Here is a 131,639-nt window from a genome sequence, read left to right as displayed (position 1 = left end):
GCCGGCTCGGCCTCCTCCCCGGACTGCGTCCGGAAGTGGAGGACCGACGTCGGGGATGAGAGGTTGCGCGAGTCGTCGCCGGAGTCGTAGCCGCACGCCGCGGTGTTGATGTTGTCCTCGGCGGCGACTTCTTCGATGTCCGCGTCGACATCGTCCGTGACGGCCGCTTCTTTCAATGGGGTTGCGAAGTTGGTGAGGGCGTCGGGCCCGCGCAACTTTATTGCAGCGTTGTCGTACACCATGGCTGCCTCCTCGGCGGTGTCGTAGGTACCCAGCCACAGCCGCACGCGACGCGCCGGGTCCCGAATCTCCGCCGCCCATTTGCCCCAAGGGCGCTGCCTCACGCCCCGGAACTTCCGCCCGGAGCCCGTCGCCGCCTCCATCGCCGCCGCCTTCAGCGGCCTCCTCGGGACTTGCGGGTCCGCGAGGCTCGGCCTCTTGCGAGAGATCGAGGCCGCCTGCAGCGCGCCGCCGCCGCGCGAGGCCGGCTCGACGCTGATCTCGTGCACGTAGCGCTTGACGCGCCGGCGGGGAAAGAAGAAGGGGTCGCCGGCGGCCTCGTCGTCGCTGCTGTCGGAGTCGGTGGCGTCCGGGTCGGTGACGGATATCCGGACGACCCGGGTGGGCGCCGGCGGAAAGCTCTTGCGCGCGGCTCTGGTCAGCTTCCTCGTGACGGTTCGGTGCTCGGTGTACTTCACTGGGTTGAAGAAACAGTCGTCCATCTTTTGCTCTCTCTCTTTTCTCTCTCTTCGGCTATCACTCAGAGTCCCAAAGCTCGCATCTATGGAGATACGAAAGGCGCGACCCAGAAACACGAAACGAAAAGGAAAGGCGAGAGAGAAGGAAGAGGAGGGGGTAGTGAATCTTGGACTCGCTGATCGGAAGAACGGGGAGAGACCCTCTATATATACCGAGGATCTAAGAGCAGGAAGGGGAGGTTTCAACTCGAGGCAGGTGGTCTGGATTTTCCTGGAAAATTGATGGGGATGCAAGAAAAGAAGGAAAGCCAAAGCCAATAAATTTGTTCCCTCAAGAATCGATGGAGGGCCTGCTCAAGCTTTTTCCTATAAGGGACCTCGCGGGAGAGGAAAAGGAGAAATGCCGGATCGAGAAGGTGAAGGCCTCAAGGGGGAGAAGCTGGGGGAGGGAGTGCTTTTATGGCGGAAGCAGGGAGGGAGGGTTTTGGGGTGGGGAGTTTGATAGCTGTTGCTGTCGTCGCTGTAGTTGCTGTAGGAGTTCTTGTTGCGGTTGCGGTGAGAGAGAGGGAAGTGGGAAACTACGGAATCGCTGTTTTATAGGATCCAAGTCCAACAGCCGAAATCGGAATTCGCAATATCTTTTTTTTTTTTTAAATTTTATTTCCTCTTTTTTTTCTCGGCGCTATTTGATTTTCGCTCTTTTATATGGAAAACAGGCTTTTTCCAGCCATGTATAAAAGGGTAGGGCCCGAGGTGGCCGGCGGGAGGGTCGGTCGCCGGAGCCGAGGATTCCGGCGTCGACCCCACCACACGCCCCCCCGCCGCATCCAGGAGGCCGCCTCCGGAGGCCGACACGTGGCACGCCTGCCGGTGGGCCCGGCCCTCTGGGGGCTTCGCCACTGCACCACCACTGAGGAGGAGGGTGGTGGTGTGGGTGGTGGTGGGGGTGCATCTTGGGCTTTGTGATGGCAGTCACGTGAGGCCCAAGATGCCCGCGGTTCCCTGTTAAAAAGTTAAACCGGCCGGTCAAAATTTTGATTAATTTCTCTCTCTCTCTCTCTCTAGCCAGCCAACTCACCTTCTGGTTTGACCGGAGATGATAATTTCTCGACATGACACGAGAACATGACAGCGATCAGAAATTACGACAAGATATCTGAACATGACACAAAACGGTCGATTCGTGATTAAACCCTGTTTTCATTCACAAGCAATGTGTATAATTATGTCAAATCATTTTGATAAAGTCAGGAAATGGCGTTTCTAGCCTCTCTCTCTCTCTCTCTCCGAACTACATTTATTCGTCATTACTTTTGACCATGTCATTCAACGTATTTGACCTTTCCCCCACATTTCTATTCGCTCCCATCGTCTTCAAGTTGTTAAATCATAACAATCATCTCACTCGAATATAACATGATGCATCAGTTATGTTCAACCTTTTTTGTTTCGACTCAATCAAATAAATTATTGTCATGTCATGCTCCACACGTGTCATAAGTTGTTTTGCGAATCTTAATTTGGAAGAGACTTGTGATTTCGAATTTAATTTGGATTCATATTTTCCTCTATCATTTATTGGCTTATGTTTCCTCCGATAGCTATATGATTGTGTATTCTCAACACAAACTTCACGCACAAATAATATATATACTTAAGTTGCATAACCGAAATTTGTAATCCTCCAATCAATCAGAAGTATAATTTGAAATTTCTTCCAACTAGCAAGGCGAGAAAATCTAGCCGTTTCATTTAGTTCATTGACCCTTACTCACTCCTTCAAGCAGGACGCATCTTCTTTTCTCAATTGTAATGTGTCAAGTTAAAAATATTAGAAAGTGAAACATCAATCCTATTCGACAAGTTACATTGATAAAGTTAAGTTTTCAAAAATTGAGTACCAGCTAGTTATTAACCTTTTTTCTGGCTCTAATTTGGGTAATTTTTGTATTTTTAAGTTTCATTTTCAAAAAGAAAGTTTGAAAATTAAAAAAATGCAAAAATTGTCTAGTCAACACCGATCGTACTGTGTTGGTTGCCTGGGATCCACGTAAGGCAAATCATCAAAATGTTTAGAATAAATTGATCAAATTGAAAAGTTTAAGACTAAATTGGCATCATACAATATATTCAAGACTCTTTTAGTAAATTTTCCCCATTCATAAGAAGGTCTCAAAATTACAATTTGTTTGCCATATCTGACCTATACTTACCTCTTCTGCAAGATTGGTAACTCCTCGTGCATAATAAGCGTATCGCACGATAAGTTTCATCAATTTGTTATACTAAATTTTCAAATATCTCCTTCCTTTGACATGGATGAAGATCCTTTCTTCTCGCTTGGTGTTCCCGTTGGTGTGTCAACCACGTTTCGATCATCAATCCAGGTAAATGAGGCAAGCATCCCGGTCAAAATATGTCGAGATATCTATCAGAGATAGTTTGCGGGGGTAAAAGATTCACCACTCCGCATGGAATAGGTTGTTATAATAGCAAGACAAGTCAAAATGTGGTCAACACCAGTTGATACTTACCCTAAACGTATCATTTGAGCACCAAGAATCAAGCAAACAAATTAAGTGACAATTAGGTAGAAAAATTAGGACTTTCTGGCTTTTGCCCTTTTGAATAATTTCACTGTTTTACAGGTCGGACTAACGTGGAAGACCTTGTTCTTGCAGCCATTTTAAAATCCCGTGGTGTACGTCTCTGGGTTTTTTCTCTCTCGTTATGTCTTTTTCCTACTTTTGAGATTGTTCGTTCATTTATTTATTATTATTCCCCAAGTCCGACGTGGTCTTCGCATGTCGCACGCGGTCTCCACGCCACAGTTTCAATGCCATTCCACAAGTGCGCATCAGCATATCTTCGCCGAGTAACGTGCTTTCCCTAAATGGCCTCCCAAATAATTTAGTGCCGTTTTACTATGTTAATGTAACCATGGAAGTAGGTTTTCTATAAAAGAAAAATTAAAGGTTGGTCAAGTAAAATCTGCTATGACTCTTTTGTGAGATATGTAATCGAGCCTATCAAAAGCTATCTCCTAAGTTTTTAACGGCGTGGCGGTTGGAGGATTCAAATGAAATTTAGTCGATTTGCTTGGTTCGATTTCCTTGTCGATTGGTCAATTTTCCTAACCGCAACGTCTCGTATGGTCATCATTTCAAATCAGTTGTACCTTAAAACCACATGAAACCTATGGTCAGAGACACAAGTCTTGTGGAACCGCACACGTTGGCTCATCATGGTCGACCCCATCATCTCGCACTCAACATAGCATGTTTTTTCTAGGCGGAATCATCCACGCTTCCCCGTCTTCTCCAAACCTCCCCCGCGCCCATCATCATAGGCTTTTACAAGCTTTTTACCGCCCATCCGTACAGTCATTATTGCGCGAGAAATATGATCTCCGTGAAAGTTCTCTCCCTACACATGTTTGTCCGGTGACATTCAAATTGGTGGGCAGCTAGTGTAATTCGGCAAACGTTGGATTTTTAGGCGTTGTCGCCAAGTGAGTCGAGGTATTGTTCCTTAACCGGTGGTAATAGTGTATACAACGGACCATTTGCATCAATACACCGAAGAACTAGCTTTGTCGGCGACGTATGTTCCAGCGCAAGGACTTCCGAGGGGCCGTCGGAGGAACCGTAAGTTCCAAGAGAAATCAGAAAGGATGCAAGCCGTTGAACCAAAGCTCATCCTTGCCGCGGATTTCGTAGACCAAAAACCTTGTGGATTCCAAATCTCGGGTCCAAGGAATCAAATGGCAAGTACAAATCGAGAGTGTTTAATTAATTCGGGAAAGTGGGAATTATCGAATGACTAATGAGCGTGGTCCGGCCTTCGGGTCTTCGGCTTTTCTTTACTTCAAAATCAAGCGATCATCATTTACTCCACAAACGATGCATCAAACAAAAGGAGCCGACCCCCTTTTTGTATCTTACATCCCCACAAGACCTTTTCCCCCGCCCACATGAAAACGTTCTAAAATCGACCCCCCGGATCATCATCTCCATGCATGGCCCCTCGTCACATGTGTTGGTGGATGATTGGTTGGTGGGCTCTCGGCATCCCTAAGTTAGGTAAGTAAATTATCATTTTCCGGGCGAATAGATTTTGCCGGTTTGGATTATGGCGTGTTTGGTGTATGTGGCATCTTCTTGAGCTTAGAGCCTAGCGTGCCGAAACTTGGGGAAAAGAAGAAACAAAATTTTCTTTTTTGTTCCCACGCGCGTTGAAAGAATATGGAGTTATCTTCTCTTTGTCCCCGTTTCTATTTTCCCTCATTTTCTTTTCTATTTTCAGGGAAAAAATAAAAAAAAGTTGAGACGAGTGGCTAATAATTATTTGTGGGCAAACAAGGGTAATGTACAAAAATGTCACGTCTTAGCACGCTTGCACGTAAGAATTCGATAGAAAGAGAGGTGGAGCTAATAATGGCGAAGAACTCTTTTCCCTTTCTCACGTGCACGATGATAAATCAAGGGAACACATCTCGAGGATTAATCCTTCTTAGGACATAAGCTTCGATCGATGCTTGTAATCATGCCGTAACATTGACTAGTTAGAGGAGGATTAGCCAATTCAAAGAAGGGTTTTTGAAGATTAGTTGGTCGATCCCCATATTTTATCTTCTTTTCCCGAATTATTACTGTGCCTTGCAGTACAACTTAGACGGGGTCGTTGAACGAAATTTCTTGGTGGGATCGAGCTTTTCACTGATCGTCTCTTTCCTCAAACTGTGCAGAGCCCTGTCCCGATGGTCAACTTTTGGAACTATGCTCGTGGAGCTTTTTCCAACAGTTCGCAAAGAACTTTTTCGACGATCGTAAGTTACTCCAGAACGGCAGATCAGCTTGTTCAGTTGGTGTTCTACTTTTAACATCTGAAGTGTAAAAGTGACCACGTTGGATTGTTGGCTCATGTTCATCTTCCTCGTATGACATGCGTCTTCTTCTAACAGTTTATTTAAGAAAACTAGTATTATATTGTTTGAATATATTACAAATGTAACTATATCTTGTCGTTGTTGAGGTGATTGAACCTTTTATTCGAAAGATCGATTCCTTAAGAATACGGTATTCATCCTATCGACATTCTCCTTTGCAACTTATATTTTACTGTTCTGTATGAATTCCAAATCTGTCTCAATATGTCGATGTGCGGTTTCCACACAAATACTGCATCCCGCCTCTGAAGTCGTGTCCAAAGAGGCATTATTGGCAGGACAAGAAGTGTCGAAACTACGCCGGTAACGAGTACCGAATCAATAAGCATCGCAAGAATCCAATGATTTCTTGCTTAAATTAAGACTTATCGGAGGGAGAATGACGGCCAAAATGTCCTTGACCAAGCACTAATCAATAAGCATGTCAATGGACGTATGCAGTTAGGTGTTGCACGAATTAGCAAAGACAAATTCAAAAAAGGGTCGATCAAGAGAGCTTCTTAAAAGCTGCGGCAGAAAATGCATGGAGCCAAGCGAAGCCAACGCCCAAAACGCCAGCTAAGGAGCTTACATCGAGCTCGACAAATCACCGCTTGTCACGCTCGCAAGTTGTCCATATAAAAACGATGCCGTTCCCTTGGGAGCCTCTTGCTGACTGAGAAATATCTTCCCCCCGCTTAATCCCATGTGCTTGTCTCGTTGCGCTTGGTTCCTGCGTGTAATGCCCTAGAAAACGGTGTGCATTAACCCGCATAGAACCTCAAGCTAAGCAGAGCTTGTTTCTGTCTAATTTGGAAGAGAATGCAAAGATTTATTTAGCTCCCTAGCACTTAGCTTTCCTTGAAATGTGTGATTTATAATCTTTGTTACGTACTTTTATCATTATAAGAACGGGAACGTATCAATCTTTGGTCTTTTTATGAGTCCCATAATGCATGTTGGCAGAAAATTTTGGCTTAACATTGAAATGTATAGCATAACGTAATCCAACAAGTTATTGCAATGTTTTGCACATGCCCCCCCAAAAAAAAAAAAAAAAAAAACAACATATCACATTAATGACACTGATGCCGTGATATTATGGAGTTGGACTGAAAAGATCGAGGTTTTTTTCTTTAAAACAATAGGTTAATATCTTTTGCTAGGTAGCTAGACTATTTCATGTTATGAGACAAAAATTGTGTGGTAGAGATTGTAGAACCATTGTTTTGAAAAGTAGATGTTTCCCTGTATAGTTATGCCAAAAGAAAAGGTGGGTTTAAGTGTAAATTCTCCCAAGCATTACAAAAGTGGGGAAAAGTGTCGAAAGTCCTAAATAGATTGCATCAGTGCCAATTTAGTTCTAAATCAAATTCATTCCTTTTTATTAATTTCGGCTAGATATTGTTGACATGGACATCAGCTAACTAATGTGGCACGACTAGTGCTGATGTGAATAACTTTTAATGATATTTTAAAATAGACTTTGCCAACCACTTACTAGCCCAGTGCGAGGCTACTCTCATGACCTCTGGCAAGGCTTGCCCTCGCGGGCTCTTGCCTTTGGCTAGTTGTTGAGTCCGACGACGGACTAGGGGAAGGGGAAGGGACAAAACAAAAAAAACAAAAAAACAGAGAGAGAATAAAAGAAAATTAATAATAATAATAATAATAAATTTGAAAAATTATTAAAATATTACTAAAATTTTTCTACGTCAGGGTCGGCCATATCATGTAGGCCTTGTAATATTTGGCCAAAATTAGTCAGAAGATTGAATTGGCTACGTCAAAAGGTTTATAACTAAATTGACACAAATATAATAGATTAAGAACTATTCTAATACTTTTCCCCTCGAAAGTGTATTACATAATGTTGTATGCGAAAGTGTTATTGTTTATGGGACCATATTTGATGTTATAATTGGCTGTAATCTTTCCATGTACATTTCGGAACAATGTAATCATCACCGACCGCTAAAGAATTTTATGGGTCATGCTTTTTTAAATAAAAAAAAGTTAGTTTTCGCTCATTTACTTTTATTTTTTCCTAATCGAGCCCTACTGGCACATATTTCTAATCAAGTTTCTCCGACATGAAATTTGGCCAATTCCAAACAATGTGGCCATGGAGGACAATATCGGAGTGTGATGTGGATAAACAATTAGCTCATTTGGAGCCTATATGAATGCACCATGATAAAATTAGCAAATCTGAATAATGTTGGAGTATGACGTGGATAAAATTTTACCAATACGGATGGCCACGCGTATGCAGGAGTTAGAATAATTCCATCCCCATCACAACTAACGTGTAATTCATCCAGCATTGCTTGTACCTGTCTTCCTCATCAAGCTAAATAAGTCCCAGAGACATATAATATAAGAAAGAACGACAAGATCTATTCTAAAAAGAAGGGCCAAAACTGTAACACGACTCGAGCTTTATTACTACACACAACCATGCACCGTCCTTGAAGTGTGCAGTTAGAATATCAGCTCAGCTCGAACTTTGATGGAGCGCAAATTCATGGAAGGCAATGATTCATTGAGTACCAAATGACCATTATCCTCTGGGTTTTTATTACGGTGTTTCGTATTACCTAGGGTTTTTTGATGTACCGACGAGTGTTCTAAAGAAAGTATCGAATATATTTTGTGAGAAATTATTTAGGTGTTTTGTATCTTTTTGTTGCGCTTATCATAGGAAAAATTCATGGTAAATGAAAAGATCTTGCTCATTGCGAGAGAAGTAACCAAAATGAACTCATCACCTCTTTTATAAAACAGAGAACGAATTAAATATGATATTGATTGGTTTTGCGCTGGTTAATAATTTTTAAATGACCCCAAAACTTCCATGGGAATCCAGTCACAAGCTTCTTCTTGAGGCAAGAGATGTTTGCTCTCTCTCTCTCTCTCTCTCAGAGGTGCACATTCTACGATGCCAAAATCGCGGTTGCTCCTGGATTTGATCATTTATAAATTCAATCATTACGAACCGAATCGACCCGGAGATGTTATAATAGAATCGAAAATGCATCTTCTCCAAGAGAGGAAATTTATCTTCTTTCAAAAAAGAAAAGAAAAACGACCTCAAGGATGATGTCTTTCTCTCTCTGCGAAAGATCATCGTAATGGGTCGGTCGTAATATATGTGGTTCTTTTTTAAGGTCGGTCATCGGTTGTTCTTAGATGGTTTATTATGTGATGTTCCTTCAAGAAGAATCATAATCTACATTGCTATGCAATTGCTTTATTAATTTAAGCCATTAAAAAAACATATCTTTCACGTATCAAAAGTGTAAAAAAGTCCAACCCAAACACTTAATCTTTTAGGTCGAGAGAGACCAAAAATATATTAAGAGCATAAAGGTCAAGATATAAAATATTTTAGTACATTCTTTTATATGCAAGCCAAATTAGGAATGACACGTAAAATTTAATTAATAGGGGTGGTGGACGCACACTTAAAAGGGATAACACCGAATTCTGATACTACATTACAAAGTCTAATATAAAAGTTTAAATTTTTAGGTGAAGGAGACGATATGTACACAGATAGCATACATGACCCATTGTCAAGTGAGGTATTTCAACATGTGCAGACTATTTCAACTCGAGACCGCTAACACGAGTTAAATACTTGAATTTATCCTATTCACGGAACTACATGACACTCAATGAATCTCTAGGATGCCAAGCCTCCGCGACATCCTTAAATTACCAAAAACATAAAACTCGGATTTTAAGTATTTTGTGTTACCACAGTGATCCATACAAACCGATGTCCACCTGAAATTTTCCAATTATAATTGCAAGGCTCGTGAAAAGCACGCATGAAACAATGCAACATACCAAGAATTACCTTCTTCGGAGACTATGCAAAATCAACCTAATGACCCTCGTTAACATTTCTCGACTCCTCTTACTTGTGGATAATTAGAGTACTAAGCAATCTCTTCATCTTTTAAATAATGCCTGGCAGTTCTTAATCCATGGAACTTAAATCTAACGGGGCATTTTAAATACAGTGCACTGATTATGTTATGCGACATTTAATGCAATGGTGATGCGCAGCACGTATGTTAGTAGCATAATCAATGGGTCAGGAATTCCATAGATTGCATGCATGCACGCACGTAGTGTATTGTCAGTGCTAATAAATGCGGTGGAAATCTCTGCGATTATCCCATCATTTACTAATCGGATCGCTCCATTAGAGAATTCATTTCCTACTGAGATTCCAAGCCTAGGGCTAGCTTCTCGAGTTGCTATGACCAAGGTATGAAACAGAGGTGATGGATGAATTAATTTGACAATTGTTAGCAAATCGTATGGAAGATATATATATTATGAAATGTTGAATTCAAGTGGGGTGCCATTGATTTCTAAAGCTTAAGTGGTGTAGAATGACGGACGTTTCGAGCGTCTGTATCCAATTCAAAGTAAATCGAAGTAAATACTGTATAATATTTTGATGATCCTAAAGGAAACATCTTACGCCATGTACATGATATGCAGAATATTATCGTGAATTCACTGTATTTCAATGGTATATGAACCAAATCAGTTAGCGGACATGAAGCCACGCTCATGAGTGAGTTTGTAGGTGAATGCTTTGTCGACGAGTATTTTAAAGGGCACTTATTACGCCATTGATTAAGAAAATTTTGTAGCTTTCAACTAGTCCTGAAAAAAGGAGTACTATCGTGTTTCTTTGACCCCATAACGCGTGTTCAAGAATGTAATTATACCCAATCAAAGTGTATGGAAAGCAAAGTAATTTAATCTAAAATGGAAACTGGCTACCTTAGGGAATAAAGAAATATCAAATGATATCTTTAACATTTAATGATATCTCTAGCAATATTCTTAAACATTTCCAATGCATCAACCATGCCGAGGTTACGGGAAGTTTTGTACTTTTAAAATCGAATTATTCCATGTTAGGAAAGCTTGAAAAGGTGCTATCATGCAAGTCTTAGCACTGTTGGATCGAGATGACTTCCATCACATTAGCTAAGCTACAACAGTAGTTCTGGTCGAGCAAGTTGACACGTGGACCGGGTTAAAAGATTGAGTTCGATTCTCGATTCTTCACAGAGACAAGATTCTACACTATGCTCCGACGTGGGTGTCCACGAATCGACATGAATATACTTTAACCCGATTGCTGCATTTTCGATATCGCATTTTTCGATTCAAAGCAGCAATTAATTCCGCGAATTGAATGCACATGGATGCTCGCTGCCCTCCTCCTTCTCGATTTCGAGGGTGAATCCAGCACCAAAACCAGAATAATCGCGCTCTCTCCCATGCAAGGCGACGTGCGTGAATCGTGGTCGCCTCTGACCGCCAATGTTAATGAAGGATTTCAGGGTAATTTCCATGTGGTCGGGGTTAGATATAATGTCTAGTGGAGACATTATTATATCATAGATTAAATAGTGCATATGTCGCCAATTGATTAGGATGAGGAGATACTCTGCATGTAGTTAATGTACTCTCTTGAGATTGATCACAATATTGGGTTTTTTTTTTTACCAATTGAGGTCAATATTGTACTATTGTGCAATATTCGAAATGTCGAAAAACGATGAATCCGTAAGTACAAAATTCGTGAGTACAATAATGCCTAGTTGGAGAAATTGCAAAAGTTGCTGGAGGGGTTATTTAATACATGTGCCACATTCTATTCTCCAAATATTTCAAGTCTGAATAGACATAATATGAATTTAGTCACAGGTCTGTAGTTAGCCGCAATCACACATCTTTTTTTCTTTTTCACTACGTTTTGTCAAGTTAATAATAATTAATAAGTAGGATACTATAGGTATTTCCATGTGGTCCGAAGGGGAATATTATTATATCATAGATCAATAGTGCATATGTCGCTCACTTAATGTACTTCCTTGAGATTGATTTGAGGTCGCTGTTATACCAGTCGCAATATCCAGCATATCAAAAAAGTAATGAATCCATGTATATTCTAAAGATTTCAAGTATGAATAAAGGAAAGATTATGTAGAAAAACAAATTTAGACATGGGCATGTAGTTATCTATGATCACACATCTTTTTGCCTTTTTCACTAGGTTTGGTCAAATTAATAATAATTAATAAATTGAAATGCTTTCTATTGTATATTTTGGTGTAAAAGGGAGCTATAAAGATATCTTGATGTGAAGGTTTTTGGGCACCGTATACAAACACATGGAACCACCCCGGTCTAGGTTTGTCCCGAGACTCGACGACAACAGGTGACCGGCTGGGCCGGTGGGCCCTCCCCCGCTGGCACCTTTCGCTGAAGCGGAACCGGTGACCGGCGCCGTTTGCGCCTTCGCGCTGACCAATGGAAAGCACGTGCGGTTCCTCACGTGGGGGTGATGTGGGAACCAGACAGCCTTTTCACTCACCACTATTTTTCCTTTTCTAATTAATTATTTAATTAATAGTTTATCTCTTTTAATATTTTAATGATGACTTTACGTTGCGACGTTTGTTTAACAGTTTCCCCCATTTCTATGTCGAATTGTTTATGGAAATTCCCTCGTTTCAATGCGAGATTGTACAATTGCACTTTTGCCTTATTGGCTTGGAAGTCCAAATGCTACGAACGTGGAAATAAAGAGAGAGAGAGAGAGAGAGCACAAAGTCTTTTAATGATCCATGGTCTCGAAGTGTGGGTTTATTTGGCATAGGGAAGCGTTATGTTTTTTGGACATTAATTCAGAAACTAATATGAACATTTCAATAATGAGTGATTTTGAACTTTGTAGACGAATGTCTTCGAGCTTCTTTGCAAAAATCTTAAATGAGTTTGATCAATTATAGGGTTGTGAGATCGATATTGTGTGCCGTTCTCGTCGGTTTTCTTGAATCATTTACATAAACAGCATTTCGTCATGGCTATACACTGTGCAGATTTTGAGGTCGTGTCTATGTATGGCTCTTCGCATCATCTTGGGGTCCAAAAATGTCTAACGTATATGTGCTTATATTATTATTTTAATCAATCCCGTAGCTTTTTCCCTTGCTCAATTTCAGTTAATCAGTGAGATATTTTAATAATAATCCAATAACTGGAATAGCTCCTTAATTAATTATGGAATTATCTGTAAAAAGGCGATGATTAAATCCGGCAAAACCTAGTGGCGACTCGGTTGATAACCAGAAACCCATCATTGACCCAATAATGCAACGTACGAAAATTCTCAACTTTTCCGCATAAGAACAACAATAACAAAATGCGCAACTATATTATACGATTTTCCGGTGGGCACCTGAGGGTATTCCACGTAATTGTTCCCCATTTTATAAGGAGCTAGAGCAATCGTTTGGAATTTTCGTGCCGTGGCGATCTTGTCTCTAGCAGGGGACAAGCCCTGAGACATGAAAGTCGAGGATTAGGTTCTTAGTTCTGAAAATTAAATGAACCTGATTTTCAGGGACCATGCTCCTTCCCTCTCGTGGGCACGACCCGTTTGTAATTTTGTTACTATTATTATTATTATTATTATACGTGAGATTAGTGTTCGTACTCAGATTTTAACCTTGATGGACACTCGACACGTGTGGCCCAGTACATACGAAGAACATGCTGGAAATACACGACATGGGTCGCCATCTCCTCAGATTTTTTCGCAGCGAATTATCGAAGATTAGGTTACCTAAAATTCAAATTGATTTTTCCTTACGTAGCTGCGATTCCTAGGCATCATCATATCATATGGTTTTCTCTCCAGCTCTCCAGTCCCTCGAAGCCCACATGCTGACGTGGTATTTCGGGGTGGTGGGTGGGATGAATTAAATTTCAGGGCACCTTGTACGGAATCTGTAATATAACAAAGGTTTTGCCCAGTTCGATGAGACGACAACAGCAACATGATCCCGGGACACGGTAAAAGCTCGAGGCGTGACTTCGGGCGTGGGGGGAGGAGCCAAAAAAATCAATTTCTCACCTTAAAAAATAACAATCGAAAAAAGAAAAAAGAAAAAAAAAAAGATAGCCTCGTATTCGAACGTATTATAATGACAAAAATACCCTAAGTTTCCGCATGACGAAAGGGCAGTTTAGCTCTTGAAGAGTGGAGGGGAACTAGCTAGTAGCTAGTGACCGTGGAGAAGATTCGGGTCAAAGCATTGAGTTTACTTAGCTGGATTTTTCTGAATATTCCCGTTCGCGTTAAATAATCCGAAAGGGGGAAGCGGGGGGGCGACGAAATCGCGATTAACCTCGGGAGAAGAAGCCCCTCATTAAATGCCGGCCGGTTAAGTTGACTCGGGAGCCCCTAAAAATAATTCGGGCTCCGTTTCGGTTTTTCCTAATCGGACAAATAATGGCGTTGTGGTGGGGATGATGGCGGTGATGTAGGATTCGCGTAGTTGGGTGGTGGGGGAGGGCGGATCGTTCGGACCCGCCCGCCCGCCCGCCCGCTCGCCGTCCATTCGATTTTTTCAAGGCGTTTCCACACGCATCGATTGATCGATGATGCTTTGGCTTTCTTCGCCTTCGCGATCTTGATCTTTCCGAGTGCTGGCTGAGCCTTTTCACCGGGCGTCGTGCGCTCGTGGTCGAGAATGATTGCATGGGCTCTCGTGGGTTGTCGGCCCTTAGGACAAGTGAGTTGGCCGAGATGACGGGGTTTGCGTTCGGTGATTCTCGTTCGGAGGTGGCCCGGGTTGGGTTAGGGCTGGCCCGGATCCTTCGCTTTCGTACGTAGGCTCTCGACGTCGGTCGGGCCTGTTTGGATTCTGTCCTGGCCCGACACTTAAGGGTTTGGAGTGCACTCTTCCAAAATGCTTGGTCCGAGACGCCTGATTCGATCAAAGTGTGGTATGGATATGGGCTTCTTTCAAGCATGGAGAATTCCGGGTCGTTGGTATAGCTTAAAATGATCTCCTCACGTAAAGCCCTCGTGATCTCACGGCAGAGATGAACGGGGCACGCAAGCGAAATTACTTGTCGTGCGCATTTACATGCTCGAATTGAACTTTAGAAAGAGTTTCCACGCTAAGGGAGAATTGTCCGAAAAAAAATCCCAAACCTATAGTACAGTGGCCACTTTAAACATAAATATTTTAATCGTGCAAATTTAGTTATAAACATTTTAAGGATTTATTAATACAATTCTAAACTTTTTAACAAATTACCAATGTATTCATTTAAACTAATTTTAATCGGGAATTGCCGACACGGTGGTTCAGATGGTGTTAACCATCCTACTCGATACAATTGACATTGATGTAGATAATTATGTAACTTTTCAAAAAAAAATCTGGTTTTTCATTAATTTTTATTTTCTTATTTTTTTCCCAATTTTTAGACAAGATCGATGGGGCCACCAAGCACTAGCTAAGGGCTAGCAACCACCATTGGGCACTAGGTAGGGGCTTGTGATCCCCATAGGCAAGGGTTGTGGCCCTCAATAACCTTAGCGAGGACAAGTGATGACTATGACGCCTTTGTCGTGGCCAACAACGGCCTAGGTAAGGGTTGCATTGCCCCTATCGGCACATTGAACAAAAAAAGAATAGAAAATAATAATAATAAAAAGAAATATTGTTAATATTAGTGTTGGCGATGTTGGACTGCCAATGATTTTCGATCTTAATTAGCTAGAATGATTTCATTAGTAATTCAATAAAAGTTTTAATATTAATTGGCATAGTTGATAGGTTCATGAGCGAAAGGTAAATTATCAAAAAGTTTAGAATAAAATTAACACAATCAAAAAATTCATGACTGAAGTTACCATCATATACTAGATTTAGAACTTTTAGAACAATATTCTCTCCACACTAATGATGTGGAGCTATAAATTCAATAATTTATCTATACATTTCTTTAAGTGCCTCTCATCCAACCAAAAAGGAAAAAGTGCGTCTCATCTTATCATATGCAATTCTCAACAATCATTGACAGGACAAGAATTTGTCATGTGCAATGGGACAAGAATTTGTCATGTGCAATAGGACTTCTATGGCACTTTCAGTTTTTAGGCATACCAACTCCTGAAAATACATGTATCTAGAGAATGTTGCCTTTCTTAACGTTACAACGCGCTAGCCATAGAAGAACACTAGCTTCCGACTCGACCAACCGAGTCAATGATGATGCGGCATCTTAACCCAACGCCAAATCCATCATGTACTTCTCTACAACTGCGGTGCCCTGAATTCGTTACATGTACTGCATTTCAAGAGCATTCAGGAAATTGAACCGATATACTTCCCTAAGCCGGGATACCTTATTACGAGGAATTCAAGCTTTTCAACGAAGTACTTTTCAAATTTAGGTGAGAACTAACTGGACTACTTCACCAAATCAAGCTAGAACTAAGAACTAATAACTCAACTCTAATTCGTAGATTTAAGATGCATTTAATAATCATTCTATTCTTAAGAGTAATTTATGCTAAAAAATTATTTTATTTTATTTTATTTCCTATACAAGTTTTTAAGCATCTGAAAACATTTACTTATTGAACAAAATTTATATGCTCGGAATAAAAATACATTTGATACGACTCATTTTTTTTTTTTTTACTTAAAATTTCTTCCAAATTTTATTACATTTTCTTTTCTTTTTTCTTCTTCTTTTTGAGGAAAAGACGAAAGTAAATATATTGATTCTTTAGATGTTCTCGAAAACTAATATATATATATATATATATATATATATATATATTTTATTTTATTTTTAAATTTCTTAATTCTGCTCAAAATCTCTTCGGGGAACCGAAATATCAAATAGGTACCAAAAAATTATCAAATAGATTTTTGTTCTTTTTTTATTTCAAGGAACAAACAAGAAAATAGAAACAAACCTTATTTGACCGATTACCAAATAGAACCTTAAGCAACTTATTATACATTTACACATAAGAGTCGAGCATCTACCCTTTCATACTTAAGTCGAGCCAAACTCAAGTATTAAGTTGTATAGCTGATCATAACCTAGATCGAAGGATAAAACACAACGACGATGACGATGAAATGCAATGCACCGCGATTAACTTACTTAAAGATCTCAGTCAAAAGAAGTGGTGAAAGCTTTCGACATATTCGATGGTCCAGCGGACCACCCTTCGCAGAAACAATATAACATTAAGATAGGAGTTTCTTCTTTCAACTGGGGAAATGCTATGAACTCGTTCTTAAGTTCCAATTTAAGCAATCATTCGAATGTTACATCCTTAGACAAGAATGAAGAGAAAGAGGGGAGCTTTGCCCTCCACGAATAATGATCGCTTTTAATTTAGCCCATGGCATACTTCTGGGTCCAGCTTCTTGCAGTTGTCTCATACTTGTTCCTGTCCGTCTTGTACATGTGAGCGATCTCCGGCACCAAAGGATCATCTGGGTTCGGATCCGTCAAAAGAGAACAGATCGAAAGCAACACCTGATAGAGAAGGAATGACGATTTCAGAAAGAGACGAACAGAGGGGTTTTCCTAAGCATAACTTCGATCTGATAGAGGCACTTCAATATTTTGCCAAACTGATTTCGCTAAATCAAGCATAGACCCTTTTACGAACATCAACTATGGCCACAGATATGCTAAAGCCGGGGACATGAATGCAATGTAGTTTTGAAGAATAATCACCTTGGAAATGGTCAAGGCAGGACTCCACTGTTCCTTCAAAATATCGAGACAAATGCTCCCGTTGCTGTTAATATTGGGATGGAAAACCTTGGTTCTGAATGCCACCTATAAGAAAGAGGAGAAAAAATTTCACAATATCAATCTTAAGCCTTCCTATCACGAGGTAGTGCTGCCATTTTGCTTATTTACTTTGATATTAGCCTGCTGCATGATGAGGATTAAATGCAGGGTCAAATTTGTTCCATTTTAAAACGCAATTTCAAAACAAAGAAAGTAGAGAAAGAATTGAAGTTAGCAATAGGAAATGCTTAGCGTCTGCCCCTGTGGCCTATTGGAGGTTATAAAAACAACTGGTGGACCAGCAACTAACTTCAAGCACCCAAGTGCTAGAACTCACTAACATAAGTTTTTAGATCGTCAACCTCCAACATCATGACACTCCTAAATAAATTCTCTAGCACATCCAAGAAAGATCACAACAAATTATCAACACAAGCACCTTGGGAACAGAATGGCCCACTTCCAACAAATTCAAGCTTATGATTGACTTAGCTTTTGAAAAAGCATACTCGCATCATTCCATTTCGCATTTGGCACCTCATACATAATATTCAATGACGAATCAAAAAACTAAAACAGGATAGGACGAGAATTATATTAGAGTAATATTCTTATAGCATAAAGAAGCTTCACAACAGATGTATAAAGTTTAACTCATACACTGCGTGTTTTTCTTTTCACATTTGCATAAAGCACAGTTGACTTTTCACAAAAATGAATCAATGGAAACCAGGTACTGCTTCTTCATTCCAAATACGGAAAACTGGTTAAGAGATGCATGAAACAACGAAGGACAGCACACCATTTGAAAGCAATGGATACATGTGAACCATCTTATATGTACTTGGCTGTCAAAATAAGGGAGATGTACGAAAATGCATGGAGCTCCTTCAGCTCTCAAGGATTTTGGTAATTTGAAACCGCAAAACTAAAGCACTCAAAACTAACAAAGCCCACAAACAGAAAACAGCAATTGAGTACCTTCGGAGGCTTGAATGGATAATCTGGAGGAAAATGTATAGTTACAAGAAAGACACCCCCTGCATAGGGGCTATCTGGGGGACCCATAATGGTTGCTTGCCAGTGAAACATGTCTTCTGCAACAGGGCCTACAATCATGACAAGTCAATATAAGACGGTGGACAGAAATGTCAAGGTCAGTAGCCCAATGTTGGCAATGAACAATGGCATACATTGCGAGATATATCAAAGATATACATGCCCTATTCCCAGAAAAGCTACTGACAAAACATTATAGTAACAGACTGGATACACGTGAATCAATAGATAAACTTGAGCCGTGTCATCCCTCTCACCAATTCAAATTGGTCAAGGGTGCCACAGCAGTCATAATCAGGGAAACTGCAGGTTTAGAAATACTTCTAGAAAGGCGCCACCCTAATATTACAGTTTTAGCAGAGAGAGGGTATAAAATTGATGAGTTGAATCAGCCTCTTCCCAACTTTCTCACCTCGACACCCAACCCTGATGGACCAACCATCTTCTCCATCATCTGAAATTTCTCTCGGGTAATCTCGAGGGTAGTATGTAGCTGAACAACATGTCTATGCAGCACTAAAGGAGTAATAACTCTACGGGCAATTCCAATAAAAGGTCCGTCGCAGATTATTTGCGCAACCCTCTAAAGCTAGCTCAAGGAGGACAAAACTTCCACCACGCAGAACAAACAATTCCGAAAACATCAGAAAGTTCTACCCCTTTAGGTTAAATTAAAAAGCAGAACAAGTTCTAATTATGCCCAAAGGAAGTGCAGTCCTCCACAGGAAAAGATCGATCTTTACCCACAATACAATCCCTGCTCAAACACCGGCGCAAAAGGGTCTCCCTGGTCAATGGTTCTAGAAGCTTCTAATACCCTAACAACACGCGAAATCCAGACAAACACCGCCCAATCTACGCGCGGGAGCCTTCAACAAGATTCTAATCTCGATCGACACGAGATCATCGACGCGCATGGATACGAACGAGCAAAAGAAGATACACGAACACAAGAGGAAAGAAATGAGGGGAAAATACCGGCGCTGCAGGACGTGGGGGGATCCTTCTGCAAATCCTTGAGCTCCTTCAAGATCCTCTTGGACGCCATCGGGAATCACCTGATCTTCACCACACGAAACGAATCCCGTCACCGGCCGAAACTCACGTATGCCGAACAAATTTCCTAGGAAAACAAACACAAGGAGAACGGAAGAAAACGAGAACCATAATCGGAGCCAAGACGTACCTGGGAACCTAGAGAGATGAACAGCCGAACGCCCCTGGGAATCTAGAGAGAGAGAGAGAGGAGGAGAGGGAGAGATCGGCGGCGACGAGGAGGGAAGACGTAAGGGCAATGGCGAGATTCTGCGGGAGAAAGAAAGAGAAGAAGAAGAGACGAGGGGTGATGACTTTAATAATGACGTTTTTGCTCTTTTTTTTTTTTTTTTTTTCTCCGGACGCGAAAATGATATTGGAGAGTTGTCATTTTTTTTTGTTTTCCCACCGTGTGGGCCCCGGCGGTACCGTGTGGGGGGCGGTTTGGTTTCTGTGTTTCGCCGAAAGCTGTTCCGGATGTTGCTTCCCCATCTTTTCCTTTTTCTTTTCCGTAAAAGAAAAGGACAATTACTCCCAGTTAATTACCATCATAATTTTACCCAAAAATCCCAAATTCGTGTCTCTAATCATGCAGGCCGGTCTCATCCCAATTGAAGTCGAAGTGGAGCAAGAGAATATAGCCAGCACAATTTCCTCGAATGCTTTTATTTTATTGATTAATTTAATAATTTCTTTTTATGGGTGGAGGCGTGAGCATCTGGGGATGCAGTGAATAATGCCCGGGTCGGCGGTGCCGCCGTCGCATTCCGTGGGCGGACCGGGGGGCTGCGTTTTCGGCTCGTTTCTGGCGGGGGGGGCCCCGGCGCCTGCGTTTTTCCTACGCTGGCTTTTTGGTGGGAATTTGGAATTGAATTGAATTTCAACGATGATGATGATTGGATGGTCAAAGCTCGGAACCGGTCCTTCGAGTCGGCGTTGAATTGTTCCGCATGCGACCGCGCACCGTGTCAACATGATGTCCCGATTCTCGAAAAATTGGCATTCATGGGGGGTGCCCCGAATGTGGCTCCACCATGTCGACACGATTTCTGATTCTTCGAATTCGAGCAATTAATTAAACTCGTGCTCGCGACAGAGAGAAAAAACAGTAGCAGCGCTACTACACGTCTCGTCTGATTTTGCGTTCAATTCGAGGTGAATTGACCAAAACTTATACAACGACGCTTCGTGGACGGAGTTCTAAGGCTGCCGCGCGGAGGGCGCCGGCGCCGTCTCGGCCCCCGGGCGGGTCGGGGACGGGGTGGAAGTCGACGCCGGGGACTTGATATCCGGGGACGGCTGCGCCGTCGGGACGTGCGCGCGGCGGATCTCCTCCACCTTCCTAAGCACGTCCGGCATCCTGGGCCGCTGCTCCGGCATCCTCGCGACGCAGGCCATCCCGATCTGCAGCATCTCCACCATCTCCTCCTCGATGTTGGGGAACCGCAGGAGCACCATGTCGAACACCTCCGCCGTCCACTCCTCCCTCACCACGGAGCTCACCCACCGCACCAGGTGCACCATCTCGTCGCCGCTCGTGGCGTGCATCGGGGACTTCCCCGTCAGGAGCTCCAGCAGCAGGACCCCGAAGCCGTAGACGTCCGACGCCTGCGTCGGCTTCCGGCTGTCCGTTATCTCAGGGGCGCGGTAGCCGGAGATCCGCATCAGCGGCAGCGGGATTTGGTTCATCAGCGGCGCCAGCGCGACGTCCGACACGCAGCCGAATCCCTCGGAGTTCAGGAATATGTTGGAGGACTTTATGTTCCCGTGGGCGAGCTTCCCGCCGTTTTGCGCGTGGACGTGAGCGATGCCTCTCGCCGTGCCGATGGCGATCTTCAGGCGAGTTTCCCAGTCCAGAGGACCCCGGCGTTCGCGTCCGGTGCCTGAAAACATGTAACTTCTTTCAGGAACATTGAAGGGAAGCTAAATGCATGGTGATCATGCACGAGCAGCTTACCGTGTAGCAGAGCCGACACGCTCCCTTCGCGGAAGAAATCGTACACGAGCAGCTTCTCGTCCTTGGAGCAGAAGTAGGCCCTGAGCTGGGCGACGTTCTCGTGCCTGATGCGCCCCACCATTTCCATCTGCTGCTCGAACTCCTTCCTGCCCGCGCCCACCTCCTTCAGCCTCTTCACCACCATCGTGGTCGCGTCCTCCAGGGCCGCCTTGTAGCTCGCCCCGAACAACCCCTTCCCCAGCACCTCGGCAGAAGCTCTCAACAAGTCCTCCAGGTCGAATGCGTAGTTACAGCCCTCGAAGAACACGATCTTGTTGTCTTTCTCTTGGCTCTCGGCGACCTCTCTCTTGTTTTGAGACGCTGCTTGCTTCTGCGACTTCAGCAGTACCCTCCTTTTGATTCCTCCGCTCGAACAGAACATGATCATGAACAGAGCGATTGCCATGGCTCCTAGTACACAACCACCGGTGATGATTCCTAAACGTGCCGTTTTGCTGAGTTTGCTGGCCTTTTTGGGTGGTCCGGCGCTAGGAGGTTTAGCTGGAAGTGTCGGAGGTAATGCCTCAACCTCGAAGGAAACACTGTTCCCTACAAATGTCTGACTAGGGAACCTTTGAAGCGAACGAGGCACGCGTCCTGCAAGATCATTGTTGGACAAATCCAGCATCTGCAATTTGGGGAGATTTAGATCAGGAATTTCGCCGGAAAGCGAGTTGTTCGCCAGATCCAAAGCAGCTAGGTAGGTCAAACTGGAAATTGAAGGGGGTATGCTCCCACTGAATTTGTTGTTGGACAAGTTAACGAAGGTGAGGTTCGGCCAAACGGACCAATCCGAAGGCAATGGACCCGAGAAGTTGTTGCTCTGGAGATGAAGGCCAGTCAGGTTCTTGAGCTTGGAGAAATCAGACGGCAATGAACCCGATATACTATTCAATCTGAGGCTCAGCATTTGAAGTGCCGATAAGCGACTCAGTGTGTTCGGCGGTATTCGACCTTTGATCCCCACTCCAGGCAACTGGAGGGCGACAACCCTCGATTGGTCGTTATTACACTTGACCCCTGTCCAGGACCGGCACACAGAAGAATCCTTGTTCCAATTGAGAGGGCGCGAGAGGGAAACATTGCCAAGAAAATCCAGTAATGCTTGCTTATCCTCGTTGGGTATCGCCGAGACATTCGAGCAAATCGATTCCAACAAGAGAATTGTCAGAAAAACGAGGTGCTTCCCTTCCATTTTCTACAGCCAGTTCACAGCAATATACTTGGAGAATAGTTAGGCTCGAAGAAGAACGAGCAGCTCCTGCAAGTTTGTACTCGTCGTCATGAATTCCCTTGGAAAAGGTAAACTAAAAGTCTACAAGCTATAAAAATGGAGAAGTAGAATCTCAAATTTCATCTCATTAATTTGAAAAGTCTTCGTTCAGCTATATTCTACTTCCATCGAATCCCCCAGCTCAAAAAGCCAGCACACTTTCGAGATCCGAATTCTTCTGATTTCCCACACAAAACCGAACATGTCGCAATTCCTTTTTTTTATCATTAGCGTGTTTTGAATTATATTATTTGTCTTGATTGTATACTTTTGCAGCAGCAATACTTGACCTTAGAGCTTCATCTTTCCTGCCTTGTCAAGCAAAGCAGGCTACGCATGCTGGACTTTTATTCCTGAAGCTGGATGATTACAGGTTGAGGGTGGTTCACCTAAATCGCCACTTTATACTAAGAAATCAACAATCTAGAAGCTAGAATCTAACTTTACAGCACCCGATCGTTGACCTTCCTTCATCAAACAATCCTATGATCTTTCTGGGATTTCACATTACTCAGTGCAAAGAAACTCACAAGATAACTTGAGCTCCTAGAGGGTAAAACTTGGAAAAAGCAGAGTCTAGTTAAAAGCACGAGCTCGTGGTATCCAAGGGCACGAAGGCATCACAAAAAAGAGAGCTCATTGCTTATCAAAAAAAGAAAAGTCATTCTGCACATTTTCCAGAACATGAAGAAATTGCATCTTTTTTCTCGGTGACCAGAGAGAAAGTTGCTTACTTCTAGCCTCCCCGGCTTCTGGGGAAGATTGAAGCACCTTCACACTCCTTCCTCAGCAAAAAGATGTGTCTCGTCACTCCAATCTTCATCTGTAAACAGCGCCAAACAATTCAAATGGAGAAGAAGAAGAAGTTACACTCTTCCTCTCTCTGTGAGAGAGAGAGAGAGAGAGAGAGAGAGAGAGAGAGAGGGGGGAGAGGGAGGAATTACCAGAAGGTCAGTGCAATGATGGCGGGCATGATGGTAAATGATGAGCTGTCCGTTGCTTGTGGAGGCAGCATCACATGCAAATTTCTTCTTTCTTTTCTTCTTTTTCCTCTCTCAAGCTAGACAATAACATTAAAATGGACGAGCTTCATAATGTTTTCTTTCTCGCAGCGCACAACCAGGGGACTGCATGTGGAGACAAAAGAGAGGCAACGGAGAAGGAGGAAAGGGCCGCCATATTATAAACAGAAGAAGCTGACAACTTTCTATATACAAATTTAGCCCACCCTCTAAGAAGTCTACTGCGTGTGTCAGCTTATACCTAACCCAATTTTGTCTCTGCATTCGCGCCACTTTCAGCATGAAACCCTAAAATAAAGAACGGCGTAGATCCAACCTAAGTTATCCACCAGACTGGATCGCAACACTCCAAATGCAAACAATCTCTTTTTGAGGCCGAGAGTCATCTGCGCACTTGATGGTAGTGACTTCGAGCCCGCACCAGATCGTTGAAAATGGAAACAACTAGGAATTAAAGTAATGTAGGTTGCGAGAGGAATCATTTAGGTTTCGCGTCACTCGATTCCCCCTAGAATTTATGTACGACTTTTAGTGTAATATGATATGTAATATAGTCAAAAGGGCGGTTAGGGCTCGCAATAATTTATCAAAAATTATAGAGCATGGCTGCATGAGACTAGTCCTGGATTATCAATATATGGCTGGCATGGGACTGATGTTCCCCTAATTAGGAGAAAAAAAATGAAGCAATTTCACTATACAACTCAATTATTACAATATGCTTGCAATAAAAGGGCAGACACCGTCTGCTGTATGCATGAAATCTTCTTTGATATAATAGGGCAAAGCAACTTAGGTTGAATCAACGAAAATAATTTATACGGAAGTTAGATATCCATATAATATCTCGAAATCTAATATGTGGTGATTCGATCCGACAAAGCGAAAGGATAAAGTGAATTACAATTATGTTTTGGAAAGAAAATGAGATAGAAGACCAAATCAACTTGGTGGGTAGCATGATTCTTCGTACTAAGACTTAGGTCATATATTCTGAAATTGAATAGAGGGAGCTGATATGATTACTGATGTTGAATATCCCCACCAATGAAGACAGTAGTTTCTTTCCTAGTCAAGTCAAAATCCCTATGATTAGCCTTCATAATAACAAATGGGATAAAGCTAATGCGCCATTCCCTCAGTCCTTGTCAAAACTCTCCATAATCCCCGATTGGAAATGGAGAGTCGGACCAAGAATCAAATGGCTTCTGACAGGATAAATGAGATTATTGGTCTTAACATTATTTTAACGAGTTATCGGAGAAACTAGAACAAGGCCTGTAAGTTGACTGAAATTTTTAAGTTGGAACTATGTTGATGTCGCGTGTAATTGTCTCAGTTAGGTAGGCAAAAATGTGCCCAACTCAAATTGTCCCAAGACATGGGTGTTAAGTGTTGATTAACCTCTAGTTAAGTGCAGACTAATAAGAGTCCAGCTCGCGCCAAGCTCTTTGCTAATCAACTACTTTCTGTACGAGCTTGTTTTTAAGAGGAATCGATTCCAGTGGTAATAATGGAGAAAATATAAAGAAAAAGGTCTTGAGAGTTGACCTTCAGATTTGACAGCCACCGAAAGGCGAGTTGAAATTTCTGGCTGGACCAAGGGGACATAATAATTTTAATTACCAAAAGAAATGAATTTAGAGAGATTGAAGAGACAAGAAATGTTTTTAATCCTTTTATGACTCTGTCAATCCACGTTGCTCATGGGGCAACGTAGAAGGAATTTTCGTTTGGCCAAGCCTTTTTGTTTTTCTTTTTTCCAGAGAGTTCAAGGGTTTATGAAGACAATATTACAAAACAATATATGATTTTAAGAAATCTTTGGAAAATCCATCTTGAAAAAATTATCTTATTTCAAATAGTACGTTTATTATACTAGCACTAATGGTTGATTGCAGCCAGATGATATTCTTATGCATCGGTGGATGTTTGTGGACACCTGGAAGGTCAAAGGAGCAGTTTGAGCTTTGTCATTGCTCGATAAGCCATCACATTTTGACTTTACTGAACAATATAATTTAATCGGAACCATGTGATGCTTCATCTGCCCAATTGATGTGACATTGGGCAGTTCACTAACACCTTGATTTATTTTTTACAAGTGTCTTGAATAAATTCATATATAAATCCATTTGTTTTGCCAAAAGTAATTAAAAATGATTTCACTTTAAGAAGTACCTTTCCGTAAGAGCTGGATCTTTGATTTTTTATTTAAATCAAAGTTCGTGACAATTAAAACAGAAAGTATTGCGCATATCCAAGAACAAGCATAACCCATTGCCCAGATCTAATGAGGGCTACGACATCCAAACAGATCCAAGAAAGACGTCATCATTTTCATTAGTTCTCTCAAATAAAATGACTTGTTTATCTCATCGATCGAGACGCTACCAACTCCGATAGCGATCACGAAGCAGGCGAGCCCTTCTTCCCCACTAATGTGTCAAGCATTACGTGCATGAGATCAACATCCAGTCGGCCTTGCACGGTGCGCAGACTGGCTTGATCTCTTGCAAGGGTTATTTTTCCAAAATTATGCATAATTACAAAAATAATCTTTCCTAATCATAGTAAAAAAGAGTATCGATAACTATGTTCTCAATGATATAGATGCTTATAATCTTTCCTCTAATTGTGGGGCTCTCCCACTTTGAGGCTCTCTCTCTCTGGCCTCCCTATTTTGGCCTCTACACATTAAGCAATCGGAGAGGGGATCCACCTACTTTTAGTCGGCCTAAGTCGGCGGTATCCCCTAGCATTTAGTAAGCAAAGTTGGCTCCAATTTGACTTCTCTTCTTGCTTTCTCATTCGAGGACCAACCACTCAAACCTTTTTTTCTTGACTAATTCCACCACCTCCAACTATCGAGGAGATATAACCGATTACGTCACAAAAGGAATTCTCATGTTCACTTAAGGTGTTGACAATTCAAGAAATGCGCCATCATCACTTCTCTTCTCTTTGTCGAATGTCTTAGGAAGCTTTCCTTCTTCAAGATTTCATAGTTGTCTCTTGTTATGTTGAATTTTGGCAACCCTAAAATGGGTTCATTTTTCTCAAAAAATGGGTCAAAGTGGATCTTATATTAAAGAAAGTCTTCAAGTTGCCAACTTACTTTTAGATTAGGCCCCTAGCGAACTCGTACATCTTCATGTAGTGCTTGCGTAATGCACGTGCATCTTTCATGAAATGCATGGGCTTGTTGATTGCAATGATTTGGCTGATCGGTGAGTTTAGGGCCTTATTACAAGTAAATATGAATATTGTTGTTAGCATGATTTTGAGAATAAACTAAAGTAGCCGTAATTGTAGTTCATGACCAACCGGACGTCGCCATAATCATAGGCCAACGCCAAGGTCATGTTTTTGTAGCCTGAGATCGGACTAGTTAGCAGGGAAGTAGCAGCCCTTGTGAAGTTAGAAAGCAACAGAGAGATGATCCTAAACATCTCATCAGCTCGTAGGAACTTGTTGTACATGGCGCTTTTCTAATAAGGAGCTAGGTCCTGGATCACCTCGTACTCGCCTTGTGGATCCCTCTAAAACGTGAACTTCCCATGTTTCGATTCATCCTGACTTGCCCAAGAAGTCAACTTGAATTCATCAGTCATCAGCATCCCCGGAAGGAACATGTCCTTTGGATGATCGAAGCTTTGCCACAAAATGCTTTCGCTCTGGTTGTCTTTCATAAGCACTATATTCCCCGAATTTAAAAGCTTTCACTATCAGGGTCAAGGAGCTTGAACCCCTGAATTTAATCACACGGACGTGTCGTTGCTCATCCCATAAATTGAGTTCGCCATCCACGAAGCCAAACGAACCTGCGGGATCAACAAGTGGGTCATCCCGGTTGGCAACTCATGCGATGATCCGAGGGTCCGACCTGTAATAACATATTCCAATATACACGCCCTTTCGTAGAGGAGAAGCCGAGCTCGAACCTCATGCCAGCGGGCACAAGAGTGGCTCTTCTCGATTACGTGATCGTGCCTCCACTTAGGGTGTCTATGCTCGTGAAAAGTGGAAGGAGCATCACCAACATGAGTAAGCAGGGAGTGGAGAGGTTGCCATTGGTGGACAAACACCTTATCTTAGAAGCCATCACTTGCTCTTTCTCTCTCAGTGGACTGTGGCAAGTTTTCTTAGCTTGGAAACTTTCCCAAGAAAGACATCATCATTTTCATTAGCGATGTATTTGCTATGTGGAATATAATGGGAGAGAGTTATTGAATATTGTCAACATACTTTAGTCAACTTCAATAAAGTTTTTATACTTGCGTGTATGGTGATCAATGGTGGAGCTGTGATTAAGAATGACATTGCGTTAGCATTTTGTTTTTACCTTGGAATTTAAGTCATAAGTAACGTGGGAAAATACAAATTAAGTATATAAATAATAGATTTTGTTTTGTTCTTGTTCAAAACTCTTTTAATTCGTTCTAATTGAAATTCTGTCACCATTACAACATATTTTTTTTTTTCACGCAAAACACTTAACAACTAGCATTTATTCAGCTATGATTCCAGAAAGAGTCAGCGAACAACATAGCTCATCGTGCGGCCGATCATTTCTATGGTGGTAGGCTAAGAGAATGAAAACTGTTTAATTCTTATCTTCGCCCTTGTTCTTGGGATGCTCCATAGAAGGAATCTTCCAGCTGATTGAAGCGAAAAAAAGTTGTAATGTGAAATTACAAGAACATCTACAACCCATTGAAAGTAGGAAAACTACCAAAAAAGCTATAAATCTTTTACACTTGTACCAATTCCATCATAAATCTTTCATTCTAGTTAATTCAGTCTTAAACCTGTTAACAATTTTTTAATGTAGTCATAAACATTTCAATTATACTAATTAAGTCTTCAATTTTTTGATGATTAGTCCTAAACCTTGTACCAATCTTGTGCTGTGAAATTGTGAATTCATTAGCTTCTATATTTATAATCTCCCTTTTCTTGTATTATTCTATATGTTTGTGTAATAAGTGGCGTTGGAAAAATAGGAAAGAGACCTTTGTTGATTGGGTCAAAAAGAAGGAAGGGATAGGTGGCTTAAAAACAAAAAAACGCATAGGGAAAGAAGGGATAAAAGGAGGACTCTGATGGAGATAAAAAATAAAAAATAAAAAAAAAAAAAAAGAAGAAGAAGAAGGAAAAGGGAAAAGAAAGGGAGAAAAGAGGAGAATAAAAAAGAGAGAGGAGGATTCACAGGAAACACTTCTGAATCTTCTACACGATTAATTGGATAGTCAACACGGCTTACATAGCCTATTACAAACCATAACTGCTCCTAAGAGTTAATTTCCATATAAAAAGCTACAATCGCGTGCCCATGATTGTCCGGCTCTATTATCACTTCCGTAACCGTATATTATCATCTTATTTACAAGCACTTACAACGCTTTAGTTGTCATTAGTCTCAACTTCAGACCTCATGATTGCTGTATGTTGTTGCATGTCAACGGCCAGGAAGGTGAGGGGTTCAAATCCCCACATTCTCGGGGGGGATTGGGGTGAGGACGATTTCATTTCAGAGGTGGGTTTCGACTCTCACGCCCTGCAAGAAAGCAGGGCAAAAGTCTGAGAGTGAGTGTTAAAGTAGACTTAGTGTAGGACCTACCAAAAAAAAAAAAATCTTCTCTACGAACTGTTAATAACTCCTCAATCGCCACCTTTACTGCTTTCAATGTCCCGCCTTTAACTCATACTAAATTTACTATCAATTGCTAACTAATTGTCATCATATGCCGATGACAGCACTTGGTCATCGACGTTCATGATTATCGACAGACTCCTCAATCATCGATATCCCCTCATTTGTGTAATCGCTCGACACCGGGCCCGTCATTCAAGCTAATCTAATACCAAGCAAACGCAAACACAGTTGTATCTTCCGTTTGGCTGAAAACTATGCAAAAAAAGGTAGGGGAATTGTCCAAAAAGTCCTAAACATATTGTATTTTTGCCAATTCAGTTCTAAATTTTTAAAATTTTTTACCAATTCAATCTTAAATTTTTTTACAATTTGCCAATTGAATCCATCTAACTAATTAATCTCAGAAAATGCTTACGTGGATATCCGGTCAGTGCCGGTCGGTCTACGTGGCCGGACCGGCGCCGACGTGGACGTCGGAAATAAAAAAGACGATTTTTTTTTATAACGTTTTCATTACCTGCATTTCAGCAAAGAAGCTCGTGCGTCCTTGCCCCTCTCTACTCTTCATGTGTGCCTCTACCCTTCTTGCCCCAGATCAAAAGGAACGAAACCCTAATTTCAAAACTAAGAAAATTGTAGCCCCAAATTGGTCGATCATGAGGGACCTCCACGACGCTTGACGACACAGATCAGGAGGAGGAGGAGCCACAGTCGTGCAGTTGTCGAGACCCAATTTGACACGAAGATCTAATTCACAACCCATTTGAGACCCGATTCGGCCTCGAGATTCCATAGCGAACACGACATTTTGTGATCCCCATTCACTCGTGTTGTCAGCCCTTTGGAAACATGAAAAAAAAAGATATGTTTCCATGGTCCCCAACTTAGTGTTTTCGGTACTTAGCTTAATTGCCCTCAATAAATTGTGACTCTTTCCATGTACACGTTCCATTATGCCTTCGCAACTGAGGTGTACTCTACCATAGTTGACGTTTCTTGTTCAATTGGCGGCTCTACTAATTGCACTCTCTTGAATATTTTGCAGAGTCATTTGAACTTATGTCAATAGGGAATCATATGTTTAATATTTGTTGACAAATAATTAGTGTTGTCTGCATAGATAAATAAAAATCGAAGAAAATGAGGTTCTTTCAAAGAATAATTGTCAACTAGTATCAATTTTTTTTCCTAACATTTGAACTTGCGCTACTTTTTATAGAATTTGCCTTTTTCTTCATTGGTAGCACATTCTTATAAGCACCATAATGGAAGTAATGTTAGTCAAATTCAGGTAGTTTTTTGTTTCTTTAATATCCATGGAACCTTGAATATAGTACTACAGCCACCTCAAATTTCTTCTCAAGTTCAAAAAGCTTTTAATCATTTACACTTTGTGCTTCTTCCATCATCTGGTGTAGCTTGGTTGCATGCATATCCAAAGTCTTAAATCTTAAAGCATACATCATAATCCATTTGGCTCGTTGTCCCAAAGAGAAATTTTCTTTGATGCCTTTTTTAGAAAAAAAAAAAACTAGAGAGAAGAGATGTTAGGCATTCAATGTTGATTGGTTGTTAGGTATTCAATGCTTTTTTTTCTCGGGGTCTAACACATAGCTTCTATTGAAGTCCAATTAAAGTAGTAGGGGCATCAAGAAAGAAGAAAAATGTTAAGAGGACAAAAATCTAACCTACAAGAAGTGACATGATTAAGAATATTTTCATAACCCCAATTGGAGGGAACATTGACTTTGTGGATATAGAATTATAGCCATTTTTGGGGTTTGGGTTCAAGGAAGTGATGTGGCTACTTTTTGTTCATGAAGGGATCATTGAAGGGCTGTAGTTGCTCTTTTTTTTTTCTTTTTTTCTTTTTTTGTAGTCACCGATGTGTGTAATGAAATAGTCTTGTAAATGGTTTTTTGTTTGTCTTAGATGGGGGATTAGTAAAATATTGTGCTATTAACCCTTTTTTATTGCAATGAAACGTGCTTGTTTGTTCTAATAAATTGGGGTTCATATGTTGTTACCATTACTAGTTATTGTATATTCTACAAGTAAAATAAATATTTACATTCAAACAGGTTTTGCTGGGATAGTCGTTATTAATTTTATTTGTGCATTGATCATTATTTAACTATTGAGATATTGTCAAAGTGAACATGCATAAAGTAATACCCATGAGACTCATGACAATTGTTTAGAGAGCAACTATTACAAACCACAAATATTATAAAGAACCTTGACCTCCACAAATATCATTGCCAAACATCACAAAGGATAATGCTTGCGCTTTTCAAACTAAAAACAACCTTCATTTCATTCATCCCACAAATAGAGTGCACATACGTGTGCAAATCATATTTACGAATACAAAATATGATCCAAATAACACACTATATGACAAACTAATGGAGTGTGTTGTTACTATAAACATCAATAACACAATCAGCATTATTTTCAATCTGAAATTTTCTTTTTTCAACTTTGTCGAATCTTGTTTCATATGCTTCAATTATGCTTTGAGAGATTTCACTTGAGCCTCTATCAAACAACTATCATTCTCATTATGGGTTAACATTGGTTCTTGTCCTATATTGCTCCGGTGAAAACTTTTGGACACACTTTTTGCCAATTGACTAATTTCCCCATCAACCAAAATAATAATAAATAAATAAATACACTGCAAATTTCCTCTCTATTGTTGTGGTTGTATCTTGGGTAACCATGGTATCTCTTCCCCTATTGTCCTCCGTCCTTGCTATTCATAGAGATCTAGCCACAAGACCAAAATTCGGATGTATCTTTGTCAGTTGAAGGGACTGATGTCATTGATTGTGCCATTTGCAAGAGAAAATGTGAGGATAGTATAAAGGACACTTTCAATAGTCAAGACAATATGAAAGACAATATCCAACATGATGAATAGATAAATAGATATATGCAAATTTAGTTAATAGCAGGTGAAAATTCAATTCAATTTTGCAACAAACAACTCTGCAAAACTTGCCACTATTGAAAGTCAAGATGAAGATGCTATCCAATAAAGGATGATTCCTCTATTCTTGCATTGGTTCTACCACTTAATGAACCAGAATGTTCTCCACACTTCATGAGATTGTATCCCCAGCAACACAAGTAAATCAAGCAATAAAAGCAGTTTAATACTTCGGCATGTGAACAAAACTTGAACTACCAACCGCTACAAACCCAATAACCAATAGATTTGGGAAAATTTAAAGCTATGAGAAGAAAATGTAACATAGATAAGTTTGACTAGCCTCTAATAATCCGAAACTAGGTTGACTTGAATTTACACTCAACTTGATGGCAATACAAAAAATAGAAGCAAAAAGGCAATGACAATCTATAACAAAAACAAGTCCGTAAAAAACAACTTGATTGATCGTTTATATACTTGGTGCTCCACAAGTTATGACATATTGTTTTGATAAGTTCTATTTTAATTGATGTTCCAATAACTCTTGGATGGTTAACATCGAATGATATGATTGTAAAACTCACTCTTTCACAGACATACATGTAACGTCACTTAGGCATTGTATCGAACAAGTTGAATATACACGGATAATGATTCTATATTAATTCTAAGTATAACAATTTTAAATAAAAGAAGCTCAATATATCAAAGCAGCCTCATTTATGATTGATTTTCGCAGAAAGAAAACTACTAATTTCAAGCTCTACTTGCGTATACAAGAGCTGAAACAAACTACATCGCAAAGCGGCAGAGTCCAAAAATAATCTTACCTTAATGTCATGTTTGGTGCAAAATCTCAAGGCCAAATCGAGTCACGATTGGGTATGGGTGAATCGGGTCTTCGTGTCGAATCAGGTCTCGATGAACCGCGTAATCGCGGCATGTCCTCCTCCTGCTATGCCAAGTCGTCGTCGTCAAGTTCCCTTGCGAGCTGCTCGCAGAAATCCCCCGGTTCCTCCTGAACGTCTTTGAGCATCGGATGACCATTGTCGAGCATCACACGAGATCCCCTCTCCTCGCAAGTGTGGTGGAGGTCCCTGGCAAGCTGCTCACTAGAAACTCCACAAATCAGCCCCACAAATCCCCTGGCAAGATTGATTAATCTTGAGCGTGATCGATCGATTCGTGGTTACCATTTTCTAAGTTTTGAAATCAGGCTTTCATTCCTTTTGATTTGGGGCAAGAAGGGTAGAGACGCACGCACGAAGAGAAGAGAGGGGTAGGGACGCACGGGGCTCTCTGCTGAAATGCAAGTAATGAAGATGTTTTTTTTTTTCTAAAAGTCGTGATTTCCGTCGGTGCCAGTCAAGCCACGTAGACCGCCCAATGATAACTGGGTATCCATGTAAGCATTTTTTAGATAAATTAACCAAGTTAACTCAATTGACAAATTATCAAAATGTTTAGAATTGAATTGACAAAATTGAAAGATTCATGATTGAATTAATAAAAATATAATAAGTTTTAGACTTTTTGGACAATTTTCTCGAAACGATACTACGAAATCCCACCTCTTAGATCCCATAAGCCCTTTTTTTCTTCTCTTTCCTGTTTTCATTGACCATTGGCATTATAAGTTCTTTCGTTTCACGTGAATTTTTTTATTTTCCACGTGAATTTTTTAATTATTTTTTAATTTAGATTTAAAAACTAAAAAAATCAAATTTATTCATTTTATCTTATTTTTACCAAAAACTTTAAAAAAGTTAAAATATTTATTATTAAAAAAAAAAAACAGCGGCTCCTCCCCCTGCGCCGCCGCCCATCGCCGGAGGGGCCGGGCGACGGTTTGCGTGCCTTGGGCGGGGTGGCCGAGCCTCGCTAGCCCCGGGCGAGGGCGGCGGACCGTCGCCCCCGGGCGAGGCCTCGTCGGCCCTCGCTCGGGGCCGGCGAGGCTCGCCCGGATCTAGTGATCTCGCCGGCCCCAAGCGAGGGCGACGAGGCCTCGCCCGTGGCGGCGATCTGTCACCGGCCCCCGGCGATGGGCGTGGCGGCGCGGTGGCGGGGAGAAGAGCCGCGCTAATTTTTTTTTTTTTTTTAATAATTTTAAAAATAAAATTTTTAACTTTTCTTTTTAGTTTTTGTTGAAAATAGGATAAGAATAAATTTAATTTTTTTAGTTTTTAAATCTATTTTTTAAATGGATAAAAATTAATTAAAAAATACACTGAAAATAAAAATTATTTAAAATGCCACGTCAGCATTTTTAACGGAAAAGACTAACGGCGTCGATTTTAGGACTCATTTGAAACAATTTGATAAGTTTTAAGACTTAAACGCACTTTTGCAAGTTTTAAGGCGAAATACATTTTAAGTGACGAGTTGCAGACTTCAGAAACACTTATCTCTTTTTTTAACAATTTCATATGGCACTCGAAATAAATAGGAAGACAGATGTATGCCCGACAATACGTCACCCTTCATCTCATACTTAATTCATGACGTGATCTGAGAAATATCTTGTGTTAAACTAAAGCGATCTCAATTTCTGTTTCTTTGGCGCGATATTCCCAAGCCACTCGTACATGGATTATGTAAAATATAATGCAGAGAGAACATCAACAAATCAGAGTGGCGCAGCGGAAGCGTGGTGGGCCCATAACCCACAGGTCCCAGGATCGAAACCTGGCTCTGATATTCAGAGTAGCTTCCCTAACCATCGCAACTTTTTCCTTTTTTAATTTTGCATTCTACTGTTGCTGTCCAAAAATTTCTGTGGATATCCTTTCGCACAGCGTTACGCGGAAGCTGTACGATTGGCTTGGTTTGGCTGTTCAATTCATTACCAATATGCGATCATCGAAACGAACCTGGAAGTTATGCTATCAATAATGTAATGCCAATAGTTCTTACTATCTAATGGTCTTATACTTGCCGATGCTTGCAAATGACTGAAGAACTAAGCGATGACCGATTGTTTGATGATCTCTAGATGCGTTTATGGGATTGTTATCAAGTGAGAAGTGGATAAATGTCGCCTTTTCTGCCTTCACCACCGTTACTGGAGAATTTGCCTAACATTTCTGCTCTTCTGTATACGACAGCTCAGCATACAATACGGGACCTACGAAAATAATAGTCCAGTGGAAATGAGTGAAACAAAAGCTCATCTCGAGATGTACCCAGTGTCCTACTGTTTTCTACATTTCAAACTACTTTCATGGATTCTTTAAGTGCTGCACAGAGAGGTCTCTCTATTATGATCTTGCATTTCAGCGGAGGAAGTATATTCACCGTTGTCTCGTAGAAATGAAAAATAGCAAATGTTATCAACCAGAACAACACACAACAAAATTAATTCGATATCGTCCGCACACAAATTGCCGGTATGGTACGAAATGCCTCCACGGTCCAAATATGAAGAGGGGACTAGTCAGGAATGCGCAGAATAGGTTGTCGAGCAATGAACAGATCCTACAAGAAGTCTGGATGGATCAGTCAGTAACCAGCACGACAGAAGTGAGTATGCATCAAACAGGCTGTCAACCAGACATGAGTATCACGAACTCCCTTTAATTAAAGAGAATAAGCCGCCAATCATAGTACAATCTCTCAATAGCACATCCACACCATTAAATGGGGCTGAATCTCGTCTGTCACTATAAATGAAAGAATAATGACCCATTTGCTAGACGCTTAACTCAAAGAATGTCGTTCTGCATCCAGCACGGGAACTATTTTGGCCTCCAGGTATTCATCTTTCGAAGCCTTCTTCAGCAACCAGCTAATATGCTGAAGTCAAAAAGGAGGGCTGCCAAATCTCCAGTTCCACACATCACCTCCACCAGTTAACCTAAAAGAGTTGCAGATTTCTATATGCAAAGAACTCTTGAAAGAATCGACGGGCCTTGTGTGCAGGATAACCCCGGTGTCGTAAGTGATGCATCAAGCACCTGCACAGATTGCTCCTGAAACAGGGAAAAAATAGTCAATTTGTGCAGTGATAAAAAGCCTCTCTTGTGCCCCACCCCCACAACATGAATCCGAGAGAGAGAGAGAGAGAGAGAGAGACCTGCTGACCAAGATGAGCAGCAAAACTTTGCTTCATCTATATGCATGACATCAAGCCCAATAAACCAGGACCCAACGCTCACATCATCATGTGCATATGCACGAAGAATGGATCTGCATAATAGGATTACTATGAATCCATCCACGCAATTGCATAGAGGTAATTGAGTAAAAGCAAAAGAGAAAGGTACCTACCTATTTATCGATACAAATTTTGCCAAAGCTCGTGATATGACAAACAACTCCCCTGAAGCATGGCGAAAGTATCTGCACAGTCAAGAGACGAAACTTCTCACGCACATACGGAATATGAAATACTAAGTATAAAATACAAAGGCAAACATGAGGGAATCCCCAAATAAGAAAACCTTTAAGTTTTAACCATTTAATGCTCAATTTTTTCTAGTGAAATCCCAATTCTAAGTCCAGGGCAGACCCTAATTATGTGTCACGTTATTTGCCGAATTCTTATTTGACGAATTTCTTAATGCTACTGCAGGATGAGCAAAGACTTACCCCTCAAAGTCTCCACCTCCTCTGGACTTTATATTCTAAAAATTTAATATTCAGATGTGTTTTTACTTATGTGCATGTACATGCAGACATGGTTCAATCAGTCATGAAGAAATGACAACCAATCAAACTAAGATGATTGCATGTCAAGGGCAGCAAGCAGACTGCAGGCAATCACCAGAATTTCCCTCACAAATTCATTGTTGGTTCAGTCATGGACATTTAAGTAATTTGCTGGACCATGATAATTGTACTAAATCCTTGGAGCAGAGGAGCGGCAAACATCTTGTAGCAAAGTCACCATGGAGTAATATGCCGCCTGGACCTAGTATGAGCATGACCAAGAGGGACCAGCACAATTATCAAGTTTTATGTCTGGGATGGGATGTTTATACTTTCTGATGGATCAATGACCATTGGTTTTGAATACTCCTTAGCAAATGCAACGTCAGTGAATATCCTCCGGATCTAAAGTTATGAAAGAAAAAGGAAATCAGCTATATAGGACTTACGATTTTTTATCACCAAATTTCCACCAGTCTGGTTCATACCATTGATGACCCCTGCAAATACTCAGCCAAAGTGAGTTGACAAATTCAAAAGGTAAGTTAACAATACATGTATTCAGGATGCGATGCTCACTGCTCAGAGAATACTTCGCCTGACTTCATGCACCCCATATAAACACGAGGCTTGTCCAAGTGAGCCGTAAGTGCAGTCAACAAGGCATCTGTTAAGAGAAGCACAATAAGCAGATATAATCTTAACATGCACTGTCGTAGCAGACAGCAAATATCTAATCATGAATTACAGTCCAATTAGAGATGACAAATCAGCAAATTTTAACATTATTTTACCAGAAACCTAGGGGATAAGGGTTGTGATCCAAGTCTATGCCATGTACTTCACAATATAAACTTTATCTACATGAAAATTGAACTGACCAATATTTACATAGACATCATCCTTCACTTTAGCATAGAACTCAGCGTCCCATGTTTCAGCAGCATGAGCAAAGAACAATTTTGCCTTCTTTGGAGTCTCCTCAGGTGCCTCAACATGATCATCCTGTTACACACAAAATCAACAATCTTGCATTACATCATCAATCACAATTCATCCAAGAGGCCCACAGCAAAATCAAGGAACAGTAATGTGGGAAACTCACAGAATGCATTCATGGCAATCACGAAACGATTGTGTCCACAACCAGTAAAATACTGACAAACAGGAGTTTGATTTGAAAGCAAAAGTGATGCAAGCTATGTAGAGGATGGCATCACATAAGATTAGAGAAGAAAACGATTTTCTGCATAACTATGATGAAACCAACTTGCACAAAGCTATGCTCGACTTAAACTTTCCCAGTTTCATATACTGAAAACATTCTTCTAATCAGGTTTTGGCTCTTTTCTCATTGAATACTAATTTTCTGTGATTAAATAAGATGCATTTCTTCAGCTCCTATCCTACTCATAAGCACATGAGATGGTAAACACATTTTCTGCCTCACAGATTTTCTTGCAGATTTCAATAAATCGCAGAAGAATTCCTCAATCAAATCGTGATAGATATGGCGATTATTTAGGTGTGCAAAAGAAAATCTAACAAAAGTCATAGCTCAATACAGCAATATCATCAATATGCAACTATAAATTATTGCCAAGGCACGAACAAGAATGATGAAGTCATTAGTCTGCCTGTTTTCACTGTCGATTGCCCCATCCAAGCTGTCTCCCTTATTTGCACTGCAAAGTAAATCATACAAAGACTTTAATCAACCATCCAAGAGGAAGAACGAAATAGCAGGTAAACATGAAAACCTCATACCTTCTTCCAATAACAAAACGAACAATGACGCCTTTCTCATCCTCCAATGTTTTTAGGGCAGTACCTGTGAAGAGAAAGGTTTCCATTTACAGTTTGAAATAGAAGGTTAAAGCTTTACAAATTAAGGAACAAGAAATTAAAAGCATAGGATGCCAATGATAAATCAGATTGATCAATGCATCAATAAGCAAACTTAGGCCTTTACAGTATGTCCTTGGTACTATTAGACCCTACGCAATAGGCCTAGAGGTTGTGAATAAGGTGGGACTTGGAGAGTAAGTTAGAAAAAATTCCTGCCAAGAGCAAAAAGAGGTCACTGGTGCTACCTTGCACACCAGCTTCCCTAGAAAATATTGTCTACATTCTGAACTCCTTTTCCACTACAGGGAATTTTCATCCAACTTTTGATTTCATTCAAACAAGCCTTCCCTAAACTATTTTAAATTGGTTGTATTATTGCTCATAGGGAATTTGACAAGTATGGCAGAAAACAATTTCTTCTCCTTAGAGCCCAACCCCTACTTCCAATTCTCAAGACAATTCTGCACCTGATCAGCTAATCCACTGTCTTACAGTATGTGGCTCATGAATCCACTTTATCATAGCATAGAATACAGACATTCAATATGCCAGAAAGGGATAGGCAAGTGATGCTGTCAGTGAGATGTCACGCAAATGCTGAGTAAAGCATAGACAGACTAATTATCTCAAAATGGTAGGTTAAACCTGTACATGAGGATTAAAGAGGAGAAACTAATTAATGCATTGGATTACTTTAGTAAGTATACATATCAGTGATTCTGCCGACAAAAGCAGAGATTGCTACCATACCACTTCCCATCCATGCCTTCCGAATTGCATCTCTGTTGTTCTTGCGGCCAAATCTTGTAAAAATTCCTACCACAAGCAAGGGTCTTTTCTTAGAATCATCCACCGAGTTCTTAGAGATGAAACCCTCTTTTTTAGCTGCAGCCAACTCCATATCTAGGGCTGCTAGTTTCTTGTGTTGCTCCCTAGAAAGCAAAACATGTTTCACAACACTCACTGAGAAGAAATTCTCATATTATCCAAGAAACAACTAGAGGTACCACAAGACGAGCACTGAACAGAAAAATGATTAAATGATCTCGATATGAGTCTGATGCCAGTAGGCAGATACTTTACCTGCAGTTGATAATCTTCAATGTGTCATCCACTGATATAGCAGATTGCCCCTATCATCAAGAAGACACTGCTCATCTTAGTCATTTTGGTCAGCTCAGGCTCAGCATGAAATGTACAACATTTTAAAATGGAGCACACATCCATTTACAAGTCATGACAATGTCCGCTGTTTTTTACTCGAATTCAAGGATAATTCCTTTAAAAGAAACAAAAAAGGGAGAAAAGAACAAGAACTGAATCTAAGCAGCACCCAATTGTCAACAAGTATTGTAAACCAAAATGTGTGGCAGTCTAAATTGTAATCCCAAACTGTTATCCCATATACTGGAGAAAAGTCTAAATTGGTGCCAAGAGGAACGTGACAAAGAAGAGGAACAGCATGAACAAACAGACCTGACTCAAAATAGAAACGCTGCATAGGCTGGCAAAAAACTCACCTGTCCAGTTATCCTATCAAGCTCCTTGATCAAGTCAACCCTGCTCTGCGAGTCCTGCCATAGCCTAAAACCAAATACAAACGGAAGCATTTTTCAGAAGCACGCATCGGCACGCATCACTTCAATTCGAAAAGAGCTGGAGAAAAAGTAAAATCAGGATGCACGTCCTGCAGGCACTCGAATTCACACAGCACATTCACATGGAAACAATTCCAGAGCATCACGAACCGGCCGGCGACGTATAAGGAAGCGAACGTGGCGAACATCGACAGCATCAGGCCCGAAATCCGCGACCGAGACACCATCCCCGACAGCCGATGGCTCGATCCCTTGCTATGCATCATCGTCTCCTGCCTATCCCGCTATCGCAGCGGCGGTCGGTCCTTTGAATTGGACCGCAGGAGTTGAAAAGAAGAAAAGAAGATCGACGCCGGCGGAGATCTCCGGCGACGCCGAGAACCGGGGCGCGGCGGCTCCGGTGAACGGAGATCGGGCCGACCGGATCGGGCGCGGGGTTCCGATTCGGATCGAGCAGTCGGAGGTTTCGCCGGAATCGGACGGGAGGAACGGAGACGGTGGATGGCTAGGGTTTGGAAACGGCCTGAGCCTGCAGCGGTAACTGCAATCTGGATCGTTAATGCGAACTCGTGAGTCGACGCGCGAGCAGAAGCGATCGGTTTCTCAGTGTCGAAGTTGAAGGACGAAGAAGGAGGAGGAGATTGGAAATTGGACTACCGTTGAAGCCGTTGGCCGGTCGTCGTCGAAGGTTGGAGCCGCTAACCGGTTCTGGTTTGCTTGGATTTGGTGCGGCCCAAAATATTTGTGGGCTCTCTCAGTGTGAGGCCCAAGTCGATTGGGCCAAAAAATTTCTTAAGGACATGAAAGTTCTAAACTTGTAGTTACTATTGTCCAAAAAAAAAAAAAAAAAAAAAAACTTGTAGTTACTAAAACTTTTGAAAAGTATAATCCATTTATAAAACTTATCAAATTTATTCAATCAAATCACGTCATTAATTATACTCCCTTTGAAAGTTTTAAGACTCAATTATACTTTTATAACAAATTTTAGAATTTAATTGTCTTTATTAAAACTTTTGAGAAGTATAATCAATTCATAAAACTTGTCAAATTTGTTCAATAAAATCCTGTCATTAATTGCACTCTCTTTTGAAGTTTTAAGACCCGATTGTACTTTTGTAACAAATTTTATAATTTAATTAAATTTTTTACATAATTTTTAAGACTTCCAATGTATTTATATTTTAGATTTTAACTCGAAACTTATAAAATGTTGATGGACTCCAGCCCATTTTTATTATCAAACTAAATTTTGCGGATTGCTTGAACGTATCATGTAAGAAATAGACAACAACATAGTTTGATAGAATTGTTTGCGTAACCATAGTTATTCGATCGTCATTTATGCTAGCGGTTCTAACAAGGACCTCCCAATAAGGGTGTACAAAAGAGTTGGGAATCGCCCAAAACCAAATCGGATCAAATTGAAACCGACGGTTCCTAAGGAAATCGATCTGGTTCTTAGTTCCAATTTATTGGAATAGGTGATTACTATTTTGGTTCCCGATTCTACTTGTGAAACCGCCGCTTGCCTGTCCATATTAGATAGGTAATATATGAATATATATTTAATTTTTAAGAAATATTCCTGACTAAAAATATTTAAGAAAAATGAAAATCATAGAATCCCTAATCTAAAGCTCAACACCAATTAACTAGGTACTTGTCTTGTCTCACTCTTACCTCATATAAGTCATCTCTCTATTTCTCACTCATGATCTTGACTCTCAAGCTCAACACCTATTGACTTAGAACGTCGACTCTTAACTTTTAATATGAGTTCAATCTTTTTACTAATCTTGCAATTAAGAATAAAGAAGTTCTTTATTTTTTGCTTTATTTTGGCTTATCAAAAAATGTTGCATTGAGTGCATGAAACTTGATGGGACCGATTCCATTGACACCCAGGAACAAGCTCGGACTAGCAATCCGGTTTCAAGTGGATCCATGAAACTAATTGGTATTTCCCGGTTACAATTTTTTGGAACTAATCATTTGTGGGCAGTTCCCAATTTTAGGGAGAAAGTCGTCCACCTAGACCATGCTCACCCCTGCTTCCCAATGTAATCTACAGTTGAATGTGCCGACAAAGATTGTCTTCCTTTTCGATTGGCATACAGCCATCTTCTCACTATCCAAATTGATATGTTGGTTTCATTTGTTTGGCAAAATAATATTTTTCAAAAAGTCATTTTTTAAGGAAAATGATAATATTTTTGGGTATTTAGCCGGAACCTATAAATGACTTGAAAAATATTTCTATCACTTGGTGTAAAAAGTCTAATTTGATTTTATTAAATAGACAAACTATTTGAGCGCTAATAAATTGTGCATGATTAATTGGGAAATCGGGTACGAGCAATTGAGTCATGACTACCTCGATAAAGCCTAACTCAAGCGTTTGATATCAAGGAACAATACCACGGTCTAAGGCCTAGCCTCGATGGACCCAAATGTGGGCATCGGAGATTTGAGCCCTACTTCTATGGATCCAAGCACAACCTTTGTGGACCTAAGCATAACATTTATAGACCAAGGCTTGAGAGTTAGGGATCCACACTTGGGTGCTAGGATCCTGTGCTCAACCTCTATGGACCTAGGCCAAGGTGCTCAGGCATCGGGCATAAGCATCAGAATTTTAGGGTCGGCCTTGATAGACTCGAGTGCGGGTGCAAGTATTAGGGTCTCGAGCTCGACCTCAATGGACTCAAGCATAGGCACTAGGGTCCTAGCCCGCCCTTAATGAACTCGAGAACCAACATTTGAGTGTCCGTACCCAAATATAGAATTTTGATTACGTTTAATCGTCCAGGATAATAATCAAGATAGGATAGGATAAAGTAGGATATTAAATCCTTTGAATAATAAAGGCGGACATATCTAATCTATCAAGTGTTTGGTGCACTTCATGATAAGATTAAAAAATAAATATGATATTCATTTAAATTATAAAATTAAAAAAATAGAAAATTCAATTAATTAAAAGCCATGGAAAAACCCTAGATCTATGAATTGTGGCCACCTCCACAGTGGCCACCATTGAAAACGGCAAGTGATATCTTCTTTTTTTGTTAAGTTCTTTATTTCTTTAAAAAAAAATCTTATCCAATCCGGGCTTATTCCACTCTCTCCCTGGATTTTTATCTGGATATATCAGGTTTGTCCGATCCGGTGGACATTCCCAAACATCGGATAGGATAACAAATTATCCTATCCGAACTCAAATCCGGACTACCAAACGCAGCCTTTGAGTCTAAACATCTATTATTTAAAATGATTTTCGATTTTTTAAACAAGAAATCATTATCCTTAATTTAAGGAAAGATTTTCCATTGATTTATTTTCCTAGACGAATCAAATGCCAGAAACGCCAGAAAATAAGGTAAATATATTCCACGAAACAAACCAAGTGAATTAAGTGATTTTCATCATATGGTTGTAAGGAAAAGTTCATAAATGATGCAACCGCATTATGTTGGTTCATATTGCAACTTCACCTCGCAAAAGAACCAATATTCAACAATTGAAAGTGAGAAGGGCATTTGAAAAAAACATGGACCGCCAATACAGGGTGCATGAACAATCTCCATGCAAAAGCCGGAAGATGCTGAGGTTTCAATACTTCAAGGTCATTGTGCTCCTCCTCCTCAGGACACTGTCCAAACCAACGGGACCGCGACAAAGTACGGCACTTGCTCTTAAGGTCCACCAAGAATAGCATTCTCAATATCTTCTCTACTCAACGCATAGCTGAATCTTCTCTCCACATCTTTCTCGAGGTTTCCAGGTCCACTTTTCAGGTATCTGCACAAAGAATTTGGAATTCTTACTATAGAAGGAGTGTAGGTTTCAGTGATGCACGAGGCTTTCGATCTAGTTCATTTCAATAAAACCAAAAGAAGGGAACTGTATTCCAAGCAAAATGCGTTGCCGAAATATATCATGCAACACTTATACACAAGCCATGCTGTTGTGGTATAGACTATGTCTGCAATACCACATGATCTATTGGATTATTCACCATCAGCATGCCACGTGATACCCTTGTTACACAGCACACCTTTTCCCAATATGCATTTCCCAGAGCAAAGAACGGCTCTTTTTCTCTCTAATCTAGATAAAGAAGGGAAAGGATAGGAGTGACTGAAAGTTAAGATTTGTTTTTCGTGTAGAAGAAAACCCTCCCTTTCTTTGTGTAACTAATGTCACTCCCTCTAGAGCATGACCAGAAACACCCAAGAGGAGGGGAGTATTCAGTAGCCATGTTTGTTAGATGCATATGCATGTGTGATACAGACATATTTTATTAGCTGAGGACACAGGAAAAATCACTGAGGAACTAGACTCAATCGGCTCATGCAGACTCATCAAGAATTATGAATTCGAAGAGCACACTAAGGAAGAATCTGACTAGAAAACAAATGATCAACCAATTTACAAAAGACCAAAGAGTCGGGCGGAAAAGGGGGGAAACTAAATATTTTTCCATGGAAATTATACCAAGCAATCATGTTTAAGTTATAGAGAGCCAAACACCATTTCATTTTTGGTTCTTACTGATCTACTGCTATAGCTCTTGACAAATTGTCCAGAAAGAAAAGAGAGAACTGCCTGCTGAGCAAAACAATGCCAATTCAAACAAGCAAACACCTCGGGCAAAGAAAAAACAATACCAATTCAAACAAGCAAACACCTCGGGCAAAGAAAAAACAATGCCAATTCAAACAAGCAAACACCTCGGGCAAAGAAACAACAATGCCAATTCAAACAAGCAAACACCTCAGGCAAAGAAAAACAATGCCAATTCAAACAAGCAAACACCTCGGGCAAAGAAAGATTTTCCTAGTATCAAGCCACATATCATCATCTCAGAATAGAATGCCAGTCTCGTGATGCCAGTTTAAGAAATAGAGAGCAACTAGCCATTTCCAAGGGTACTCAGTTCGTAAAGTGGCTAATGAGATACAACAACATCTTTTTCAGTTCTCTCGTTTACTTTCTGTTTGTTTCTTGGGAGCCAATCCTCCTTGTTCTCTGTTCAGGATCCATCTTCTTACCGATTGGGCAGCCGGGGATGCATAAAATTTCTTGAGAACTCTAGGTCAAAGGCAGTCTCTCATCCAAGTAATTAATTTCTCTATGACCTGAATTGAATTACAATGGGCTGTTAAAGTATTCTTCTAGGAACTTGAAACGGATACGAGCTAAGTTTGACGAATTAACTCGAAACTTTGGGCTGTTCAATCGTCTTTGTATCCCCCATTCAGTGAACATTATATAACTAAGTGGCCTCAAGATTAAAGAAAAAAGGACAATCTTTATTGTGTAGAAACCTGCCCATAAGGCAGCACTCAGCAATCATATGCACTAGTATCTTCGAAAATGGATAAGATGTTTCACAATGCCAAAACCTTATCTGCTGATATGTTTTTGGAACTCTTCAGCCACTCTCAATCGTTAGTCCGAGAACTAGTATCTACATGGCTACCGCGTACGCAAGGCATAACAACAAGCACGTGGCTCGCAGAAAACTGCACCGAAAGAAATCTCAATCGCATGAACTCGGAAAAAGCACGAGAACTCCTTCGAGCAAAGAGGACAGAGGAATCGAAGCTCCGATGTTACCTTATATAAAGATCGGTGACATCGAGAGAGAGCTGCGCGTGCCACTCGGGGAGCTCAATCAACCAGACGGCGCGGTCCTCTCTGCTCTGGAAGAACCCCAGGTTCCTCAGCCAGGCCTCGATGCAGGGCAAGCTGTGGGAGTAGAGCGGCTTGGTCTTGTCCGGGAGGCGCTTCAGCCACTCGTCCTCCTCCGGGGCGGAGGAGAGCTCCGCCTCCTCCGGCGACGACTTCGAGAAGGTCCCCGTCAGGGCGCGGGGCCTCCCGGAGCGGACGTGCAGGCGCGGCGGCGGGGCGGGTTTGCGCGAATTGGGAAGAAGGAAGCCGGCGGAAGGGAGGAGGAGGAGCTCGTGGAGGGATTGGCGGGAGCCGGAGCGAGCTTCGAAGGCGAGAGCGCGATCATCGTCTTTGGAGGTTTGGCTGGGCTTGTGCGGGATCCGCCGTTAGCTCGGCCGTGGAGCTGCGGCGATTGGGGGTGGCCGGGGACGACGGCGAGTGAGAGTGAGTCGGGAGAAAGCACGGACTCGTTATCTTCTTCGTTTATGCTACGGGGAGAGTGTGCTCGCTTCTGTTTCGGTGTGGGCTCACGTGCGCGGAGAGTGGGAAGCGAGGACTTTTCGAAATGAAATGGGTGGGCTCGGGCCGGGAAAACTGGGCCTGGTCCCGGGCCCGGGCCCAACTTGCGGTCCGCGCCCTCTTTCTTCTCTTCGACAAAAGGCGTTTGGTTCGGATTTGGGAAAATGTCTTTGGCCAAATCTGCAAAATATCTTTAGGATAAAGGGGTTTTCGGGAATCTTCCGGCCGTTTGGCAAATTAGGAGGTGCGTGATAACCAAAATTTCTATTTCGAAATAATTTTCTATTACGACTGTTTGGAATAAAAACACATGTTTGATAAACCTCTTTCCTTTTTTTTATTTACGTAATAGATTTCTATTCCAAATATTGATTTGGAAGAGAAATTAGAAATAATTTCTCCCACTAAACCCTAATTTCGATGAGTCCTCCTTCATCTTCTCTACGTCTCTCCCTCCTCCTCCTCCTCCTCCTCCTTCGCCTCTCCTCATTTTATTAAAAATAAATATAAATATATTCATTTTATTCATTTAAAAATAAAAATAAATTTATTATAAATAAATAAATTATTTTTATATATCATTTGGGATCCGTAGTAGGCGAGAAAATCACCCGTTTGGTCGAGTATGCTACCAATCAAAATAAATTTAATAAATATATTTTTATTTGCCTTGAGTGTTTTTCCAAATAAATTTACTTTTATTTTTAATTTTTATTCATTTTAAAATAAATATATTCGTAAAATAAAATAAATTTATTTTAAGGATATTTTAATTTTAAAATAAAATGATATTTTTATTTTATTTTATTTTATTATTTATTTTTTGTTACAAAATCATTTTTATTTTTTATATTAAAGGTCGTCGATCGTCGCCGCCGTCATCCAAAATGAAGAAATTTTGTGTCGTTATCAAACGGTTATTTTTTTAGAAACTTTTCTAAAAATATAAATAGAAAAATACATTTCTATTCCAAAAACTATTTACGGAACAAAATGGTTGTCATGTGCGCCCTTACGCATTGGAAAGTTGCTTGTGCAAAAATACCGTTTGGCAAAACTTATTCCAAATGGGCTTTTGCTTTTATTTATTTATTTATTTATTTTTAAAATATGAAAATCAAATCCGGCCGGCGATGACAGGCAGCCCAGATTTGGTCGTCGCAGCGGCCGGCGATGTCGGACGGCCAAATTTGGTCGTCCGGCCACCCGAGGTCGCGACCTCGGGCGATGCCGTCTCCGCGACCTTAGGCGCCCGGAGGCGCAGAGGCCGCACTAGTTATCCGACGGCGCCAGATTTGGCCTCCGGACCGCTTGAATCGGCCGCCCGAGGTCGTAGAGGCCAAATTTGGCGGCTTGAGGTTGCGCGGACCTCAAGCGGTGTCGCTTGGTTCGCACGGAACCGGGCGATGTGGACCTCGGCGGCATCGCACGAGGTCCCACTTGCACTGGTCGCGTGTCGCGACACCTCCAAACGGTGGTCATCGGCAACGTGCGACCCTTAGGCGGCAGTGGCGGTGGCTGCCGGAGAAGCTTGGTGGGTTTGGGAAGAAGAAGAAGACAACGAGGAAGAAAAATGATGAAGTAGGCGTGGCATTTCCCAAATGCCGAATGCTCAATGCTGCCCTCCCAGCCTTTCAAAGCATTGAGCATTAGAATGCTCATATTTGAGCAAAGGAGCTTTCAAAAAATTTACCAAATACTAAAATTTTTCCCCAAGGGGCTTTGGGGGCCCAAAGCCCCTTGGGAATGCCCAACCAAACAGCTCCAAAGACCCCAATCGCTGAGAACTGAGAAGGAAGGTCTGGCACGTGCGCACGTGACTTTCATGGGGTGCAGAGTGCAACTTTTTCTTCGATTTAGTACATAATGTCCGTTAAAGGAAAAAAAATGGTATGTTACACATAAATTTTCCGAGATTTTTTTTTTTATATCTTTTCCTCAGTTAGCACATTATATTGGAATGGACTAGGGATGCGCATCAATCCCACTCCAAGTTAGGAATTGGACCGGACTGCTAATTATGGGTGGTTTCTATGGGAATCTCGGTCCAGTTGGGGATTTCAAAATTTTGAAACCGGCCCAAGCTGCTTTGATCTAAGTAAGGATATGAAAGCGTTGGCGGGTAGCTTTACAAATTAATCCTAATGAAACCGGACTGAGCTGGCTTAAGGTATATTATTTTTCTTTATTTTTTTTATTAAGGACAAAAGGTGCATATCATTTGTGCGAGTAGCTCTTCTTTTATTAGTGACTTTTCTATGATTAATAGTTTCATCCCACGCTTAAATAACTTTTGTCATATTTAAAAACATTCAATGAAAAAACAAACCTATCCAATCTCAAAGACTACATTTAGTAAATGCAGCATTCTTAATCAAGATAGGACTGGATATGATAGAATATGAAATCTTTGGATTTTATTTATATTTTATCAACTATTTTGTGAATTGTAATATTAAAATTGAATATATTCACATCATATCATATTTTATATAATGGATGATTTGAAAAATATTTTATAAAAACAAAAAAATTCTTCACATCGATTATAAAAATTAATGAATGAAAACTAGTTGAATTTAGTGATAATGATGACATTTATTATTATTAATAATGACTTCAAAAGAAATAAGTGATTATTTTAAAAGGAAATATTATCCATACGCTTGTTGGGAAAGGAATCCAGCCCTTATCTCTTCTTCTTTTTTTCGACTCTATTGAAGACTTCAAGATGGAGGCTTGATGATGCTAATGCGGTGAGAGGGAGGGAGAGAGAATTGGGTAGGAATTGAATGGAGGATTGGGAGGGTGTATGGGGGGTGATTATATGTGATTTTGGGGAGAGAGGGAAGAACGGGAGGTGGGTGTGAGGTCGATGTCGGGGGAAGGAATGAGCTGGCGGCTACTTGGGGAGCTAGCCAGGAGAAAATGGCCACTAAATACTTAGGTGAGTTGCAAGAATGAGCTAGAGAGAGAAAGAGAGAGAGCAGAGAGAGAGAGAGAGAGAGAGAGAGAGAGAGAGAGGCTTGAGTGATTTTTAGTGAAAGAAATTGGAGATTGGAGGGGGTGGTGGTGTTACTTTCCAATGTCACCCCCCTTTTTCTAGGACATTATTAAGGCCTTTGTGGCTCTCTCTCCCCTCTTCTTTTCTACCTTGTTATCTCTATTTGTGCCGTAGCTTGGAAGTTTATTAGCATAGTCTCCCTTTATCATCTAGTGAGAATGAGAGAGAGAGAGAGAGGCTTGAGGAATTGGACCGGACTGAGCTGGCTTAAGGTATATTATTTTTCTTTATTTTTTTTATTAAGGACAAAAGGTGCATATCATTTGTGCGAGTAGCTCTTCTTTTATTAGTGACTTTTCTATGATTAATAATTCCATCCCACACTTAAATAACTTTCGACATATTTAAAAACATTCAATGAAAAAAAAAAACTTATCCAATCCCAAAGACTACATTTGGTCGTCCAGATTCTTAATCAAAATAGAACTGGATATGATAGAATATGAGATATTTATATATATATATATATATATATTTATTTATTTATTTATTTATATTTTATCAATTATTTGGTGAATTGCAATATTAAAGTTGGATATATTCACATCATATCATATTTTATATAATGGATGATTTGAAAAATATTTTATAAAAACAAAAAAAAAATTGTTCACATCGATTATAAAAATTAATGAATGAAAACTAGTTGAATTTCTCGATAATGATGACATTTTTTTATTATTAATAATGACTTCAAAAGAAATAAGTGATTATTTTAAAAGGAAATATTATCTATATGCTTGTTGGGAAAGGAATCCAGCCCTTATCTTTTTTTTTTTTTTTTTTTAAGGAAATGATGTCATTCTTTTAACTTTACAACTGACTATCGGATCAATTTTTCGGATCAATTTTAACTCCACGAGACAAATGATATACAATAGGTATTCTAACAAATAGTTAAACTCTGAGCATGGAAGTCTTCAATAGAGTCGAAATTGAAGAATGCCAAATCACAAAACATCTCTAGTTGCTTTTCATCCTCTTGGACTTTGGAACACCAAGCAAATAGCCAAAAGGATTCCGGTTGAAGCACCAACAGGCTTTGAACCCAAAGGTCGAGGGGTAGAGCTGATGACTTATAGAGAAGGTGGTGAGTGGGACTTTTTTCTCCGTGATTTCAGCGGGTGGAGAGAGAGAGCGAGAAAACTCTATATAAACCCGCTCCCCGCTATCCTCCAACGGGCTAAATACGTGTAGAGCATCTTCGCGATGCCCTTTTGCATGAAATCCCATCCTTCCTTTACTTTAGGTCGATGGTCTTCCTGTCGTTCATCCTTGTAGAGCCACAACTCAACTCTCAAATTCCTCTGCAGGAAGAAGAACAAATCCACAGGCCCGTTCCAAGCCCCGCCCCTCCTCTTTAGACTGATTTCGCTGCGATTGCGAGCGAGCTCCGCCCGTTCCGTCGCTTTCGCCGTCGCGCCGGCGGGATCCTGCAGTGCCGATCGCCCCCTCCTCCTGCTCTCGCCGCTCCAATGAATCAGGTCGGGCTCTTCTCCTCCTCCGTACGCGCGGCGCGGCGTCGCCGGCGTCGTCGTCCGTCTGTAGTTGCATCTTCTTCCGCGCTTCTTTTGCCTCCTTTTGGATTCGGCCGCGCCGGCGGAGCCCCAGCCGCCGCTTCTTAGGGTTGCCGCCGTTCTCGCTGCTGCGCGAGTTCTGTTTCGGTCGCGGCCGTGATCTGTTCGGCGGTTGCCGCCGCTGCGTCTGGGAGTCGTTTGCTTGGTTTGGTGCAGTGGTGGCGGTGGGCCGGCGGGGGGAGGCTTCCCGTTTCGCGTCTCTTGTGCTGGCGTTAGGAAGGAAACGCTTGGGTGGATGTGGTGGGACGAGGTGGCTTCTCCTTGGGATTTGTTCTTCTTCCTGCAGAGGAATTTGAGAGTTGAGTTGTGGCTCTACAAGGATGAAAGACAGGAAGACCATCAACCAAAAGCGAGGATGGGATTTCATGCAGAAGGGCATCGCGAAGCTGAAGAACCCCCTCGAGGGGCTCGAGGAGACCCAATTCAGCTCGGAGGACTACATCATGCTCTACACGTTAGCCCCTCTTATCTTCTCCTTTTCCACGCATGGCTGCTCGTCGAGCTGCATGATCGTATCTTTTGTCGACACTTGTTATTGCCTTTGTTGATGTTATCTGCAGAACGATTTACACTATGTGTACTCATGAGTCATGACTACTCCCAGCAACTGTACGACAAATATCCTCCGCCCGTAATTTTTTAATTTATTTTAATATACAATGTGGTCCTTAATTTTTTTATTTGTTCAATTTGATATCTAAATTTCTTTGGTACATATTCTTTTTTTGGTCAGTCTTTGGTACATATTCAATTTAATCTTTAAGTTATATAAAAATTTTAATATTATTATTTTATTAATCTAAATTTATGGATAATATTGAAATTTTATATAGTTTAGGGACTAAATTGAAGGCAGTGAAAGAACCCCAGGTTTCTCAGCCAGGCCTCGATGCAGGGCAAGCTGTGGGAGTAGAGCGGCTTGGTCTTGTCCGGGAGGCGCTTCAGCCACTCGTCCTCCTCCGGCGACGATTTCGAGAAGGTCCCCGTCAGGGCGCGGAGCTTCCTGGTGCGGACATGCAGGCGCGGCGGCGGGGCGGGTTTGCGCGAATTGGGGAAGAAGGAAGCCGACGGAGGGGAGGAGGAGGAGCTCGTGGAGGGATTGGCGGGAGCCGGAGCGAGCTTCGAAGGCGAGAGCGCGATCATCGTCCTCGGAGGTTCGGGGCTGGGCTTGTGCCGGATCCGCCGTGAGCTCGGCCGTGGAGGTGCGGAGGTTGGGGAGTGGCGGGGGCGACCGCGAGCGACTCGGGTTGGGAACTGAGTCGGGAGAAGCAGGAACTCGTTATCTTCTTCGTCTATATTTCGAGAGAGTGTTCTGGCTTCTGTTTCGGGGTGGGCTCACGTGCGAGGAGAGTGGGGAGCGAGAACTTTTCGAAATGAAATGGGTGGGCTCGGGCCGGGAAAACTGGGCTCCGGCCCAATTTTTGATCCACCATCCTCTTTCTACTCCTTGACAGAGACCCCAGTCGCTTTAAAAGGAAGGACTGGCACGTGCGCACGTGACTTTCGAGGGGGGGGTACAAAGTGCAACATGTTAAAGAAAAAAAAAATGGCACGTTGCACGTCATTTTTCCAAGATTTTTTAATATTTTCCTTAGGTAGCACGTGATATTGATATGGACTAGAAATATGCAACGGTCTTAGTCCAACCCAAGAATTGAACTGGACTAGCTAGTTATGGGCGGTTCTCATAGGAATCAGTCTAATTTTGAGTTCCAAAATTTTGGAACTTGGAAACCAAACCGAGTCGGCCCAACAACGTATATTATTTTTCTTTATTTTTTTTTATCAAGGGCAAGAGTTACATATCATTTGTGGGAGTAACTCTTTTCTTACTAATAAGTTTCCTATGATAAATAATTTCACCCTACGCTTAAATAAAATTCAATATATGTAAAAACATTTGGAAAAAAAATCAAACATTTAAAAAAATCAAACCTGTTCGATCCAAAAGTGGATAAGTTTGTTTTCCAATTTACAAATGAGGAATCAACAACCGTATGGTCCAATTTCTGATTCTAAGGGAAAACGCGATTTGCTCCACAACTAATCATCCATAATATGAAAAACTTAATTATCTCTAGAAAAACCCACAAGGACACCTCGTTTTGGACTTAATAACCACTTGAATTTTTTTTTTCTTTTGCATATATCATTTATACACCTCTAAGCAAATCTCCGTATTAAAAATATATAATTACTTGTCATTGTAAACTCGTTTTAGCATCTTGCCTAGAGTTTCGGTGATTTGATTTTCAATTGGTTTTGAGAATATTTAAGTGGGCACCCCGATTTGTTAGCTAGGTTGGGCATTATCACATTTTCATGAGAAAGGGACGCCAAGATTATTAATTTGAAGGTGCAAACGATCTCTATCCATTGGGCTAAAGATTGGCCAAATTTTTGAGAAAACAAGATAAGTAGTCAGCAATTTTTGATTTAATATACAATGTGTTCAATGAAATTTTAATTTGTTCTAAAATTTATTTCAATATACAATGTAGTCCCATAATTTTTTTAAGTTGTTCAATTTGATCTGTAAATTATTCTTCTATTAATTTAAATTTATGGACAATATTGAAATTTTATATAGTTTAGGGAATAAATTGAACATGTGAGAAAAGTCTAGATATCATATCGAAAAATCGAAATATCAATGGAAAATATTATTAGGAATAAAATTTAGAAATTACGCTAAACAAATTCAAAGTATAAAAACCATATGTAATTTTCCTAGAAATCACCAACTTTGACTTTTTAGTGGGACCGAGCTCCGCAGACAAAAAAAAATTTGCCCGCCGCTCCTCTTATTTCCCGCCACTCCACACCGCCTTCAAATAAAAAATAAAAAATAAAATAAAACCTCTCCCTCCCTCCCTCGCACTCTGCTTCAAGTTCAATCCGCAGAAAAACACCCCCGCGCTCCCTCCTTTCTATGGCGACCGATCCGATCACCGACCTCTCCCGAACCCGGCGCGTCGTCCTCCTCGTCGACCTCGACCCGCTCCTCCGCAGCCGTGCCTCGCCGCCGCCTCCCTACCTCTCCTCCGTCCTCTCCTCCGCCCGGGCCCTCCTCTCGCTCCCCCTCTCCACTTCCTCCGCCCTCTCCTCCTTCAAGTTCTTCTTCTCCTCCCTCTCCCGATCCTTTCCTCCTCCAGGATCCCCAATTCCCCCTCCACCTCTCCTTCGACGGCCCCGCCGCCACCCTCCGCTCTCTCGCCGACTCCCTCGCCTCCCTCTCCAGCGGCCTCGCGGGTCCGCCGCCGACCTCCGATGCGCCGCCGCCGCCGCCGCCGCGAAGGGAGGGGAATGTCGCGGCCTCGATGCGCCAGCTCCTGCACGACTACGCCTGGGACCTCGTGGCCGACGAGGAAGGTTCGGGTACGGCTTCGCGTGGTGATTTCGGTGTTAGGTCTAATTTGGTCGTTATGTTGTCGCCCGCGTGTAGAGATAGGAAATCGGGTTGTGAATTCTTGGGAGTGGAGGTGGGAGGTGAGGGGATGAGCAGTGCGGATTGGTTGTGCGATAAGTTTCACGGGTTTTTAAGAACGTGAACGATGCATTCGTTAGTAAAGATATTCATTTCAGCTGGGTTGATGTGAACTGCGAATCGGAATGTGAAGTGGAAGAGGTTGGGGACGAAGATTCAGAATGGTTTGTGGCTTTCAAGGATGCGATTAGGAGAATAGGGTGGGGGTTTTGCTCGACTAAATCGATTGTGTTGGGTTCTGCTCTTGTGCCCTTTGAATTGATTTATCCTAGAATTGCCGTCTTGTCGAGATACGTTGACATTCAGAATCGTGTTAATAGGAATCGTGCCACTTTGGGCCTTGAGATTTTAGATGTGAACGGAAAGCCATTGGAATGCAAATGCTGCGAGCTAGAATTGGTTAAGTTGAAAACGGTGCATAGGTATGAAGGTAAAGAAGTATTGTTGAGTCCAGCATCTAAAAGTTTGCGATCTGGGCTTCATGAAGGAAAGAGCAAATATATGGAACAGTTCATTGATGGCATCACGATGATAAATGTCAAGACAGTACAAAAGCAGGATAAGTTTGCTAAGCTCGACGGGCAATTTTCTGAACCGATTCTTGTTTGTGAACACTCGAGGAAACATAGGATGGATCAGACTTCTGGTAGCAGCAGTGACTTTTTGGGAGATAAGGTGCTTAAAATACTAGCGAAAGAGTCAGGCGAGCAAGTGAATAGAACCCCTCCTACATGGGAAATTTTCTTGAGTTTTATGTGCAGGGAGGGTTTTTGGGCTTCAGTGTCGCTTAAGAATGGGAGAGGAGATTCACGCATTGGGATTCTTAAACCATTCACCGTATCTTCTGCTCTGTTGTTCCTTCCAAAGATTGCTTCTTCCCCAAACATGGAAGCAGTGAATCCATTGCCGTTTGCTGGGAAGCATGATAGCAACGTGCTTAGGTCCAGTCCAGATATGCTAGACACAATTGGGTCTAATGACTTTCAGTGTGAATCTTTGTCCACAAAGAAGCAGATCGAACTTGGTGATAGTAAAAGGAAAAAGAACAGAGAGAACTTGCATTTACTTCAGAACCTTACTTGGCCTGCCTTCTGTAAAAGTGCTTTTGAAGGTTTAGAAATGAAATTGGAGGACTTATATTTTTCCAGGGAAACTGGTAAGTCCAAGAAGTTAAAGTTTTTGAAATGCTGGATGAAACAGGCTCAAAGAGCTATCCAACCTGGCCTTAAGTCAGATGGATCCGAGCCCCAAGTTCACATGCCAATAGAAATGGAGAACAGACAAGCAGACACGCCAGAAGTGAATGAACAGCCAATCTCTGCATGTGCCTCCTGCGGAGAGGATTCTTTGACTGCAGTTTCTAGAGTACAGGATGAAGTTGCATGTGGAAATGATATGGTAAGTCCAGAAGATTTCCTCAGTAGCATACCCAGCAAGACCCGTCAAGGAATTGAATCTGAAGGGGTAGACTTGGGGGCTTTGGCAGAACGGCTTGTGAAATCCTGCACATTATATATATACCAGAATTTTGAATCTGAACTGGCTGCAGTGAATCAGTCCCCTTCAGCTAATGCAGATGACGCTAGTTGCAGCAGGGTTGCTGCTGAGTTGATGAAACTTGTGCTTTTGGATCCAAAGGACCTAAGTGAAAGGAACAAAACCAGGGATCAATCCTGTCCAAAGTCAGACTCGACTGCTTCAGCGTGTGTCATTAGAGAGTATCCTTTACTAATATACTTCTTTTCCATCTGGGCTCATCATATTGCAGCTTTACATCAGCCCTAGATGGTTTTTGTCGATGTCTTTTCTTTTCCTTTTCCTTAATAAGCAACAGATACGAATTGCAGATATTTTTCCGAATGGAAATATTGCGCTTGCAAATAGCAACTATATTTAAGGAGTCGGTGAAGCTAAAGTTTGTGAAGCAAATATGCCTGTTTTGGAGTGCATCCAATGCCAAATGGAGGGTGGCTTTTTGGCGATTGGAGCCTTCATAATTATGTGGGAAAGATCATCAAGAGCAGGTATATCATATTGGTAACACTTAACGGTAGGAAATTTCTGCTATTGATATGCAGTACCATGGCATGGCAACATGTTCGTGACTTGCGACCTGCTTCTTTTTTCCCCCAAAACTGCATGGACATTGGCATAATATCTTTCTATCCACACGCTAAGAAAGGATTTGTGTGGTGTGAAATATAAATTGTGTGTGACCAAAATATATATATAGAAGTACTTCTGAAGGGGTGCTTGTGCAGTCAGGTCTATTTCTGGGGCAGTTAACTCTGTTTAATAGAAGTATTGGATAATCATAAGTCAGGTTCAAGCCAAACTACACATGTAGTTTTTCTCTTATATTCATAAGCAAAATTGTACCAGCTTAACCATCAACAGCTTCTACTTCACATATTGGGCTAAGGAAATATCCAGCACTCTTACTTTTTTCTCCTTCTGTGAGTTTCAGATATTTTACTGATCTAGAGGAGGTGGTCCAGCGCATCTATTCAAAAATGGATTTGCTGTTATTCCATGACGAGGAAGATGAGTTGCCCAATTTGCAACTCAATAGTCAAGACAGCAGTAAATGCACAGATGAAGATAAAATGGACAAAAATATCCAGTCTGATAGATCGGTTTCAGCAGAAAATGAATTAGATGAACAATGGCAAGGCAACAATGCCAGAGCAAATCGCGAGGAGCATCTCCGCAGATTAAATGAAGCTCAGGAAAGAAGAGAGAGGGCTCGGAGATTCGCATCATTCACAAGCTGGGTACCCGATCTCCAAAGAGTCTGGGCTCCAAAGCAGCCTGGGGGAATGAAGAACCAGTCCGATCCTAGGAGAAAGCTACTGAAGAAGAAAGATCGAACCAGGACAACCTGTGACATGGTTTTTGAGACTCCGATGACTGACAACAAACGCTCCTGCCTGCGAGCCAACAGTGGCAAGAATAAGCAAGATCCTTCATCAAAGCATGGTTCTGTTTCGAAGGCTCTATTTTCTGACTGACAACTAACACAAGCCATTGCAAAATCTCGTTGCCTGGCCTGACTAGTAACAGCTTCCTTATTCTTCATTCACATCACAGTCAACATAGAGCACATTGCAGCTGTGACCCTGAAAAACTTGTACATCACAACCGATCTTCTTAGCTTCTGTACAATGACTTGTTTCAAAAGCTGATTCAACTAATTATATTGCTGAGCTTTGATACAAACGATCTTGTAGTTCTACTGGAATATGACTGCTGAACTTGTACATTGTGATTGATTTTCTTTGTTTATGGAACATTAACTGCTCGCAGAAGATATATTTGTTGATTCTATACGTTGCATTGCCAGACCCTTCTAAAAATTCGGATCATAGATTTGATATATACTCCAAGAGGGTGAGTTGGAGCTGTTTTTGCATGTTCTGAATGTATGTTAACTACCATTAGAGTCGCGGTTAGAATGAGTCGGTGGGGGAAAAAGTCTGGTGTAATTAGAGGAAATACTAAAAAATTTTGCATTTTAAAATGGAGTTAATATGTTTATTTTCATCATTTTCATTCCACCCTTTCCCCCCTTTAGCCTGCATGTTACCGGTTCTTTTCTCTATTCTTATCTTCAATTTATAGTTTAAAAATTCGGCCGAGTCTTTTAAAAAAAATAACAGCATGAATTACCGAGGACATAGATATTCCCACTTATTGAATCCCAAGAAGAATGCAAGAACTTTAATTTGAGCAAATAAAACCAGTTTTCCCTTTATGCAAACTGACGGAATTCGGTTGACACCGCTATCGTGAATTTTCATTTGATCTACATATAATTTCTGAAATTTTTAATTTGTTCAATATAATTTTTAAAATTTTGATAAATACTTAATATAATCAATGAACTACGTTAAAAAATTTAATATCGTCTCCGAACTTAAATTAACAACTTGAGCATGCCTTAAAAATTTAAGGGTTAGACAAAATAACACATGAATTATATTAAATGAATTAAAAAAAATTCAGGGAGTTGGTCGTACGTCAAGCCTGTATCTTATCAGTTCAGTGCGGAGGTTCAACGCTCGGGTTGACTTCTGAGTCAGCAAATTTTCTGGACGGAGGGGAGGTGTTGCAATGGAAGCAGCTTATGCAGCTGCAGGAGGTTCGGGTTCGCCGTCGCCGACCGCGTCGACGCGACGCTTCTCCCTGACGTCGCCTTCGCGCCGCCGCTGCGTGTTGCCCTGCCCGTCACCCCGTCTGTCGTGCTCGTCGTTTAGACTTGTCTCAGGTGGTTCTCTCTCTCTCTCTTTCTCTGGGCACACTGAAACCCACCAGATTCTGTTAAGATTCCTGTAATGATCTCTGTGGTTGCTGAGAAAGTGTGGAATCTTGAAGAACCCATTTGTCTCCACCGGAGTTCCTCGTACCTTTTTCTATGTTCATTTTCGGTTCTTGTTCGAGCTTGGTTTGGGTCGTGTTAGAGTTTTCGTCGGTTTTGAAGCCGAGTGTTGTGGTAGGCGACAAAATTTCGGTGTCGATCAGCTCTGTTTGACTACGTTTGGTTCATATTTAATTGTAGAAAAGACAAATTCAGCGATACAAGGAAAGCGAATCTTGGTTTGTTTGCTTTGGAATGGAGAAACGAAATTTAGCTGGATTTGTTGCTAGCTGGGGCAGTTATCTTGCTACTTAATTTTAGTTCGGGTTTAAGACTTTCTTTTCGCTTCAAGTACAACTGGTTATTTACATTTTAAGTGACTGGTCAATCTTTGAGGCTTAAATTGAATCCATGGAAACGGCGGACGAATAATGTCATTCTGCCTTCTTAGTGTTTTTGCCTGGGAATCTTCTGCTATATGGGTTCCGCGGTTCAGTTTAATTCATACACAGGGACAAAGAAGCATTAGCTGGGGCTTTGTGGATGGAGTTATTGGTTGTGACATTAGCAATGTTGAGGGGACCAGAGCAATGCATTAATCCTTGCATCAGCTGACTTCCATGTCCATGTAACGAGCAAAAATCACTATCTTCATTCCATCAGTGCAATCAATTTGATATGCATTGACTGCATCAGAGGTGAAAGAAGAGCCCTTGATTGCTCTGAAGACAAAATACTTGTTCTTCCTCGGCTACTTTGGTGTGTTGGGAGTTTTGGAATTTCACTGACTAATAAGTAGTTTTTGCTGCCTTGACCATCCTCTGCCATCAGTAGGCATTTTTCTAAAGCAGAAATATGAGGACCTACATATGTTAATCTGGTTAAATTGGCAGAATCATAGATGACCTTATGTCATCACAAGTTTTTTCCTTCCAAATTATTCGGACACTTGTGTTTTGCCCCGTGATGATGAGTTTATCGAAGTTCCAAAAGTGTTACCTTTCTGGCGCATTGAATTAACAGTCTCTCTCTCATTGAAGATTCCAACAGGTTCAAGTCTGTCCAGATCAAAGCTTCTTCTGAAGATACATCTAGTCCTGTTGAAGTTGGAGAGATGTTTGCTGACTTGAAGGAGAAGGTTAGGGTGCTATTATTCTGCAGTGTTAGATTATGAAAACCCACACAGCACAATAGAAACATCAAAAAGTCGTCTCAAGTGAATTTATTTTCTTCCCCTGATTTTAGCCCATTGAGGTAATTTTTTTGTCTGATATTGTTTTTTTTTGGTCATATTTGTCTGATATTGTTTAATTGGTATATATCGATGGTTCCTGACAAAGGGAAAAAATGACTTGTAATTTATCCAAAGGGATAAGCATTATTTCTTGCTAACATTTCATGAGATAAGCTAACTGCAACACTCCGTGATCATGATTTCTAGTTATTGAAGTTAAGTTGGGTCAACTTGACCTAGTCGACTCTTAAATATTGAGCAAATGACAGCATCCACATATTTTCAATTAAAAGAGTGATTTTGGGCCTTAAAATATTGCACTTGTCGTCCAGACACTTCCCTCTGTTTGATAAAAAAACGTTGACATTAGACGATAACTTGACAGTGGGATGCTATTGAAGACAAATCCACAGTCTTCCTATATGGTGGTGGAGCAATAGTTGCTGTTTGGCTGTCATCCATTGTAGTTGAGGCTATCAACTCGGTCCCTTTGGTAGGTTTGGTTTTCTTCTGTTCTTGCAATTGAGAACTTATTTAAGGTGCCTATGTAACATCCTGAGCAAAAGAAAAGGTCCTTAAGTATTAAAATTTTGGGATGATCCTTTAGCTTTGGTCACCTGTAGAAATTGCCACAAATTTGATTGTCTCCTAATGGCGAGAGCTCTTATGACATAGTTTGCTTACAGCTGCCAAAGGTCATGGAGTTGGTAGGTCTTGGATATACAGGATGGTTTGTCTACAGATATTTGCTCTTTAAGGTAAAGTTGGCTATTTATGCTCTATTTCTCTGCTGGTAGCATTTTTTCACTTACTCCTGGTGAGATAGTATTGGCAAACGACTCGATTTTGCAGTGTATCCGTAGTGTTCTTGACAATATAGTTTATGTGGAGACATTGTCTTGTTGGTGGAGCAGATAAAGGATAATGGAGGTTCTCTATAGGTACCGGTGCATGAAAGCTACATGCTAAGGCCATGTTTACAATATTCCGGCCTTAATTTATAACATAACTATTTGGTATAGTATGTATTGCATGAAATGGAAATGCTCTGGGAATGACATGTTTAAAATTAGACCCGGACGGAAGCATCATTAGGTTCTTTTGAAGTCTGATGGTTTATTCTCTACCGTGTCTGTGGTGGAGAGATTTGGGACAAATCCATGTGAGTGCATAGCGCGTTGCATCATCTTGTCCTGAGGTTCCCTCTCGAGTGAGCCACATGATGCCAATTTCTGCTACTCGTTTGCAGTCAAGCAGAAAGGAATTGGCCAGTGATATTGAAGCGTTGAAGAAAAAGATTGCTGGAAGTATATAAAGCTGCAGAAGGATGGGAAGTTGTATTTCTTAATTCTGGTAATTAACTAAAGTTTAGTTCTATTGTAATGATTGTTTTTGGGTAGTCAGTGTCATGGTCCTATCTAATTCTGTCATTTTCTTCTTAAATTCACATGGACCCAACCTCTGTTTGTACTTTGTAGTGCAGTATACTCTATGCTAATGTAATACCCAAAACTTTGGGGTGAAATGAAAATAACCCTTGATTACCATTGGTATTGTTATACAAACGAGTTAATTGGTTATCAAAAGTTTCACTTTGGCACGCTTTCCTCCGTTCACTAGACTCTCGAAAGAGTCTTGAAACATGACGGTGAATTTATCCATGTAAATACTTCACATTGGTGGAAAACAAGCTAGAAGCCATGAGATTACAGTATAGCTGTATTGTGTTACTTGAACTGGTTAACAATGGCAAATATGAGGTTATGACGAGGAATGTGGATAATTTCGACCACGTTTAGAGATAGACTTATTGAGAGATTTTGTCGAACATTGGTGACGGGAGCGGATTGCTGCCTCCATCAGCCTCCAGGATTGCCCAGGCTAGCTAATGAGGTACTGGTTTTTCTGAGCTAGTTGAGGCCACTTTTAAACGTAACATGCAGGAAACATAGAACAAATTGAGGAAGAGATAAGTTTTTCGATACAGACTATCCTGGAAGATAAAGTTCATAAAGAGTGAACTTTTCCCAGAAATTTATATTCCCACATTACTTAATGGCCTGAGCCTTACTGTACTGGACATACCGCTTGCCAACAGCTTTATTTAATTCTAGAGATGAGACTATTCCTCTCATGCATGAAGATCCAGCTCATACACTACTCTTAATGGAGTCACTGTAACCATTCTTATCATCATAGTACTTTGACCACAGCATTACGCCTCCGTATTTTGCTGACTTCTTTATGACGGGAAGTATCTGAGAAGTCAAGACGTTTGGTGGAACATACCCACTTCCTGCTGCTTCCGTGGACGCCGGCAGGCCTAAGAACATCTTCTCGGCGTTTGTGGAAGCAACCCAGTTGCTCCAAGAACTTGTGAGCTTGCTAATATCCCCCGAGCTGTATTGACATGGAGGGTTATTGTAAAACTGTACCCAGACGTAGTCGAAAAGACCGGTGTTAAGTGCAGCCCCCAAATGACTATCGGGATATGGGCACTGAGGAGCTGCCGTTAAGTACACCTTTTTCCCTTGCTTGCTATAGTCTGATAAATAACGGGCAAGATCATCCCAATAGTTGGTAGACCCAAGTTCAATATCGAAATCGATGCCGTCCAAGACTGCATCTCCTAGTGGACGAGAACTTGATGTGCCACCCAAGAAATTGTTCCAAAGATAGTCCGCTACGTTCCTCGCATCGGCCTGAGATGCCAACGAGTAGCTCCCAGCACCGCCGCCTAGTGAGAGCATCACCTTGATGCCCTGATTCTGGCAGCTCCGAATGCCGTTGCTTATGCTGGTGCAGCCACCTGAGGTGGGCTCACAGTGGCCTGCAAGGTTGATTTGCGGGGTCTGGCCACTGCCGAACTTGTAGAGGAATGCGAGGTTTACGTAGGCGTATTTGCCGGTGGCACATGTACTGGCGAGGGTACCTTCGTTACCGTTTTGGCCCCAGTAAATGGCAATCCCGCCGCCATGAGAGGCTCCGATGAGAGATGAGGTGAAGAGAAGTAAGAGAAGGGAGAGGGATGGTGTGGATGGAGGTGGGCTTGGCATTCCTGGCTGGTTTTATCAGTCTGAATACGTGGGTTTGAAGTTGGACTGCTGGCGTGTGGGGAGGTTAATTTTTATAGGAGAAGCATCCTGTGACTTCAGATCTCTGACCAGAACAGTGTTTTTTTGTTTTCTTTCCTTTGGAGATAGGTGGGCTGTGGAAATTTCTCTTCCATGATGACATTACTGGGGGGAAGAAAAGACAATTTTATCGTACTGGTCCGACAGCGTCGTGATCATGATACCATGGAGTCTGGGGTAAGGTTAGCTGGGTTCATGTATTTGGTCCAAACTTTCCACAGGTCATTTTCAATTGGAACAATGCTCGGCATATACCTCTCAAATGTAACACTCCTCACATTTGCGTCATACTCGTAACGGGATTGGAAAATTGATTCTAATAGGATGCCCTAAGCCCAGTTCAAGCTAACGAACACAACATCCCAAAAAATATCAAGGACTTTATTTGATAACGTGTTGTAGGAAACTTTCATCCATCAATTGGACATTGTTATACGGTGTTGGTTGATGCTGAGATGAAGCCAGCCAAAGAGGATTGGAGACTCGATGATGTGATTAAAAGTGACATTTTTAGGCCTCGTACCGAATTTTCATCACTTTAATGCCCGTTCTAAAAAGATAAGAGGAAATCACAAATAGAATGATCAAGGCGTGATTACACCGGAGAAGCAGAAGCCAACAACGCTAATAGGATAGGATGAAAGGGCAAAGCTTGTCTTAAACAATGCCACCAATAAGTGAATGTGTTCTCAACGATTAGCTATATCACCTTAGGTGCATTGAGAGTACAAATATTACCGTCCATTTAAAGCAATCATTAATTATCATATGCTACGTGTAATGATTAGTTTGTGTTGGGGAGAACCCGGGTACAACAATTCACCACGGCCAAACTCAATCCAGGATCAATTTCTCCCCCGAAGCTAAATCAACTAAAATTTTCTTAACCCCCAGCAACAACCAGCAATATATAGCCTCACAATGGTTGTCATGTTCTGGGAGTCCTCTAAAATGCATAAATTTCTCTATGCAGTGAAAACGACCTGTCAAAGGTGCAAAAATCAGCTATCGCCCGTCTTGTCATGATGATCAGCACATCAAGACCAACGGGGCATCTCCTATGGATGGGATGTAGCCAGCACCAACTGAGGAAATCACAAGGGAGGCAAATGACATGATGCTGATTTGATCAATAAACTTTGCGAAAGTAAGTTAAGATTCTCACAAAACTCGGCAACAGAAATCGGAAAAACCTGAGAAAGCTGTAAGAATCGAAAGCACATGAAGAGGGCGCCGATGACCGCTAGATTACAAGTCACCGAAGCAGGTTTTAGACTCAACCCATTACTCTTCCTTGATTTGTCCGCTTGTCCTTTTTCCTTAAAGAATCTCCATTCCCGCTGTTGTTGCAACTTGAGCCAATCATCCTCATGACCACAATCTAGTCACCTGAGCTCCTTCCGAGTTGAAGTGATCTTGGTACAGTTTTGTGCACTAGCGTGAAGGGCATCATCTGCCTTATCGGGTTTAATTTATTAATTAAACAAGCGTTCCAGGCCAGTTTCAATAGAACTGGCTGAAATTTGGAGGAGAAACTCATAGCCTAAACAATTTCCATGATATTAACTCCGAAGCCATAAGTTGATTGATTACCGAATTTATTCGATAAAAAAGGGAAACGCATTGACTCAAAATAAAGAGTGGACAAATTTCCATTCCACTTTTGTAAATGGATGTGAAGAGGGAAAAAGTAAAAAAAAAAACAAATGACAGATGCAGACAAGAAATCGTGATAACAATCTGAATCTATCATATCAAAGGTCATCTTACAATCTTATTATAGGTCTGAAGATAAATTTCAGTATGATACATTTGAGCCTATGACAACCTCTATAGCTGACAAGAATGAGTTGGGGACTACTAATTGCTAAACCGATCAAGGAGCAAAATTAATCTGACGATCATCCATCCAACTAAAAGCATACAACAATCAATCACAAGAACGAACGCCTTGAAAATGGAAGAGCAAAGCACCTAATACCTTTCAAACAAGAGGTCTTCACAATATGGATGTCACGCGCACGGAATTATCAGCTGATCCAGTCGAGAAAATGGGCAAGGTTGAGTGCCAATCCACCGTCGTCACAGAAGCACTGTGAGGGAGAGTTCTCGAACCACCTGCCCGACTTCGTATCTAAGCCAAATAAACGCAATGAGATATGAGCTAACATCATTTCCAAGTAATATACATTGAAACCATTGATCAGAGCACTATTAACGAGAAGTAAAATAAAAGAAACTACGCAGCTTAAAAGCCCCCATTCATCGCTTCCTACATCGTTTCTTTGTGCGCGTGCGTGTGTGCATATGCGAGAGAGAGAGAGAGAGAGAGAGAGAGAGAGAGAGAGAGAGAGAGAGAGAGATTACCTAGTATATAGGTGCTCTTGCTGAACCGGAAGTAACTAACAATCTCCTTCCATTTGCATCTAGAGCCATTTCATGTCTTAAGTGAATGGAGCTACAAGCACAACACGATCCACATAATTACTACCGAAGCTTTACAGCTCACACTTACGTAAGATTAATTACATGGCATGAGTTAGCAGGATGATCGCATGTTAAGGATTGTCCCCCTCAGTGAGGACAATTCCTCACTCTTATTGGAAATTGATTCAAGAAGCCATCAACCCCATGCGTAAATTAAATTGAGAGACCAATTTGACATTCCGGGTGACATCCATGAAATCTCACAAATCAAAGTATATTATGGTTGTGAAGGTAAATATGTGTTTTGCAATCGATACCTCTTTGACTTGATTGACCATAGTGTGAAAATTCAAGAGAGATGGATTTCAGCAAAATATTGCATTGAGGATAGTTTTATTATATTGAGAGCTATATGAATCTTTGTACAAAGGAGCCAATGTATAATACAAAGAATGATTAATAAAAAGAGTGTATTTTCCTAATCTAGGTGTATCAATTCCAATCCTAGATTGATTCAATTAATCACTATGAAGATTCAAGAGATATATCTTTTGGGTGATCTTCCTTGGAGAGGAAGTTGCAGTGATTATGAGATATCTATCGGGTGATCTCTCTTGGGGAGGAAGTAGCAGTGATTCTTGGGTGATTTTGGATTATTCCTCTTCACCGGCAGTGTTTCCTTTGACACAACCCTTGCCACTGATTACACAGTAAGCTTGGCTTGTAGGAGGCGAAATCAAGAGGTGGAGAGCCCTTCGATGAAAATGTTGGCGGGTCGATCAAGAGTGGATATATATCGAACATGTAACTTGCACATATATGATTGGTGTCGTGGGCCACCATAATTTGGATTAATTGTTTGCGCCACCTGTCTGCCACCAAACTGAGAATTAGAGCCACGTGGGTTTCAGTCAACTGGAGGAGTGCGAAACCGTTATTTATTTATTTATTTATTTTTTGTGACCAGGGAAACCTCGCACGGCCGGCAGCCGGAGATAAACCACTAGGGGCGACATGTGCTAGCCACCACACACGTGCCCCCGGGTAAGTCGCTAAAGGGCTCAAAGCTAGCATTCCTGCGTTGCAGGAGCTTCGAACACTAGACCTCATTGATGAAAGTCTAGTGCTTACCTAACTGAGTCACCGCGGCAGGTGGTACGAAACCGTTATTGCTTAAGGGCAGGTGAGAGAGTGCTATTGTTGGCTTGAGCAGCAAAGGCTGTTGTTGGTGCTGTGGCCAACTCCATCAGCTCCAACTATACTTCATAGGAGAGTAATAACCTATGCAAAGATTCACGAGTCATCACTTGATACTGACTCTGAACTGAAATTTGCAACTACAAGACTCTGAAATTCAGCTCCTAAACCTCGAAAAAGATGAGTTTGATACTCATGAGGAGAGATGGTTTCACCGATGGATGCAAGCTGTTCAACAATTGCAGTAGCATGCTGGAGAAATTCCATAACAGTCTGACTTCCTTTGTGCATTGTTTGCAACTACATGCGCAAATGTGGCCCTGCGCCGTTCCGCGCGGTAGAGGAGGCAGCTAGAAATCTCCATGCATCTGCTGAGGTTACAAGATTGCTAAGTTAACCAACGATGGCATCTGAAGTAGTGTTGAGGATCCATACCAAAGCAATTTGATCCCTTGTGTATCAAGTATCATATTCAGGATTGGGCACAATTGTAATTGCTTCATCGATCCCTTCTTGAGTGATCTAACTGGGTGGAGAGGGTTTAGTTCCCTCAACAACTGAAAGCAGTTTATTTGCTCAAAGAAATAGGAGCAAACGGGCCTTCCACACAACATAGTAATCACCTATAAATTTAACATCAATTGCAGGACAAGTAACGGTGTTAGTTGAATTCCCTGTAATATGGAGGACCGTGGGTGTTTCAGGTGTTGATGAACTGAGTGTTGAATTGCCAGAAGAAGCAATAGCAGGACAAGATTCATTTTCCATTGGATCGGAAAGACAAAAAAAACTATGCTTGCACAATCAAGGCTTTGATTACCATGTGAAAAATTCAATGGAGATAGGTTTCAGCTGAATATTGCCTTGAGGAAAGTTTTATTATATTGAGAGCTATATGAATCTTTGTATAAAGAAACCAATGTATAATACAAAGAATGATTAATAAAAAGAAAGAGTATATTTTCCTAATCTAGGTGTATCAATTCTAATTCTAGATTGATTCAATTATTCACTATGAAAATTCAAGAGAGATCTCTCTTGGGTGATCTTCCCTGTAGTGGAAGTTGTGGTGATTCCCGGGTGATTCTAGATTATTCCTCTTTACTGGCAGTGTTTCCTTTGACACACAGAACATGACCCTATTTCTACAGGCTCCACTCGGACACCTAAAATGGCAAGACCATCATGTTTTTTAATATTTCATACCATGATTAAACATAAAAATGTATGGGATGGAATGAGCTTAATGGATGCTCAAGTTCCAAGCATCCATGGTATGCATCTATAAATCGTAACAAGAGAATGTACTTGCCATTCCATCTTTACCCAAACTAAAGAAGTTTGTCTTATCGGCTCCAAAAAGAAGGGAGCTTATACCACAATCATACTCAGGCCACCCGGTAATTTGTAGACCGGCAGACATGTCTATGGCTAGTTAAGGCATTCCCTTCTAACATTTACTAGTCTACAGGCCACATATTGGAGAAACAGGAGACGATGATAATTCAAAACCACGCAGAAATGAATTCATGGTAATTCCAAAGCAATATGTCTTCAATGTATCCAAGCTACAACACATAACAAGGTCCACCTTGTGAAGATTCAGAACTTCCCTTTTCTCCTCCTCGAAGGCGATGGATCTGTGGAGGAGGAGGGGAAGATGAGGCTATCTGGCAAAGACAGATCAATGTGTCTTTGCTTCGAATTCCATTGCCATCACCGTTGTAGACACTAAAAGGATACCGAGCATGTGAATCATTCCATCTGTGGCAGAGGCAGCAAGAATCTTCCCGTTGTGGTTAAAGCACGAAGAAGTAATTGCAGGGGGATCTTCACCAAGAGGAAAGACTGTCTTGAGGAAAACCAGGCAGTTGTTCCAGTCACAAAAGACAATGAATAAATTGGTAACTTCAATCATAGGTTGTTCCAGGAACGAGGAAAACACATACCGCTGCTTTCCATGTCTTCATGTTCCATACAGTTAGTGAAGCAAGAGCCAAGTCATCAATATGACCAGAAACATGCCTACAAAGGATAAAAATACCTATTATCAAGTGCATCTATATAGAAAATAATCTCCATTGCAAAAGCATCAACCTGAAATGGAATAGATTTCTGAAAATTTTTCAGAAAAAGTTTCATCTGCTAAAGACAGAGATGCTATCCCCAGACGAACATGCAGGCACTGTCAAACACTAGCTTAGGTTTTGTCATATCTTTAAGTTCTGCTAAGAGAAATACCACATTTGCATTAGGCAGCAAGGAGCATGGCTGACTTTTAGCATGCCAAACATAAAGGACCTCATAAGTGTCTGCGCTCCACAAGATTACTTTTGATAACATATCCTTGTATTTAAACCAGTGACACTTCATCCAAGAGATATAAAGTCACCTATAGCCTCAAAGTTCACTCACAGAATAGCAACATCAATCGCGGTCAAATTAATGTACCGCGTAACCTCCTTTTTTGTGGAAGAGTTTTATCTCAGAGCCACCAAAAGTTGCTAACCAACATACAATTTGCAACAGAGAAGATCCACGATATCTAGTATGTGCAGAACCGTGTCTGCTATTTTAAGATCAAAATGGAAGCATTTTAAACCAAATAGACTTTAAAAAAAATTTCCAGAGAAAATGCAAACAACTAAATCGTGGAAAAACTGCACAGACTATTCCTCATACGGAGTGCAAAACTTATATTAAATACATGGCCAACAAAGGAATCAATTGTAAAGATGCAACAAAAAGGCATTCCCTTGTCCTAAGGGAAAATTAATACTTGGATGCCGCAGCAGAAAAAAATTGTTGTACTGGGCTGCATTTCAAATCCAAGATACTGCAGAACAACACAAATGTCAAGAAGCAAGAACTGAAGAAATACAAAATCACAATTCATGTTTTAAAACCTTGGAAAAGCCTCTGTTGTATTGAGATCACAGACAACTCTTTTTGCGTCAGCATTCCATGCCTTAATTTCTCCATCAGCATTTCCTATGAGAAGCTTTAGTAAAAAAGAAATAAGGTCTTAATGAAAGGTTTCTCTTGAAGAAACATTGGCTGGTTAGCCAATATATTGGACTAAAATGCAAAGGTTTCTCCCAGTCCAGCGACATTATCTCTGCCCCACAGTAAATAGTTGCATTTCTTGGAGTTGAAGTTGATGAGTCATAGGTCCGTATTCTGAATAAAAATGCATGAAAGAGGTAAAAGAACATAGGACAACCAAATAGTAGAAGAAATAGATGATACTCTTGAATAAGAAGCTTGCTCGTATGCCAATAAACCTTTGTTTGCACTACCTATTCTATCTGGGCATAGATGGCCGGAGAGAAAACCTTATCCATTTTAACGAAGAATATCAACCCAAACTAGAAAATAAGTTTGAAACTGGCAATGGCTTAAAGAAAAAAGCTTATATCGGCCAAATTGACATTTTGAACCTGACGGTGCCATCCATGGATGCCCTGGCAATATTGTTCCCAGAGGCAGAGAAGTGGCGTCGAGTGATTGGACTTGTATGGCCCAAAAATGTTTCCTATAGTTCATGGCGTTGCAGGGTGGAGTCACTACCAGATAACACTTTAACCAATAAAAGGTGTAATATGTTAGTCCTAAAGATGTCATTCAATCAGCTTGACAGAATTACCTGAAAGTCTACTTTCACCTCAGGGAATTCTTCTTCTCCTTCTACTTCTCTTCCAGTTTCTGATCAATGCATTAAGCAACTACTTACCAAGTATAACTTTGTAATGCAACTATTCCAATCATTGCAGATATTCTGGTGAAAAATGGAATGAAGATAGTTTCGTGAATCTGGGGTCTCATCTGTTGCACGAAATGCAACACATCCTAATAGTCCCGAGGATCTTCCAGCCATAAATTATCCCAATATCTTTGTTTTACCATTGATGATTAAGCACTTGTGCAAACTTGTCCAACAGCACTAGTCCAGAATCATTCCAGGCTTTCGATCTAGTCCAGTTGTCTAAGGTCCCTTTCATTGAATCGTCATTTCCTTTTGTTTGAGAGTGAGACTAAGGTGTGAGTGCGGGTCTCTTCTTTTGTTTTGAGGTCTATTGTCCGAGTAAGCGGCTTTTCCTTTAGCCTTTTTATTTAATTGAAACCCCGGATCAAGAAATTAGCTTTCCCTCATCGAGTTCAGTTCCTGGCCTTGTTGGGTCACTTCAACATCTGCCAGCTTGGACCAAAGACAATTTAGAGTGCAATTCTTCTAGCAACTAACCAAACTTCACATAAGTGAACATGTTTTGAATTTTTCTTGAATTTAGGCTTAGAAATTTACCAATGGTACCATCTTTGAGCATTAGATTGGATCCACCATTTCTATTATCACTACATACACTTAGAGAGGTTGTAACATGAGCAGAAGGTGTCGCAAGAGATTCTAAGTTGACTTTGGCTTTTGCAGCATCAACCAAATCATGGGCCAGCACTCTATTACCCGGATTGGGAGCAGCATGATCATGGGTGTCTTGATTATCTCGTGATGATGCAATATTTTCATCAAGCACACCACTTGACAGAGTTGAAGAATTACTCCGAGCTATGCTAGCATCCATCGCTGATGCAGCATGACCAGTTGCAAGCACAATCACAACAATTAAAATATTATCAGAAAATGGTGCAGACAATAGACCCATAAGTTTTGAGGTAAAAAGTTGACAGAGTTTACCCCAAAAAGACAGACAGACTTACTTCCTTGATCAGCATAATTGTGTTCTTTTTCCTCCAACAGAGCTTGAAGCTGCGCTAACTTACTGTTTAGCTGCTTACTTTCCTCCAACAGGCATATTTTTAAAGCAGAAATATGAAGAACTACATATGTTAATTTGGTTAAATTGGCAGAATCATAGATGGACTTATGTCGTCACAACTTTTTTTCTTCTAATTTGTTCAGATACTTGTGTTTTTTCGCATGATGATGAGTTTATCAAAGTTTCAAAAGTTTTACCTTTCTGGCACATCGAATTAGGTCTTTCTCATTGAGTATTCCAACAGGTTCAAGTCTGTCCAGATCAGAGCTTCTTCTGAACAGACAACTAGGCCTGTTGAAGTTGGAGCGATGTTTGCTGACTTGAAGGAGAAGGTTAGGGTGCTATTACTTCGCAATGTTGGATTATGAAAACCCACACAGCACAATAGAAACATTAAAAATTCGTCTCAAGTGAATTTATTTTCTTCCCCTGATTTTGGCCCATTGAGGTAATTTTTCTGTCTCATATCGTTTAATTGGTATATATTGACGATTCCTGACAAATGGAAAAAATGGCTTGTAATTTCTCCAAAGGGATAAGAATTATTTCTTGCTAACATTTCATGAGGTAAGCTAACTGCAGCACTCCATGATCATGATGTCTAGTGATTGAAGTTAAGTAGGGTCAACTTGACCAAGTCAACTCTTTAATATTGAGCAAATGACAGCATCCACATATTTTCAATTAAAATGGTGATTTTGGGCCTTAAAATATTGCATTTGTCGACCAGGCACTTACCTCTGTTTGATTGAAAAAAAAAGTTGACATTAGATGATAACTTGGCAGTGGGATGCTATTGAAGACAAATCCACAGTCTTCATATATGGTAGTGGGGCAACAGTTGCTGTTTGGCTGTCATCTTTTGTAGCTGAGGCTATCAACTCAGTCCCTTTGGTAGGTTTGGCTTTCTTCTGTTCTTGCAATTGAGAACTTATTTAAGGTGCCTATGTAACATCCGGAGCAAAAGAAAAGGTCAGTAAGTAGTAAAATTTTGGGATGATTATTTAGCATTAGCTGCCTGTAGAAATTGCCACAAATTTGATTGTCTCCTAGTGGCGAGAGCTCTTCTGATATAGTTTGCTTACAGCTGCCAAAGGTCATGGAGTTGCTAGGTCTTGGATACACAGGATGGTTTGTCTACAGATATTTGCTCTTTAAGGTAAACTTGGCTATTTATGCTCTATTTCTCTGCTGGTAGCATTTTTTCACTTACTCCTGGTGAGATAGTATCGGCAAACAACTCGATTTTGCAGTGTATCCGTAGTGTTCTTGACAATATAGTTTATGTGGAGACATTGTCTTGTTGGTGGAGCAGATAAAGGATAATGGAGGTTCTCTATAGGTACCGGTGCATGAAAGCTACATGATAAGGCAATGTTTATCATATTCCGGCCTTAATTTATAACATAACTATTTGGTATAGTATGTGTTGCATGAAATGGAAATGCTCAGGGAATGACATGTTTAAAATTAGACCCGGATGGAAGCATCATTAGGTTCTTTTGAAGTCTGATGCTTTATTCTCTACCATGTCTGTGGTGTAGAGATTTGGGACAAATCCATGTGAGTGCATAGTGCGTTGCATCATCTTGTCCTGAGGTTCCCTCTCGAGTGAGCCACATGATGCCAATTTTGCTACTCGTTTGCAGTCTAGCAGAAAGGAATTGGCCAGTGATATTGAAGCGTTGAAGAAAAAGATTGCTGGAAGTGAATAGAGCTGCAGAAGGATGGGAAGTTGTATTTCTTAATTCTGGTAATTAACTAATGTTTAGTTCTATTTAATGATTGTTTTTGTTTAGTCAGTGTCGTGGTCCCATCTAATTTGGTCATTTTCTGCTTAAATTCACATGGACCCAACTTCTGTTCGTACTTGGCAGGGCAGTATACTCTATGCTAATGTAATACCTGAAACTTTGGGGCGAAATGAAAATAACCCTTGATTACCATTGGTATTGTTATATAAACGAGTTAATTGAGTAACAAAAGTTTTACTTTTGCACGATTTCCTCCGTACACTGGACTCTCTGAAGAGTCTTGAAACATGACGGTGAATTTATCCATGTAAATACTTCACGGTGGTGGAAAACAAGCTAGAAGCAAAAATAGGCAAGCGGTGGACATTAGAGGTCGAAGAAAGGAGGCAAACTATGCCCGTGTTTAATTCTTCTTGCCTCTTTGATAAAAATATGGAGGTAGAGAACAGGTCGTAAGCATGTTGAGAGATATAGAAGAAAAAGAGGAGGTTATGACAAGGAAAGTGGATAATTTCGACCACTTGTAGAGATAAATTAATTGAGAGATGTTGTCGAACATTGGTGACGGGAGCGGATTGCTGCCTCCATCAGCCTCCAGGATTGCCCAGGCTAGCTAATGAGGTACTGGTTTGTACTGAGTTAGTTGAGGCCACTTTTAAATGTAATATGCAGGAAACATAGAACAAATTGAGGAAGAGATTAGTGGCTCAATAGAGACTTTCCTGGAAGATAAAGTTCATAAACAGTAAACTTTTCTCAGAATATTATAATCCCATTACTTGATGGCCTAAGCCTTAATGTATTGGACATGCCGCTTGCCAACAGCTTTATTTAATTCTAGAAATGAGACTGTACTCCTGTCGTGCATGAAGATCCAGCTCACACACTACTCTTAACGGAGTCGCTGTAACCATTCTTATCATCGTAGTACTTCGACCACAGCATTATGCCTCCGTATTTTGCTGACTTCTTTATGACAGGAAGTATCTGAGAAGTCAACACCTTTTTTGGAACATACCCACTTCCGGCCGCTGCTGTGGACGCCGGCAGGCCCACGAACATCTTCCTGGCGTTTATGGAAGCAACCCATTTGCTCCAAGAACTTGTGAGCTTGCTAATATCGCCGGAGCTGTATTGACATTGAGGGTTATTGTAAAACTGTATCCAGACGTAGTCGAAAAGACCAGTGTTAAGCGCAGCCCCCATAGAACTATCGGGATATGGGCACTGAGGAGCTGCCGTTAGGTACACCTTTTTCCCTTGCTTGCTATAGTCTGATAAATAACGGGCAAGATCATCCCAATATTTGGTAGACCTATATTTGGTAGACCTAAGTTCAATATCGAAATCAATGCCATCCAAGACTGCATCTCCTAGTGGACGAGAACTAGATGTGCCACCCAGGAAATTGTTCCACAGATAGTTCGCTACGTTCCTCGCATCGGCCCGAGATGCCAGCGTGTAGCTCCCATCGCCGCCGCCTAGGGAGAGCATCACCTTGATGCCCCTATTCTGGCAGCTCCGAATGCCGTTGCTTATCCTAATGCAGCCACCCGAGGTAGGGTCACAGTGGCCTGCCAGGTCGATTTGCGGGGTCTGGCCACCGCCAAACTTATTGAGGAATGCGAGGTTTACGTAGGCGTATTTGCCGGTGGCACATGTACTGGTGAGGGTACCTTCCTTGCCGTTTTGGCCCCAGTAAATGGCGATCCCGCCGCCATGAGAGACTCCGATGAGAGATGAGATGAAGAGAAGTAAGAGGAGGGAGAGGCATGGTGTGGATGGAGGTGGGCTTGGCATTTCTGGCTGGTTTTATCGGTCTGAATACGTGGGTTTGAACTTGGACTGCTGGTGTGGGGGGAGGCTACTCTTTATAGGAGAAGCATCCCGTGACCGCGACTTCAGATCTCTGACCAGGACAGTGTTTCCTTGTTGTCTTTCCTTTAGAGACGGGTGCAGGTGGCTGTGGAAATTTCTCTTCCATGATAACATTATTGGGAGGAAGAACAGACAATTTTATCGGAGTGGTCGAAACGTGGTTGTTATATCTTGACCAAGTCAAGAGTGATGGAGCCCAAAAGGAAAATAAAAATTCAAATGTTGAAAAGTCAGAGAATAGGAAAAGGGAGAAAAAGGAGTCGGCTCCTTTCTTTTAAGCCGAGAGCTTGCGCAGTGAGAACTGGGGAGAGAAAAGAGAGTTGAAAAGTCAAAGAAAGAAAACAAAAATAAACAAAAAATAAATCAAAGGAGGTTTTTTTTTTTTTGGTCGATAAATCAAAGGAGGTTGACAATGACAAGTCAAGAAGGGGGGGAATAAAAATAAATAGGGGATGTTCAGCAAAAGGAGGAGGGAAGGGGGGTTGCTGTACACATCATGTGCAGCACATGCTCGCCGTGGACGCATTGCCAAGTCAGAGGTACTCCCATCCGCAATGGCTAATAGGTATTCACACCTTTTGTTCATCCAATCGAAGTATTTTCGAGTTTAGGACTTAAATTCGAAATTTTGAGAAAATCAAGCCGTGAAGTCCAATTTTTTATTTTTTTCCACTTAATTGCCTGGTTTTCTTTTGGAGCCTTGTGCCACTTAATTTGGAAGAAAATGAACATCATCATCTTTCGTGGCGAAGCGTTGGAGGTCTCTGCATTGAAGGAGCACCTTATCAAAGTTGTTAAGGATAAAGTTTTTACCTTTAGCAAGGTGCTGGACAACTATAGAAATAGACAGCTTTAGCGTGGGTGGGGTTTTGACCCTTATGTTTTTGAAACCAACACTCATTTTACCTAGTTAGGTGGTTTGCTGTGTTGTTTCTCTGCCTTATGGCGTTTTGCCTAGGCTTGTTTTGCTGTTTGTTCAGCTGCGTTTTATGTTCTTGCGTTCTCTTTCTTTGGTTTCGACTCCCTTCCACTCATCTTGCATGTTCGCATTATGAGTGAAAATTCCTGGCGTCGATTGCTATGTATTTTGGCTTTCCCTATTTATATAATTACATTTACCAAAAAAAAAAAGTCCAATTTTTGAGTTATGGGACTTCGGCATTTCATGGAAATGGTCTACACATCATGTGCAGCACATGCTCGCCGTGGACGCATTGCCAAGTTAGAGGTACTTTGATCCGCAATGGCTAATAGGTATTCACATCTCTTGTTCATCCAATCGAAGTATTTTCGAGTTTAGGACTTAAATTCGAAATTTTGAGAAAATCAAGCTGTGGAGTCCAATTTTTGAGTTATGGGACTTCGGCATTTCATGGAAATGGTCTACACATCATGTGCAGCACATGCTCGCCATGGACGCATTGCCAAGTTAGAGGTACTTTGATCCGCAATGGCTAATAGGTATTCACATCTCTTGTTCATCCAATCGAAGTATTTTCGAGTTTAGACTTAAATTCGAAATTTTGAGAAAATCAAGCTGTGGAGTCCAATTTTTGAGTTATGGGACTTCGGCATTTCATGGAAATGGTCTACACATCATGTGCAGCACATGCTTGCCGTGGACGCATTGCCAAGTTAGAGGTACTTTGATCCGCAATGGCTAATAGGTATTCACATCTCTTGTTCATCCAATCGAAGTATTTTTCGAGTTTAGGACTTAAATTGAAATTTTGAGAAAATCAAGCTGTGGAGTCCAATTTTTTGAGTTATGGGACTTCGGCATTTCATGGAAATGGTCTACACATCATGTGTAGCACATGCTTGCCGTGGGACGCATTGCCAAGTTAGAGGTACTTTGATCCGCAATGGCTAATAGGTATTCACATCTCTTGTTCATCCAATCGAAGTATTTTTCGAGTTTAGGACTTAAATTCGAAATTTTGAGAAAATCAAGCTGTGGAGTCCAATTTTTGAGTTATGGGACTTCGGCATTTCATGGAAATGGTCTGCACATCATGTGCAGCACATTCTCACTGTGGACGCATTGCCAAGTTAGAGGTACTTTGATCCGCAATGGCTAATAGGTATTCACACCTCTTGTTCATCCAATCAAAGTATTTTTCGAGTTTAGGACTTAAATTCAGAATTTTGAGAAAATCAAGCCATGGAGTCCAATTTTTGAGTTATGGGACTTTAGCATTTCATGGAAATGGTCTCCACATCATGTGCAGCACATGCTCGCTGTGGACGCATTGCCAAGTCAGAGGTACTCCGATCCGCAATGGCTAATAGGTATGCACACCTCTTGTTCATCCAATCGAAGTATTTTTTGAGTTTAGTTAAATTTGAAATTTTGAGAAATCAAGCCGTGTAGTCCAATTTTTCAGTTATGGGACTTCGGCATTTCATGGAAATGGTCTACACATCATGTGCAGCACATGCTCACTGTGGACGCATTGCCAAGTCAAAGGTACTCCAATCTGCAATGGCTAATAGGTATTCACACCTCTTGTTCATCCAATCGAAGTATTTTTGAGTTTAAGACTTAAATTCGAAATTTTGAGAAAATCAAGCTGTGGAGTCCAATTTTTTAGTTATGGGACTTCAGCATTTCATGGAAATGGGGTTTATGACGTTGTAGAGCTGTGGATTATGATAGAAGTTGTTTTGGCACAATGATTTTGTGAGTGAAACTATAGGGTTTCATGGGTAAGTTCCAGCGTTTGGTTTATTTAGGAAAATGAGTCAACGGAAAATGTTTTCATTCCAAAAGTTTAAATTCAGGAAAACGATTTCCCTTTTGAAAAAAAACTAGAAAACGTTTTCCAAAATATTTTAAGATCCTTACTTGATGAAAAATTTATTATTAAAAAATTTCTAATTAAAAATTTTGAATTTGTTATTATTATATCTTTTTTTTTTCTTATTTTCTCTTTTCTTTTTTTGCCTGTGAACATAAACCCTAACTCCTCCTCTCCTCTCTCCTTCTCCTTAGCCCCCTCCTTTTCGTCACCGCCGCCTCCTCCAACCCTAGCCTCTCCTGTGATCCCGTTGGCTTCGCTCCCTCCTCTTCCTCTTTGTCGGCGTCTTCTACACCTTCAATCATTTTTCAAATGCAATCCAAACACCAGAAAATATTTTCAGTCACGTATTACCAAACAAAGGAAAACTAACCGTTTTCTTGGAAAATGGTTTTCTAGAAAACATTTTTCCAAAAACGTTACGTTTTTTACGTGAAACAAACACACCCTAAGTTAAGTTTGAGTCGCTTTGGATGGGAGATTTGTTAGCACGTAGAAGTTGATTTGTTAGTGCTTAAGCGTAATTTAACAGTTTCATAATTGAGGTAGAGTTTTATATGATTTAACATCGATTCTCGTTTAATTGAAAGGGTTGCGAAATTATCAGCCCATTTAGTTGGGTTCGAGCATTTCCTAGTGAATAGTGTTATCTCATTTTTAAATTTGCAAACTTTGAAAAGTATGAAGTACATTATGTGCAAATCGTAAAAATAATGGACTAGGCATTTACTACTTTTATTCATTTGAGAATGGTTTGAGAAATGTCTTATTGAAGTTCTCATGAAAGATAATATGTGTATTTTGATGAGATTGATTTATGGAATGGGTTCTTTTATGATTTGGAAAATACTTAATGAGAAAGACGTTTCAAAATGTTACTAGTTTATGAAATGAATTATGTAATGGTGTGAGAAATGACTATTATAAAAAGAACACACACACACACACACATAATGAACGGAGTTAGGAAATAGTATATATTTTGTGATTGGGAAACCTTTTTCCGAATGAATTAGGTTGACTTTGAGTATGGCCTATGAAAGATGATTTGATTTGATATGTGAAACCAACTTATATACGGAATCTGAATTGGTATTGTGGAAAGAATCGATTTGTGAAAGGTTATGTTATGATTTGTGAAACCAATTGTGATATGGATCAGTAAAGGGTTAAGTGTTACACGATAACGTAATTTCATGTGAGCTACCTCTAGGGCCTTGTACTAGTAGTATTTATAATGAAGGCCTAAGTGCTACACGATAATGTAATTTTATGTGAACTACCTCTAGGGCCTTGTACTATTGGTATATGTGAATCGATGGCTAAATGCTACCCGATAACGTAATTTCACAAGAGCCACTTCTAGGATTTTGTACTATTCAAGAGCTAAGTGCTACACAATGACATGGTCCCGTGGAAATCACCTCTAGGGTCTTAAGATGTGATGTGATAGGAGATTGATCAATGGAATAGACAATTAATGTGTGATACAAGTTTGATTTGAGATTAATCGATGGATTGGACTATTGGCATGTATTTGATAAAGATTAATCAAGGGATTCAACCATTGATGCTTGAATTGTGATAATGAATTTAAATTAGTATCTCTAACTTGTACAAAGTTGTGTTGATATAAGATAACTCATACATGAGTCAATATGTAATTTATACCATATGTTTGGGTTGTGAAGTCCTAGTATGGCTTTGTATATATGTATGTATAGTGGGTACTTGATCCTTTTAGAAGATATACATTACTCATTGAGCTTGTGATTGCTCATTTCTCTCTTTCTCAATCTTTTTAGGTCCTTTAGTTAGCGATTATTAAAGCAAGAGCAGTGTCGACAAAGACTTATGGGAGTAGGAATTAGATGGTTAGAGGTTGCGTCTTTTGGAAAGAATGACAGCCGTGTCACCCCCATTCCTTTAGCTTGTGGGGTGGGAGAATTACCAAAAGTCCTAAACCTATTAATTGTGCCAATTCCGCCCTAAACCTTTTTTTTTTGGCCAATTTAGTCCTAAACCTTTTACGGTGTGCTAATTCAGTCCATCTGGCCAAAATTGGCCGGCCGGCGCCGACGTGGACGCTGGCCGGCCGGCGAACGATTTTTAATAATTTTTTTTTTTCGATTTTTTTTTAATTTTTTTTAATTTTTTTAATTTTTTTAATTTTTTTAATTTTTTAATTTTTTTCTTCCTATCTTCTTCTTCCTCGGCCGGCGAGGTCGGCCCCGGCCACCGGCGAGGCTCGCCCCACCGGCCATTGCGAAGGCGAGCCTCGCCAGCGACTCCGCGAGGCCGCCGTCGCCCAGCCCAAGGCGAGGCTCGGTCTCGCCCAACCATGGCGACGCGGCCTGCCGTCGCCGGGCAAGGCTCGCCCGCCGGCCACCAGCGGCGGCGAGCCTCGCCATGGCTAGGCGAGGCTCGCCGCGCCGGTGGGGGCGAGCCTCGGCGGCTCCTCGCCCGCCGGTCGGCCAACGCCGGCGAGGAAGAAGAAGATAGGAAGAAAAAAAGAAAAAAAAAAAAAAAAAATTATTAAAAATTATTGAAAAATCGAAAAATTATTAAAAAATTATTAAAATCGTTAGTGGAGGCCGGCCGGCGTCACGTCGGCCCACGGCCGATCTACTACTAAGTGGCCTTCGATGGACTAAGACAATGGCACAGAAAGGTTTAGGACTAAGCTCAAAAAAAAAAAAAAGTTTGACTGAATAAGACAATTACAATAGGTTTAGACTTTTTGGTAATTCTCCCTTGTGGGGTGTGACAATTGTGATCATGATACACTCGAATCTAATAAGGTTAGTTGGTCCAAACTTTCCACATGTGATTTCCAATTGGAACAATGCTCGGCATATACCTCTCAGATATAACACTCCTCACACTTATGTCATACTCATGCGTCACACTCGTGACAGAAATGGAAAATTGATTATGATTGGATGCACTAAACCCAGTTCAAGCTGACGAACACAACATCCCAAAAAAAAAATATCAACAAGGACTTTATTTGATAACGTGCTGTCAATTGTGCAATATTGCACGTCGGTTTATGCTAAGATGAAGCCAGCCAAAAAGGATTGGAGACACGATGATGTGGTTTGAGTAACACTTTTTGGCCCCATGCTGAATTTTCATCACGTTAATGCCGTTTTGAGAAGGTAAGGGAAATCACATGTAGAATAGTCAAGGCATGATTACAACACAAAAGTACGAGCTGGAAACACTATAGGATGAAAGGGCAGAGCTTCTCTTAAACAATGCCACCAATAAGTGAATGTTTTCTTACGATTAGCTATATCACCCGAGGCGTATCGAGAGTACAAATATTACCGTCCATTCAAATCAATCATTACTTATCATATTTTATGTGTAATGATTAGTTTGGACAATGGTCGTCATACTCCGGGAGTGGGTAAAATCCTCTCAAATTATGCATAAATTTCCTTACACAGTGAAAAGGATTTGTTAAAGGTGCAAAAATCAGGTATCGCCGGTCTTGGCATGATGATCAGCACATCAAGACCAGCAGGGCATCTACTATGGACGGCATGTAGCCACCATTCATAAGGAAGACAAATGACATGATACTAACCTCATCAATAAACTTCGCAAAAGCAAGTGAGCAAGTTAAGATTCTAACAAAACTCAGCAACAGAAATCGGAAAAACCTAAGCAAGCCGCAAGAACCGAAAGCACATGAAGAGGGCGCCGATGACTGCTAGATTACGAGTCACTGAAGCAATTTTTAGACTCAACACATTACTCTTCTTGATTTGTCCGATTGTCCTTTTTCCCTAAAGAATCTCCATTCCCAGTGTTGTTGCAACTTGAGCCAATCATCCTCATGACCACAATCTTGTCACCTGAGTTCCTTTCTAGTTGAAGTGATCTCGTTATAGTTTTTGTGCACTAGCCTGAAAGGCATCATCTGCCTTATTGAGTTTAATTTATTATTGAACAAGTGATCCAGGCTAGTTCCAGTAGAACTGGATGAAATTCGGAGGAGAAACTAAGCTCAAATAATTTCTATGATGTAAACCCTCAATAACCTTTTTTTTTAGTCAAAACAAATTCCTTTCGTTGCTTCAAGTGATTCCAGAATTACCTCCTACATGGGCCTCTGAACATAAAGGTCCCATAAAACTTGAAGGGGATTAGTAGTCCAATTACAAGATAAATTCTTTCGTGTATGGGCCCTATCAGCCATTTGGTTCTCTTCTCTACCGCAATGGGCCCCTCAAATGTGCTTATATTAGCCCATTTAAAGTAAGGCATTCGGTGATAAGAGAGGTTACTTCCAAGAGGACATATCATGATCTGTAAGTGTGCAGATCACCTTAAAGCAATCTGATTCTATCATGAGGGGTAGCTCAGATCTGTCTCTAAAGAAATGGGGGCGCTTCAAGGCACGCGTGGGTTTCGGTCTACTGTGCCAAAGTCGCTCGAATCTCCTTGGCAAAACTAGCAATCGGTCTTCCTGCTTCGTTCCGGCATACTCCGGCAACACTTCCTGTTGTATCACCATCCACGAATGACCCATCAATGTTGATTTTACAACTCCCCTTTGCTCGGTGGTTTCCAAGTCATAACTTGACTGATTACCGAATTTACTTGATAAAAAAGGGAAATGCATTGACTCAAAACAAAGAGTGGACAAATTTTCATTCCACTTATGTCAATGGATGTGAAGTGGGAAAAAGAAAAAAAAGAAATGATAGATGCAGACAAGCAATTATAATAGCTACCTGAATCTATCATATCAAAGGTTATTTTACAAACTTATTATAGGCCTGAAGATAAATTTCAATATGATACATGTGAGCCTATGACAACTTCTATAACTGACAAGAATGAGTTGGGGATTACTAATTGCTAAACCGATCAAGGAGCAAATTAATCTGACGATCATCTATCCAACCAAAAGCATACAACAATCAATCACAAGAAGAAACGCCTTGAAAATGGAAGAGTAAAGCACGTACTAGCTTTCAAATAATAAGGCCTTCACAATATGGATGTCTGCGCGTGGAATTATCAGCTGATCCAGTCAAGAAAATAAGCAAGGTTGGGTGCCAATCCACCGTCGTCAAAGAAGCACTGGAGAGTTCTCAAACCACTTGGCCGACTTGGTATCTAAAACAAATAAACGCAATGAGATATGAGCTAACATCATTTCCAAGTAAAATACACTGAAACCATTGATCGGAGCACTATTAACGATAAGTAAAAGTAAAGAAACTACGCAGCTTAAAAGCCCCTATTCATCGCTTCCTACATCGTTTCTCTATGCGTGCGTGTGTGCATGTGAGAGAGAGAGAGAGAGAGAGAGAGAGAGAGAGAGATTACCTGGTATATGGGTGCTCTTACTGAACAAAAAGTAACAAACAATCTCCTTCCATTTGCATCTAGAGCCATTTTTCATGTCTTAAGCGACTGGAGCTGCAAGCATAACACGATCCACATAATTACTACCGAAATTTTACAGCTCACACTTATGCAAGATTAATTTATGCAACAACTATACATGGCATGAGTTAGAATGATGATCACAGGTTAAGGATCGTCCCCCTCAGTGAGGACAATTCCTCACCCTTATTAGAAATAGGTTCAAGAAGCCATCAACCCAATGCATAAATAAAATTGAGAAACCAATTTGACATTCCGGGTGACATCAATAACCATGAAATCTCACATATCAAAGTATATTATGGTTGTGAAAGTAAATATGCGGTCTGCAATCGATACCTCTTTGAATTGATTGACCACAGAACATGACCCTGTTTCTGCAAGCTCCACTCAAGCTCCTAAAATGGCAAGAAAAAAAACTTTTTGATATTTCATACCATTATTGAAAATAAATAGTTATGGGATGGAATGAGCTTAATGGATACTCAAGTTCAAAGCATCCAAGATATGCATCTACAAATCATAACAAGAGAATGTACTTGCCTTTCCATCTGTACCCAAACTAAAGATACTTGTCCCATCAGCTCCATGAAGAATGGAGCTTATACCACGATCATGCGCAGGCCACCCAGTAATTTGTAGACCGGCAGACATGTCTATGGCCGGTTAAGGCATTCCCTTCTAACATTTACTAGTCTACAGGCGACATATTGGAGAAACGGAAGACAATGATACTCGAAACCACGCAGAAACGAATTCATGGTAATTCCAAAGCAATATGTATTCTTCAATGTATCCAAGCTACAACACATAACAAGGTCCACATAAGCTTGTGAAGATTCAGAACTTCCCTTTTCTCCTCCTCGAAGATGATGGATCTGGGTAGGGGGAGGGGAAGATGAGGCTATCTGGCAAGACAGATCAACGTATCTTTGCTTTGAATTTCATTGCTTCGAAGATGATGGATCTGATAGTAGTTTCGCTGCTTTGACCATCCTCCACCATCGTTAGGCATTTTTTGAAAGCAGATATAAGAAGAACTACATGTGTTAATCTGGTTAAATTGGCAAAATCATAGATGGCCTTATGTCATCACAATTTTTTTTCTTCCAAATTGTTAGCATACTTCTGTTTTTTCGCATGACGATGAGTTTATCAAAGTTCCGAAAGTTTTACCTTTTTTGGCACTTTGAATTAACAGTCTCTCTCAAATTGAAGATTCCAACAGGTTCAAGTCTGTCCAGATCAGAGCTTCTTCTGAAGAGAAACCTACTCCCTGTTGAAGTTGGAGAGATGTTGCTGAATTGAAGGAGAAGGTTAGGGTGCTATTACTTTGCAGTGTTGTGATTATGAAAACCACACACACAGCACAATAGAAACATTAAAGATTCGTCTCAAGTGAATTTATTTTCTTCCCTGATTTTAGCCCATTTAGTAATTTTTTTGTCTGGTATCATTTAATTGGTATATACTGATGATTCCTGACAAAGGGAAAAAAATGGCTTGTAATTTATCCAAAGGGATAAGCATTATATCTTGCTAACATTTCATGAGGTAAGCTAACTGCAGCACTCCATATTCATGATCTCTAGTGATTGAAGTTAAGTTGAGTCAACATGACCTAGTTGACTCTTTAACATTGAGCAAATGACAGCATCGACATACTTTCAATTAAAATGGTGATTTTGGGCCTTAAAATAGTGCACTTGTCATCCAGACATTTACCTCTGTTTGATAAAATAAAATAAAATAAAAAGTTGACATTAGATGATAACTTGGCAGTGGGATGCTATTGAAGACAAATCCACAGTCTTCCTATATGGTGGTGGTGCAATAGTTGCCGTTTGGCTGTCATCCATTGTAGTTGAGGCTATCAACTCGGTCCCTTTGGTAGGTTTGGTTTTCTTCTGTTCTTGCAATTAAGAACTTATTCAAGGTGCCTATGTAACATCCTGAGCAAAAGAAAAGGTCCTTAAATAGTAAAATTTTGGGATGATCCTTTAGCTTTAGTTGCCTGCAGAAATTGCCACAAATTTGATTGTCTCCTTGTGGCAAGAGCTCTTCTGACATAGTTTGCTTACAGCTGCCAAAGGTCATGGAGTTGGTAGGTCTCGGATAAACAGGATGGTTTGTCTACAGATACTTGCGCTTTAAGGTATAGTTGGCTATTTATGCTCTATTTCTCTGCTGGTAGCATTTTCACTTATTCCTGGCAAGATAGTATTGGCAAAAGACTCGATTTTGCAGTGTATCGGGAGTGCTCTTGACTATATAGTTTATATGGAAACATTGTCTTGCTGGTGGAGAAAATAAAGGATAGCGGAGGTTTTCTACAGGTACCGGTACATGAAAGCTACATGTTGTTAAGGCAATATTTACTAGGATATTCCAACCTTAACTATAACTGTTCGGTATAGTATGTATTGCACGAAATGGAAATGCTCTGGGAATGCCATGTTTAAAATTAGAGCCGATGGAAGCATCGTTAGGTTCTTTTTGAAGTCTGGTGGTTTATTCTACCATATCTGTGGAGAGATTTGGGACAAATGCATGAGTGCAGAGTGCGTTGCATCATCTTTCTCCAGAGGCTCCCTCTCAAGCGAGCCACATGATGCCAATTTCTTCTACTCGTTTGCAGTCACAGATAGAATTGGCCAGTGACATTGAAACGCTGAAGAAAAAGATTGCTGGAAGTGAATAAAGCTGCAGGAGGATGGGAAGTTGTATTTCTAATTCTGGTAATTAACTAATGTTTAGTTTTATTGCAATGATTGTTTTTGTTTAGTCAGTGTCATGGCCCCATCTAATTTTTGTCATTTTCTGCTTAAATTCGTATGGATCCAACTTCTGTTTGTACTTTGTAGTGCAATATACTCTATGCTAGTGTAATACCCGAAACTTTGGGGGAAATGAAAATCCCCTCGATTACCATCGGTATCGTTATACAAACGAGTTAATTGGGTAACAAAAAGTTTCGCTTTTGCACGCTTTCTCCGTTCACTAGACTCTCTGAAGAGTCTTGAAACATGACGGTGAATTTATCCATGTAAATATTTCACAGTGGAGGAAAACAAGCCAGAAGCCAAAAAAAAAAAAGAAAAAAAGAGAGAAGGCAAACTGTGACATAGAGCTATGCCCGTCTTTAATTCTTCTTGCCTTTTGATAAAAAAAAATATGGAGAAAGCATGTTGAGAGATATAGAAGAAAAAGAGGACAAGATGACAGTTGTTGCAAGCAAAGAAAGGAAATCTTTGACCGGAGATATCTTTGGGATCTAGTGAATCACATGATTTGTGCTTACTTCCGTTCCTAAAAGGGAGGGAAGTACGGTCAATGACTCAGGTATTCGTTATGAGGGCAGTGCTAAATTTGAGGTGTGAGTAGTTTTGTTATTGGTATTGAGATTGCAGTATAGCTGTATTGTGTTACTTGATCTGGTTAATAATGGCCAATATGAGGTTATGACAAGGAATGAATGTGGATAGTTTCGACCACTTCTAGAGATAGATTTATTGAGATTTTGTAGAACAATGGTGACAAGAGCAGATTGCTGCCTCCATCAGCTCCAGGATTGCCCAGGCTAGCTAGGGTGAGGTACTGATTTTTACTGAGCTAGTTTATGCCAATTTTAAACGTAGTATGCAGGAAAAATAGAACAAATTGAGGAAGAGATAAGTGGTTCAATAGAGACTGTTCTGGAAGATAAAGTTCATAAACAGCAAACTTTTCTCAGAATATTATAGTCCCACATTACTTAATGGCCTAAGCCTTAATGTATTGACATACCGCTTGCCAACAGCTTTATTTAATTCTAGAGATGAGACTGTACTCCTGTCATGCATGGAGATCCAGCTCATACACTACTCTTAACGGAGTCGCTGTAACCATTCTTATCATCATAGTACTTTGACCACAGCATTATGCCTCCGTATTTCGCTGACTTCTTTATGACAGGAAGTATTCGAGAAGTCAAGACGTTTGGTGGAACATACCCACTTCCTGCTGCTTCCGTGGACGCCGGCAGGCCCACAAACATCTTCCCGGGCGTTTATGGAAGCAACCCATTTGCTCCAAGAACTTGTGAGCTTGCTAATATCGCCGGAGCTGTATTGACATGGAGGGTTATTGTAAAACTGTACCCAGACGTAGTCGAAAAGACCGGTGTTAACGCAGCCCCATATGACTATCGGGATATGGGCACTGAGGAGCTCGCCCTGTTAGGTACACCTTTTCCCTTTTGCTTGCTATAGTCTGATAAATAACGGGCAAGATCATCCTAATACTTGGCAGACCCACTCGATATCGAAGTCGATACCGTCCAAGACTGCATCTCCTAGCGGACGAAACTTGATGTGCCGCCCAAGAAATTGTTCCACAGATACGCTACGTTCCTCGCATCGGCCTGAGATGCCAACGAGTAGCTCCCAACACCGCCGCCTAGGGAGAGCATCACCTGATGCCCTGATTCTGGGCAGCCTCGAATACCATTGCTTGTACTAGTGCAGCCACCCGAGGTGGGGTCACAGTGGCCTGCGAGGTTGATTTGCGGGGTCTGGCCACCGCCAAACTTATAGAGGAATGCGAGGTTTACGTAGGCGTATTTGCCGGTGGCACATGTACTGGCGAGGGTACCTTTCGTTGCCGTTTTGGCCCCAGTAATGGCAATCCTGCCGCATGAGGCTCGGATGAGTGACGAGCTGAAGAGAAGTAAGAGGAGGGAGAGGACGGTTTGGATGGAGGTGGGCTTGGCATTTCTCGCGTTTTAATCAGCCCTGAATACGTGGGTGTTCGAACTTGGACTGCTGGTGTGTGGGGAGGTTACTTTTATAGAAGAAGCATCCTGTGACTATAGATCTCTGACCAGATAACAGTGTTTTCTTGTTTTCTTCCTTTGGGTAGGTGGGCTGTGCCGCTGTGGAGACTCTCGCATGATGACATTAGTGGGCAGAAAAGAAAATTTTGTCGTACTGGTCATGATACACTCGAATCTGATAGGTTAGCTGGGTTTATATATTGGTCCAAACTTTCCACACGTGATTTCCAATTGGAGCGATGCTTGGTATTTACCTCTTGGATATAACACTCCTCATTTTGGGTCATCCTCATGGTGGGGTCGGAAATTGATTCTTGATTCGATGCACTAAAACCTAGTTCAAAAGATAACAAACACAAGTCCTCAAAATATCAATCAAAACCTAGTTCAAAGATAACAAACACAAGTCCCTCAAAATATCAACTAAACCTAGTTCAAAAGATAACAAACACAACGTCCCCAAAAATATCAATGAGTTTATTTTGATAACGTGCTGTTAAGAGTCATCCATCAACCGGGCATTATTGTATGGTGTTGGTTTATGCTTAGATGAACCCAGCCGACGAGAACTGGAGAAACTAGGATGTAATTGAAAGTGACATTTTTAAGCCTTGTGCTGAATTTTCATCGAGTTAATGCGTGTGGACTTTGTTTAACTGCTTTTACTATTGCCCGTTCTGAGAAGATATGGGAAATCACAAGTAGAATGGGCCAATGCGTTACAACGCGGAAGCACAAGCCAGAAATGCTATAAGACAAAGGGGCAGAGTTTATCTTAAACAATGCCATCAGTAAGTGAATGTTTTTTAACGATTAGTTATATAACCCGAAGCGCACCAAGAGTACAATATTCCCATCCATTCAAATGGATCATTAGTTGTCACCCTAAGTGTAATGATTAATTTGGATAATGGTTGTCGTACTCCGGGAGTGGGCAAAACCTCTCAAATTATGCATAATTTTTTTTACTCGGCGAAAGGACCTGTTAAAGGTGCAAAAATCAGCTATCGCCGGTCTTGGCATGATAGTCAGGACATCTAGCATGAATGGCATGTAGCCACCACCTGGGAAAATCTAAAAAGGGCAGACAAATGACATGATCCAAACCTGATCGATAAACTTCTGGCAAAACTAAGTGAGCAAGTTAAGATTCTAACAAAACTCAGAAACAGAAATTGGGAAAACCTGAGCAAGCTGCAAGAACTGAAATCACATATGATTGAGCTAATGCTAGATTACAAGTCACAAAAGCAATTTTTAGGCTCAACCCATTACTCTTCCCTGATTTGTCTGATTTTTCTTTTTCCTTACAGAATCTCCATTCCCGATATTGTCGGGACTTGAGCCAATCATCCTTATGGCCACAATCTTGTTCCCTGAGCTCCTTCCGAGTCGAAGTGATCTTGGTTCAGTTTTGTACACTAGCCTGAAAGGCATCATCTGCCTCGGGATTGGGTTTAATTTATTAATTGAACAAGTGATCCAGGCCAGTTCCAATAGAACTGGCTGAAATTTGGAGTAGAGACTCAAAGCTCAAAACATTTCCATGATGTAAAGTCCAAGCCCTAACTTGACTGATTGCCAAATTTACTCGATAAAAAGGGGAAATGCATTGACTCAAACAAAGATTGACAATTTTCCATTCCACTTTCTGTACATGGATGTGAACAGGAAAAAGAAAAAAGAGATAATAGAAGCAGACAAGAAATCATAATAGTATTTTGAATCTATCATATCAAAGGTTATCTTACAAACTTATTGTAGGCCTGAAAAAGGAAAAAAATCAATATGATACACGTGAGCCTATGACAACCTCTATAACTGAATCACAAGAATGAGTTGGAACTACTAATTGCTAAACCTATCAAGGAGCAAAATTAATCTGACGATCATTCATCCAACCAAAGCATACAACAATCAATCACAAGAACAAACGCCTTGAAAATGGAAGAGTAAAGCACCTACTAGCTTTCAAATGATAGGGCCTTCATAATATGGATGTCACGCGCACGGAGTTATCAGCTGACCCAGTCAAGAAAATGGGCAAGGTTGGGTGCCAATCCACCGTTGTCACAGAAGCACTGTGAGGGAGAGTTCTCAAACCACTTGCCCGACTCATGTATCTAAACCAAATAAACCCAATGAAAACATTGATCAGAGCACTATTAATGAAAGTACATTTGCCCATGCCTTTAGGAAGAGGAAAATAACTCTTCTTTTCATCAAGGCAGGGAATGGAATGGAGGAAACCTGAATAATGGGAAATTAAGCTTAACTCCGACAGAGCAATTCATGTCTGTAGAGAACAGAGAAGCAGGAACAAGAGTTCTTTTGAGAGACCATCAGGGGAACTGGATAGCCAGCTTTCCTCGAAACACAGGAAGAACGAATGCTTTTATTGCTGAGATTTGGAAGTTAGGAGGCAAAATTAGACCTAGTGTTTCGAATAGTGCCATTCATTTGCATAACGAATTAGATGCTTTAGCGGTTATTCATGCTCTTGAGAACAAACAGTCTCACAATCTTCTCATAAAACCTCTCCTTGTGAGTGCAGGAACTTGCAAGGAAAGAATGCAAGCATGCCGTGTATTGAGCATTATATATACACAGAAGCAAACGGATGCACCGCATGCTCTGGCTAGTTTGGGAAAGGAGCAGCATATGCAGCTTACTATTGTCACTAGTATTCCAGATGTTATCGAAGATACTTCGTGTAAGGATGCACTTTATAGTATTTCGACTGCGAGTGATGTAACTTGACTGGTTTAATTTCTGAACGATGGTCTTTTTTTTTTTTTTTTTTTGGTGACCTGGAACCTCCGCCAGCCGCTCGCGGCGGAGAGTAAACCCTGGAGCTCGGGGGCCCCCACCGCCGGCCCCGTACGCAGGTAAGTCGCGCGTTGAGCATTGAAGCACTGCGTCCACGAAGTCTCGAACTCTTCCCCTTGGCGTGGAGGGTACCAAGCCTTAACCGCGCGGCCACCGCGGGCGGTGGTTGAACGATGGTCTTCGTTTCACCAAAAGAAAATAAAACTTAACCCCCTTGGGTTTAACTGAATATGGTCCAGACGATCATGAAAGGGCCGAACTCCTAAGTCCAACAATTTGGATAGTGGGCCTTAAATCTGAAATATTTCTGAGTTAGGTCTATGAAGATATTGGTATTTTCCAATATGTACATATCTGTAATATTTTTTATTCACCACCTTTTTTTTTTTAACAGTATTCACCACCTTAGACAAGTACTTTCTGAGCACCATGGCAAAAAAAAAAAAAAATTCTTTTTACCTCTTTTTTCTTGTCTTTTCACTGACAACTAAAAAAGCCGTCCAAAAGTGTGGCTTGCGCTGATGTAACCTTCGAGTAAAAGAGATACATGAACATCTTTAAACTTATCTCATATATTGCGAACATTGTCATTCTTAGCTATTAAATTTTTTATATGCATTTAGCATAATGTGAGTATTTTCAAAAGCTCAATATCATAATATTTTTCTTAAAAAAATAATTAACTGAATAGGGAATTTATTTAGTCTTTGAGAAAGTAAGGAAAATGGGGACGATATAGATTTTGATGGAAAGTCAATCACTGAAATTAGCTCATATTTGCAAAAAACATAAATAAAAGATGGAACATTTTTCGCGTGCCCTGTGGAATGAGGGCTCTTCTCAAGTTGTGCACGTCACGAAAGAGAGGAAAGAGACCAAAAGAGATTTCTAGAGAGTGTGGATACAGCCATTGACTCTTAGTCATCTCTTATCTACCGATCCTCTGAAATTTCACATTTCTAGATTCTTGCACGAGTTAATTGTTTCAACCATGTCCTTCAATCACGTCCCAGACACTCCCCGAAATAGAAGACTGCAACAAAGTTGGGAATTGCTATCATCAATCTTTGATTGATTGTGTTCTTCCCCTACTTGTCGTTGTTTTCACCTCCTAGTGGCTGTTTGCCTCTTTTGTTTTATTGGTACCACCTATCATCAATCTTTGATTGATTGTGTTCTTCCCCTACTTGTCGTTGTTTTCGCCTCCTAGTGGCTGTTTGTCTCTTTTGTTTTATTGGTACCACGGCACCCCTACACTCTCTTGACTCCTTTGTCTTTTGAGTGTTTGTTTTGTTGGTGCCAGGCTTCCTCTCTTTGTATATTCGATTGGCAAAATCTATATTATACTTACCTTTACAAAAAAAAAAAAAAAAAAATCGTTTCAACCTTGATGCACCAACTAAAAAAAACCTTCATGGATTTTTTCACACTTCAAATTAATGTACCAAAGCCCCACTCTTCAACCCAGGTCACTTTTCAAACCACGTGGATATTGGACAAAGTTAGTAATAATGCATACTTTCATTAGATGACCAAATAATAGTCAACAAAAAGAGAGAAGAAAAAATTTCAAATCTAACCTATGAATGGACTTGATCAATGCAGCCCGTCCGAGACAGCTGGAAACATCAAATAATTTTCATTAAAATATAATAAAACATATGCATGCTACCCAGCTACTTTTCTTTTGCTAAAAGTAAATGATGGCTACTTAAAATCATAACAACCAATTAAATTGAGACTTCTTTTCTTCTTCTTGTTTTTTAGCCATTCTAGTCTTTTATGGTGGCTCAAGAAAAAAGTGACTCTTTTATCATTCGTTTATAAACCGACAATGAACACTTGGTCTTTCATATAGACATGATACAGTATTATATACATCCACATCCATATAAACATAGACATATATGTACACTTCAAGCCTTAATTAAATTGGAACTAGACTTATCAAGTCACTTAGGTTTCATAGTTTTTTGTTCACAATTTGCTTATGATAATGCAAACGCATGGGCTGTGCTGAAAGATTATAAACGAGTGGAACCTAATGATGAGCAAAATGGTGATGAGAGCTATCTAGACTTACTCTTCTCTGAGGTCTATATATATGCAAGCATACTTGACTTCTAAGATTATATTGCTCTAAGCAAAAATAATAATAGCCATTGTTATAGTGATATTGAGTTGCTGTGCAAAAAAATTACAATAATATTCATAGTTAACAGTGAATAAGGTAAGTTTACGATGTTTGGCTTGAAAGAGATGAGATGATCCATAAAGCCACAGGGACCGCAACTCTAGTGCACTATGCAAAAAGAATTATCGTATTTGTTCAATTAAGGGGGCCAAAAATAAATAATTAGTCACTCTAGAATCTATAATTTTCGAATGGTGACCTATCAACGAACCAGTGTGGTCTGTGTATACAAGCCGAGGGGCCGTATCAGCTGGTGTTCAATACCAGGGGAATTTGCTGGATTTGCACCTTGTTTGGTTACCATTTTTCCACTCATATTTTCCGGGTCGAGTTTAAAGTGAGTCAATTCAATTTTATGAATGGATTAAAATTAGTAGTAAGAAACGAAGACGAGTAAAAATGGGTGTAAATGGATATGACTCAGACTCAGAACGGTGATGAAGATGAAATAAAACAAATAAGAGCACTAACTCCATCAAATTAGTCATACGACTAGAATTTAATTTGGGGAGTCATCCTGGGCTACTCCTTGCTTTCAAGGAAAACCGTCGCCTCACTGGTTGTTCAAGCTTTCTTGGAGCGCCTTTTCATACTGAATATGGATGACTCGGAACTAAGTGCTTGCAAAATGCTCCATTTGTTGTAAATCTTTCTGAAACTAGAGTTAACGCAAATAGCGTTTCTGAAACTATATGTTTGTTCCATTTAGGAAACTATTGTTTGTTCAATTAAGGGAACCAAAACATAAATAGCCACTAGGATAGGGTTATTTACTTCTCCGGGAAAGCTAAAGCATTCATGTTGAACAACACTGCTTATATCTACCAAGCTCATGGGCTGGAATTTTCCATTTACATCATGTGTAAGTTGAAGAAAATTATTCACATGAATAATTAATCAATCATGAAACAAACGGATCCATACATGATTGTAAAACACCGAGATCAATAAATACAGCGAAATTAAAGCGTACATGTTTGAACCATTGCTTTACTTAAAGAAAAACTAGATCACTCTGATAATCAGGGATCTATTGGAATACCAGATCTTCCTCTCTATGACCTATTTCGATATAGCAACTTTCAATGGGATTAAAGCAACTGATAGGTATAACCTACCCTTTTATAGGTTAGAGAGGGACCTAGCAAACCATAATCAACAGTGTGTCAACCGGGCCCTTCCCATTACGGGCTTCACCAAACACAATTGCCTACACTTTGCTGCTCAACTAGGCCCGTTATTGCTAATACCCAATCAATCAATCGATCACTTTAGGGTTCAACAAATATTGGAATATCCATTAACCCGATTATTTAAAATAGAAAATCAATTAATTAATGTAAGCCCATATTATAGGAAATTTCCAACATTCTCCCACTTGGGCTACATTAATTAACTTATTTTATTTTGAAAAATATTTTATATTTGAAAACGACACTATCGGGTTAATAACTGAAAATTTTGTTTTATGTGGCCACAACTTTTTAAAATAATATTCCAATAATGGCATCTCAATACCAATCCAATCCTATATAACCTCAGTATAGGACTATGGACATCAATGTGTTAAGAAAATACCACAACACATGACCTTCCATAATCACATATAATAAGTATTATATTTTCATGGATCATGGGCCTAGTAGTGTAGTAAGAAATAGTGCCAACATGTGATGAAAATTTACACTATTTCTTATCGGTCCTCAATGCAATTTCTCAACAACATGAAACTGCATTAGTGCAATTTCTAAACAACATGAAATTGCCTCAGCGATTTCTAAACAACATGAAATTGCACAATTATGTCACAATCCAACATGAGATCTCATAATCGTGACATCCAATCATCTTTAAACTAAAAAATTGTTTAAAGATACTGTTTTATACTTCCATTTCTCACCAACAGAGAAAGGATAATAATAGAATCAATAACAACAATCATTGAAAATAAATGCTTTAATAAAAATTATAAAAGCATTATCAATCTGCATATAACTATAATATCTAGAAATACAAATTATATAACTCCCACTAACAAAAGAAATCAAAAGAATCTAAGACACCCATATTCTTTACATGTTCTTTAAACAAAATGGGTCATAAACCTTTTGTTAGAGGATCAGCCAATATGGACTCAGTTCTAATATTCTCAATCACAATGTCTTCCCCTTTTTTTTATCAAGTCCTTAACAGTATAATATTTGATCCAATTAACATTTCAATCATGGCTTTGTTGTTTATAGTAAAGATAACTGTTTGTCACACATAATGCAATTAGATCAATTATGGGCAATAAGTATTCAACAAAATAATTAGTACATTATAAACTCTCTTCGGGCAAAGTGTATAATGCACAATTATTTTTCATAGCATGAAGTTTATAAAGCAACAACAAGGAGAATTACATATAATTGTCAATGATCCATCCCTTTGGGCAGATAAATCATTTAAATTATACATCTCCATGATATCAATATATAGAGACAACAAAAGAGAATTACATATAATCTTCAAAGATCAATCCCCTTTGAGCAGATAAATCCTTTAAATTATACATCTCCATTATCTCAACATATAGGGGAATTACTCATAACTCTAAAAAATGTATCCCCTTTGGGCAGATAAACCTTTTTGAGTCACACATCCCCATCATTCATCTCTAATATATCAATATAGAGGGAAATTACATATAACTTTCAAAAATTTATCCCCTTTGGGCAGATAAATCTTTTTGAGCCATACATCCCCATCTTTTAATTTTGGAATTTATCTTCATGCAATTTTCAAATTAATATACACAATAACCCCTTTTGCAAGTGTAATTGTATATACTAATTTTTATCAATAGGAAACTCCAAAAAATATATGCCCAAAATTCATCTAACAATATGAAGCACTTTACAACATGTACTTCCCAAGATCATATTCCATTTATCAAGCAACAATTTTTGCCACAATTTTTTTTTAATTATTATTTTAATATTTCGAACTCATGGCAAAACAGAATGAATACGAATGGTTACTAGAATTAAAGGGAGCCAAAATTTCGTGAGCTATCAAGAACCATTACATCAAAAAGTCATGAGGACAATCTTTATCTCACACTTCCTCACCGTCAACCCTTGGTTGGCATGTTTAAATTTGGCATCTTTTAAATTTGGGAAATTACGTAGTCATGCATAACTCAATCTCCACCTATTTGACACAATCATATCATCTGAATTTAGAAGTATCCTTCATGCATGTTAGCATGAAACCCACAAGAGATCAAGCAAAATCTCTATAAAAAGAACTTCTAAACCTCAATCATGTTAAGCCAGTCCACTCCGATGACTCGTGGTAAAACCACACAAGAAGACATGAAGGGTCGGTTTGGTTTGCCAGAATTTTCAGTAATATTGATTAATTCGTATTTTGACGCTATAGTCTTCCGTTAGTCACCGGTCCAAATCTGAAAAAAAAAAAAAACTGTAACCTTGAACAAAGCCAACATTCAAATTTTCTATGGTCCATTTGCTCTTCTACTTCATAAAAATTCTCTAAAAGTGTTACGAGATTCACCAACCCTATTAATCAAACCGCATCTCCTTTTTTTTCTTTAGTGTAAATCACTTTTCTGCTTAATTGTACCCATCAAGTTAAAAGGAAGACAAAACTTCAAAATTCCTGAAATTATTATTAGAAGGATAGCATCTATTTGAAAACCCAAAAATTTCATAGCCTCCAACTGACAATTCACAGCTTGTCCTGTGGGATTATGGGCTAGCGGACAAGCAAAAAGAGGTATAACCGCATGTCGCAAATCCAAATGACATGACAAAAACAAGCTCATCTCTCAAAGATGCTAAAGAGTTTCCAAAGATCAAACCGTTTCAATACGATGTTATCAATTTCCAAAGCACTCCACATTCAAAAATCCCGAAAATCAAATCTTTTAGGAAGGAAATTCTCAAAAAACCGAAGCGTACATACAATCAGCAACATCAAGATCACAAGGTCATGACATGACGAGGATCAAGCATTTTGAATTTAAGTTTAAATTACTCGTGCACCAAATACCAAACAAAGACACCCAGGTAGGAACTACAATCTTTACAAGAAAAAGAATGGCACCCCAGCTGCATACTCGACCTCAACTAAAATAGAATGAAGAACACTCTAAGCAAGCATTGTAACCAATTACATCAGACAGGGAAAACAACCCACCATTTTGTCACATTTAGTCAATAGGTTCTCATGTTTAAATCAATAAATAAAAGTCCACTAGCAATCTTAAGCTTACTTTCCTTTTCTTCTACACAATGGTCGTTCACATAAAACACCATCACATACCATTGCTTATAGAGACATAATTGAATGAGAAGTTCACCATCCATCAAAGAAAACCAAGTTCATCAATCCATAAGCAGTACCCACGATTACCATAAATGGAATTCATCTAAATTTCATTAAAAAAAAATGATCTTGAATCCACCACAAACAAGGATATGAAAACACACATCAATCAGTACACTAGCCACTAGATTCCAACATATGTGAATCATTAAACACGAACCTACACGAGAAACCGAAGACGTTCAAGCCACTCAGCCCTAGAACCCGAATTGTTCATGCACCCTCCAGTCAAAGCAAAAGCTACTGCACAATAAGGCTCAATCCCATGAATCTAGCCCAAATCACACCAACACCATTTATGTTTCGCAGATCTAGTCCAGCAGAAGCAAAACAGAGAGCCACGATTTGCCAACGGAAACCCATGACGGGTCCCACATCAAGCACTCTTTTTTCCATTAGATCCAAATGTAAACTTTCCAAAAATATTTAAGGTCCAGATGATTGTTTCCTCAAGCTGGACCACTTTTGCTAGGTTAATAGCACAACCCATGATGGGAGAGAACTTCTCCCACAAGCTAAAACATAAGCACTTAACTGAGTACCTCCACATGTTAATTGGAACGGCAGCACTCTTTGTTTTATTGTATCTCATCAATTAGTCCTCCACCAGTCAGTCTAGTCCATTAACCCTTTCTCGAATTTGTGTAGGAAAGATGAAGCATCCATGTACGCAAAAACATTATCCGTCCCAAACAAACTTGGCTAATTTAACTAGGAGTAGACGTCCTAGACTAGCCATGGTGGAGCACTCATGTCTGCTAGGACATTTGCATGCTCGAGTTCACAATTTTCCATGCTAATTAGTGGAATAACAAACCTTTCATGTACGAGGATTCCTAGAAAATAATGGGAACTCTCTTCCATGCACTTGCTTTTCTAATTACAAAAGCTATCAACACTCTATCTTTACCAATTAGTTTACAATTACTTACCACACTTTGGAGCCGAACATAACCGACGAATCATCTGTCTCTTGCTTGTGAGAACTAACAACAATTTTATACTCAACCAGCAAATAGATTAATTAATCACAACTTTCTCAAGCAAGCATGTTGCAAGACCCCAATCATTATTCCAATTAAAACACTCAAAGCTTGATCAGCTAGATAACTATACATAAAGATCAGCATCAACCTGTAACATTGAATGTGAGCCCCACATGTTCAACGTGGAATAAAATCGTGAAATCCTATGAAAAATTAGCGCAATCTACCAAAATTTATTGTAAAAAGAAAAACAGCATCAAGCAAGCACGTTCACACTCCTTGTCATGAAAAATTAGCTAAAAAGAGGGCAAGCCTCGAATCCAATCCAAAAGAAATTTTCGGTGGTTGCATGTGACAATCAGGATGAAGCTATAACCCATTAAAGTATGAGGGCGACTAGAAGAAAATAAAGACTAATAGTATGATAATCGAAAGAAACACACTCTTCCAGCATTAACAGAATAATCTAAAAGCACCAAACAAAATAGATGTGGACACCTGACAATAAGATAAAAGCGCAGATGCCATGGAATATTAGGATTCAAAACTAAGTCTCCTTCAAAGAGCATTGGCCAAAGAGAGTGTACACGCAAAAGACTTTCGCACATCAACTGCGATTTCTAGCGACTGCCACCGCACACATGTCGCATTATGCATTGGCACCCTAAAATCTTACATGCATAGTTGGTAGAATACTATCCCTTGATCCTATTTGATATGCAGGTATCTACCCTTAGCCTTCACCAATATATATTTAAAATTGGCCACTTTTCTAAATATTTTCTTACGAAAAATAAAAATTTAAAATTGGACATCGAGTGGAGAAGAAAAACGAAGGTAACACTAGAATGTAACTTAAAATTCTAAAACTTTTTCATGTATAAACCCTAGAATTTAAAATTTAAAATTCTCTCTCAATTCTCAACAAAATTATGCAAATTATATATGGTTGGAAAGATCTCGACATGTAGAACGAAAGCCCTATGGTTTCAGGATCATTCAAGCAAAAAAAAAAAAAAATCCATATGAAAGAATAATGCCCATATTCGGCTCAAAGAGGAAAATTTCGAATTTGTCCATAAAAAGATAAAATTTGGGTTCTACAATCATATATGACTAGCTCGTTAATACATGTAGAAAATTATTCACATGAATAATTAATCAATCATGAAACAAACGGATCCATACATGATTGTAAAACATCGAGATCAATAAATACAAATAAATTAAAGCGCACTGTTTGAGCCATTGCTTTACTTAAAGAAAACTAGATCACTCGATAATCGGGATCTATTGGAATACCAGCATCTTCCTCTCTATGACCTATTTCGATATAGCAACTTTCAATGGATTAAAGCAATCGATAGGTATAACCTCATCCTTTTATAGGTTAGAGAGGGGACAAAGCAAACCCTAATCAACAAAGCCGTGTCAACCGGGCCCTTCCCATTACGGGCTTCAGTCAAACACAATTGCCTACACTTTGCTGCTCAACTAGGCCCGTTATCAATAGATGCCAATACCCAATTCAATCAAATCACTTTAGGGTTCAACAAATATTGGAATATCCATTAACCCGATTATTTAAAATAGAAAATCAATTAATTAATGTAAGCCCATATTATAGGAAATTTCCAACATAAGTAACTGACAAAGCGCATATAATTATCCGCTCTAAGACATCCTTTTTAAAATAAAAAATAAAAAATAAAAAAGAATAAAAGAGAAATGAAAATATTTTCAAATTTGGCGGTTGGATGCACTTGATCAATCCGGCCAAAGTTAGAATAGGTGAGGAAAACATAAATATTCACATCTTGACAAATTGATGTAAAAATATCAAAATCAGTTAATGGGAAAAAACAAATCTGCATCTAGCAGACGTTGGAAAATTTATTACTTGACTAATTTTCTGATAAAATGCCAACCATAGCAGGTAAAATATTGGAGTGAAACAAATCTAAACTAGGTTGAGAATGATATGAGTTCATTAAATTAGCAATTTTCGCAATTTCCTGTGGAATTCCCGTATGAGAGCCGCCCAGAAACATCGTAGAATATTAGCAGATGATGGGAAGGACTCTTCCACATCGATGGGCTAGTGATGAACTATACAGGTCAAGTTGTTCAAATGTAATATATGCAGGACGCCGAATCAATATTTGGCTGGTAGCCATTGGTCATCATCTGCAGAAAGAATCATTCATAACAAGTGGAGTCTCTGGCCAGAGAGAAATCAAACGGAATGTAATAATTTTTGTTATTGTTTATGTCCAGGGTTCATAAATCACTATGCTCATTGTGAAAAGGATCCACCAGCCACGGCGACTCTGTAGATGAGTAATATTGAAGTCAACATAACAACCACATGACTTGAGGCATGAGAAAAATAACTTTCCAATCACGTGCTATCTTATTTCAATTCATAGTATCTTTCTTCAGCAAAAGAATGTTGACTCAAGAAAAATAGCAATTCCAACCTCCTAACATTTGTAAATTTTATGAGATCATTACTAACTGTTGGAATGAAAAGAAAGAAATTTACATGATTTAGTTGATGACCTCCATTCATGGGACAACAATAAGTGCAAAGATTTACCTCTCAAAATACAATGAAAGAGAAACATATATATATATATAGACACAGACACACCTTGATATTCTTGATATATCTCACATACTCTAAAATAATATTTATATTATAACTCTTAAGGCTTTTGAGAAAAATGTGATATTGTTAGAAATTATTCCCTAGGAAGTTATTTTTCAAGAAAATGATAATAATTTTTTGTGTTTGGCTGAAACTTAAAAATGAACTAGAAAATATATTCTACTATTTGATACTTAAAATCTGATTTGATTTTCCTCCTTGCAATCATTTAAAAAAAAAAATTATATTTTTCGATGTTTGATTAAAACTTGAAAATGAACTATAATATATTTTTCATGTTTGGTATAGAAAATCTAATTTGATTTTCCTTATTGCAATCCTTTCAATTTTTTTTTAATTTCCTTTCTTTTACTTTCTCCTTCTTCTTCAATTGATCATCGACAAGGCTCAAGCTCACTGTTCTTGAGCAAGGCTCCACCTTGGTAGATTTGGCAAGGTAGAGCTTGTGAGGCCAGCAAACTTGAGCCTTGCCTAATTGGCGAGCTCAAGGCTTTGCTAGTGGTTGGCAAGTCACAACAAGCTTGAGGCCTCGTGAGTTGTGGCAAGGTCACCTTTAGCTCGGTACAATGAGCTTGACCACTAAATATGGCAAGGTAGAGCCTTGCCTCAAGTTGGCTCAACTCCGCTCACCAGAATTTGGTGAGCTCGAGCCTTATCAACCTATGATGAGGCTCATCCCACAAAAAATCCATGTGGGATGATTTACTAGAAGTGATACTCAAATTATCGATTTTACCTTGATATGGCACTAAGAAAGAAGATTATGACATTCAAATTACAAAAGTTGCTTGTCTCGATTTGCAATGGTTTTCAGTTTAATGCAAGGATTGATGATGGAGAAACGGCTTTCTCTCTCATGCAATTCAAAAAGGACATACAAAAGCAAGAACATCTTTATTCTTCTTCTTATGTTTCGTTTCTCCGTTGGGTTTAACATACAAATTTAGTGCAGATTAAAGAGGAATGTCTGTTATATCCTAAGAGAATAGTCGCTAGAGTCAGTTGCACCAAGTTTTATATTTTGAGGTGCGGAATTATTCCGAAGGACAATGCTCGCATGTCTCAAATAGCAAATCTCCTTTTCATATTCTCCAACTATTTTTCACAACAAGAATAACTTACCAACACTACTAAGAATTTACCAACATCCAAATAAATTGCTGTTTTATCAAATCTTCTGAAATTTTTTGCAAGCATCATAAGTAGATGATCATCTTTATAGTAAATATGTCAACATTTTAGTAATCTATTAACTTGTCAACTTCTTTGAAGTGCTACCTTCACATCAATACAAGCTTTAAAATGTCCGGTGATAGTTGCGTTCTCACTTCGAATGGACCAAAAAATTCATCATTAGCATGACCATGAGACATGTGAGCCTTCCTTTGATACCTGGTAAAAATTGAAGCAGGTAATAAACAAAGTAAAGTGTGTAAACTAATTTTTTTCATTACATATCCAGTTTAATTTTTGACAAAAAAAAAATCTTCTCGGGATAATGCCAAGGCCACATATCCAATATCTCAATTTTGATGTCCGAATTTGGTGGACTGAAAATGAACCGACTCTCTCTCTCTCACACACCGAGAAACAAACCTTGAAGTTCATAAATAGTACTGGGGTGCCATTGTTGGGCTAGTCGAAAGGTTTTCCGTCACTCTCGTGCCTCTTCCGTGCAGATGCCTTGTCTCCTATCTCTTCCATCTTTTCGTGCTGAGACACCTAGCAAGTGTCATAATCTATGTCAAGATCCGACCCAGACCTTCTTTTAAGGATGTAAGCAATGACGTCATAGGAACTTTGGAGAAGACGCAAGAATGTCACGTCATTTTGCGGGAGGAACTTTGGCAGCATCCTTGACTTCAAACATCTTTGAGTCCCCCTCCCAACGTCGGGTCGAAGCGCTCGATGAGTGATCGGAGACCATGCTGACTTAGTGATCTGGAATTACTTAATATTTTCTCTTTATGACCAATCCAAATTGGACCCGACTGTTTGGTTTGACTAGCCAATTCACCAGCAAAGTCTCCGAGAAAGCCAAAAAAAGAGAGTTGTGCGAAATTTACTTCTCGGAAAAAGCACGAGTATTGATGTCAAATGACTTGTACTCACCAAGCTCATGGTCTGGGCTATTCCATATACATCATGAGTAAGCAACATACACACCACATAATTTCTATATATCAGTAAATAAACTAATGCAAAAACGACCAAATTATTCTGGAAATGGTCAACCCGAGCTTAGTTATAAGAGGCCCTGCAATTTACGGCAATTGACATCACAGCATTAACTTTCTAGGAAAGTAGAAAATCTCTTTTGCATGCTCTGTTTACTTTGTTGTTGAAAGACGGCAACCAGAACAGCAACCAATGGCAGCACATCCATATCTTCATACACCAGGTACATGTTCATGTTCGAGTCTAGATATATCTATTTGTGTGAAGAAATTTTTATTTCCCCAATGTACAAAATAAAAGCATTTTGAAAAAGATATATATTACATACATGGTCAAAGTCTTTTTGCATAAGCAATCTTAGAATCAGAGCATAACCTATTCATGAGATATATCTACATGCTAAAAATAAAAATTGAATTTGGAATCTATAAAAACCAGATTATGTAAAGAAATTGTGACAATGTTAGCGCACTGATTAAATTTTTTATTAAAATATGTTGTTTGGAAAGAAGGGGACGATGGAAGGAAAATTGAAGCGGGGCAATGCTGTGATTTTGGCACTTTTGAGTGCCCGATTCCACAAGTTTTCCACCAACGGGAGTGATCCAGAAACGCTGACAACACTCGTTAATCGAATGGCTGATATTAAACTTGAATCCAACGGCTGAGGAGAAACATGACAAAGTTGTCATGCGCAAAAGCACGGGATTGCAGAAAGGGCCCTGGCTCCACTTTTTTTTTTTTTCCACATATCAAATAAAATTAGTAAATCACCAACTTCTTCGAAATTTTATGAGCACAGCTAGTAAATTACCACTGTTACAATGAAAATATTTGATTTTCCATTTAAGTCTTACCATTTTTATTTTTTTCATCACGCTTCTGTAAGCCTCTGCTAAATGTAACGTTTGGAGCCCTATAACCCGAATTGACCCAAACTTTTCAAGGGCTGTTCTATTCGTGTTTTTCAAAAAGTCAAAAAGGAATATATAGTTTTCCACCAAAATTTAACTATTATCCAACTTATAAAGGTCATGAAAAAATTTACATATGATCTAAGTGCCAACGTCTATATATTGTCAAAATATCAGGTGTTACAAGCTAGCAAAGGCCTAAACGCATTATCACAATATATAAAGTTAGTAAAAAGAGAAAAGTAAAATTTTATATAGACATGCCCGAAGATAATTGAGATGGGCTCAAGGCAATCCCAACCTAAAATTAAGGTCTAAAGTGGCTGGGCTATTCGGATTTTCTGCCACAGAAAAAAATTGATCAACCAATATGTAAGATTATTTGCATTTTTGTTATAAAAAAAGAAAAATAATTACACGAGTAAAATTCGGACTAAATAATTTTTCAAATCACTCATTTTTCGCGAAATGAACTTACCTAAAGAGTCCAATCATTTTCGGTCCACCGAATTCGGACCAAGTAGTTTTTTCCTTCTATATCTAGGTGTTATGTGGTTAATAGTTTTATGTCAATGTGAGCCTTCAAAATTTGAGATAATGTCTATGTGGCATTGGGCATCATCTCAAGAAGATGTATATATATGTTGACACATAACTTTTGCCTATTTATTTAGGACTTAAAATTAGGGATTACTTTACCAAAAAAAAAAAATTAGGATTACTTTCTAATCCCTAAACAAAAAAATATTTTTCATTGAATTGCATTACATAATACATATAGACATTAGGAACATTTGCATTACTAGTATTAATTGTCAGAATTTTTTAATTAATTCAAATTATAAAAAAAAGAACGCGGCAGGGCTGGGCCAGGGCCAGACTTAGCCCGGCCCCCCTTTGTTTTCTTCTCTCCTCTTTCCCCCCGCGCCTCCCGTTCTCCCGTTCTCCTTCTCTCCTCCGCCTGGTTTTGGACGATGCCTCGACGGCAAACGACGTGCGATGAATGTCGCACGGTACGACCGGCCTGGGCCAGCTGGCAGCAGCTGGCAACGCTGCTTAAAAGGGGGGAGAGGTTCGACCGAAAGGGGGGTCTCTTAGGCTGAAAAATCCAGAGAGAGAGAGGGAGTGATCCGACGAGAGAGCCGCGAGAGAGAGCCGCGAGTGAGAGCGAGGGAAGAGAGTCGGAGGGAGAGACCGCCGGCCACCGCGCCTGAATCGTGCCCGACTACCTGCCGCCGTGCCCTCCTTTCCCGCGCCGAAGCTCCGGTAAGCCTCGACCCTATTTTGGCCCTGTTTTCGGGCGTGCTGGGCCGGAGCTCGCGGTCGTCCGGCTCATGCGAGCTCCGGCCCCGACCATCCTTTCTCCAGCTACTGTGTGTCTTTTTTTGTTTGTCGAGAGTCCCGTCGAGAATCCCGGTTGAAGTTGAGCGGGAACCTCACGATTCGCGAGCGCCATTCACCCGTTCGACGAAATGCTCAAGCGAGATCTAGTTTCATCCTCCCGTTTTTGGCCGAAATCGAGTCGTCCGTGCACGCCGTGATCTATGGGAATGTTCCAGTGGTGTTGGGCGACCTTCAGCGTCGGCCGTGTAGTCGTTCGCCCCGTTTCCATCGTCGCCGTAGTTTGTTCGGTGTTTGGCCGTGGTGTGGCTCTCGGCCGGCGGCGGGGAGGTCGGCCGACGAATAGCGTTCGGAGTGGACGACGCTGGGTGGTAGCTCCGCGGTGTCCTGAGCGCCGGCGAGGGCTTGTCTAAGTGGCGTCGGTTCGTGTGAGGAGCTTCGGTGAAGAAGAGCGCAAGGGGGAGGCGTGCTTCGGGAAGGAGAGAACATGGAGAAGAAGAGAAAATAGAAAAATAAAAGAAAAAAGAATTAAATAATGAATTAAAAAATATTTAAAAAATTAGTTTTTAATTTGAAGCGGGTCATATCCCGGTAGGCGGATTAGGTTATCGGGTCGGACAGGGTTATTGCCCAAACCCTTTTCCAGCATATAATAATAATAATAAATTTTAATTAAAAAAGTTAGTTTAAAGTATATAGTTGCTATTCATTTTTATGTGGGTCCCATCCACCGTGAGAGAATCGTTGCTGCCCACCGTCGACTTCAGTCAGCAGTGGAAACAAAGGGAAGAGAGAGAGGCAAGCCCGAAAGAACTCAGATAATTTCTCTATTTTTTAATTTTTAATACTATAAAAAATCTAAAATTTACAAATTTGTGCCATATTTAACCTAAATTAATTTTCGTGTAACCAGAGTTATATTTTTCCATTGTTCATAGACTTTTCATCAACAAGAACCTCAACTTTCTAGGAAAGTTGAAAGCCTCTTTTGCATTCTCCGTTTACTTTGTTGTTGAAAGACTGTAACTAGGAGAGCAACCCAATGGCAACGCAACCAAGTGAAGAACAAGGAAATTGGAATCATGCAAAACCAGCAGCAGGTACATGTTCAAGTTCCAAGTGAGAAAGAATATGGTATAATCGATGGAGTCCCAAAAATGTTGGAAGTTGTATTTTCTCATGGTTCTTTTTATTTACTTTATCACCAAACGAACATAATGCTGACCTTGGCTAGAATAAAGGGTCTAAAAAAAAAAAAGTATGCGAAGGACTTAGTGCTCACTCTTTCTCCTACAGATATTGAAATTGTTTGTGCAATCGTTGGATCAGCTTCTCCCCAATCTGGAGGTGCTTCAGGTGCGTTATCCCTCAAAAGAGTTATTTTCAGTGTGAAATTAATATTTGGGGCAAATCTTCATGAAAATGTTCTTTTCTGGGACACTACTCAATGTCAGCAAGGATAAAAGTACTAACCGAATGATCTGAAAAGTTTGTGTCTATTGCAGGAAATTCCAAAAAGGAAGTGGGTGGAACCTATTACCGACCATTGTTGCAAGCTGCATTTAAGGGCGATTGGCAATCTGCTAAAACATTTTTCAAACAAGATGATGCTTCAAAGACCACCAAAATAACAAGCAGATCAGAAACATTGCTTCACATAGCTGCTTTGAGTGCACAAGACCAATTTTTGGAGAAGCTGGTTAAGCTCTTGCATCAAGAAAAGCTTGAAGCGCTTGAAGAGGTTGATTGCGATGGCCGCACAGCCCTCCACAATGCTGTCCTGTGTGGAAGGATAAGGATGGTCAAGGCATTAGTTAAAAGTAAATTAAAGTTGACGCAAGTCGCAGATAATGAAGGACTTGTTCCGTTGGGAATATCTGCTGTGGAAGCTTCTATGCATAAGGAGATTGCCTGGTTCCTGGCGGAAAATACAACAGATGAGCAAGGTCATTTCTTCAGCAGTCCCTCTGCGATCAAGATCATTATAAATCTCACCAAGGCTGGTCATCACGGTAAGATCACCATCGCTATTTATCTCAATTCCATCTGTTTTTTCCTTCATTTTTGACTTATCTTAATTTCCTGATCAACTTTGCTGGTGAATTTGGACAGATATCACCCTTTATCTAGTGAGGCGGTATCCTCAATTAATTGACAAGGGAAGAAGTAAGCATGCTAATCCCCTTGACATACTGGACGCGTTGGCGAGGAATGAGTCTCACTTTCGCAGCGGAACCAGGCTGAGTGTTTTTGAAGCATTGATATACAAATGTCTGTACTTTCTACACTCGCATCTCTTCGTTACTGATTCCCTTCAAGATGATCACACCTGGCTCATCACCTGCTCTTTTGCTTCTGAACTGAAGGTATTCCAGTGGGCTTGAACAACGAACCAACAAATAAAAATTCCGATCCAGGTAGGTATGCATTTTTGTTGTAGGGCATTTATCTTAGGAACTTTCATGATTTTGAACTTTAAGTCATTTTTCTTAGATCCTCTGTACTAGCAAAAGAAACTGGAAATGTTGGTTTCTTTGTCGGACATAATTCTGATTTCTTGACCTAGTTTTACTTGAATAATGGCCTGAAACCGAACTACTTTATGGATCAGCTTTCCCCTTGGAACCACATATGATTTAACCAAGTGCATAAGTATTGTAGAACTCGATTGGACAATGTGACAAACAAATTACGAGGTCTAACAATGATTTCATATCCAATGACTAGGTTTTCTTTGCAAACTGATTGTAGCACTTCAATATCTTACAATGTTACTTTGGAAGGCCACCAAAATTATAGGTATGCTTCCATTTTATCAAGATACTGTCTCTATCTCGTTGTCTCCGTCCAACTAAAATTCTTTGGCCTGTTTGTTTTTTACTTCTTTTGCAAGTATTAAGTAGAAAAAAGCTCATAATTAATTATTTGCCACAATTTGGAAAATAATTCGTGTTAGGCCCGCTGCCCGTGTGAAAAAAAAAAAACCATTACACATTCATCATTGGATGAGTAAAATCTATGTTTGAAGTTAATTTTGTAATTAAATTTTTCCACATACCATCCATATTATTTATACCGTTGATGGATTTAATAAAAATCCTTCAAAAAATTATTCAAATTCAAACGAAGTTATTTATAAAGTTTTTGTGTTAATATTTTTATATTTTGAAAGATTTTAAGTATTCACCAACTTCTAATTACAAGAAGTGAAAAAAGAATACTTAAAACTGCAAATTGAGGCAAGATTTGATGTTAACCTAGGAATTTCTTGCTTATGGCTAATTGGTCTAAGCAGAATATATGGAATAGAGTTACGTAAACCTAGCAATTCTCCGTGAATCTCAATTGGTGAAATCATGTTCGCTTCATTATCTCTCTCCAGTATCGGGCATGGGACCTAGGGTAAGCCCCTAGCGTTATCCACTCCAAAATAAGGTTGTAATAGATGATGGCATGGGTTTATCATTATATCGCATTAACATAGTAAATTTACACTTTTATTTGGCAACTTTAAAAAGGCGTGAAAGAATAGTAATAGGAGCAGGAGGGGAAAACCAAAATAACTTGTTCGGGAGGGCTTGGAATAGAAGAATATTTCAATGGGAGTGAGTTTCGTGGGTCCCAACAAAATTGTGCATCGGAGAATTTCACCCCAAGTTATATATTCTGTACCAACAAGCTATTGATTCAAGGAATTTTCTCCTCTTCTTATAATCTTGTATTTCAGATTTGTTGGAAGCACTCCAAAAAATAAGATCCTGAATACATAAGGCCGATATGGGAGAATGTGCTCTTAAATTACCCGAGATTGAGAAGGTGGACCATTCAAAGTGTGCAAAAATGAGCCCAAACACCACCTCACCACTAAAAAAATACTGCAGTTCGCAAAACTATTCACAACTTTTGCCCGTAGTTGCATTCGTCACCTTGACCCAACTTTTGGATGCACCCGAAATACTCTTGAGCCTTGTCCCTAATTCTTCTATTTTTGTCAAAGAACAATAAGGAAACAGAAGTATAGTATTGTTGCCTTTTTTTTTTTAATGAAATTAGAAGTTTTTTAGAAAAGAGTCAGCTCTATCCACTATGTCATTCAGGTGTAACAAGTAAACTGAAACTTCACACAACAGTATGTGACCCATGTGGAAGTTTTGATTTTGTTAGAGAAAAATAGAATGGAGAAAGAAAAAAAATTGCTCTTATGGTGAGCATGACTAACAATACAATGGATTGTCCGAATAATATGATTTTATCTTTATCACTAGCTGCTATGCGTAATTGCATATTATTATCTAAAATAATCTTATATATGCAAAGACTACTGTGATTTGCTCTAGCTGGACAGATGTCATTGGCGTGGTTATTTTTAGAGCTATTCTATCATATCAACTCTCACAATTATATTCTCTTAATTATGATCAACATTATAAAGCCTCGTTTGAACTTCAAGGAAGATCACTTTCTTCAGGTGCCCTCTAATTAGTTCTACTTTCTTCACATCCAATTTTTTTTTTTCATCCAGACATGATATAAACCTTTTCTTGGAAAATTCAAAAATGACTTTATACCTTTTTAGTACTTTGCATCGGCAATTACTAAAAGTCACACTTTGCATTTGAGGACTAAACCAATGGGGAAAAAAGATCAAAATAGCTTTTCTAAAAGAGTAAAAGAAATTAAATAGAATGAGATCGTTCTGTTGGAAATTAATCCAGAGAAAACAAACTGTTTGTTGTAATCAGAATATAGAATTGGAGGTGAGGTACGAATATCCGAATCTCCTTAAAGCGATTAGTTCTCGCCAATGGTGCTTCGCAGATTCACGAACTATGTCTCCCAATATACAACACCTGGAACCTGTTTGGATTAGCACTATGCAAACATGACTCGGTTGAACCATTCAATTGAACCAGCACAATCAGAAAAATCAGAAGAGTAGAAAAGTATATCTAAGCTTTTATGGAATCAAGTCGGAAAAACCAAAAAACTGTAAATGAAGCTCTATGCTCCTATTTATTTATAGAGTTTTTTAGTTTATGTACAGAAAAGATACTTGAATTAAATAGACGCATGTATCCACGGATTTCATAAATCAAGAGATACATTAATCTAAGAGATTTATGAATCTAAGAGATTTATGAGTCTAGAGATACGTGAATTCAAGAGATTCGTGAACTCAATAAATATATGAACTAAAAGGTACATGAATCTAGGAAATTCATGAATTCAATATATACATGAATAAAAAAGTTTAGAAAATTCATGAATCCAAAAGAGATATATAAACAGAAAAGACGTATCTTAATTGATTGGCTTTTGTTGATCCATTAACCATAATTATAACACGTTTTCCAATCACCCGCCAACCCAAGCTAATGTGATAGGGGCTTTTGTGAGAAAATACGACAATTAGTAAACTCTTGTGTCTGATAACAAAAATTTGGATGCGAAGCTGGACCACTGTTTTTTTTTTTTTTTTTTTTGGAAAAATCCAGTAGCCGCCCCTTCTTTATTCACTTTCATTTTCTGTTTAATATTTTCTAGTTCCTACAATCAAGAGGATTCACGAGATGAAGCTGAGACACGTGGCGGCAATTGAGTTGGCAAAAAAAGTTTGTGATGTGATCTCTCATGGGGAAACTACTGAGATAACCGATGTTTTAGAAAAGAAAGACTTGCTACTTCAAGCTACAATATCGGGAGTCACTGAAATTGTGAAGCTGTGTATTCAATATTTTCCAGAGCTTATTTTGAATCGGTCTGATCGTAAGAGGTTGGTGACAGAAGCTGTGAAGTATCGCCAAGAAAGGACTCTCAGACTCTTTTTGAAGGTAAGCTCAACCAATAAGTTGTCATTAGTTTTAGGACCCACAGACGAAGAATCGAAAATGATGCTGATGGCAGCAGCAGAGAACAGGGCAAGAGAGTACTACCCTAATTTTGATGCGGAAACTAACGTAGCCGGAGTAGCGTTTCAAATGCAAAGAGAAGTCCAATGGTATAAGGTAAGTAGCTTTCTTTTCATATATTTAATAACCACACTTAATGATAATTATTATCTTATAATATCTTCTCGACAAAATTCTTAAAATATGATGGCTAGAACTCCATTTGGATAGTTTTAAGAATATACATAAAACATTTTTTTTGTCAGCCATTTTCAGAGAAAATTGACTGAAATGATTACATTAGAATTTCATATAAAAGTTTAAGATTCAATTCGTAAAATTGAAAAGTTCAAAATTGAATTGACATCTATACAATAAGTTTAGAATAAATTGGGTAATTATCCCAATATGAATATGAAGCAAGCACCATAGTTGAACAAAGCATCCTAAGTGGAGAAACGTTATATTTTTTTTTTCTTTCAACATGTCTCAAGCCAATAGATGAAGTCTTTCGAGATGTCGAATTTGACATGGAATCGTAAGAATCACCAATCCTCTAAAGATGGCACAATGGAGCCTCTTCACTAGTTGCATTGGGACTAACATCACGAAAGAGGTGATCTCTTCTTTGTTGTCTTCTTCTTTAGGGTCATACTGGGATCGTCACATCACAATAATTGAAATTTTCCCATTTTTGAAGTTATTGTACATTTCTACTCAAATCTTCTAGTTCGACATCATGATGGGCGCCATTGAGTCCACAATAAAGACAACTAGCCATATCCTAGGTTCTGATACCAACTCATATTAGAGGGGTCGAAGGTTAGAAGGTAACACAAGTACAATAAAAGAAAGGCTTACCACCTAAAGAATCCTCTCAAGATACAAGACATGTGACGGGATAAATGCTCACTGCTTAGGGAATCCAACTGAGAATATACGGCATATAAAGAGTAAATGCTCAGTACCTAAGGTATCCATCTCAAGATATGAAGTATGTAATTCACCATTCAATGGAATCTATCAAAGAGATACAGAGTTAACGAAACTCTAATCCAATTGTTTACTTTCAAAAATTCAGAAAACATTCACTCACCGTTAATAGAGCCTTAGAGGGGTTTGTCTACATTTACAACTTGAAACCACCTTCTAAGTATAGGCAAACCCCAAGACATTTACCTTTTATTTCCAAGAAAAGACCAGCAACCCTAGACTTATCATAAATGCTAGCATTGACTCATGACTCAAAGGACTCTAGAAACAAAATACAATGCATAGAGTTCAATAAAGCACGTAGAAGTACTAAAAGACTCAATCTCAGATTTCTTGACTAACTTTTAATATTTTTTGGGATAATTATCCAAAAAGACCTAAACCTCTTATACGATAACCAATTTAGTCTTAAGCATTTTAATTATGCCAATTTTGTCCTAAACCTTTCGATCATTTGCCATTTTAGTTCTAAATCTTTTAATTTTATCGATTTAATCTTGAATCTTTTGATAATTTGCCAATTTAAACCTCCTAGCCAATTTTGATAAAAAAAAATCACTAACATAAATGTTGGTGTTGATGTTGACTTTTTTTTTTTAATTTTTTTTTATCTTCTTAAAAATTTCTATTTTTTTTTTATTTTCTTTCTTTTTTTCCTAGGTTAGTGAGGTGATTGGCCAACCCTTGCAGGTCATAGGCCTTGCCCATGGCTAGCAAGGGCTGCAACGCCCTCACCCAAACTAGGCATGTGTCAGTTGGCAATTTTGCCAGCTAAAGTCTAAAATAAAAAGAAAAAAATTAAAAATGAAAAAATTCAATTTTTTTTTTAAATTGTAAAAATTATTCATATTTACGTCGGCGGTGCCACGTAGGATTGTCGATGCCGACTCAACCGTTATGTTAGTGACTAAATTGGTTGGAAAGACTAAATTGGCAAATTGTCAAAAGTTTTAGGACTAAATTGGTACAATTAAAAGGCTTAAAACTGAATTGATCAACGTACAAATTGTTTAGGACTTTTTGGACAATTTTCCTAATATTTTTTCCATAAATTCTTCTTGAAGACTCAAAATTCCTTAAAACTTGATTCTTTATAAAGTAGAAACATAGTGATTTCCATGTATATATTATTTGACTAAAATGAAGCACAAAATCATCGTCGAAGCTCCGAAGAAAGTGACCTTTGAAATTCTGCCAGCAAAGATGGACTTTACTTCTAAGCAAATTTCGCATCAAGTATTGTATACGTCTTAATCTCCTTGAGATGTGCCCTCGTCATTTTTTATGTTTTATTTTGAAAATTTTCATTACACTATCCACTTATCGAAACTCTTATGTGTGGGCATTATGCATAGGCTGTGGAAAGCTGGGTTATCCCTTTTCAGGCATCTGCCAACCATCACAAGAAAACACATTGGAATGAATTCCTGGAGAAACACAAAGAGTTGATTGAGGAAGCAGAGAAGTCGATGAAGAACACAGCAAATTCATGTATGCTTGTGTCAGCTCTAATTGCCGCAGTATTGTTCGCAGCTGCTTTCACCGTGCCCGGAGGAAATAACGATAAAAGTGGAGTGCCGTTGTTGTTAGGACAAGATTCTTTCCGTATTTTTGCAATTTCGGATACGTTAGGTTTGTTCTCCTCCATGACGGCCATCTTGATATTCCTAGGCATTTTAACTTCGCACTATGAAGCACAAGATTTTCTCTATTCGTTGCCTACAAAGATCATAATGGGCCTCTCTTTACTCTTCCTTTCCTTGGCTTCCATGCTGGTGGCCTTCGTTGCAACTCTCACAATGGTGCTTCATAAGAGACCGGACTGGGGTCTAATTCCCGTCGCTTTGATGGCATCTATCCCAGTGGTTTTGTTCGCAGTATCACAGCTTCCCCTGCCATTCCAACTGATGAGATCCACTTATGGACCTAGCATCTTTCATCCCGAGGACATATGGGATTGAGTCAAATATACAAAACAAGATTAGGGATTGACGAATTTGATTTGAGGGTGTATGTCTTCATTATAGTTGGTTGTTTGTAGTAGAGCCAATGCAATATTGAATGTATTTCCTCAAAGTATATGACCAATTACCATCCATTATGTTTCCCTGCCTTGTTACCCAAGATCTATTTATAGAATGATTTAATCAATTTAAAATTTCAGCCTATAGATACTTCAAATTCAATCTGCACATACATAAGCAATTTCTTTTTACATTCAGTTCCAAAGTATGCTCAATCTTGGAATATAACATTTTAAAAATTAGTTTTTTTTACCTTTTTTTTATTTTATATAATTTAGATTCAGAATTTTTTTCCTTTAGCTTAAACATTCAGCCTCCAGGTACTTCAAAATATAATCTATATGAAAAATCTATATCTTCAACGTTATTACCAAAATACATGCACTCATGTATTATATCTTTCATCATGGAATGCGAGAAGAACAATTATTTATAGGAAAAATCTATAGATACAAAATTTATGTGGTAAGAATATACCAAATGTAGACTTTATTCTTGTGAAATATAAAGTTATTGGAATCATACCAGTTATGATATTTTGTTTGTATCAATTGTGAAATAGATGGAATAAAACTTACCATAAATCTTTGCCTCAGTGGCCATTGTTGACACCTAAATTTTGATTAAATATTTAGATATTTATTGCATAAAAAATTAGACACCAATTTGGTCTTGGAAAAGCAATCCTCACCATCAAGGCGACTGGAGATAGCTCCGGGTCCTTGGCGACAATTCATTGCTCCAATAGGCAATTGGAGACATGTTTGAGTCTTGAAAAATTAACTTCTTAACGTCATCAGGTAAGATGATACCTTGGTATTTGCCAAAAACTTGGGGTTCTCTCTCCATATCACTCCTTCCTAATAGGTAACTACGGCTATTTTCATATCCGTCTTAGTATGTATTATGTTATATTGCCCTTTTTACATAGGACACCTCATCCCAAACAATATATTATCTATTGCATATGCATGGACAAAATTTAAGTATCAATTCTTCTTTAAATGCAACCTTTGCAAGCTCATTTTGAAAGAGAGGTAGTTATTGACATCTAAATTTTGATTAAATATATAGATATTTATTGCATAGAAAATTGGGGATCAATTTGGCTCTAACAAAAATGATTTTCGCATTACCTAGGCATTAATATTATTTGCATCTACTAAGATTTATTTTTATTTCATTTCTCCTTTATTTTGCCCTATAGATATAAAACTATTTTTTTTAAAGGAGGAAAAGGGGTGAAAAGGCCACCGGGCATCGGAGGGTCCTAGTGTTGGGGTCCTAAGTTAACTTCCTCCGAGATTTTACGTCTAAATAGTGGCTTGCTATGACGTGTGACGGTGCTACCGGGCATCGGAGGGCGGTGTGATCCCGATTAACATAAGCGAAAGGGAGTCTCCGACGGCCTCCTCAGCGCGAGCTAGTAAAAAAAAAAAAAAAAGGGGCGAAAAGGCTTTGGGACTGAAGGTAGAGGGAGAGTACCGAGATGGTGGAGGTCCAAGAGAAGATCTAAGAGAGAGAGAGAGAGAGCCCTCTCTTGGCCAAGCGGCGAAGACCCTCGCCGCACGAGACCTCCGCCGTGTCGCTGCCGCCTGACGCCGCCTGTCGCTGCGGCGGCGTCGCTTGATGCGCCCAAATCAAGTCACGTTGTCGCTGTGCCCGACGGTCATTGTTGCCACGACACCGCTGCCCGCTGCTTCGCCGAACTGCCACCGATCCTGCTCGCTGCCCCATCGCGACCAAGAAGTCTGGGCCAACTGTCGTCGCTCGTCGCGGCTGTCCCCGTCGAGGTTCGCGGTGGGGCAGCAGAGGAGGCTACGAACCGCATCGGGCGCGGGTCATATTCGGGTAGGGTTTCGTTTGTCCGAGCCGGCTAGGTCTGGGTGGTCATGGGCTTGCAAGGTCGTGGGCCTGGCTATTTCATTCAAGTGAAATTTGGGCCTGATAAGAATTAATTCGAACTGTGCTCTTGACAGGGTCCGGTCCGGCCAAACTCAAGCCCAAGATAGGACTCCTCCGTCCGCTTCCTCCAGCCTCTGTGCGTATGATGGATGACGTCCGTATCTCTGGGGAGAGTGCTCGATGTCTATTCTGTTGGATGAAGCTCAGGGGATTATTGATTTTGAAGCTTAAATGGGTTGGGCATAACATATCTAAGTCATAATCCCTAATTTTGTGAATTAATTTTTATCGGCGAAATTCATGTTAAGTAACTCAATTCATAAAATCGGAAAGTTTAGGTTTGAATTGGCATAATAAGTTTAGAACTGACTTGATAATTGCCCCCAAATAACTTATTTTAATATTTCTTCTAAATCAGTAATAATTCATTATAAAAATTAAAATTTAGATATACGCTAGAATTAGACATCAGTTCAGATTATAGGCTTGCTAACTGAGTCAAAAGCAAATTAGTGTATCGAGCTCATGTGAGTGTGCGTCACGTGAGTCATCATCGTGCAAGTTTGGCCCACGTTTATATCCATTGATAGATAGATAGATATTGAAATGCTAACGTCATTTCCTTGAATTACATCATCTCACCCCAGAACTTCATGAGCACCTAAGTTCATTGTAAGCTTTCCAACAAGATATCATTTGGCTGACACCCTTGTTGGTCTCAAATCACATAGCCACCTTTTTGGGGAAAACACATGATCAAATAAATACCCAAGGATCTAAATCAAACAATACTTACACCTAACAATAGTGAGTCGAGCTTTACAGCGGCATTAGAGTTGTAGGAATCCAAATATGGATTTAAAAGATAATTATTTCGAATTTTTATGAAGTAATGGTTAAACAACTAATCAAATGCCACACCTCAACACTTTTAAGGCAGAACGAGTACGCTAGAAGAAGAAAAATTCTTAGATGCCCTCAATGCATGTAAGCTCATCTCACATGTACCATTGGATGAAGTAGGCCCATGTAGAACCCACTAATCTAACAGTAGCGTGAGCTAGGTTCACATGATTCGGATGGATACATTATTGGCTTATTGTACAAATGATTGCGACAAGATTCTAGTGTATTTAGAAAAAAATGAAACAAGTCCAAAGCTAGGCTCTAAAACAGAATCTGCGTCCATAATTAAGTCATGTGTAGAAAAGTCCGCATCAATGAATTTGTCCACTTGGCCTTGGACAATACTAAATGAACATATTGAAAGTGTTGGCATGACGCGCCATTACTAAATAATGCTTTGATTGGCATGACGTGAGCCGTAATTATATGAATGCAACACCGAATGTTAGTTTATCCCTCTGTAGATAGGATCCAAATTCTACAGTAATCTCATCTATAATGGGTGGATGATATTACTGCATCATTTGATTTATCAAGCACATTTTTCTAGATGAACATTAGCTCTCAAGGAATTGACGAAGCAACATACTTTTATTCATCTACTCAAAATTCGATAAGAAAGGGAGGTGTTTTGCTCCATAGTCTGAATAGAACAACAAGTCAGGAAGCACTAAAAATCAAATCTCCACTCCAACGACTCACTTCAACACACTAGCAAACCAAATGCAACCTAACAAGAAAAATCCATGGAAAGCCATCGACGACGAGCATATAAGCCGAATTATTATTTCTTTTCATTTTTTTTGAAGAGGTTTGAAAAGGTGGTGATTCTTAATGGATGGATTCTCGACAAAAATGAAATTAGCCACTTAGCCAGTGCCACCAAGAACGCCCTTGAGCTTCTTGACCTGAGCATCATCAAGGAAAGTGGTGGCCTCCACCAACTCAGAAGGAAAATTATTAGCGAACAGAGCAAAGTCCAAGATTTGAAGCCCAGGGCTTGGACTGCTGAAGCTGACTATGGCAAGTGCTGGACCTTTACCAGCATTCAATTGGAAGTGCAATAGCCCCTGAGGGAAAATCATGCTATCCCCTTTGTTGAGGGTCTTCAAGTAGACGGTGTTCGCTGATGATGAGATGAACCCGGCAGAAATTGACCCTTGGATGACAAAAAGGACCTCCGAGCCACCCGGGTGCGTGTGCAATGGAATGACCCCACCAGGGGCTAGGTCCAGGCGGGCCAAAGAGATGCCGAGCCCATTCAGGCCAGGGAACTGGTTTGCAAATGCCGTGGTCACCGCAGCCTTGATGAGGCCAGAGGTGTTCCCAGCCACGCCGAGGCCTGAGAAGACAAAGTCATTCACGGTGACTGCTGAGACCTTCTTGCAGGAGTAGCCGCGGGGCCCTCGGGGCCGAGAGGTCTGCAACGCAGAAGTCCTGGACCGCCGCGTGGGAGGCGGAAAGGAGGAAGGAGAACAGAATGAAGGTTTGGAGTATTGACATCTTTATGCCAACGCTTTAATTTCTTGGGAGAAGGATTTCCTTTCGAATGTGTGTTTGAGGGATTCTCGGGGAGGTATATATAGAGCGGCACATAGTGGGATGTTCTGAGGCATTGGTGATTGGCCGAGAGGATAAGAGACCCCATGCAGGGTTTCACGTGCATTGGCAATGCAAGACAGGGGGTACCTTGGAAGCAGACAGATTGCGATTCGTGACACCTGTCGGAGGGTAATCTCTTCACAGATAAGAACAAGGAGGTTCTTTTAGTTTGGAAATAGAGGACCATGAAAAATATCTTTAGATATTTTTGGGCTTCGTAAAAGAATATTCGTCTCTTTAAAGAATATGAACTCCAAATACATTTTCAATTGGAAGAACTCAATAAGAAGTTCAAAACTTGCAATTTTTGCTAGAAGTACCGTATTATCTTAAAAAGTGGCACATAATGATCAATCTATACTAGATTGTTTATAAGTGTATCTTAGCTTAGAATTTTTATTTTTTTGCACCTCTTTGGTTAGAACTTTACTCAACTAAAATAGAGAACTACACCACCAATAAACCATCAAGTACAAGAATACTGTACTTGTCACTCAATTAAAACTTGGATTAATGCAAATAAAACACCTCTCTCGTTATGGATTTTGTGCTTGTTTAATTACAAGTAGGTTTTATTTAGACATGTAATCCAGTAATCAAAGATGAGTTAGATGAAGTTCCCAGCTATTAGAGATAGAAGAAAACATGATTCTTACAACTTTTGGATAACCAATTGTGCATTTGATGTAACTATAGGAACTATATAATTTATGGGACAAATAAACCACACTGCTCATCACAAAGGGGCGAGTTTCGCTCTACATTATTGGAGTACTTCTAAGTTTCTTTCAACGAAGTTTATTTAAATGGAAAAAAGAAGAAGAGGAATTTGAATTACATGAAGTTATAGAGGGAGCGTCCGAAAATAATAATCTTAAGAGAATCAACAAGGTGGTCCCCGAGCACATGGGAGGAGATAAATGATGGCACAAGAGGACATACAAGACAGCTAAAAGAGTAGCTCCTGCAGACTGCAAAGTCTTGGTTTCCGGTGTCCGAGCTTTGGCCACGAATTTGAGTGGACATTGCGAATTCCCTATCTTTTAGGGTTTCCCGGATTTCGGGGAGCAACGTAAAAGAAAAGGTCTTACCTAATTTCACGCATGACATTTGACGTGATTGTCTCATTTGTCTTTTTTAGGGGATTTGATGCTTCGATATTTGTCATTTGGTATCTTACTCACAGATAAATTGACCAATTCAATCACAATTGTGTAATAAAACCATAATTCCATGGAGAGACATGGCGATAATTCTCACCTTAATGTAATGTACATGAGATATATAAAACTTTAATTGGGACTACTCGTCTATCTAATGTAACACTATATTGCAGAAAATTTCCCAGTTATACATACTATAAAGATATAATTAATGGAAAATACAATAATCATCAATCAATTTTATGATTTGCAACAATGACTTTCTCTCAGTCAACCCCAGTGGCCGAACGCTTGCGATCAAGCTACATTAGACTCAATCAATGATTGTGCTCAGCTTATCCAAGCGTATGTTTGAGTAAAGATTGGACTTAGCTATCTCAATTTGCAGCCTAATTCAAGTTGTCGTGAGTACGCCGAAGGAGTAATCCCTAATGTAAATACAATACCCTCTCTTTCCTAGCTCGTCCTTGCAAAATTATGCTTCCTTTGTGCGCTAAGCTCAACCCGAGGAAATCGAATCGACCATCACTTGAACAAAAAGTTAGAAGATGCAGCCAAAATGCATGAAAAATGGTCCACTCCCTCTATCATTCCAGCAGTGAACAGACTAAAGGCCATTTTATATGGCAGTCAAGATATTTCCAAAGGTCACTGAAAGAGAAACTTCATATGTCCTACTGCTTGTCTATTGGCCACGTACAATTTGTTGTATACTGAGGACTGAAGTGTGAACTGATAACGGCATTGTTAACCTTTTCTTTCTAGAGCCCATTCCAATTCGTGTCCCTCCACTCTTTCAAAGGTCGGTTGAAGATATTTGCCGGCAATCACGCGGAGAATTTTAATGTGGAATATGCGACGTAATGTTGATCAGAATTCTAAAACTAAAAGATATATAACTGGTAAAAGGAGTTCTCTTTAGAAGTAATAGGTAAATCAGCTATTTTATTTTTAAAAAATCCAATCCAACGGAAACTTGAGCATAAGCGGCTAATGGGGATGCACATTTGCAAAAAGGATAGCACTAACCTTGATATCATGTTAGAAAATTCAAACCAATAACTTAAGTTGATAGGTAGAAGGAGACCACATAAATATAAAGAGTATATAGGATCTGTTGTCAAGTAATATGAGATAATATTTTAATACACTTTGTGTTTGAATTTCACTCTGTTAAACATTCATTTTGGTGATTTTACTATACTATCTGTTAAAAAAAAAGGTTCATCAAATTGCCCGACAACATGTTGAGAATTAGCTGACACATATATAAAATTTCCAATTTTTTTTACAATTTACAAATTACCATTTTTTTTTTTAATCTTTGGCCAACTTTTATTTGCATATTTTACTACTACATTAAATTTTCTGGTCCTTATATAAATTTAACAATCTTCATTCAAGCAAATCATCAATCCTTTACGAACTACTTTTGGTTTACAACTCTTGTTTGATTTATTTGCCAATATTTTTTTTTATAATAATTTATCGATTTTTTATTGTTTATCAACTTTTTTTTCTTTTGATGACCCACGGACGATAGCATAGACGCCTAGCTACCTAAGGGATCATGAAACATAATGTAATAACCCATTAAATCTACTAAGCTTTTCTTCAGTTACCAACTAGTTTTACAAAGTTATTTAAGTGCTCAGTTATTCTAATTTAAAATTTTTTCTATTGAGTTAACAGCCCATTAAATTTACCAACTGTTTTTTTAGAAATCACCGATTTATATTTCGATAGATACTAACATTTCTCTGACTAAATTATTAACTTTTGCAATACCGACTCTTACTTGAGTTAGTCATCAATGTTTGTGTAGCTTTTTTCTTAATTACCAACTTCTCTTGTCTATGACAAAAGATAAACTTATCTTATTTTTAACAATTACTATTTAAATTTATCAATTACCTTATGAAGGTGTTGACTTTTTTTTAAAGTGATTTACCAAATTTTCTCCGATTGAGTTACTATCTTTTGCTCTACCAACTTTGGTTTATTCTTAAATTTACCTGTCAATTTTTTGCACTTCATTCTCTCTAGCCTCCACACACACCCCAGTAAAATATAATTTTATACGCTGCAAAATGTTCATACGTGACCGCACCAGAGTTTGATTTCCACTTTAATGACAGGAACTGCAATAGTCAAATTTTCCCTATTGAAGGCAATAAATCGAGAAAATATTTGGACCCACCAGCTCGAACGAAGTCCATAGCAACCTTTCGAAATTGCTCGACAACCTGCGAGGCTTCGAATGTGTCCGTAGCTCGAGCTTTTGACGATATGTCGTCGGTCTCGCCAGGCATGAGATTTTTCCACTTCTCCAATTTGAACTAGTTGGTGGATGAGATTGATGTACCTTGACCAGGTCGATAGACTAAACAAAAATTAAAAAATAAAATGTCAATCAGTGATACCTTTGTACTAGCTGAGATCACTCTCAATGAAGGAAGGCCAAGGAATTGCAAGTCCAAAAGAGCTTGAGTTCATATAATAAGTTATATGGAGAAATAAGATTTATTACAATCTTTTAAGTAGTGGCCACAAAGAAATTAGCAGAAACCAATGACAAAAGAAAAAGAGCAAGCAGAAAATCTGAGATTTGAGAATTAGTCTAATTTATATTAAGCTGGCATTGGAGGTCAATTTGTAATCCGATTGAGCTGAAATTCTGTAAATGTTTTTGTGGCACACTCTTTTCAAATTTGGACGGTTTGATTTTCGTTTGAAGCTCCCTATGCCAAGTATTTCGTGGATTAATCAAAACTTGCATTTTTGATCAGATTTATCCTTAATCTCTTGTGAAATTTATGCATTTTGCCAATAATGATGTTCTTGAGGCCTTTGTTGCTATGTACATTTAGTATTTATTAGAGAAGAACTTTGTTCACCCAATTTTGTTGATAGTAAAGATTTTTGGGTGGACTTCGATCCTGTGATTTTTAATCTTCTCACTCTAAGGAGATTTTCCATGTAAAAAATGTTAGACGCAAATTGCGCAAACCCCAAGATCTCAATAACTATAACAAAAACATGCATGATTGAGTAGAAAGAATTGACGCACCTGTTTTGGAATCCATTGTTCTTGAAGCAGAAGCGGAAACACAATGTTCCACGCGCAAGTCCTTCTCCTCTATTGCCCTCTGAATCACCGGCTCAATGAGGCGGCCCTCACGTGTAGCGTTAGGTAAACGCCCTTAGGTGAGGATATATGTGAGAATTCGGGTTAGAGGAGAGACTTGAGCACTATTTATAGAGTTTCCAGCCAGTCCCCTCATTACGGGCCGGGCTCAACTCGGCCCACACTAGCCAACCCCATATTAGACTAATTAAGAAACCTACTATCTCACCTTAGACCAAACCCCGTAAAACGATAAACGTTAAACGGTAAATTACAATATCAATTAATGTAGTCCACAATTAGAAAAACTCTTACATTCTCCCACTTGGACTATATTAATTGAAATCGTCTTGTATGTGCGCACATTGGTCCGAGATAATTCTTAATAGTCAATCCTATCCCATAAAGTCTCAAACACCAAATCATGGTGGTATCGCATGTATACACACAGAGCCTTTCGTGGTCACAAGTGCTCTCAACTTTATTGATATGGATTCAATATGGTAGTGTGGCAAATGGATAACATCTCTCATAGAGAGATCCCATTTGTCAGTCACCATTCTCTTACCTTAGGCGACACGAAAAACTTGTGCCACTAGAGAATGCTTTATGGTTCCAATGAACCCACATATGTCTTGTTCTTACGGTCAACATTTCTTTATGTATCACAAGACATATGCACAAGGCTAATAACCGGATGCCCGGATGCCCCTAGCCTTCACTCAAGGTTTAAGTAATACCTTGAGACTTTTAACAATATATATATATATATATATATATATATATATATATATCGAAGTGTTACTAAATTGTAACAAAACAGATGTAAACTTTATTCAAAAAAAAAAAAAAAAAAAAAAAAAAACACAACTCCCACTAAATAACAGCATCTCAAGATGCTCATAGGCCCATACTAATGACATGTCGATCAAAAACACACGGGCGTAGGCCTTTAGTTAGTGGGTCTCGCAACCATATCATCCGTATGAATATAATCTACTGCAACGTCACCATTCTGTACTGATTCTTTTATAGTAAAAACTTGACCTCCATGTGTTTAGACCCTTTAAACTTCTGTTGTTATTAATAAACAACACTTGTAGAGTTATTGTCACAATATAACTGTATGGGTCTATCCACAAAATCATAAATTGATAACTCTCTTATGAGGTTCCGGAGCCAAATAGCTTGAGTAGCAGTTGAAAAACATGCTACAAACTCCGCTTGCATGGTTGAAGAAGATATGGATTTCTGTTTCTCGCTCTTCCATGATACTGCACCTCCTGCCAACATAAATATGTATCCAGTCGTTGATTTCTTATCATCTTGACAACCAGCAAAATCTGCATCTGAATACCCTACTAGTTGTAGGTTTGGAACATATTTATAAATTAGCATATAATCTTTTGTTCTTTTTAAGTACCTTAAAACCTTCTTGGCAGCAACCCAGTGATCGCGCCCCGGGATTAGACCGATATCGCCTAGAAGCCCTGTTGCAAAAGCAATATCTGGCCTAGTGCAAACTTGAGCATACATGATGCTTCCAAGCACACTAGCATAAGGTACATCCTTCATTTGAGCTTTCTCAAAATCTGAATTAGGGCATTGTGAAAGACTCAATTTATCACCCTTAACAACAGGAGCAATTCCTGGTTTGCAATCCTGCATATTGAATCTTTCTAAAATGCGATCAATATACGCCCTCTGAGATAAACCCAATGAATGGCGTGAGCGATCCCTATGGATCTCAATGCCAAGAACAAAAGATGCCTCACCAAGGTCTTTCATGTCAAAATTTTTCGATAACATCCGCTTTGTCTCATGTAGTAAACCAATGTCACTACTAGCAAGCAAGATATCATCTACATAAAGTATGAGAAAAATATATTTCCTCCCACTGACCTTGGTGTATATGCACTGATCTACTTTGTTCTCAATAAATCCAAATGAAGTAACAACACTATGAAACTTGAAATACCACTGTCTAGAAGCTTGCTTAAGGCCATAAATAGACTTTTTCAATCTACAAACAAGCTGACCTGAGTCATCTGCTACAAAACCTTCAGGCTACACCATATAAACCTCCTCATCAAGGTCTCAATTTAGAAAAGCAGTCTTAACATCCATCTGATGTAACTCCATATCGTAATAAGCTACCAATGCTAAGATCACTATAAAGGAATCTTTAGAAGAAACTGGAGAAAATGATGCTTCATAATCTATTCATTTTCTTTGAGTGAAACCCTTAGCTACCAGTCTGGCTTTAAACTTTTCAATCTTTCCTTTGGAATCCCTTTTAGTCTTGAATACCCATTTGCAGCCAATAGGTTTACAATCTACAGGCAATTCAACAAGCTCCCAAACACCATTGTGTTTCATAGATTGCATCTCATCTTTCATTGCATCTAACCACAGATCTGATTGAGGACATGAGATGGCTTCAGTCACAGGGTCAACAACACAGCCTATGTCATAATCATGCTCTCCCAGGTAGACTAGATAGTCTGGTGGTATAGCTGAACGTCTTTCTCTAGTTGATCTTCTGAGTGGAGCTACGTCAACCTCATTCTGAATTTGAGGGGCGTGAGGAATTTCATCAGGAACCGTCTCAACAATAGGATCATATGCCACAATAGGCTCAGTTTGTGGCGTAAGAGACTCCATAATTATATGCACAGGATGAGACAAAGATCCAGTAATCCCCACCATACTATCATCTTCGATAGCTTGTGAGCAGCTACCCTTTTTAGCTACATCAAATTCTAGAAATTTTGCAGTATGAGATTCCACAATTCTTGTACCTCCTTTAGGGTTATAAAAGCGATACCCCTTTGAATGGTCTGGGTAAGACACGAAGTAACATCGAATAGTTTTGGAATCTAGTTTACTCAATGTTGGATTATATAACTTCACTTTTGCTGGACATCCCCAAACTTTAAGATGATTTAAGCTAGATTTACGTCCAGTCCATAACTCAAAAGAGGTTAATGGAACTGCTTTAGTAGGAACACGATTTAGAATATAAAGAGCTGTTTTCAAAGCTTCTCCCCACAGAAAATTAGGTAAATTGGTTCTACTAATCATACTTCTCATCATGTCCATAAGAGTACGATTCCGCCTTTCAGCTACACCATTTTGTTCAGGACTTCCGGGCATAGTAAACTGACCTATTATCCCAAAATCCTCTAAGTATTTAGCAAACCGCCCTTTAAGTTGGCCAACATCACCGTGCCTACCAAAATATTCACCACCACGATCAGATCTGACAATCTTAATAACTTTTCCCAACTGTTTCTCCACTTCAGTTCGAAAAATCTTGAATTTTTCAAGAGACTCGGACTTTTCTTTAATCAAGTATAAGTATGCATATCGGGAATAGTCGTCAATAAATGTGATGAAATAAAAATTTCTGCACAAAGTAGCCGTATATGGTCCACTAATATCAGTGTGAATAACCTCCAACAAGTCTGAACTTCGTACAGCATATTTCTTCTTTATCTTAGTCATCTTACTCTCGCAACAGTCTACGCAAGTCTCTTGATCATCTTTAAGAGTAGGCAATATATCAGCCTTTATAAGCCTTTCTACTTTGTCTTTAGAGATGTGACCAAGACGTTTATGCCACAATGCATAAGATTGTTCCTTAGGTAGAGGTCTTTTGGAAACAACATTTTCAGCGGAATAAGCAATGTATATGTTGTTGGGAGATAAGCTCAATCGATATAATCCATCGGATAAATTGCAATACCCAATCTTATTTGAATAAAAAAACATGGAAATAGTATTACTCTTTATTTCAAAAGAGTATCCACACATGTCCAAACAGGACACGAAACTAAATTCCGCCTAAAAGAAGGTATGTAAAAAGTGTTTCTTAACACCATCCGAAAACCAGAATCTAAAATCAAAATAACATCTCCCACGAACTCAACGTCAACTCCAACGCTGTTTCCAACAGTGAGCTTTGATTCATCCTGAGTTGGCGTCCTTCGGTTTATGAACCCCTGTATAGTAAATGCAACATGATTAGTTGCACCACTATCTAGCCACCAAGAATTGGTTGGAACTTCAGATATATTGGATTCATAAACTAATGCCAAAGAATCATTACCTTTAGGCTCTCTCTTATTTCTCTTAGACAACCAAGCCTTAAACTTGCTACAACGTTTCTTCACATGTCCTCTCTCCCTACAAAAGTAGCAAAGAACACCATCTTTCTTGGTGATTGCCTTCTTAGGACCCAGAGTGTTAGAAGGACCTGCTCCTTCAGAATTTCCCTTGTTGTTGGAAGGACCAGCAACTTCTGAATTGCTTTTATGGGTATAAATTTTCACCTTCTTACCCTTGTCACTAGCAGAACTAGAAGCATAAAGAGCAATATGTCCTTTATCTTTCTTTAATTTCTCTTCCTCTGCCACTAACCTTGCAATCAGGTCATTAATGACCAGGTTTCATCTTGGGAATTATAATTGGTCTTAATAATCCCAAAATCAGGAGGAAGAGTATTTAGAGCTTGATGGACAATGCAAGCAGTAGGAATTTCAACATTGAGAACCTAAAGCTTTGTTTGCAAATCAACCATCCTCAGAACATAATCTCTAACTCCACCGAACCATCATACTTCATAGTAAAAGTGTTTGCATATGTGTCCCTATCTCAGCATTAGGCGACACACGGTTTCTAGCCATCAAAGCTTCCATCATTTGCCTAGCATTGCAGTCTGCAGGCAAACCACTTTTCAAGTGTTCCTGAATGGAACGCTTCATGGATAGCAAGCAAATTCTATTGCTCTTTTCCCAGGCAGCAAAATTTGCTTTTTGAGCCTTCACTCTCGACAGTCAAAAGCGTCGGCCGATCGATAGTAAGAGCCATATGAACATCTGCCATTTCCATAGCAAACAGAAAATCCTCTCTCCATCTCTTAAAATTCGAACCAGCAAGAACCTCAATGGTGACGGAGTTACCATTTACAGAAAATGTGACTGAAAGACAAGCAATATATATAATTAGCATCATGTGAGCATTGTGTAACTTGACCCACAAGCACACATTTAGAGAGTTACATGCAAAATCACATAATCACCTTTGGGCAGAATACATGACAAACAATTGTACACTCCCCACATGATAAGGGTTATGAGAATATATTCCAATCTTCGTGAATTCATCACCTTTGGGTATATGAACCATTAGGATCGGTCACTTCTCCACCACACTATCATGTATCCCTCCATGAACTAATACATAATCACCTCCTTTGGGAGTATGACTATGCATTAGACCAGGAGACATCCCAATCAATATATGAGATCGAAATTTCTCAAACTCAACCAAGTGTGCCACTTTGGCGGTCACAACTCAATTGAATCCTTGAAACTCTCTCATCCCATGGATATAATCTTTACATCTCACATACATCATATACATGTGATTTAACTTTAGTGATAGGGGCATCATATCACCCAAATCACATGCCATGCTAATTACATTGCCTTATTAATTAATAAAATAAAATAAAATATAATTTTTATTAATGAATCACACTTTTATAATATTTATGTGATAACATACCTGTATCCCAGCACCTATATTTTCTAAATCACAGAAAAATACAAGAAAAATACGCAAAAAATACACTAAAAAGCACGTATTTAGGGCTTTGCATGTATTTTCACATCCATAAAATCATCAAAGATATAAAATAAATACACCATGACGTAGAAAATAATCATACGAGTCCATCGCCGCCGGCCACGCGCAAATCGGAGCCTCCACGTGCCCGCACTCGCCGCCTGAGTGCGTGGCGCGTGGAGCCCACGCGCGGGCGTCAAGGTTGGTCAAAACCGGTTCGACCGGTGGCGGTCCGACCGGTTCCCGGTCGACCATCCGGTTCAGCCGCCCGGTCCGACCGGCTGACCGGTTCGGTCAACGACTGACTGGGTTGGGTCAGGTCAACGGGTCGGGTCGGGTCGGCTGAATTCGAATCCGGGTTGCTGATGTCATCATGACATCAGCGCGTGCGGAATCCGAGTCCCGGTCACTGACGTCATCGTGACGTCAGCACCCGCTGCGCCGCACGCGTGAGCAGCGCCCTGCGCGTGGGCGCGCGTCTTCGACGCCCGACGGCGCGTGGCCGCGCGTGGAGGCGCGTGGGGCCTCCCCCGGCGACGCGCCTCCCACGGTTTTTCTCGCCTCGTCGAGCCCAGTCCGAATTTGTGATTTAATTTTATTTTTATTGAACTAAAAGTCTTGAAAATCACAAATTAGGGCAAGATCCGTACTGATTAGTGCTAATCAGTACAAATTAGGGCAAAATCAATTATGTTCGTGTTCTAGGGTTATGGAGGCTCTGATACCACATGTTAGACGCAAATTGCGCAAACCCCAAGATCTCCATAACTATAACAAAAACATGCATGATTGAGTAGAAAGAATTGACGCACTTTTTGTTTTGGAATCCATTGTTCTTGAAGCGGAAGCGGAAACACGGTGTTCCACGCGCAAGTCCTTCTCCTCTATTGCCCTCCGAATCACTAGCTCAATGAGGCGGGCCCCTCACGTGCAAGATTAGGTAAACGCCCTTAGGTGAGGATATATGTGAGAATTCGGGTTAGAGGAGAGACTTGAGCACTATTTATAGAGTTTCCAGGTCCCTCATTACGAGCCAATGCTCAACTTGGCCCACACTGGCCACCCCATATTAGACTAATTAAGAAACCTACTATCTCACCTTAGACCAAACCCCGTAAAACGATAAACGTTAAACGGTAAATTACAATATCAATTAATGTAGTCCACAATTAGAAAAACTCTTACAAAAAATCGCCTTGTGTTTGCGTGCTTGATATTTATTTTTCTATACTATATCAGATCCTATTAGATTTACACAAAATGAGAGATTATTCTATTATGTTACATTAATCCGATATTGTTCGGATTGTTACCATTTTCCATCGCTTTAGAGTATAATCATCAACAAAATATCAAGCCCGTAGAATTCAATTGAACCAGCGACTTCATTGAACCGGACAAAGCAACAAATAAATAAAGCCAAAAATAGATATAGCATCTAAGATAAGTAAGCCTCTCCAGACCATACAAACGCACGATGAGCTGGTGCAAAAGGTTTGGTTAGAATATGGAACATTCCTCCTAGGATTCCATTTTCATCATAATAGAATTCAAATATTGTGGCAGCTGCTATTCGGTAAGCATGAACACGATTATACTTTGAGCAATTGTCAGGCTATAACTCACGTGCTTTTTCAAATGTTAGAAGGAAAAAAAGAAAATGAGAGATTGATTTTACATGTTTAGTTTCTCCCTATATGTCAATTTATTGCCCTTCAATCATTTTTGTTATTATGAAAACATAAACCACATATAAAACGTTTATAGGTGCGGTTAGACTCAAACAAATTAAAGTTAAATAGAGGGGAAAATGAAATCTTACATTTTTTTTTTCTAATTAGAAAATAGGAATTTTGTTACCAGTGTGCAATTTAGGTCTCACATTTACGTGCTGGACACTTGGAAGAATATGGTTTTAAAATTCAAATACACATGTCATCATCAAACTATGAATATATAACTATCTTTTTACACTCGCGGTGGACCTAATAAGAATTATAAAGAAACAAATTATCATCTAATTCCTAACTACTAGAACTATAGATTCATCTTATTCTTCTTAGTGGTCCTTTGTTGTCCATTTTGAGTACCTTTTACAAAGGTAGGGGCCCAACATATTGGGGAAAATATCATCCTCACTTTTGATTCTTTCAAAAATTTCAAGACGCATTTCACCTCATAAAGTATATAAATTCTTGTGTTTTTCCCCTAAACATTTTCAAAAGAGCGAAAAAAGAAAAAGAAAGGAAAAGATAAAGAAAAACATGCTGTTAAGTCTACAAAGTGAGACTGGGTCCAAGGACAATGGGCTTATATTCTGACCAAAGATTCATCTTGAATGATAACATGAAATCTAAAGCTAAACAGATGTTTCCTGTAGTTTTAGAGATGGTACATTATGCAACTCTCTCCCATAAATG

The 131,639-nt window shown here is 39.8% G+C and overlaps 13 protein-coding genes and 2 pseudogenes across 15 annotated transcripts in view; 5 read left to right on the top strand and 10 right to left on the bottom strand.

The window, feature by feature from the left end:
- LOC104424467 (ethylene-responsive transcription factor CRF4) overlaps nucleotides 1-1,247 on the bottom strand; it is a 6,359-nt gene extending 5,112 nt beyond the window's left edge. Inside the window, exon 1 of the mRNA XM_039300153.1 lies at nucleotides 3-1,247. Coding sequence (XP_039156087.1) covers nucleotides 3-722 — 720 coding nt within the window. The 5' untranslated portion in view covers nucleotides 723-1,247. The remainder of the gene's footprint in view (nucleotides 1-2) is intronic.
- Nucleotides 1,248-16,663: 15,416 nt separating this feature from the next.
- On the bottom strand, nucleotides 16,664-19,713 carry LOC104424465 (ubiquitin-conjugating enzyme E2 10). Of its 2 annotated transcripts, none has more exons than XM_010036896.2 (5): nucleotides 19,538-19,713; nucleotides 19,330-19,414; nucleotides 18,274-18,401; nucleotides 17,233-17,337; nucleotides 16,664-17,028 (listed from the first exon to the last, which is right to left on the bottom strand). In XM_010036896.2, exons 2-5 carry the CDS (start codon nucleotides 19,397-19,399, stop codon nucleotides 16,885-16,887), a joined length of 447 nt encoding a protein of 148 aa, XP_010035198.1. In that variant the 5' UTR covers nucleotides 19,400-19,414; nucleotides 19,538-19,713; the 3' UTR covers nucleotides 16,664-16,884. The 2 variants fall into 2 exon arrangements, with proteins under 2 accessions (XP_010035198.1, XP_010035199.1); XM_010036897.3 differs by having other exon boundaries at nucleotides 19,330-19,409; nucleotides 19,538-19,699.
- Nucleotides 19,714-20,436: 723 nt separating this feature from the next.
- LOC104424464 (probable inactive receptor kinase At4g23740) lies at nucleotides 20,437-23,859 on the bottom strand. Of its 2 annotated transcripts, none has more exons than XM_039300653.1 (4): nucleotides 23,600-23,859; nucleotides 23,390-23,478; nucleotides 21,344-22,674; nucleotides 20,437-21,269 (listed from the first exon to the last, which is right to left on the bottom strand). In XM_039300653.1, the coding sequence occupies exons 3-4, from the start codon at nucleotides 22,575-22,577 to the stop codon at nucleotides 20,587-20,589; spliced, it is 1,917 nt and encodes a 638-aa protein (XP_039156587.1). In that variant the 5' UTR covers nucleotides 22,578-22,674; nucleotides 23,390-23,478; nucleotides 23,600-23,859; the 3' UTR covers nucleotides 20,437-20,586. The 2 variants fall into 2 exon arrangements, with proteins under 2 accessions (XP_039156587.1, XP_010035197.2); XM_010036895.3 differs by having other exon boundaries at nucleotides 21,344-22,643; nucleotides 23,600-23,858.
- An 11,968-nt stretch (nucleotides 23,860-35,827) lies between these two features.
- LOC104424462 (hydroxyproline O-galactosyltransferase HPGT1) lies at nucleotides 35,828-41,033 on the bottom strand. The gene is made up of 12 exons (XM_010036894.3): nucleotides 40,518-41,033; nucleotides 40,290-40,353; nucleotides 39,853-39,902; nucleotides 39,520-39,701; nucleotides 38,689-38,752; nucleotides 38,534-38,606; nucleotides 37,803-37,926; nucleotides 37,501-37,588; nucleotides 37,371-37,421; nucleotides 36,541-36,612; nucleotides 36,347-36,459; nucleotides 35,828-36,242 (listed from the first exon to the last, which is right to left on the bottom strand). Exons 1-12 carry the CDS (start codon nucleotides 40,631-40,633, stop codon nucleotides 36,220-36,222), a joined length of 1,020 nt encoding a protein of 339 aa, XP_010035196.1. The 5' UTR covers nucleotides 40,634-41,033; the 3' UTR covers nucleotides 35,828-36,219.
- Nucleotides 41,034-43,777: 2,744 nt separating this feature from the next.
- LOC104424461 (hypothetical protein) lies at nucleotides 43,778-46,432 on the bottom strand (the record flags this gene model as incomplete). Its single annotated transcript, XM_010036893.3, has 2 exons — nucleotides 43,778-44,171; nucleotides 45,993-46,432. Coding segments are annotated over 2 exons (546 nt in total), but the record flags the coding sequence as incomplete, so codon positions are not given.
- Nucleotides 46,433-54,138: 7,706 nt separating this feature from the next.
- On the top strand, nucleotides 54,139-57,980 carry LOC104424460. Its single transcript, XM_039300152.1, is given in 7 exon segments — nucleotides 54,139-54,340; nucleotides 54,343-54,695; nucleotides 54,751-56,411; nucleotides 56,528-56,631; nucleotides 56,634-56,663; nucleotides 56,666-56,717; nucleotides 57,161-57,980. Coding segments are annotated over 7 exon segments (2,946 nt in total). The 3' UTR covers nucleotides 57,705-57,980.
- Nucleotides 57,981-58,739: 759 nt separating this feature from the next.
- LOC104426988 (protein CURVATURE THYLAKOID 1A, chloroplastic) lies at nucleotides 58,740-61,831 on the top strand. Its single transcript, XM_010040150.3, has 5 exons — nucleotides 58,740-58,960; nucleotides 60,091-60,188; nucleotides 60,670-60,777; nucleotides 60,971-61,042; nucleotides 61,534-61,831. Exons 1-5 carry the CDS (start codon nucleotides 58,807-58,809, stop codon nucleotides 61,597-61,599), a joined length of 498 nt encoding a protein of 165 aa, XP_010038452.3. The 5' UTR covers nucleotides 58,740-58,806; the 3' UTR covers nucleotides 61,600-61,831.
- Nucleotides 61,832-62,222: 391 nt separating this feature from the next.
- On the bottom strand, nucleotides 62,223-63,463 carry LOC104424459 (hevamine-A). The gene has a single exon (XM_010036891.3). The coding sequence runs from the start codon at nucleotides 63,338-63,340 to the stop codon at nucleotides 62,435-62,437; it is 906 nt and encodes a 301-aa protein (XP_010035193.2). The 5' UTR covers nucleotides 63,341-63,463; the 3' UTR covers nucleotides 62,223-62,434.
- A 3,675-nt stretch (nucleotides 63,464-67,138) lies between these two features.
- On the bottom strand, nucleotides 67,139-71,622 carry LOC120287368 (WD repeat-containing protein 91 homolog). The gene is made up of 10 exons (XM_039300151.1): nucleotides 71,346-71,622; nucleotides 70,689-70,747; nucleotides 70,483-70,577; nucleotides 70,128-70,222; nucleotides 69,949-70,048; nucleotides 69,822-69,878; nucleotides 68,992-69,067; nucleotides 68,786-68,894; nucleotides 68,355-68,467; nucleotides 67,139-67,270 (listed from the first exon to the last, which is right to left on the bottom strand). Exons 1-10 carry the CDS (start codon nucleotides 71,620-71,622, stop codon nucleotides 67,139-67,141), a joined length of 1,113 nt encoding a protein of 370 aa, XP_039156085.1.
- A 5-nt stretch (nucleotides 71,623-71,627) lies between these two features.
- On the top strand, nucleotides 71,628-73,532 carry LOC104426985 (protein CURVATURE THYLAKOID 1A, chloroplastic-like). Its single transcript, XM_039300150.1, has 5 exons — nucleotides 71,628-71,684; nucleotides 72,036-72,149; nucleotides 72,604-72,711; nucleotides 72,905-72,976; nucleotides 73,467-73,532. Exons 1-5 carry the CDS (start codon nucleotides 71,628-71,630, stop codon nucleotides 73,530-73,532), a joined length of 417 nt encoding a protein of 138 aa, XP_039156084.1.
- An 855-nt stretch (nucleotides 73,533-74,387) lies between these two features.
- LOC120287801 (hevamine-A-like) lies at nucleotides 74,388-75,396 on the bottom strand. Its single transcript, XM_039301194.1, has one exon. The coding sequence runs from the start codon at nucleotides 75,369-75,371 to the stop codon at nucleotides 74,451-74,453; it is 921 nt and encodes a 306-aa protein (XP_039157128.1). The 5' UTR covers nucleotides 75,372-75,396; the 3' UTR covers nucleotides 74,388-74,450.
- A 2,442-nt stretch (nucleotides 75,397-77,838) lies between these two features.
- LOC120287367 lies at nucleotides 77,839-86,360 on the top strand (annotated as a pseudogene).
- Nucleotides 86,361-87,444: 1,084 nt separating this feature from the next.
- Nucleotides 87,445-88,335, bottom strand: LOC120287366 (annotated as a pseudogene).
- Nucleotides 88,336-104,730: 16,395 nt separating this feature from the next.
- On the top strand, nucleotides 104,731-114,966 carry LOC104438123. The gene is made up of 8 exons (XM_039299371.1): nucleotides 104,731-107,080; nucleotides 107,277-107,336; nucleotides 107,486-107,992; nucleotides 108,093-108,251; nucleotides 108,347-108,397; nucleotides 108,708-108,779; nucleotides 111,525-111,985; nucleotides 114,217-114,966. The coding sequence occupies exons 1-8, from the start codon at nucleotides 107,023-107,025 to the stop codon at nucleotides 114,820-114,822; spliced, it is 1,974 nt and encodes a 657-aa protein (XP_039155305.1). The 5' UTR covers nucleotides 104,731-107,022; the 3' UTR covers nucleotides 114,823-114,966.
- A 3,302-nt stretch (nucleotides 114,967-118,268) lies between these two features.
- On the bottom strand, nucleotides 118,269-119,245 carry LOC104438128 (auxin-binding protein ABP19a). Its single transcript, XM_010051211.3, is given in 2 exon segments — nucleotides 118,269-119,112; nucleotides 119,114-119,245. Coding segments are annotated over 2 exon segments (633 nt in total). The 5' UTR covers nucleotides 119,200-119,245; the 3' UTR covers nucleotides 118,269-118,565.
- Nucleotides 119,246-131,639: the final 12,394 nt, after the last annotated feature.

The sequence above is a fragment of the Eucalyptus grandis genome, chromosome 8 (assembly GCF_016545825.1).
Source record: "Eucalyptus grandis isolate ANBG69807.140 chromosome 8, ASM1654582v1, whole genome shotgun sequence".
Classification (NCBI taxonomy): Eukaryota; Viridiplantae; Streptophyta; class Magnoliopsida; order Myrtales; family Myrtaceae; genus Eucalyptus; species Eucalyptus grandis.
Note: the sequence above shows the minus strand (reverse complement) of the source record. Positions and strands in the feature narration are given on the sequence as shown.

What these genes read in the sequence shown, in the direction of transcription:
- LOC104424465 (XM_010036896.2), bottom strand. Translation starts at nt 19,399, where the DNA reads ATGGCGTCCAAGAGGATCTTGAAGGAGCTCAAGGATTTGCAGAAGGAT. An exon ending in ATCCATTCAAGCCTCCGAAG is followed by an intron (nt 17,338 to 18,273) that starts GTACTCAATTGC and finishes TCTTTCTTATAG; the next exon opens with GTGGCATTCAGAACCAAGGT. An exon ending in CTGCCTTGACCATTTCCAAG is followed by an intron (nt 17,029 to 17,232) that starts GTGATTATTCTT and finishes CTTCTCTATCAG; the next exon opens with GTGTTGCTTTCGATCTGTTC.
- LOC104424464 (XM_039300653.1), bottom strand. Translation starts at nt 22,577, where the DNA reads ATGGAAGGGAAGCACCTCGTTTTTCTGACAATTCTCTTGTTGGAATCG. An exon ending in CGTGTCGGCTCTGCTACACG is followed by an intron (nt 21,270 to 21,343) that starts GTAAGCTGCTCG and finishes ACATGTTTTCAG; the next exon opens with GCACCGGACGCGAACGCCGG.
- LOC104424462 (XM_010036894.3), bottom strand. Translation starts at nt 40,633, where the DNA reads ATGATGCATAGCAAGGGATCGAGCCATCGGCTGTCGGGGATGGTGTCT. An exon ending in AAATTTGGTGATAAAAAATC is followed by an intron (nt 36,613 to 37,370) that starts GTAAGTCCTATA and finishes TTGACTGTGCAG; the next exon opens with ATACTTTCGCCATGCTTCAG. An exon ending in AAATTTGTATCGATAAATAG is followed by an intron (nt 36,460 to 36,540) that starts GTAGGTACCTTT and finishes CCTATTATGCAG; the next exon opens with ATCCATTCTTCGTGCATATG.
- LOC104426988 (XM_010040150.3), top strand. Translation starts at nt 58,807, where the DNA reads ATGGAAGCAGCTTATGCAGCTGCAGGAGGTTCGGGTTCGCCGTCGCCG. An exon ending in TTGCTGACTTGAAGGAGAAG is followed by an intron (nt 60,189 to 60,669) that starts GTTAGGGTGCTA and finishes ATAACTTGACAG; the next exon opens with TGGGATGCTATTGAAGACAA. An exon ending in CTATCAACTCGGTCCCTTTG is followed by an intron (nt 60,778 to 60,970) that starts GTAGGTTTGGTT and finishes GTTTGCTTACAG; the next exon opens with CTGCCAAAGGTCATGGAGTT.
- LOC104424459 (XM_010036891.3), bottom strand. Translation starts at nt 63,340, where the DNA reads ATGCCAAGCCCACCTCCATCCACACCATCCCTCTCCCTTCTCTTACTT.
- LOC120287368 (XM_039300151.1), bottom strand. Translation starts at nt 71,622, where the DNA reads ATGGATGCTAGCATAGCTCGGAGTAATTCTTCAACTCTGTCAAGTGGT. An exon ending in AGGTGAAAGTAGACTTTCAG is followed by an intron (nt 70,578 to 70,688) that starts GTAATTCTGTCA and finishes CATGAACTATAG; the next exon opens with GAAACATTTTTGGGCCATAC. An exon ending in TGAAGACATGGAAAGCAGCG is followed by an intron (nt 68,895 to 68,991) that starts GTATGTGTTTTC and finishes GTTTTCCTCAAG; the next exon opens with ACAGTCTTTCCTCTTGGTGA.
- LOC104426985 (XM_039300150.1), top strand. Translation starts at nt 71,628, where the DNA reads ATGCAGCATGACCAGTTGCAAGCACAATCACAACAATTAAAATATTAT. An exon ending in TAAAATATTATCAGAAAATG is followed by an intron (nt 71,685 to 72,035) that starts GTGCAGACAATA and finishes ACATCGAATTAG; the next exon opens with GTCTTTCTCATTGAGTATTC. An exon ending in ACAGATATTTGCTCTTTAAG is followed by an intron (nt 72,977 to 73,466) that starts GTAAACTTGGCT and finishes ACTCGTTTGCAG; the next exon opens with TCTAGCAGAAAGGAATTGGC.
- LOC120287801 (XM_039301194.1), bottom strand. Translation starts at nt 75,371, where the DNA reads ATGCCAAGCCCACCTCCATCCACACCATGCCTCTCCCTCCTCTTACTT.
- LOC104438123 (XM_039299371.1), top strand. Translation starts at nt 107,023, where the DNA reads ATGGCAACGCAACCAAGTGAAGAACAAGGAAATTGGAATCATGCAAAA. An exon ending in CCAATCTGGAGGTGCTTCAG is followed by an intron (nt 107,337 to 107,485) that starts GTGCGTTATCCC and finishes TGTCTATTGCAG; the next exon opens with GAAATTCCAAAAAGGAAGTG. An exon ending in GAAGGCCACCAAAATTATAG is followed by an intron (nt 108,780 to 111,524) that starts GTATGCTTCCAT and finishes AATATTTTCTAG; the next exon opens with TTCCTACAATCAAGAGGATT.